Genomic DNA, 109,808 nt, shown 5'->3' with positions numbered 1-109,808 from the left:
TGTGTGTGTTTATTGTTTAATGTCGCACTCAGCAATAGTCCAGCTATATAACGACGGCCTGTAAATAATCGAATCTGGACCAAACAATCCAGTGATCGATATTGTAATTTGTTTGTTTGTTTGTTTGTTGTTTTACGCCGGACTTTTTCAGCTATTTGACATTGGTCAGTAAATAATCCAGTCTTGACAAGACAATCCAAAAAATGATATTATTGACACGCCATCAACAATGTCAACGAGTCTGACCACCCTGATCCATTAAGTTGCCTCATACGAACAAGCAAGGTTGCTAGGGGCTATTCTAACCCGGAATCCCCACGGAAACAGCCATCACTAAAGGCTGCAGCCTGCAACGCCAACATGCCGTACCTCCTTGTGAGGAATGTTTATTAGCATGTTGCTGGGTGAAAGTGATCCCTAATTAGCATGGAATAGTGTAAAGTGGTAGATGGCGTCTATGTGGAATTCAGCTCGGAAAGCTGCAGGTGCGCGGTATGGAAACACTCCACGGTCTTGATTGTGCACCTTGTAACGTATATGTCAATTGTGTATCGGGAAGGTAGTGTTTGCATCGCGCCAGAATCGACTCCGTGCAACAATATGCACGTAAACAAAACACCACGTGTTTTCTCAGCTGGTGAATGGTTCTTCAAACGTTCTGTGTGTAGTTCTCCAAGCGATGTTCAGACTCCGATTATTCAAGTAATAGGCAGTGAATTTGTCTACAGTAAATCAGGCGATCTTCAGTTAAAGACAGTGAATGTGTTTATAGTAATTCAGGCGATCTTCAGTTATAGACAGTGAATGTGTCTACAGTAAATCAGGCGATCTTTAGTTATAGACAGTGAACGTGTCTATAGTAATTCAGGCGATCTTCAGTTATAGACAGTCAATGTGTCTATAGTAATTCAGGCGATCTTCAGTTGTAGACAGTGAACGTGTGTAAAGTAATTCAGGCGATCTTCAGTTATAGACAGTGAATGTATCTATAGTAAATCAGGCGATCTTCAGTTATAGACAGTGAATGTGTCTATAGTAAATCAGGCGATCTTCAGTTATAGACAGTGAATGTGTCTATAGTAATTCAGGCGATCTTCAGTTATAGACAGTGAATGTGTCTATAGTAATTCAGGCGATCTTCAGTTATAGACAGTGAATGTGTCTATAGTAATTCAGGCGATCTTTAGTTATAAACAGTGAATGTGTCTATAGTAATTCAGGCGATCTTTAGTTTTTAGACAGTGAATGTGTCTATAGTGATTCAGGCGATCTTCAGTTATAGACAGTGAATGTGTCTATAGTAATTCAGGCGATCTTCAGTTATAGACAGTAAATGTGTCTATAGTAATTCAGGCGATCTTCAGTTATAGACAGTAAATGTGTCTATAGTAATTCAGGCGATCTTCAGTTATAGACAGTGAATGTGTCTATAGTAATTCAGGCGATCTTCAGTTATAAACAGTGAATGTGTCTATAGTGATTCAGGCGATCTTCAGTTATAGACAGTGAATGTGTCTATAGTAATTCAGGCGATCTTCAGTTATAGACAGTAAATGTGTCTATAGTAATTCAGGCGATCTTCAGTTATAGACAGTAAATGTGTCTATAGTAATTCAGGCGATCTTCAGTTATAGACAGTGAATGTGTCTATAGTAGTTCAGGTGATCTTCAGATATAGACAGTGAATGTGTCTATAGTAATTCAGGCGATCTTCAGTTATAGACAGTGAATGTGTCTATAGTAATTCAGGCGATCTTCAGTTATAGACAGTGAATGTGTCTATAGTAGTTCAGGTGATCTCCAGTTATACACAATGAATGTGTCTATAGTAAATCAGGCGATCTTCAGTTATAGACAGAGAATGTGTCTATAGTAAATCAGGCGATCCTCAGTTATAGACAGTGAATGTGTCTATAGTAAATCAGGCGGTCTTCAGTTATAGACAGTGAATGTGTCTATAGTAATCAGGCGATCTTCAGTTATAGACAGTGAATGTGTCTATAGTAATTCAGGCGATCTTTAGTTATAGACAGTGAATGTGTCTATAGTAATTCAGGCGATCTTTAGTTATAAACAGTGAATGTGTCTATAGTAATTCAGGCGATCTTCAGTTATAGACAGTGAATGTGTCTATAGTAATTCAGGCGATCTTTAGTTATAAACAGTGAATGTGTCTATAGTAATTCAGGCGATCTTCAGTTATAGACAGAGAATGTGTCTATAGTAAATCAGGCGGTCTTCAGTTATAGACAGTGAATGTGTCTATAGTAATCAGGCGATCTTCAGTTATAGACAGTGAATGTGTCTATAGTAATTCAGGCGATCTTTAGTTATAGACAGTGAATGTGTCTATAGTAATTCAGGCGATCTTTAGTTATAAACAGTGAATGTGTCTATAGTAATTCAGGCGATCTTCAGTTATAGACAGTGAATGTGTCTATAGTAATTCAGGCGATCTTTAGTTATAAACAGTGAATGTGTCTATAGTAATTCAGTCGATATTCTGTTCTCCAACAAGGTACAACAGAAGTTTTCAAACTCGTACAGAGTTGTTGGTGTCATGGAGGCAGACAACTCAGGACAGAGGTGTTCTCTAGTCCCCTACCACAGGGATGTTCCAACTGACAGTTTCATTACGTTTGCTTTTTCTATACACCCTCTGATATACCATCGCTGCAATATTTCTCTCCCCTCTATCCCTACGCCAGGTGTCAAATTCGTAGTGCCGCAGTTCATTGTTGTATCACTTCCTGCACCTCAACGTTGGCACTTACGGGACAGTATAAGTTTATCCAGAGATAACACGTACAGAGGTCAGCCGTGTACATGGAAAGTAAATAGTAAGTTGTAATTTCCCTGTGACATCGGGGCCATATTCACTTGGACCCAGAGTGTGTAATCCCGCGAGGTTTGGGCTTCAACTGAGAATTTCAGTTGGTTGTTACCGGAGAAGTAGGTGAGTGAGTGAGTGAGACTCACGCCGCTTCAAGCACCAATATCAAATTTTTTTTTTCCTTCAGTTTTACCATTTTGGGAATGGATTTTGGATCTTCATTGGTTTGAATTGTAGAATGTTTTGGAAAATAGACCAGTTGTCCTCTACTGTATAAACGAGGCGATGTGTCTTGGTGGTGACAGAACGTAGGAACCGCTGTAGTTTTGCCGTTGGGGGTCATGCGTGACCAACTCGTGTTATTCCGGGACAAGCCGAATAGCGACTCGTGGCCATTTTGTGCAACTGGGTTCCGTCTAAGCGCAAACGGACACAACTAAAAGAACTGTCAACTCGTTGCGTAATGATTCACGTATATGTCTCATAAGTCATATATATTTCAGATGCTATTTAAGACACATCGGGACTTCAGGTATTATACAGTATGATTGAACACATTTAACTGTATATGTTGGGATATATGTTTAGATGCAAGACATGTGTAAAATCAAACATTATTCCTGAGGGATTCTTTGACGGAAGTACTTGAAGTTACACGCTCATTTTTATTGGTTTGTCGTATTTTCGCACATAACATTCATCGATAGGGGGACGAGTCTTCTTTCAGGTTAAGGAAAGGGGCGAGTGGTGACGAATGCGTTGTGGGTATTTCTCTCAGGATCTCACATCACATGACTGCAATATTGCTGATGGTAGGTCAAAAACTCTTCATTGTTGTTTTAAGTCTATTTTTCGACGTGTTTCTTATATGTGTTATAATACGTTTGAGTGAGTCATTGAGGTGAATGTTTTGCTGCGCTTTGAACAGTAAATCAGTTGATAGGCGTCGACTTGGCGAGAATAGCTCCACAATTTCGGCGTAAAACTTAATTAATCCAGTGTATCATAAACTTAATGAGGAAGATATGCTTAAGTGACGCAGGCGAATGATACTTACCACATGTTGCCACCTAATAGCACGGGGATGGTGCTGATAAACCAAGGGTCAGATTCGGCGTGAATCTGGACTCGAACCTACACCCAGCGTACGGCTTAGGGACGCATCTCGTCACAGTGCACTGCAACGTCAAAGACCACTGCGCCATCCGCTTTCTTTGAACAGGGCGGTGTGTGGGTATGTGAATTTGGTTTTGACGCCGCTTTGAGCAGGATTTCAATTATCTTCGGCTTCATGTTGGAGAAGAAAGCCCGAAGTAATGCAGGTCTTAGGCGTGTATCAGGTTGGTGAACCAACGAGCGCGGGTTTGGTCGTGACAAACCTAGAAACATAATCAGGGAGAAACTGGGATTCGAAATAGAAATAGAAATGAGATTGTGGTAATCTAGGCATGTGATTAATCCTGTTTTGTTTATTCAAAGCAGTAATTGTTTATTGTTAAGCATGTTTATCTCTGCAGTATCGAAATACTAGTATTCAGCTACTGGCCGATTGGTCTCGCATCAGGTGAGGTGAGGTGAAATTGGGTTTAACGACGCGTCCAAGATTATTGCACTTATATAGTGTGTGTGTGTGTTGGCTGCTTGTACTAGTCCGGACTGATGACGATTTATAGTGCTAGCTCACTGACATACCATGCCGCAGTTTAACATGAATACCCCACTCAGACACAGTATACTGACTCCGAGCCGACCAGTCCTTGTTTTAGCCCCTTCATGCCGAGCGCCAGACAGGGTAACAACAAGTACCATCTTTTAACGTCTTTTGGTATGACGCGGTCGGGGATCGAACCCCGGACCTTCCGCTCTCCGGGTGGACGCTCTACCACTAGACCATGGAGGCGGTCGGTCTCGCATCAAAACACGGGGCTGTGTACTCGCGGGCAGATGACCACGGAATACGCTGATCACTGTGTCGGATTAACGAGACTGATCTATAAGTGAGATTTTAGCAATTTGTTGCAAATTAGGTGTGTCGGAGTCGGAGTGCGAGACTGTCGGATTAACGGGTCTGAATAGCACTGATTTAATCGGTTCCCATCATTAGTGTCGGATAAAGCCGATTGTCGGATTAACGAGACACGACTATATAGGTTTCTGGCACGCTGAAAGGATTTCCTTTGTACGAAACAACTGGGCCGTGTCCCCGTGCCCCCATGTCCCCGTGTCCCTGAATAAGAAGACTGAAATGTACCCAGATGAATTTCCTTGTTATAGTACAGAGGGTTCGGACGCGATAACGCTAAGATGAGTTTAAATAGATGGCTGGTTGGAGGGACTGCGGTCCCCACTTGGTGGAAGTGTCTGGAAGGTCTGTCTTCCTCCTCTGATCGTCACAGCGTCTCACAGCATACATCAGCCAGGCTCCTGCTCACAGCTGGTTAGCTTTTTAATTATGTCATCATTCCATAACGAAGGAAAATGTGCGTTTTTAACCTAACAGTTTAATCCTTAAATGACGCATTTCATTAAGTGTGGAGTATTCTAACTGATTCAAAAGATAAGATATTCTCACGAAAATATAAAAAGAGAAGGATTTATGTGAAGTCTTATTGACGTGTAGGGAATGTGGGTTAACCGAACGTCATTTGGACACAGCCAAGTGTCTGAGAACGACCTCCTTGCTAACCAGGCACATTTCTAACAAGGGGTTGCGCCTCCTCAACGTGGTGCCACAGATTGGCGTACTACTTGATGGCAACGTTATCACTAAGCGGCTAGTTTATGACACCAGCATGTTGATTTGGAGAATCGTCTTCTGTTGTTCGTGTGGTTGTTCCAGATTGTGTCTCTCGAATGTAACAAAGTCCTGCAGAAATGGACGTGACATAAATCCAATTCATGACACGCGAATCCTAGCGATGACAGCGATGAGGTCAAGGTCGTGTAATGAGCGATCATTTCAACGTCATCGCCTATCCAAGAACATTTGAACACTGACTACTCTCACACACGCCCATGTCATACCCTTTCATCAGCACAGCCATTTGTTAAATCTATTATGTAATTATGTCCATGTTTAACCCTAGCGATTGTGGAAATGTCAATGGACATGTAATATCGTCTGAAGTCTGAAGCATGGAATAATGAGCACCCTACGGGATGTACACCGCGAGCCTGTGTCCGTCAGCCCCTCTCGGTCTTCTGTGCAGTGTGTAGATCTGTCCGATGATACGCTTTTCCAGTGTATCTCCATAGTTCGGCCTTCCTCTGATAATACGCTGTTCTTGTGCAGGTTGATATCTAGGACTTCCTCGATAATACGCTCTTCTTGTAAATCTTGATGGTCAGGTTTTGCGCCGATAATACGCTTTTCCTGTGTAGCTTGAGAGTTAGGCATTCCCCCGATGATACGCTTTGCCAGTGCATCTCGATAGTTAGGCCTTCCCCCGATAATACGTTCTTCCCGTGCATCTTGGCAGTTATGCCTTCTCCCGAAAATACGTTATTCCCGTGCAGCGTGATTGTTGGGCCTCCCCGATAATACGTTCTTCGCGTGCATCTTGGTAGTTAGGTGAGGTGAGGTGAAATTGGGTTTAACGTCGCGTCCAAGATTATTGCACTTATATAGCGACGTGCATGCACGTGTATGTGTGTGTGTGGCTGCTTGTACTAGTCCGGACTGATGACGATTTATAGTGCTAGCTCACTGAGATACCATGCCGCAGTTTAACATGAATACCCCACTCAGACACAGTATACTGACTCCGAGCCGACCAGTCCTTGTTTTAGCCCCTTAATGCCGAGCGCCAGACAGGGTAACAACAAGTACAATCTTTTAACGTCTTTTTGTATGACGCGGCCCGGGATCGAACCCTGGACCTTCCGCTCTCCGGGCGGACGCTCTACCACAAGACCACGGAGGCGGTCTGGTAGTTAGGCCTTCCCCCGATAATACGTTCTTCCCGTGCATCTTGATAGTTAGGCCTTCCCCCGATAATACGTTATTCCCGTGTATATTGATGGTAAGGCCTTCCCCCGATAATACGTTATTCTCGTGTAGCTTGGTAGTAAGGCCTTCCCCCGATAATGCGTTCTTCCCGTGCATCTTGATAGTAAGGCCTTCCCCCGATAATACGTTATTCCCGTGTATATTGATGGTAAGGCCTTCCCCCGATAATACGTTATTCCTGTGCAGCTTGATGGTTAGGCCTTCCCCCGATAATGCGTTCTTCCTGTGCAGCTTGATGGTAAGACCTTCCCCCGATAATGCGTTCTTCCTGTGCAGCTTGGTAGTTAGGCCTTCCCCCGATAATGCGTTCTTCCCGTGCATCTTGACAGTTAGGCCTTCCCCCGGTAATACGTTATTCCCGTGCAGCTTGATGGTTGGGCCTCCCAGATAATAAGTTCTTCCCGTGCATCTTGGTAGCATGATGGTTAGGCATTCCCCCGATAATGCGTTCTTCCTGTGCAGCTTGATGGTTAGGCCTTCCCCCGATAATGCGTTTTTCCTGTGCAGCTTGATGGTTAGGCCTTCCCCCGATAATGCGTTTTTCCTGTGCAGCTTGATGGTTAGGCCTTCCCCCGATAATGCGTTCTTCCTGTGCAGCTTGATGGTTAGGCTTCCCCCCGATAATGCGTTCTTCCTGTACAGCTTGGTAGTTAGGCCTTCCCCCGATAATGCGTTCTTCCTGTGCAGCTTGATGGTTAGGCCTTCCCCCGATAATGCGTTCTTCCTGTGCAGCTTGATGGTTAGGCCTTCCCCCGATAATGCGTTCTTCCTGTGCAGCTTGGTAGTTAGGCCTTCCCCCGATAATGCGTTCTTCCTATGCAGCTTGGTAGTTAGGCCTTCCCCCGATAATGCGTTCTTCCTGTGCAGCTTGATGGTTAGGCCTTCCCCCGATAATGCGTTCTTCCTGTGCAGCTTGGTAGTTAGGCCTTCCCCCAATAATGCGTTCTTCCCGTGCATCTTGACAGTTAGGCCTTCCCCCGGTAATACGTTATTCCCGTGCAGCTTGATGGTTGGGCCTCCCCGATAATAAGTTCTTCCCGTGCATCTTGGTAGTTAGGCCTTCCCCCGATAATGCGTTCTTCCTGTGCAGCTTGATGGTTAGGCCTTCCCCCGATAATGCGTTCTTCCTGTGCAGCATGATGGTTAGGCCTTCCTCCGATAATGCGTTCTTCCTGTCCAGCTTGGTAGTTAGGCCTTCCCCCGATAATGCGTTCTTCCTGTGCAGCTTGATGGTTAGGCCTTCCCCCGATAATGCGTTCTTCCTGTGCAGCTTGATGGTTAGGCCTTCCCCCGATAATGCGTTCTTCCTGTGCAGCTTGATGGTTAGGCCTTCCCCCGATAATGCGTTTTTCCTGTGCAGCTTGATGGTTAGGCCTTCCCCCGATAATGCGTTCTTCCTGTGCAGCTTGATGGTTAGGCTTCCCCCCGATAATGCGTTCTTCCTGTGCAGCTTGGTAGTTAGGCCTTCCCCCGATAATGCGTTCTTCCTGTGCAGCTTGATGGTTAGGCCTTTCCCCGATAATGCGTTATTCCTTTTGCAGCTTGATGGTTGGGCCTCCCCGATAATTAGTTCTTCCCGTGCATCTTGGTAGTTAGGCCTTCCCCCGATAATGCGTTCTTCCTGTGCAGCTTGATGGTTAGGCCTTCCCCCGATAATGCGTTCTTCCTGTGCAGCTTGGTAGTTAGGCCTTCCCCCGATAATGCGTTCTTCCCGTGCATCTTGACAGTTAGGCCTTCCCCCGGTAATACGTTATTCCCGTGCAGCTTGATGGTTGGGCCTCCCGGATAATAAGTTCTTCCCGTGCATCTTGGTAGTTAGGCCTTCCCCCGATAATGCGTTCTTCCTGTGCAGCTTGATGGTTAGGCCTTCCCCCGAAAATGCGTTCTTCCTGTGCAGCATGATGGTTAGGCATTCCCCCGATAATGCGTTCTTCCTGTGCAGCTTGATGGTTAGGCATTCCCCCGATAATGCGTTCTTCCTGTGCAGCTTGATGGTTAGGCCTTCCCCCGATAATGCGTTTTTCCTGTGCAGCTTGATGGTTAGGCCTTCCCCCGATAATGCGTTCTTCCTGTGCAGCTTGATGGTTAGGCTTCCCCCCGATAATGCGTTCTTCCTGTGCAGCTTGGTAGTTAGGCCTTCCCCCGATAATGCGTTCTTCCTGTGCAGCTTGATGGTTAGGCCTTCCCCCGATAATGCGTTCTTCCTGTGCAGCTTGATGGTTAGGCCTTCCCCCCATAATGCGTTCTTCCTGTGCAGCTTGGTAGTTAGGCCTTCCCCCGATAATGCGTTCTTCCTATGCAGCTTGGTAGTTAGGCCTTCCCCCGATAATGCGTTCTTCCTGTGCAGCTTGATGGTTAGGCCTTCCCCCGATAATGCGTTCTTCCTGTGCAGCTTGGTAGTTAGGCCTTCCCCCGATAATGCGTTCTTCCTGTGCAGCTTGATGATTAGGCCTTCCCCCGATAATGCGTTCTTCCTGTGCAGCTTGATGGATAGGCCTTCCCCCGATAATGCGTTCTTCCTGTGCAGCTTGATGGTTAGGCCTTCCCCCGATAATGCGTTCTTCCTGTGCAGCTTGGTAGTTAGGCCTTCCCCCGATAATGCGTTCTTCCTGTGCAGCTTGGTAGGTAGGCCTTCCCCCGATAATGCGTTCTTCCTGTGCAGCTTGGTAGTTAGGCCTTCCCACGATAATGCGTTCTTCCTGTGCAGCTTGATGGTTAGGCCCAAGTTCCCTGAATGGTACATTTGGAACCTCAATACTTGATGTCCCCGACCGAAATGGTACCGGAATCACAAAAGTGGATCCAACCCCGCCCCACCTCTCACTAACACATCATGTTGCTTTACACACGAAGGCAGATATGATCATTATAAAGAAGCCTTATCACGTGATACATATGCAATACCGAATCCAATTAGTTAACACGAAAATACACATATGTTGCATTTTTTTATTTTGGCGATGTTGTTTTGGTAAACAGTTTAATTACAGTGTTTCAATGAAAGAGTTCGTGGAATGGTTCTAGAAACCCTGCAATCATAGGAATCTCAACAGCATTCAGCTTCTGGATTATCAATCATACATCCTGACTGCCACGTATCGTATAATCGCTTGCTTCGTAAGTGAAAACCCCTCTCGCGGTTAACGGCTAACATGTGTTGCATGAAGATAGGTTGTGTATAAGAGAACATGAGGTATATCTCCTATAACGTCCTGTGAGTGGAAGGAAGGGTCGCCAAGTGGCTGTCGCTGCCAGATATGCGCGCACACACACACACACACGCACGCACACACAAACACACACACACACACACACACACAAACACACACACAGCCGGGATAAAACTTGCACAAGTCTCTAAGGCAATAATTATAAGTTTTAATCATAATGTCTAGATTATGTAAATATTAATAAGTTGTCCCTATAAGATACTGGAGTCATTGTACTGTCCACATATCTAGACTTGCCTATTAGGGGGATAAAATGACTTCACATACATGGAGTTATCTTTCAGTACAGCCTTGGAGCAAAGATAGGCCGGGACGAGCGTCCCATTCCCTGCCACAGTGTCTGACAGCTTGTTCGGAGCTGGATAGTCTGTCATACAAACCCTGAAATCTATATCAAATAAAACCCATGCAAGTCTATAATGTTTGGCAAATCTAGATTGCTGCAGTATCGCGTCTGAAAATGAAGAAAGTCTCTGGACTCCTTTATATTATATTTTATAACTAAAATTTAACAACTGTTTTTTTTTCTGTAAAAAATGTTCATTTCAGTGACTAGTTAGAACACGGCTAATGCATCCGGAGAAGGGGAAAGGACATAGAACGCAAAGCTTTGGCTATGAATTCACCTACCTACCAGTAGCAAGAGAGACAACGCAACATACATCCACGTCCATCTACCAGCAACATTCTTTGTTTTGTGGTTTGTTGTTTAACGCCGCACTCAGCAATATTCCAGCTATATGACGGCGGTCTGTAAATAATCGAGACAATCCAGTGATTGATATCATGAGCATCGATCCACGCAACTTGGATACGATGACATGCTTCAACCAAGTCAGCGAGCCTGACCACCCGATCCCGTTAGTCGCCTCTTACGACAACATAGTCGCCTCTTACGGCAATGCAAGCATGAGTTATTGAAGACCTCTTTACGGGTCCTACCAGTGACAATAGAGATCGTGCAGCACATACACCCATGTCCATCAACCAGCGACCACCATGCAGTTCTTCTTTCAGATGTGACACCAGTCACCATGTTAGGGGCGTCCAAGAAGATTCGGGGCGGTGGCAGTGGTGGTTAAAGCATTTGCTCATCACACCGACGGCCTGGGTTCGATTCCAAACATGGTTACAATGTGTGAAACCCATTTCTAGCGTCACCCGTCGTGATAGTGCTGGACTATTGCAAACAGTGACGTAAACCCAACTCACTCACATAATTCTTGAAGATTCCAGTACAATTTATCATACTTTGAGCTATATTACGAGGAGCCGGGAGTTATACGTTCTAGAAACATTGAACATAGATAAATAGTGTATACCCTTACTTCAAACGACCAGACGTGTAATAATTGCTGAAACCTTTATCGTGTACTAGTGTGTAGTGCGCAGGTCAGGTCAGGTCACGCTATGTATGAACTTCCGGTGTGGATGAAAGGATGGGGCACCTTATATGTGTTATCTCCCTTGTTTCGTTACATCCCAAGCTCCTCACAGCGATAGTACGTTCCCGGAGCTCTCTATACTATAGCTGCCACCAGTCAAAACTCCCCACTGTGAATAGGTGGCCACAACCATGCTTGGAGTTGAACTCGCAACCGAATGACCGTTATGTTTACAAACAAGTGACGACTGTCATGACGCCGAATACACTTATCGCTGCTAAATTACTTTCTTCGTTTGTCAATTTGAATTTCTGTTTCATTAAAACTATCGTGTTATTGATATAGTAAGAATGTAAGGGAGAAGTTGGTTGATTTTCCGTTAGTCTGTAATCTCGAACCAATCTGATTATCAAAACAACAAAGTAAATTCATCTGGAAAACATGGTCAGTCGTAAACCTTTACAAATTGAAATATGATGGCATTCCCAAAGACATAAACAAAAGTATAAACGTTACTACATATGGGGTTGGAGGGCAAATTTCAAGATTCTTGTAATGGCCGCGCCCACACTGGTGGCAGCGATGTTACCGAGAGTGTAACGAAGGTGTCACGCGCTGGGAAGGAGCTTGGTTACATCCAGTGCGGCTGCACACGTGTGCTCACATGCAGTTACAGACATTCTAAGCGGATTGGTGCATCATCCTACTCGTACACACATACACATAGGCAGTCACACACAATCTACATATTAGCAAGGCTTCCTGCATGAGGAACTCACACAGGCACCAAGTCACGCATTCACACACGTCCAGACACAGACACGCACGGGCACGCACGCACAGACTCGCACAGACGCTGAGACACGCGCATACGCACGCAGAGGCACGTATACACGCACAAAGACACACACACGCATGCGCGCAGAGACATGCACGCACGCACGCACGCTCCTAATCAGGATTCAGCCACTGGTGCACCAGTACCATAATCAGAATCTCCATGAAGTGGACACAGTTAATTACCGCCTAAACATCGCAAAAACCGACCCACTTGTCGCCTATCTCGGTCGTCTTCATTATCTTCATGATGCTGCTGTGCCGTGTGGTGTTTAGCGGCATGTTTGATGGAACCACGCGTCATGTTCAAGGCAATTAAGTCAGTAACCTTTGTCCTCCCCCCCAAAACCCGAGCAGGCAGCAGCACTGACAAGTCGTGTATTGAGTTGGTGGGATGACTGGCCTTGAACGACGCATGGTACATCTGCAATACAGATTCAGATTAGTTCCATTTCTTGTTTTACATATTTTTCTCCAAATTACGCCAAGATGTAGGTGGGGAAAGTGAAACATCAGAATATTGGATTCTATTTTGAAAATTCTGACTTCATGGTATGTGCATGCCCCGTAACGCCCCTTTCAAATGTGGATTGAGATGCTTTAACCACAGGATATATTAAGTTGCCACTTCATCTTGGATAAATGTTTTCCCCTGAAAGATTTCAAATAATATACTGAAACAAAACAGTTATAAATAAACATTCAGAAAGTAACGTATCCTTTGTAGCTCGCCCAGTGCACAGGAAATAAGACATAATGACTATTCTACATAGTTCCACCACCGAGTCATTATGTATTATTTGTTTATTATCATTGTTATAATTTATAAATGTCTTGATATATTCTCTACAAAAAAAACAAAAAAACGCTTAAGTAGTAATATTGTAAATATCTGACAGTGTTGCCATTATCCATATAAAATTAATACCCAAAACGAAATCGTCATTTCTGCATTGATTGGGGTTGATTTGTGTGGGGAAAATGAGGTACTGCAGAAATATGGTGAAAAGATGGAAAGATCGCAAAAACACAACCACTTGAGAGCCTGGCGCTGAAACACACCAATATGACATGCACGTGCAACATGACTTTTTGGGTTATAGAAAAGTTGGCTTTTCATTTGCATGCCACCTCAATCTTACAACGTCATCGGCACCGTTTACGGGTATTCGAGGGGTCTTTTTGACGGACCTGCATCGTCGGCTGCGACGTCAATGGTGTCACAATCTCATTAAAATCAGATCTTAGTTCTCGCTACCGCTAAACAAAGATCTGAGGACATCCCATTACGGGCCACGTCAGACCGACCTTGCGCGAACTTTGACTGACCAATGGAATGACCAATCAGAAGGCAGCTTTCGCGTGCTTTACGGCACTAATTTTAAATTGGCGACTACGCTTCAAAACATATTTTGACAAATTCTCGATTACAATTTTGAAACTTGAACAAAAGAACATTCTCGAATGGCTAATAGATGGTCTAGATTGTATGGATTCAGTCGTTAAACCCGTAATTATCGTTCGGAATACCCCGTGTTAAAGTTTTCGAGGTTGTATGATTAGAAATCACATTCCGACTGTCACTTTCATGATCTGGTAAGCGACGCTCTGATTGGTCGGATGAAAGGTCGTTCTCACGTGACCCCTAATGGGATGTCTTCAGATCTTTGTTTAGCGGTAGCGAGAACTAAGGTCTGATTTTAATGAGATTGATGGTGTCAAGATCACAGAGTATGTCTACAACTGAGACAAGTTTGGTCTAGTGATGAGTCATGGTTTATGCTTTGCCGTGCGGATCGGCGACGTCGTCCTTGCATGCGTCGCGGGGGAACGTTATGCACGACACCGCATACAGGAAGTGGACAGATAATGATGTGATGAATCGGCAGCCATCTCCTACACTGGTAGAACAGACTTGGTGCAAGTTCAAGGGAATTCAACGGCACAACGTTACACGGAAGAGATTCTTTGGCCACATGTCCTTCCCATTATACATAATTTTCCAACAAGACAATGCCCGACCTCACGCGAAAAGACTGACAACAGCCTTTTTCAGGAATCACATCCAGGTCCTGCCATGGCCCTCCAGGTCTCCAGATTTAAACCCAATCGAACATTTATGGGATGCACTGAATCAACGACTGCGAGCACGTCAACAACAACCACCGAACCTCCGACAGTTGGCACAAGCACTGCAGGAAGATTTGGTGAACATTCCCGAGGCCACGATTCAGGATCTGATGGGACGACGATACCAGTCAGTTTTGCACTCTAGTGGTGGCCATACAAGATCATGAGTACAGATTAGGGCTGGGATGAGTCCAAATCTACTATAGTGAGTTTTTCTCATTAAACAACATATCACACGGGTCCGGGTTGCCCAGTGGATACCCGGGTCCTACTTAGGACCCACCCGACCCGAGTACCCTAGTTACCCGTCCCAGCCCTAGTACAGATGAAGTTCGCCTTCAAAATCTACTGTTCCTTTTTTGCCATACGGAACCTGGGTCAAGGACAATGATGTGTGCCAATTGTATCTGTTGATTGTTTATATGATATATAAAATATACATCTGAAATCACTTTGACGGGTGTTTTTTTGCAGAGTACATGTCATATAAATAATCCCCAGATGGTAATGGTGTGTGTGTTGTGGGCAATGTGTTTTGCATTGATTTATTTTGAACCTGTGCTTTTAAAGAAGTAAAATTTCTTTTTGCCGTCAGTTTATATGCTACTCCAAAGACGTCAATGGTATTTCAGATTAACTGTAGCAATATGAAAGAATCGTGTGTTCTATTACGTTTTTTAGAAGTATTTCATTTCAAAATCTAGCTAAGGTTTATATGAAAAAATATGAACTGTGCCCTAACTGGGCTCGGGTTCCAATTAATTGAAATTCAAACCAACGGTTACTGAGGCCGTAATGTCTGTCTGTAAAAGTGTCGTGGCAGTATGGAATATGGCTGAGGCTGACTCTGTCATTAAACAGCATTCACTCCCAGCAACCCAGCTGCCTTCGTAAAGTCAGTCCCCTGAAGATCAAGTGAGAACTTGTTACCAGTGCATTCCCACAAGTTACTACTGTGACTGACACACAGAGCCCAGGAGTAGGGGAAGATGGAGAAAAGACATCCTTCACACACAGTCTTCCTGGCATGGTTATAAAACCTTCAAGTACAGGCGGGATGCGTCAGCCTTTAATGTCAGTAGTTCCGACAGGGGCAATATACAAATCAGCACTAACAGTCTCTAAATACATGACATGTTTACAACAGAGTCCCTCGCCCTTCTCCTGCTCAGCCTTGTGGTGGATCTGCCGACACATCTGTGTTGTGTGTACATCTCTGCACCAAGCAGGGGGATCTGACCCCGTGAGTTGTGTGTACATCTCTGCACCAAGCAAGGAGATCTGACCCTGTGTGCTGTGTGTACATCTCTGCACCAAGCAGGGAGATCTGACCCTGTGTGTTGTGTGTACATCTCTGCTCAAGCAAGGAGGTCTGACCCTGTGTGTTGTGTGTACATCTCTGCTCAAGCAGGGAGGTCTGACCCCGTGTGTTGTGTGTACATCTCTGCACCAAGCAGGGAGATCTGACCCCGTGTGTTGTGTGTACATCTCTGCACCAAGCAGGGAGATCTGACCCTGTGTGTTGTGTGTACATCTCTGCTCAAGCAGGGAGGTCTGACCCTGTGTGTTGTGTGTACATCTCTGCACCAAGCAGGGAGATCTGACCCCGTGTGCTGTGTGTACACCTCTGCACCAAGCAGGGGGATCTGACCCTGTGTGTTGTGTGTACATCTCTGCACCAAGCAGGGAGATCTGACCCCGTGTGTTGTGTGTACATCTCTGCACCAAGCAGGGAGATCTGACCCTGTGTGTTGTGTGTACATCTCTGCACCAAGCAGGGGGATCTGACCCTGTGTGTTGTGTGTACATCTCTGCACCAAGCAGGGAGATCTGACCCCGTGTGTTGTGTGTACATCTCTGCACCAAGCAGGGAGATCTGACCCCGTGTGTTGTGTGTACATCTCTGCACCAAGCAGGGAGATCTGACCCTGTGTGTTGTGTGTACATCTCTGCACCAAGCAGGGAGATCTGACCCCGTGTGCTGTGTGTACATCTCTGCACCAAGCAAGGGGATCTGACCCTGTGTGTTGTGTGTACATCTCTGCACCAAGCAGGGGGATCTGACCCTGTGTGTTGTGTGTACATCTCTGCACCAAGCAGGGGGATCTGACCCTGTGTGTTGTGTGTACATCTCTGCACCAAGCAGGGGGATCTGACCCTGTGTGTTGTGTGTACATCTCTGCACCAAGCAGGGAGATCTGACCCTGTGTGTTGTGTGTACATCTCTGCACCAAGCAGGGAGATCTGACCCCCTGTGTTGTGTGTACATCTCTGCACCAAGCAGGGAGATCTGACCTCCTGTGTTGTGTGTACATCTCTGCACCAAGCAGGGGGATCTGACCCTGTGTGTTGTGTGTACATCTCTGCACCAAGCAGGGAGATCTGACCCCGTGTGCTGTGTGTACATCTCTGCACCAAGCAAGGGGATCTGACCCTGTGTGTTGTGTGTACATCTCTGCACCAAGCAGGGGGATCTGACCCTGTGTGTTGTGTGTACATCTCTGCACCAAGCAGGGGGATCTGACCCTGTGTGTTGTGTGTACATCTCTGCACCAAGCAGGGGGATCTGACCCTGTGTGTTGTGTGTACATCTCTGCACCAAGCAGGGAGATCTGACCCCGTGTGTTGTGTGTACATCTCTGCACCAAGCAGGGAGATCTGACCCCCCGTGTTGTGTGTGCAGTGCTCTGTGTCTAGCAGGGAGATTTGACCCTGTGTGTTGTGTGTGTGTAGTGATCTGTTTCTAGCAGGAAGATCTGACCATGTGTGTTGTGTGTACATTTCTGCACCAAGCAGGGGGATCTCACCCTCTGTGTCCAGCAGGGAGATCTCACCCTCTGTCCAGCAGGGGGATCTCACCCTCTGTGTCCAGCAGGGAGATCTCACCCTCTGTCCAGCAGGGAGATCTCACCCTCTGTGTCCAGCAGGGAGATCTCACCCTCTGTGTCCAGCAGGGAGATCTCACCCTCCGTGTCCAGCACATGTATCTGTCATCAAAATGTGAACAAGTATCATGATCCTGTTTGGCAAGTTCTGCACAATTATGAGTAAACATTTGTATTTACTAAATTGGCTGTATATGTTAACTATCTTGTAGCAATGTGCATGCATGCATGTGCATCTCTGGCTGATTGTACTAGTCCGGATATATGACAGTTTTATAGAACCAGCCCACTGAGATACCATGCTGCAGTTTAAAATGAATACGCCACACAGACACAGTATGCAAACTCCTAGCAAACGAGTCCTGTTTTATCCCCTAAAAGCTGTAATAAAAAGGACCATCTTATAATATTGTTTGGTAGACACAGCCAGGGAATTGAACCACCACCTTTCACTCTCATGGCAGACACTGTATCCACTACGTCACAGAGAGGATCCAACATGGGAGAGAGAGCATGCAGGGATTTTGAACCTTTTTAGCAATATCATGGCTGCTGACTCCTCTCTCACTCACTCACTCACCCAATCACTCACTCAGGAAGATCCAAGTAAGAATTGGTCTTCAGCAACCTCACACACTCACTCACTCACCCACTCACTCACTCGCTCACCCAATCACTCAGGAAGATCCAAGTAAGAATTGGTCTTCAGCAACCTCACACACTCACTCACTCACCCACTCACTCACTCGCTCACCCAATCACTCAGGAAGATCCAAGTAAGAATTGGTCTTCAGAAACCTCACTCACTCACTCACTCACTCACTCACTCACTCAGCAAGATCCAAGTAAGAATTGGTCTTCAGCAACCTCACTCACTCACTCACTCACCCAATCACTCACTCAGGAAGATCCAAGTAAGAATTGGTCTTCAGCAACCTCACTCAATCACCCACTCACTCGCTCACTCACTCACTCACTCACTCACTCACTCACTCAGGAAGACTCCTGTAAAGATCCAGGTAAGCATTGTCTTCAGCAACCTCACTCACTCACTCGCTCACTCACTCACTCACTCACTCAGGAAGACTCCTGTAAAGATCCAGGTAAGCATTGTCTTCAGCAACCTCACTCACTCACTCGCTCACTCACTCACTCACTCAGGAAGACTCCTGTAAAGATCCAGGTAAGCATTGTCTTCAGCAACCTCACTCACTCACTCGCTCACTCACTCACTCACTCAGGAAGACTCCTGTAAAGATTCAGGTAAGCATTGTCTTCAGCAACCTCACTCACTCACTCGCTCACTCACTCACTCACTCAGGAAGACTCCTGTAAAGATCCAGGTAAGCATTGTCTTCAGCAACCTCACTCACTCACTCGCTCACTCACTCACTCACTCAGGAAGACTCCTGTAAAGATTCAGGTAAGCATTGGTCTTCAGCAACCTCACTCACTCACTCGCTCACTCACTCAGGAAGACTCCTGTAAAGATTCAGGTAAGCATTGGTCTTCAGCAACCTCACTCACTCACTCACTCACTCACTCAGGAAGACTCCTGTAAAGATTCAGGTAAGCATTGTCTTCAGCAACCTCACTCACTCACTCGCTCACTCACTCAGGAAGACTCCTGTAAAGATTCAGGTAAGCATTGGTCTTCAGCAACCTCACTCACTCACTCACTCACTCACTCAGGAAGACTCCTGTAAAGATTCAAGTAAGCATTGGTCTTCAGCAACCTCACTCACTCACTCACTCACTCACTCACTCACTCAGGAAGACTCCTGTAAAGATTCAGGTAAGCATTGTCTTCAGCAACCTCACTCACTCACTCACTCACTCACTCACTCACTCAGGAAGACTCCTGTAAAGATTCAGGTAAGCATTGTCTTCAGCAACCTCACTCACTCACTCACTCACTCGCTCACTCACTCACTCACTCACTCAGGAAGACTCCTGTAAAGATTCAGGTAAGCATTGTCTTCAGCAACCTCACTCACTCACTCGCTCACTCACTCACTCACTCACTCACTCAGGAAGACTCCTGTAAAGATTCAGGTAAGCATTGTCTTCAGCAACCTCACTCACTCACTCGCTCACTCACTCACTCACTCACTCACTCACTCACTCACTCACTCACTCACTCACTCACTCAGGAAGACTCCTGTAAAGATTCAGGTAAGCATTGTCTTCAGCAACCTCACTCACTCACTCGCTCACTCACTCACTCACTCACTCACTCACTCACTCAGGAAGACTCCTGTAAAGATTCAGGTAAGCATTGTCTTCAGCAACCTCACTCACTCACTCAGGAAGACTCCTGTAAAGATTCAGGTAAGCATGGTCTTCAGCAATGCATACTTCTCGTACGAGGAGACTGAATCATTAGGTCAGGCTCATGGACTGTATATCATTGTGTCCTGTTTGCATAGATCGACGCTCATGATGTCAATCACTGGATAGTCTGGTCGAGACTCAAGTACTTACAGACTGCCATCATACAGCTGCAATATTGCTGAGTGTGGCACTAAACAAAAAACAAACAAACAATACACTCAGTGAGAGGGTTAACTGTAAGGCAGATGCAAGATCCATGCAGACACCAATCCAACACCACACATAAATGAAAGCTATGTTTATTCATTACAATGGTCAGATCTGAAGGCATAATTTAGGAGAGATATGTAAGACAATAAATATGATGAAAAATATGTCAATGATATTTTAAATCAGTCAATCTGGTAAATTTGTTTTCAGCAGTAAATAGACTTCCAGTTCCAAATACAGTTGTGCTAACTATAGACATCCGTCGCCTCACTTGCTCGTAATAAACTCTTCACATCAGTGCCGAGGCTGCCAATTGCTTGACAGAGTGAGTCTTGTACATATTCCTGGTGATGAAAACATAGCTTGTTTTTGTAATAGCAACATTATTATTTTAGAACAAGTATTCTAAAGAGGCTTCCATTCCAAAACAACATCACGAGGAAAACATATACATGGAGACTCCAAGCAAATATTTGAAAGAAGAAACATCAGTCAACTTTGAAATGGCCCTCTGAGTCAGGGGAGGGATCACATCTCATGACCACTGCTGACTTCTCATCAAGTCTCCACTGTAAAACACCCTCCCAAGGTTAGCTGGGAGGAACAAAACTCCCTGTCCCAACAGTTCAATGAGATGTTTTTTCGTTGAAAATGTTTCTTTTGTGTTAACACATACAATTATTATAGTCTACAAATAACGCATCTGGTTAGAAAAAAATAAATTTACATTACATAAATTCAGAGGTCATCATTAAGCAATCGTAGAATTATGTCTGTGATAACTCCTATAGAATAACATAGGCATTTGATAGAAAGAGCACTAAGATGACTTAGGAATTATCAGAGTCATACTTCTAAGATATACCGCAGAAACATTACTTAACAGAAAACATGGCATGTGAAAAATCAGCACTGCTGGAAGCACTCATAAAATCTCCAACTCTCTTTCTGCAGTGGCCCATGTTATACCCTGGTGTTGTGGTCACTGTCATTGTGATTGATATCATTGCGGATTGTCTTAGTGGATTATTTGAGGTATTGTGTTGCAAGAGTCATCACCTCATGGACTGTGGCTATGCCTAGACCTATACACACTACGTTTATACAGGCAAGGTATAAATACACCTGGGGAAAAAATAGGTATCACCCATCACCTCATTAACCTTTGGATAATTGTCTCAGATCATGGAGCTGAAAAGGACACTGTTTATCATCCCAAACTGGCCTCTACAGGGTACATCCCTTGGTGAGTGTGAGTGAGTTAAAATTCAACGTCACATCGGCAATATTTCAGCCATATAGACATCCCTTGGATGAGATCAAGTGATCTCTCCTAAGAGATATCAGTACAATAGAATTGCATCAAAATGCTCTGTAGACCATTGTGATGTCATCAGTTACCAAGACGCCACAATCAAATTACATCACTAATCTCAGTATGACTGAAGCAGGTTTGCTGTACTTTTTGCAAACTGCTTATTACTAGTTACAAAATGAAAAAGTTGGACAAATTATTTTGGATTGCAAAAAAAGAATCTCACCCAGTATCCTTTGATATCAAATATATCAAAACTCGTCAACAAAAGTTTAAAACTCCTCAGCAAGCCTCAGAGTCTTAAACTTGTCTTGACTCGTGTTGACATATTTGACATCCAAAGACACTTGGAGGAGATTCTCTCTATGTTTCTCTATGTGGTCACAAGTACTGAGTCACACCATACATACAAACCTAGAGAGGAAACGTGTAGTCAAGTACCGGCAGGTAAAGTCACTGAACAGATAAGACCCATCAGATAATCTTTGTTTTTTATTTGTTTGTTTGTTGTTTAACGCCACACTCAGCAATATTCCAGCTATATTGCCAGTCTGTAAATAATCGAGTCTGCACCAGACAATCCAGTGATTGACATCATGATCATCGATCCACACAATTGGGATACGATGACATAATGAAACAAGTCAGCGAGCCTGACCACCCGTTCCCATTAGTCGCCTATTACGACAAGCATTGTTGCCTTTTATGGCAAGAATGGGTTGCTGAAGACCTATTCTACCCTGGATCTTCACGGATCCCATCAGATAATCAGTTCAGTTTCTGTATGTCAATACGAAGATGTCACTCATAAACAAAACCAACATGTGTATTGTCAAAAAAATGAAACTATGATACAATTTGTAAAAATATTTTGTATGTAAATATATAGTTAGCTCCGCTAAACATTTCCCAGGTGTATACAACTCATAGCTAGACCTACATCTATACACTCTACCTATTTACAGAAAACATACATACTTCTCAAAACGTAGGGAAGAAAGTTTACACCATGTTCAAGTAATACATATTGATCTTTGGCCCTCATAAGGAGTTACTTGTTGATATAGGATCTCTCTTGGGTTACCCAGAAGTTGTAATCTTCCTTGTCATAGTCATGTCTATAAATATATATGATGAGTCAATATACCACTGTACATTGCAACATATAAGAACCAATATAATAATTGAATACAGCTAAGGCCAGGCGTTTTATATTTTTCGGATTACGGACCCGCCGACTCTAATTTTTGAGAAAATGTAAAAAAAAAAAATCAGCCGCGTAGTCAGTTGTAAACTAGTAAAGAGATACATAATCGATCTTTGTTGATCTTGAAGCCGAACATGAATAGCCTCCCTTGACAATTGTCCGTGTTGTAAGTGGTAGAATTTTTTTTGTTACAAGGGGCTTAAACATCACAAATGGCGGTCTTTTGAGCACAGAATATGTTCATCAAGTATGCCAGAGGCATTCTGCATTAAAAAAAATGCATCTGGCTTTCTTTTTTTTCCCTCCTCCAACCCAGGACTTTGGGCTGGAATCCGTAATCCTAAAAATAAATAAAGCCTGGCCAAATGCAACCAACAAAAAGAAACAAGTGTGAAGTCAAGATAATAAAACAAGGGAGACAAACGCAATGAGACATACGTAAAGTTGACTAGAAAGAGCAAAACCAAACAATCTCATTAACCTCCTATCTTTTACTCTGATATGATATCTCTCTTCATGAAGACCTCAATAGGAGATTGTGTCAGGTAAACTTTCCAGTCAGGTAATCACCAACGTTGTATCTGAGCGCCATAGCATCTACACCCAAACAGAAATACCATCACAGGAATAATTATGTGGGTTTTCATTTGCGCCAATCACAATTTCCAAATCAAGGTGGTAAAGTGATAAATCAATTCAGAAAGCTGACATCTGATTGGCTCAAGAACCCATGCATCCTTCATTTAGATTGGACAGTCAAAGTTAGCTCGGGGTCCACCTGACCTCTTGTGAGACCTTCATGCAGACGGGAACTGTATCGTAGTAAAGATCAGATCTTAATGAGATTGTAAACCAAAATACCCAAAACCAACAAGGGACAAACTAAATGTACATGCTATCGAAAATAGTTACTGTAAACTTCATATCTGTCACATGTAAAATGATACGATATTGTAAATTTTAACATCAACATTGCAACTGATGACATTAGCATGGAAGCTGAGGCCATTTAAAGTTCTGAAAAATGTTCCTCATCAGTAATCCGTTTTAAACAGTTTAAGGAATAATTTTCTTTCAAGTGAACAATCATTTCAGGTCCTGTCAATAAAAAAATGTTTAAGATTAGTTGTGATTGTCTGGATTTGAACATAGGAGTTATCTTTCCTTGAAATGATTGTTCACAAGTTGGTTTGAATGATTTTCCTGTTCACCAGCCGGATGACAAGAAAGAGGAACCATAAAAAAGCCTGGTGACCTTGTCATTTTGAAAATAACCTTCTGATGAGAAACAATTTTTAAGGACTTAAATGACACTTTTTTTATTCAAACCTGAGACAATTCAAAATAGGTCAGTATCAGTGTTCATGGTCTTTGATGAAGGACATGTAAACACCTGTACATATGAAATACTGAAATCTGTGGCACTGGCTGCGTACTGTGACACAATAACTGGCAAGATGTGTCGGGAAATGCACTATATACAGGTCAAGAGCATTACTTGTTCATAAAATATAAACATTGGCACATGTGTTATACTGGAATTCAAAAATAAAACAAAAATAACAACATTCTTTTTTCTTTATGATTGATAACAAATGCTGCATACGTAGATTGAAAAACACAATGAATAAATTAATGAGTGTTTTAATCAATACTTGCTAAGAAATGCAGTTTGTGAATACAGGAAACATGACAACATAATGGCTATAGCACCTTGTATGACTCCATGACCTATGACTAGAGTTAAACAGATATACAGCAATACCCCGGGTACATACGGTTGACTAGGGTTGACAGACTTCCTTTGGAAAGGTTATTCAAAAATGTCAATCGTTAATACAAGAGCAAAAATGAAATATGCTACTCAAAAGAAGTTAAAGAACACTTGATTCTTTCATCCTTAAGTTAATGTTTCATGGAAATATATATGAATAAAGTGGGTGATCTTTAACTTCTTTTGAGTAGTATATCATCCCTTAGCATTATTGACTTGAAGAATGAATACTGGTGCCTCATCGTGCCTGCCTGGCAGTAGAGTGAGTGAGTGAGTGAATGAATGGTATATGCAGGGGTCCGGAAACGGTCATATGCGCCGGACATGTCCAATTAGGAATCTCAAATGTCCGATTTAAAATATTGCTTACCAGACTTAAATGTGCCCTGACCTCCTGAATACTCAGTTACAGTTGCTTCAGTAACAATCCCACATAAAGCCTTTCCCCAGACTGACGACATGTATATTGAGTTGTACCAAGGTTCTCATAGTTGAACACCAGCCCACCTGCTCTCCACTGATCAACAGCAGACCCTGTGCACGAAGCCTTGACGATGAAACCTCCCTAAATGATAATCCTGTCTTCATGAAATCAATCATGCCATGGGAACAGGATAAATATGACAAATAATCAACAGATATGTGGATATTCATAAAGTTTTGAGAAAACACAATAGTTCCGTGATCAGTTTAACAGATATGGGAGGAATCTGCATGATGAGAAGAATGTCCCTGATAGACGAGGCGGAATGCTCTCTGCATCTGTGCAGCAAATAGAACATGTGGTTTCAATTAACAGGATTACTTGATCAATTAGTTAATAGTACACATACTGACAAGTTAATTTATACAGTCAAATGCATAACACCTATGATCGACAATTTCCTAAGAGTAACAATACACTTAAGGAATCTACATTATGTGCCATGTTTGAAAAGAATACAACAAAATGCTGTTTGACGGAAAGACAAGATGCTTAGAACCTGCTGTCATGTTTGACTTGGGAAGGATCACATGGTAGTAATTAGACTCTGTGCCCAGCCACCAATCTATTCGCAACCCCTCTCAGTCCATCATCAGCAGATATGGTCCCTCGTATGCTAGTCTTGCTGACTTGAATTTAGTCACAATGGATTTTGTCATTTTTCTTCAAATTTAACTTTGCACTTTGAATAATACATAATGAAAAAGATAAAACAACTTAATTGAAAATACTTATGAAAATACTTATGAAAATACTTATGAAGATACTTCATTTCTTGTCTAGCCATGACAAAAGGCAACTACACGCAACCTTACTTGTCAAACAGGACTACACTCTTTGGACGGGACTGTGTGTAGATTAACCAAACATCTCTTGGAGCACACAGGTGCATGAGATTTTTTTGTGTTTACTGGTCACGTTTCCATGGCAACCAGCAGTCTGCCTGTTACCTAGCAGCATGGTCTCCCTTTGATATAACTCTTTAAGGGGAAAGAAATAAACACGATGTCTTGGAGACCAGCCATAGCATGCTTGACTTGTTTAAATAAAGACTCCTTTTAAGAAGAAATTCAAATAAATTGGTGTGCAGCATGTTTTATAGATTTCTGAATGTCTTTGAAGTTGCTTCTGAGATGAAGCTGTCAATAGACAACATGGTTTATTTGCTGAAAGTATGTCTGTGTTGTCTGTATATACGATTACAGACTATATATAACCTGTCCTGGGGAATGCAAATACTGCTAAACTTTGTTCCTAACCAAAGTGAATAACCTGTTTATAAACACAGCACTGAACAGGCCGTATGGTGTGTAAGTCCTTAAACACAGAGTCAGTGTCCAATCAGCCAGGAGAGCCTGGTCTGTATATTCCACATAGTTCCACCCCTGGGATAAGAGCAGAGAAAACCTGTTTGTACAGAACATTCACCTCCTTTAGTCCCTCATACAGACAGACCCTGAAACAAGCCTATCCTAAAACTTTAAAGCAAGTCTCGATACTTTGGCAAGTCTAGAATTCTTCAGTTCCTGCAATTGAAGAGATCCTTTGGGCTCCTTCTCATTATATACTAAAATACAATTTAAAAAAGAATAATCTTACAATAGTTTTCTTTCAGAGAGTTAATGTAAGTCTAAGAGAATAGTGAGTGAGTGAGTGAGTTGGGTTTAACGCTGCTTGTAGCAACATACCGGGGGTACCAGGAGAATCACAACAGGGGACACCAGCTATGGGCACCATACTTTGTACCCATGTTGGGAATAGAACCCAGCCATTCTGCAGGACGAACGAACCCTTTAACCAATAGGCTACCCCACTGCACCCAAAGAGAATAGACTCAGGACAATCCTAGCTAGATTCAAGTTCCTCAAACACATCATGCTCTGCCTGTTAACTCCTATTTAACAACCCATATAATCTCCAGCAGATGACCCTAATTACTCAAAGGCACGCTTCTGTTTCACACAGGTACTTATTACATCACCAGACCACAGAGTGCTTGAGTGAGTGAGTTTGGTTTCACGCCGCTTTTAGCACTATTCCAGCAATATCACGGCAGGGGACACCAAAAATGGACTTCACACATTGCACCCGGGAATCGAACCTGGCTCCTCGGTGTGACAAGCGAACACTTTAACCATTTGGCCACTTGGCTACCCGACTGCCCAACCAGACCATAGAGCATCGTCTTGCTTTAAACAATAACAGAAAGAAAGGGATACACAATAAAGATAATCATAAATATAAATCCTGGCAAGCGAACCCTGTTTTAGAAGTCCTGTCCTACTATATTAAACAATCAGTCATTTTCAATACATTCATCCCAGGGTTACTGAGTGGAACTAAATGGAACATGTCGTCTTGGATTAGAAGTTGCCCAATACATGTACATTGTCATACAGATTCTGTCCAGCTGAAGCAAAACACCTTGTCCATGGTTATAATACTTGTTTCTTTTTGGAATTTTCAAAACCTTTATGAATATCCATCTCGTCCTTGAAAGCAAGGAGCCCTAACTGTGAGTGAGAGGCTTCATTTAAAGCCTTGGAACGTATGCAACTTTTGTACTGTTCAGAGCTGAGGTTGGGATCACACACTTTCTCGTGCCACAGGTGGAAGATGCCTGGGTCGGTCGCCCTGATCACCATGTAGTCACTCCTCACATACTTCTGATAGAGAAACACATCCTCCCCGCCCCAACCAGTTATTTGCTCATCAAAACCTTTGATTTTCAAGAAGTCTGACCGGAACTGGCAAGTCATTCCGTATCCAAAATCACGCCAGAATCCTGTGTCTTTAGATATGATGAGTTGGTCCTTCAGGGATGGAATCTGCATGTCTTGTAGTGCATAGACGACATTTGGATTATATAGACTAAACACTATAGGATAATATACCCGTTTTCCACGCTCTGCATTGAGTCGGCATCTCTCAAGAAATTCATTATTAAATACAATGTCCACATCACAAAGAAATAATAAGGCATCTCCACTCTTCCAGTTCAAGGCACCAATCTGCAGGCCGCGGCCTCGCGCAAACTTCTCATTCAATGTTACAAGTTTCAAATGTTTGAATTTGTAAGCTTTAGCAATTTGAGACATAATATTCTTCACTTCCACAAGTCCCTCCTTCCCAAAATACACCACAGTCAAATACACCCTCTTATCCTGCTTAATACACGTGGTGATGAACCGGTCCATGAACAGCCGGAAGGTCTCCACTCTGCCCGAGAGAGGCAGGATGAGGTTGACCCACTCCTGGCTGGTGGACACAGTGGTGTTCCTGATCAGCATCGGAGGCCCAAACGGCCTCATCATCACCAGCTTGACATAGGAGTAGGGGCTGCTAGCATCCTTATTTCTGAAGTACAACTCAAAGTGCGACCCCGAGGTCGGCTCAGTCCTGAAAACACCTTCCAAGAAATCTTCAAATGTATACGGCTTGGCCTTTTCAGATCTATTCACATTCAGCTGATCCACTCCAAATGCAACCATTTCAAACAGATCTCGCTTCTTATACCCAATGGGCTTCTCTATGACCCGTTTCCCCAAGCCAGGTTCATGCATGTACACCCTGTTGAGAGTAAACCGATCAAATGCAACAATATCGTACTCAGTCTTCAAGGCAACTCCTTGATGAATTTCCGCAGATTTCACCTTCTCCTGGAAGTACCTGATGAAGTCTTCGGTCTTGTTCTGTATCACAATGGTCTTCCCTTCAAGGATTTCCTTGGATGTCAACTCGGCCACAGTTGGACGTGCTGCTGCTGCTTGCGTCAGGTTATGGACTCGTTCCTTGGCTGACTTCAGTTCATGCTCCAGGCTGCCGATACGATCCCGGAGGATGGTTACTTCTCGATTGTGTCGGACTTCTCTGTCCTTCAGCATATCTCGCACCATGCGACTCTCGGCGGTGTGGTCCCGGATGTTGGGCATGCCTTGGGTGGCTTGCTGGAAGTGGCTGTCCAAACCAAACTTGGCTACAAACATCATGGTCATGACCGACAAGCTGAATAGCAGGAAGAGTATGCGTGGCATCGTGTGCAGCGGCGGTGATCAGCGACTCCCTCAATCACCCTCCTCCCTGCTCTCTCCCCATTATCACCTGGTTGCAATCAACTCATCTGAAACACAGAGACACAACCGTCAGGACAAGATACATCTCATTGAAATATGTTCATTATTATTCATAAAGTTGGTGAGCGAGCAAACATTGTCTTATCATGCCACAATGTTCGAGTTTATTCGCAGCAAGTCTCTATAAAGTAAAAAGGATTTTCTAGCACTGACTTACTCATTCTCTCACTCATAGTTATCAGGTTTACCAATATTCCAGGCATGGTAGATTATCACAAAGAACAGTAGACCCTGTGGTACACTAAGTTTAGTTTTCACTTAAAAGGTTTGATATCCAATGTTTTTTATGATGTAACCAGAATCTGTAACAGGAAAGTCATTTGAAAACATGATGCTATACACTGAAGTATCCCGAAATAAAGTTACCACATTAATCCAAATTATGTTAATTAAACTGAAACTAGGCTTATGATAACGAGCTTCACTCTGAATTAATTAGAGTTGAACATGACCTTCACCCTGACAATGTTATGTGGCCTTCACCCTGACTGAATGTAACATGACCTTCACCCTTACTGAATCTAACATGACCTTCACCCTGACTGAATGTAACATGACCTTCACCCTGACTGAATGTAACATGACCTTCACCCTGACTAAATGTTATGTGGCCTTCACCCTGACTGAATGTAACATGACCTTCACCCTTACTGAATCTAACATGACCTTCACCCTGACTGAATGTAACATGACCTTCACCCTGACTAAATGTAATGTGGCCTTCACCCTGACTGAATCTAACATGAACTTCACCCTGACTGAATATAACATGACCTTCACCCTGACTGAATATAACATGACCTTCACCCTGACTGAATGTAACATGACCTTCACCCTGACTGAATCTAACATGACCTTCACCCTGACTGAATCTAACATGACCTTCACCCTGACTGAATGTAACATGACCTTCACCCTGACTAAATGTTATGTGGCCTTCACCCTGACTGAATGTAACATGACCTTCACCCTGACTGAATCTAACATGACCTTCACCCTGACTGAATGTAACATGACCTTCACCTTGACTAAATGTAATGTGGCCTTCACCCTGACTGAATATAACATGACCTTCACCCTGACTGAATCTAACATGACCTTCACCCTGACTGAATATAACATGACCTTCACCCTGACTGAATATAACATGACCTTCACCCTGACTGAATATAACATGACCTTCACCTTGACTGAATATAACATGACCTTCACCCTGACTGAATCTAACATGACCTTCACCCTGACTGAATCTAACATGACCTTCACCCTGACTGATGTAACATGACCTTCACCCTGACTGAATCTGCTGGGGCACACAAACCACAGATACGCACAACATGTCCCCAGTTCAGTTCGTAAGAATCACCTAAATTAATGACAAGCATGGTGCACTGGAAGCTCTCCTGACCCAGAAACTCCTGTCAGTATTTTGATCATGAGTAGGATAGACTATGGGTTGAAACATAAACAAATTACCCTGCTTGTGGCAACACATGTAACTGATTGTAGCGGTGATATGTGGGGGTGCTGAGAGCTTTATAACATATTTAGTTCGTTGCTAATGCTTGTGTCACATGTAAGAACATTTAGACACAGACAGCTGCTAGAATCTTCATGTGAAGCTCATGGTTTCCGAATCACACTTATTGTCAAATTAGGTAAGTACATAAGTATAGCAGTATGGCGCCATCCTTCAACAGAGGCCTCTTATCTTCATTGAACACCTATCAGGTAGTCAGGACGACAAAATAAACACAAACTTTTCAAGCAAAACAGAAAGTTTGGTTTTAGTACAATCAATCTAATGATAACAAGTTTCTAATTCATACAACATTCAAATGAACGGTTGTTGACTAAACCATGTGTTGCTATGCCAAGGATATCTGTTTTAAGTTCACCGACTTGCTGTGCATACTAAAATTGAAAATTACATTCTCTAGAAGCTTTCGGTAGAACTTTTCATCAGATATTCTCTTTGACTAAATAAAAGTACAATAAATAAGCAAAATATACCATCAGAAATCTTATTTAAGGGAGCTTTCAAATACTTGGCTCCTAACGCAAGCGCCAAAACCCTTGTCATGTTCATAAGAATCTGCTAAAAGCAGAGCCGATAGTATGATTTTGACTTTATCTTGACCATGAGTTAAAAAAAAATTCATATTCACCATCAAGCCCAGGAGATATGCCTTCATATTTACCTGCTTTTTTGCATTTCCATTATGACATAAAACTAAAAACAGGCACAGGTCCATGATTGTACTTTAATGCTGGTGTCGAAGACTCAACATCTTGTCTCAAATCCACCATTCAACTTTATTAAAATTATATTTGTGAAAATAAGACAGTCAGCCATTTTCACCTTCAACCCACAGGGCCTCATACAGCATAAGCCACATTCAGTGGCAGATTAACTCACATGCCTAAAATCCCAATCATAGCTAGAAACATGAGCCAGGTAATCCTCCGATGAATACATCGCAACAGAAATGCTACATTTCAGTGCCTACTCTCAGATATTTACTAGGATGTAAATGTTTATCATGCCTAATCTATGATAGTGTTCTTCAAACAGAGGATAAACTACCATGGGCCATGCTGTTATGACACCACAAATAACTGATCTATATTTGTTTCATTTTCCTGCTGTGCACAAATAATGACAAGAAAGCAGACAAAGGTCAGACAAGGTTTAATGTATAATGTACTTTCCTACTAGAAAAGTAAATATAAAGCATGTGTATCACCTTATCAAATTGATATTCACATGTATGAATCGTTAGTTTGTTCTGTCATTAGGATATCAGGATATTATACACTACCCTGTTTTTCAGTGTGAGTGAGTGAGGAGTCAACAGCTATGATATTGATAAAAGGGTTCAAAATCCCTACGTTGGATCCTCTCCGTGGTATAGGGGTTGAGTGAGTGAGTGAGTGAGTGAGTGAGTGAGTGAGTGAGTGGGATGGAGCAAGGTGTAATGTTCTAGTGAGTGAGTGAGTGAGTGAGTGAGTGTGTACCAGTGTTGCAGGTAACTAGTGACAGAGATGTTTCACTGAAACATATCAATGCCATGTCAGTATTGTTCTGACCTAAATAACAATGTACCAATGTACTGTGTGAAGTCACATCATCACCCATTGCGTTTTAATACATGAAATAGTCAGTCAGTTGGGTTTAACATCACTTTGCAAAGTATTACTGTCATATCTCAGTGTGTCAGCTTGATGTGGGAGGAAAGCCCCAAGTGATGCAGATCTCAGACATTTACCACTCTGGCGAAACCCACAACATGGTGCTGACAACCCTAGAAACATGGAGAACCAGGATTCAAAGCTACAATCATTGGTTCCTGGCATGCCTAAGGGATGCAACTGTGCATAGCGAATAGCATATCAATGTATGCTAGTTCTGTTTAAAGTGAGTGAACATACTATAATTTTGTTTTTATCCAAAATCATTTTTTGATTGTGAAATGTTTATTCTATTTCAAGGTACCAACCGTTATTCAACGTGCCATTCAATCATTCAAGCCAACAATCTGTTATTCTACCATGAACTTGGAAAATACTCGATTTTGATTGGTCAGTTAGAGGTATCAAATCACAATAAATCCCCTCTGCTTGAAACAGCTTATTTGACATTCGCATCACCACAGAAGCTAATATTTTTAGAATAGTTCTTCTTTTACAGTCATTGGTGGTAGGCATATTTAAATAATGTACAACTATAGGCAACAAAATGCAAAGTTGCGGTTACTACAATATTCAAAGCTATGTGTGGCAATACAATTCATGCAGAAAACATGATACAGATATATCTACAAGAATGTATTTAAACTTTTGAGGACAACAGACAGCTTGCTAATTGAAACTTTTCTATATACAACTGTCACGTCATATTTTTTGCTTGACAATGAGCAATATGATATAATAGTGACATGAGGTGTTTCTTTAGGGGTGCCCACATCATGCTTGTTTACGAAGTTGCCGTGCTACATGCTTTCAGTGCCTGTCATAGGTTCCAGTGAAGTAATATGCTGTAAACAAACTGCTTGAGCATATAGAGGGCCATATTTTGTTTAAAGGCTGTTGTCAGCGATTCTGTAAATTCTGATTGACAACCCACTCAAAACACTGGACTCAACCCATGCCGCTTCACTTAATATATTAATATTTGATACCTCACGCTGAGATTTCCGTTCCAATTTCAATTGAGCATAGTTAAATCAGCAGGTAACCTACCCCTACACTGAAAACACAGGATGTTTATCTCTTAATTAAACACAATAATAAAGTCAAAATGTCAAATAGGACCCTTTGAAAACTATAGTGAGTGAGTGAAATTTTACGCTGCTTTTAGCAATATTCCAGCATTATCACATTGGGGGACACCAGGAATGGGCTTCACACACTGTACCCATATCAGGAATCCAAACCCGGGTCTTTGTCATGACGAGCGAACGCTTTAACCACTAGGCTACCCGACCGCCCCCTGAAAACTACATCACATCCACATGTATATATAACTTATGACACGATACTTATTCATACTGAATGAAGAGTACAGCATTTTGTATCATAGACAATAATATTGCGGGGCCCAAGTGCAACAGTGAATCATTCCAGTCTAAGAGACATGCAGAGTTGATCACTACCAACAACCAGGTTTCAATGTCCTTTTCTAATGCATGTCATTGTATCACTATACCATGGATTGATGCTCATGATATCACTCACTGGACTGTCTGGTCCAGACTTGATTATTTACAGTTCGCCGCATATAGTTGGAATATTGCTGTGGGCGGCGTTAAACAACAAACAAACAAATAGTAACCTCACATGCATAGAAGAAACCCTGATTTTGGCACAATTCTACAGTCCTGACATCTCCTAAATCCCCCTGTAACAAGCTGACTCCTGACAGATCCAGGGACAGGCAACACGCACCAAGGAGAATGCAAGCCAAGATAGCAATTACCATGCAAGATTGATGGGTTTTTCCCTGCAATACACACAGCTCAGTGGGGCCCTCAGCGAATGACATAATAATGTACTCACCATCATCCTATGATTATCACATTTTCTATTCTGCATTGGCTAGCTTGGAAAACCACACAGTTATTCTCAAGTCACGGCGAATTTTCTTACTTATGTTTTTACCAAAGATTACATGGTGACACAACTATCAAAATACTCTTTTTTAAATCTGAGTACAAGGTAATGAAGATTTAGTGCTGTTTCATCTCATTATCAACTGATTCCTGATCTCGACCGGGCTCCACATGCAGCAGACTGATGAAACGTTCGCTCAGCTTTCAACATGTTCAAAATGAAGATCTTGTACATATTGCATAGCACAGAGTAAAACTGACCTCGACCTACAGTTTCAAAGAACATAATCATTCTGATTAAGGATTCTGTGAAGGATATAAACCAGATGGAGCCTACCTGTTGCAGGGTTAGTGGGAGACTTGAAACTGTTTTCCTCAAGACTACTCACAATCAATTTAACCACTAACCTTACTTTGTGCGGCAATCTCAACATTTGAATGTTTGACGCCAACATTCGGCTCAAGTCGGCCTTTTTAACAGGAAGCCCCAGCCTGCAGGCTCCAGGCATCACAATGAGCAATCACACATGCGGCAACAATAAGCGACAAAATTGTTCACACATTTGCCATTAAATTTAAATGGAGTATAGAACGATATCAAACGTACAATGGAGTATTTTGTCAATCTTGCAAAATTTATGAAAACCCACCAACCTGCAAATCATCAACCCATCCTAATGCAAGCTGCAATTCATGACGTTCCAACATGCATGCGCTGATGAAGAGAAGATGCAGAACAGGACGTTCTAACATGCTGCTGAGAAAACCTAAAGTCAGGCAAGGTTGGAAATGGATCTGACCAAACATTGTTCACAGGTCAATATTCCCCAAAGTGAGATTATCGGAGACACCTGAGCTCAATCTCTACCCGACGTTGTTGGGCCATTCACCAACTACTCAAACAATCGTTCTTTGAAGTTCGCTATGGAAGCAGACGGACATAGATGCATATGCGATTGCAATGTCGGACAAGCACACACAGATAAATCCATGTCCTGGATGAAGGAGCGGACACTAGGCCGGCAACACAATAAGGCTGTAATCAAGTGCCTCCCTCCACACACACACAGCTCTCCTCTTCCCCGATCAAGTGGCAGGAAACGCCCCAAGGTCCAGTCAGATAGGCTGCACACCAGGAACACAGTCTGTGATTCATCCAGTCTCTCACCCTCACCACAGTCTCTCTGGTCACAGCAGTCATGTGTCTTGTTCTCTCAAATATGGTTTTCATGGTTCATACAAAATTGAACCAACAAATTAAAAGCCTTTTCAAGGTCTCTGAAGTCAATGAACACACTTTTCAAGGCTAACTTTAAAACCCATGAGTGCTTTACCCAGTGATAAAATTAACATTTTTAGTCCACTAGTCCTTATAATGATAAGAAAAAGAAAACCCTTAAAAATGGCAAATTCCTTATGATATTTTACTCTTGGGCAGTTTGGCAAGGACTACAAGACTGGTGCCAATTTCTTGTTTGTTTGTTTATTTGTTTGTTATTTAACACTGCACTCAGCAATATTCCAGCTTTATGACAGGCGGTCTGTAAATAATTGAGTCTGGACTAGACAATCCAGTGATTGTTATCATGAGCATCAATCCTGCAATAGAGATACGATGACATGCATCAAGCAAGTCAGCGAGCCTGACCACCCACTCTCATTAGTCACATCTTATGACAAGCACCCTATTCTAACGCTGCTTTACCATATATACAAATTTATTAGAGAGTGAGTGAGTGAATTGGGTTTAATGTCGCTTTGAACAGTATCCGTCATATCACCATCCATATCCAGTTACTACTCTATTGAAAGTCCACACCTGTAGTGTTTATGCATTAATTATTCATCAGTTGAGTGACTGACATCTTTTGCAGCATAATGACATCATGCACTATTAGAGGAAGCAACGTCTATGTGAGTGAGTGAGTGAGTTGGGTTTAACGCCGCTTTTAACAGTATTCCAGTTATATCACGGCGTGTCAGCTTAATGTGGGAGGAAAGCCCGAAGTGATACAGGTCTCAGACGTTTACCACTTCGGTGAAACCCACGAGCACGGGTATGGTGCTGACAAACCTAGAAACATAATCGGAGCGAACCGGGATTCGAACCCACAATCATAGGTTTCTGGCGTGTCCAAGAAATGCAACCCTGCACAGCGAATCGCGGCGCCTAAGACGACTGGGCCACTCGTGCCCCCCAGCCTCTATGTATTTAACACTGTGATACAGGACAGCCCAATCCAAGACCATTTCCAGCTTGTGTGAAGCTTGCTGATGGATCTACTAACCCAACATTTCACAAATATGTGGAATAAAAATAAAAAATATATTTTTCTCTCTTCTATAATTCTTCCAAAACTGAAATTTGCTGTAACAAGTTTGTTGTTCTACAGCAGTCAGCAATATTCCGGCTATATCACAACAGTCTGCTGATAGTATGCAAGACATACCAGTGGTTGATATTATGAGGAACATCCCACACCTTTAGGACATGATGCCATGCCATCAATCTAGGATTGATCCTCTTGAGGCACGTCTTATGACAAGCAATAGAGTTGTAGTACAATAATAACTGGTGATAGTCATGAACACACAATGCCATTTAGAAAGTGGTCAAATGTAACAAATGTTATATTTGGGGAACACTGAGTAAAGAACAGATCCTAGTACTGTTTTAGGTTGAGTCCCATCTGGGAGTCAAACCATAGTTAATTAGGTAGGAACACTAATTATGTTATATATGGTATGTCAGTTTTTTTCTGACAGAGTAAGTGAGTGAGTGAATATGGTTTTACGCCGTTTTTAGCAATATTCCAGCAATATCACGGCGGGGGACACCAGAAATGGGCTTCACACATTGTACCCATTTCGGGAATCGAACCCGGGTCTTCGGCGTGACAAGCGAACTCTTTACCCACTAGGCTACCTGACCGCCCCCTCTGACAGAGTGAGTGAGTGAATGGGGTTGCAGGCAATACATTAAGCTGTGCACACCATAAGCCTGTAAGAACAACCCATACACTTGTGCTGTGATTGTGAACAGCACCGAGCACTGTACACGACACAGACACAGACAGTCCCCCGTTACACATCCCACTGGACCCAGACACACAACAGAAATTAGCCAGAAATTAGCCCGAAACAAGCAACCAAAACACTGCACAGTCACATCTGAATAAACATAAAACATTTCCACAATCAAAAGACACCTGTGTAAGTCCTTTGTATCATTCCAACTATATCATGAGCATACATTTATAAATCACTATAAATCAAACCATGATGACACCAGGTGGTCGCAAAAAGGTTGGCATATCCTGCCCCACCATGCCTACTGTATGGACAAATGCATCAAATAAACAAGAGTCATCAGGAGATGACGTATCCACCCCAGCCTCGTACAACTGGAAAATAGAGTTTGGCTACTATACCCCACTTCTGGTTCATTGTCACTGGATGCCTTCAGTTCAGCGAAGAAAAAAATAATGTTCAGTATTTTCCAAAATTCCATATCATCAAAAGACACCAGTTCACCACTAGACTGATCTGTATAGCAAGTTCCGTCCAAAAGTATTCAACAGTTTTGGAGTTCGGCGTCGGAAACAAGCACCACCCTCATTTTCAGTAAAGTCCAACTTATCGTCATGAAAACATGAAAAAATAAAGAAAACAAAATCCCAAATCATTAAAATGCACCAATTCACCACTAGACCTATCTGTATAGGAATTTTCAACAAGAAATATTTAACGGGTTTAGTAATAAAAAACAATTTGTTTTCATAATGAGAAATCATGAAAACAAAACAAACAAAAACAGAATACAAATTCCAAATGATCAAAGGGCACCAGTTCCCACTAGACTGATACACATAGAAAGTTTCAACAAGAAATATTTAACGATTTTGGCATTCTGCTCCGGAAACAGAAAACGGATGGCTGACAAACGGACAGACGGACATGCTGATCGCAATATCCCCCCATTTTTCAAACCAGGGGAATAACAATTGGGTCTGAAAATCTTGTTCAAATTATATTACTTTCTTTTTAACTTTCCTTAAATGTTTTCATGTTTTTGTACACACCAGGGTAGACAGAAATTCTTCACTACATTTAGAATCTTTTATTGAAGTTGCCAATATTTTTTTCCCACATTATGTCCAGTACTAATTTCAGCATTTTTCAAGCCAGTCTTTCTTTTAAACTAATGTTTGTTGTAGAACAACAACACTAAGCTGTGTCATCCATTACAAGAACCTTAGTCTATCTAATTATTTATAACAAGGGTGCTGCAGTCATCATAACTGAAAACAGTTCAGATTAACCATGTCTTTGTAAACAAAGGTCAAGAGCACTGATCTCTACCTGATGTGAAAGCGTGTGGTCTGACTGTTTAATAGAACCCTCCACACATCTTCCCCACTCCTGAACCCAGTAACATTTTTACAGGAAGTGATGTGTATAAAAACGTCCCCTGGTTGTAGCTGATCAGTAAAACACAGCTTTAGATGTATATCGGAGATTCAGTCAGACAAGTAGCTCCGCGAACCTTTGATGATGCCATCGGTGTCCGAAACCAGAACCGTCTTCATCTGATCCACACCTGTCAAAGGCTTATGACATTAGAGTTATCTCCCTTTATGCCTCTCAAGTTTCAAAAGCTATCAAATAATCAATTAATGTCCAATAAAGTTTATTTTCATAACCTCCAGAATAAAGTAATGATGATAACATATGTGTCTGTCAAGGAAACATGACACATCGGGATCAGAAATCTACCAACCTATGACGCCATGTGCTGCAGCTCATTCTTTACGGCAACATTTGTGCACGAGTCAAGTACAGTATACACCTCCAGGAAGTTCATAGCAGTCACTGACAGTATTTCTGGGTTAAAACAACAAATTATCACATGATATATTTCCAATGTTTTACAAGCTCCAGACAGGAGTCCACCAGGAGCCAATTAACACAGGGAACAGAGGCTCCCTGAAGGCCGGGGAGAGCTGTCTTATTCTCTGAAATTTTCTGGTGGACTAAGTGTACTGCATGTCACTGCACTATAGTCGATCGTATCTGTAATCATTCTGGGCAGTTCCTCTCATGTTCCTCTCGGGGCAGCTTAGTGTTTTATAAGTGATTAAAATATCTAAATATCTACAAATTAACATGCATCAAATCTCCTGTATTCTAGCTCACCAGAACATGACCACCCTAACCTGCTACAAATGTCCTGTAATCCATCTCACCAGAACACCCACTCTAACCTGCTACAAATGTCCTGTAATCCATCTCACCAGAACACCCCACCGTAACCTACAACAAATGTCCTGTATTCCATCTCACCAGAACACCCACCTAACCTGCTACAAATGTCCTGTAATCCATCTCACCAGAACACCCGACCCTAACCTGCAACAAATGTCCTGTAATCCATCTCACCAGAACATGACCACCCTAACCTGCTACAAATGTCCTGTAATCCATCTCACCAGAACACCCACCTAACCTGCTACAAATGTCCTGTAATCCACCTCACCAGAACATGACCACCCTAACCTGCTACAAATGTCCTGTAATCCATCTCACCAGAACACCCACCTAACCTGCTACAAATGTCCTGTAATCCATCTCACCAGAACACCCACCTAACCTGCTACAAATGTCCTGTAATCCATCTCACCAGATCACCCCACCCTAACCTGCAACAAATGTCCTGTAATCCATCTCACCAGAACATGACCACCCTAACCTGCTACAAATGTCCTGTAATCCATCTCACCAGAACACCCCACCCTAACCTGCAACAAATGTCCTGTAATCCATCGCAACCAGAACATGACCACCCTAACCTGCTACAAATGTCCTGTAATCCATCTCACCAGAACACCCCACCCTAACCTGCTACAAATGTCCTGTAATCCATCTCACCAGAACACCCCACCCTAACCTGCTACAAATGTCCTGTAATCCATCTCACCAGAACATGACCACCCTAACCTGCTACAAATGTCCTGTAATCCATCTCACCAGAACACCCACCTAACCTGCTACAAATGTCCTGTAATCCACCTCACCAGAACATGACCACCCTAACCTGCTACAAATGTCCTGTAATCCATCTCACCAGAACACCCACCTAACCTGCTACAAATGTCCTGTAATCCATCTCACCAGAACACCCACCTAACCTGCTACAAATGTCCTGTAATCCATCTCACCAGATCACCCCACCCTAACCTGCAACAAATGTCCTGTAATCCATCTCACCAGAACATGACCACCCTAACCTGCTACAAATGTCCTGTAATCCATCTCACCAGAACACCCCACCCTAACCTGCAACAAATGTCCTGTAATCCATCGCAACCAGAACATGACCACCCTAACCTGCTACAAATGTCCTGTAATCCATCTCACCAGAACACCCCACCCTAACCTGCTACAAATGTCCTGTAATCCATCTCACCAGAACACCCCACCCTAACCTGCTACAAATGTCCTGTAATCCATCTCACCAGAACATGACCACCCTAACCTGCTACAAATGTCCTGTAATCCATCTCACCAGAACACCCACCTAACCTGCTACAAATGTCCTGTAATCCACCTCACCAGAACATGACCACCCTAACCTGCTACAAATGTCCTGTAATCCATCTCACCAGAACACCCACCTAACCTGCTACAAATGTCCTGTAATCCATCTCACCAAAACACCCACCTAACCTGCTACAAATGTCCTGTAATCCATCTCACCAGATCACCCCACCCTAACCTGCAACAAATGTCCTGTAATCCATCTCACCAGAACATGACCACCCTAACCTGCTACAAATGCCCTGTAATCCATCTCACCAGAACACCCCACCAAAACCTGCTACAAATGTCCTGTAATCCATCTCACCAGAACACCCCACCCTAACCTGCTACAAATGTCCTGTAATCCATCTCACCAGAACACCCTACCCTAACCTGCTACAAATGTCCTGTAATCCATCTCACCAGAACACCCCACCGTAACCTGCTACAAATGTCCTGTAATCCATCTCACCAGACACCCTACTCTAACCTGCTACAAATGTCCTCCAATCCATCTCACCAGAACACCCCACCCTAACCTGCTACAAATGTCCTGTAATCCATCTCACCAGAACACCCCACCCTAACCTGCTACAAATGTCCTGTAGTCCATCTCACCAGAACACCCTACTCTAACCTGCTACAAATGTCCTGTAATCCATCTCACCAGAACACCCCACCCTAACCTGCTACAAATGTCCTGTAATCCATCTCACCAGAACACCCAACCCTAACCTGCTACAAATGTCTGTAATCCATCTCACCAGAACACCCCACCTAACCTGCTACAAATGTCCTGTAATCCATCTCACCAGAACACCCCACCCAAACCTGCTACAAATGTCCCGTAATCCATCTCACCAGAACACCCCACCCTAACCTGACACAAATGTCCTGTAATCAATCTCACCAGAACACCCAACCTAACCTGCTACAAATGTCCTGTAATCCATCTCACCATAACACCCTACTCTAACCTGCTACAAATGTCCTGGTGCTGTATGATGCAACTCATCGCCTCCACACCTGCACCAGAAGGTTACCATAACCTACATTGAAGAACATGGACAATCAGTACCATATCATATGAGTCTTCACACCGGACCAGATGCTTCATTTCATATAAAGATCAGCCACCATGTTGAAAAATGTGCTCTCCCCTCCTTCACAACACACCTTGTAGCTGATCAGCATGAATAGAAAGGTGAATTGCCTGATCATGAGGTTATCATATCTCCCGTCTGGGGTATGCTATGCATTATATGCAACACGAGTGCTTCTGGAAAGGTCTTCAGTAAGTATGGAGAGATAGGCCACATTGTGTTAGCTCCTGTGGGTACAATATGGAAGGTAAACGTGAACAAACAAACACCTCCATCAACACCGAGGCAATGTGAGTGTGATCCGTTGGCTTCGTGGGCAACATGCAACTCATCTCCTGGTGTTTGTTGTCTAGCTGGTTTCATCTTCCAACACAACAACACGTTCCTGCCACCTAGACCAGACTACAACACGTTCCTGCCACCTAGACCAGACTACCACACACTCCTGCCACCTAGACCAGACCACAACACACTCCTGCCACCTAGACCAGACTACAACACGTTCCTGCCACCTAGACCAGACCCCAACACACTCCTGCCACCTAGACCAGACTACAACACACTCCTGCCACCTAGACCAGACCACAACACACTCCTGCCACCTAGACCAGACTACAACAAACTCCTGCCACCTAGACCAGACTACAACATGTTCCTGCCACCTAGACCAGACTACAACACGTTCCTGCCACCTAGACCAGACTACAACATGTTCCTGCCACCTAGACCAGACCACAACACACTCCTGCCACATAGACCAGACTACAACACACTCCTGCCACCTAGACCAGACTACAACATGTTCCTGCCACCTAGACCAGACTACAACACACTCCTGCCACCTAGACCAGACTACAACATGTTCCTGCCACCTAGACCAGACTACAACATGTTCCTGCCACCTAGACCAGACTACAACATGTTCCTGCCACCTAGACCAGATCACAACACACTCCTGCCACCTAGACCAGACTACAACAAACTCCTGCCACCTAGACCAGACTACAACATGTTCCTGCCACCTAGACCAGACTACAACACGTTCCTGCCACATAGACCAGACTATCACACGTTCCTGCCACCAAGACCAGACTACAACACGTTCCTGCCACCAAGACCAGACTACAACACACTCCTGCCAACTAGACCAGACTACAACACGTTCCTGCCACCAAGACCAGACTACAACAAACTCCTGCCACCTAGACCAGACTACAACACACTCATGCCACCAAGACCAGACTACAACACACTCCTGCCATGTAGACCAGACTACAACATGTTCCTGCCACCTAGACCAGACTACAACATGTTCCTGCCACCTAGACCAGACTACAACACATTCCTGCCACCTAGACCAGACTACAACATGTTCCTGCCACCTAGACCAGACTAGAAGACACACACTCTACTACAACACACTCCTGCCACCTAGACCAGACTACAACATGTTCCTGCCACCTAGACCAGACTACAACACGTTCCTGCCACCTAGACCAGACTACAACACACTCCTGTCACCTAGACCAGACTACGACACACTCCTGCCACCTAGACCAGACTACAACATGTTCCTGCCACCTAGACCAGACTAGAAGACACACACTCTACTACAACACACTCCTGCCACCTAGACCAGACTACAACATGTTCCTGCCACCTAGACCAGACTACAACATGTTCCTGCCACCTAGACCAGACTACAACACACTCCTGCCACCTAGACCAGACTACAACATGTTCCTGCCACCTAGACCAGACTACAACACACTCCTGCCACCTAGACCAGACTACAACACACTCCTGCCACCTAGACCAGACTACAACACACTCCTGCCACCTAGACCAGACTACAACACACTCCTGCCACCAAGACCAGACTACAACAAACTCCTGCCACCTAGACCAGACTACAACACACTCATGCCACCAAGACCAGACTACAACACACTCCTGCCACCAAGACCAGACTACAACACACTCCTGCCACCTAGACCAGACTACAACAAACTCCTGCAACCTAGACCAGACCACAACACACTCCTGCCACGTAGACCAGACTACAACATGTTCCTGCCACCTAGACCAGACTACAACACGTTCCTGCCACCTAGACCAGACTACAAGACACACTCCTGCCACATAGACCAGAATACAACATGTTCCTGCCACCTAGACCAGACTAGAAGACACACACTCTACTACAACACACTCCTGCCACCTAGACCAGACTACAACATGTTCCTGCCACCTAGACCAGACTACAACACGTTCCTGCCACCTAGACCAGACTACAACACACTCCTGCCACCTAGACCAGACTACGACACACTCCTGCCACCTAGACCAGACTACAACATGTTCCTGCCACCTAGACCAGACTAGAAGACATACACTCTACTACAACACACTCCTGCCACCTAGACCAGACTACAACACGTTCCTGCCACCTAGACCAGACTACAAGACACACACTCTACTACAACACACTCCTGCCACCTAGACCAGACTACAACACGTTCCTGCCACCTAGACCAGACTACAACACACACACTCTACTACAACACACTCCTGCCACCTAGACCAGACTACAACATGTTCCTGCCACCTAGACCAGACTACAACACGTTCCTGCCACCTAGACCAGACTACAAGACACACACTCTACTACAACACACTCCTGCCACCTAGACCAGACCACAACACACTCCTGCCACCTAGACCAGACTACAACATGTTCCTGCCACCTAGACCAGACTACAACATGTTCCTGCCACCTAGACCAGACTACAACACATTCCTGCCACCTAGACCAGACTACAACATGTTCCTGCCACCTAGACCAGACTACAACATGTTCCTGCCACCTAGACCAGACTACAACACGTTCCTGCCACCTAGACCTGACTACAAGACACACACTCTACTACAACACGTTCCTGCCTTATGCACCAGACAACAAAACACACAACACGCAAACGACTGAACCACTGATAAACAACAAAATACTTTGATGATAGGTACAATTTGTGTTTCAACACCAAACTGTGGCTGATTTCTTTGAAATATTTATTCAAATAGTCCTCCATGTATTCCTATGCGGAGCATGGTTGGTATTTATAGTGTGAGTCAATATCTAGATGTTTATGTGTATACAACATGTTATGAAAACATAAAGGAGCCATGCTGGTTATTGTCTATTATTCTTTACCTACATGACAGCAGACAGCGCGGCTGTTTTGTTTGTATAGCATTGCATGTGCTTTATCGCAACAAGCTTGTCTTATAGAGGGAGAACAGAAATATTTACCAGGTTTTATCAGGGACCATTTGTTCGTGATTGTGTGGCTTTCTCAGCCTCTACTGTTAAAGGTTTAAGAATTGAAAAATAGTGCCACGGCATTGTAGCTCACCTGGATATGTAGATAATAATTTAAAATGTTAACACAGCCACTTAACAAATGTTGCTGTCAATGTTGATATTTAAATATTTTCTGCATAAATATTGACAAAAACCTTACCATGCTTACACTTACACTCCAACATTAAAATCATTATTAAAAAAACGGAACATAACGGCCATAAATGGAACCTCTTCAACATGGTCACCCATCATCTTAATGTCACAACCACGAAAAGTTCCAGCTTCATTGGTCCAGTAGTTTCCGAGATTATGTTTTTAGTGGAAGAATATGCATTTTGAGAATAATTATACATAAAATATCATGAAAAACAGTTCACTTGTTGAGCCTCAATACTAACTACAGATACACCATAGGTCATCATATTTTGAAAGAAAGGACTAATGGCCATAAGAAGTTTCAACTTTCAGTACGGTCAAAGTGCAAAGGTCAAATCAAGGTCAAAATTTAAGATACTGCAAAAATATAAACACAGGAGCCCCACTACCAACAAACAAATGTACCAAAGTTATAAATAGCTTCTTAGGCATAAATAGCTTCTACTTTTGTTTATGGCAAGACCTGATTCTGTTCTAAAACCACAGCTTATTACAACTGTGTAAGACGCCGAAACCAAAGCTTTTTACAACTGTGTCTGACGCCGAAACCACAGCTTATTACAACTGTGTCTGATGCCAAACCACAGCTTATTACAACTGTGTCTGATGCCAAAACCACAGCTTATTACAACTGTGTCTGACGTCGAAACCACAGCTTATTACAACTGTGTCTGACGTCGAAACCACAGCTTATTACAACTGTGTCTGATGCTGAAACCACAGCTTATTACAACTGTGTCTGATGCCGAAACCACAGCTTATTACAACTGTGTCTGACCCTGAAACTGCAGCTTATTACAACTGTGTCTGCACGGACATAGTTGAGAAAAGAAGCTGCACAGAACCTTCATTCCATTCATTCAGTCAATTCTAATTGTAAACCGATCCAGCATTTTGTATCCACAAAACCCTCCTGTTCAAGCAGATACTGACAAAAGAATTAACAAATACATACTGAAAAAACTGAAAGTTCTATCTACTATCATTTCACCACTCAATCATTTCCGTTTTTAAGACCTGGTCTGATATTTCTGCATGACGCCATATAAACTTTGTTTATACTTTCATAACAACACTGGCAAAAACGACTAGGGTTTAGCTTGAGAAAATAGGAGAAAAAACACAAGGGCAACAAGTATGTCTGGAGATGACCTGAACTTTGTACATGATTGACTGAAAGCTCTCCTGTCTTCTCAGGCAATATCTTATTGGTTAAAGACCTGAACAAATGACTTAACGAGAGGCCTTCACACAAAAGCAGGGCCAACACCGCAGGGAGCATGTTGGGTGGCCTAATCTCCCCATACAGTTATTTAGAGAGGGTTCAACAGCTTTTTGCTGGAAGAAATTCAAGGAGGTTCTCTTATATTTTTTAGATGAAAAATTAAGCATGATGCTGCCTGATTTCTTCTGCCATGTGAAGAATGGAGGCACGTTATGGCTCATAAACTAAGTGTCTGCCGCCATGCTGTAGGTTGTCAGTGGCGACCGTGGCGGGGCATGTTTGGCTGAGTGATGAGAGGTGTCAGATCTAATACCAGCCAACTAATCTGATCAGCGTACATGCATCCAAGTGGAGTCTGTACTTCAGAAAAGGTCTATTGTAAGAAACGGGTGTAAATTCCATGAATCTGCAGTGAGTGAGTGAGTGAGTTTGTCAGGCTGCGCCGCTTGTCAGTTTGAAGTGATGAATGTCTTAGATTTATGTTATGGTGAATTCCACAATGGTATGGTGCTCCTGTTCTTTAGCAATGTCAGTCCTCCCCTATCCCTTCCTTCAGCAATATCAGTCCTCCCCCTCCTTCAGCAATATCAGTCCTCCCCTACCCCTCCTTCAGCAATATCAGTCCTCCCCTACCCCTTCTTCAGCAATATCGGTCCTTCTCTACCCCTCCTTCAGCAATATCTGTCCTTCCCTACCCCTCCTTCAGCAATATCAGTCCTCCCCTATCCCTTCCTTCAGCAATATCAGTCCTCCCCTATCCCTTCCTTCAGCAATATCAGTCTTTCCCTCCCCCCTCCGTCAGCAATATCAGTCCTCCCATCCCCCTCCTTCAGCAATATCAGACCTTAACTCCCCCCTCATTCAGCAATATCAGTCCTCCCCTACCCCTTCCTTCAGCAATATCAGTCCTCCCCCTCCTTCAGCAATATCAGTCCTCCCCTACCCCTCCTTCAGCAATATCAGTCCTCCCCTCCCCCCTCCTGAGTCCTGGCCAAATGGCAGATTGTCACCATTGTCAAAGCTTCACGATCACCTGAGTCCTGGCCAGATGGCAGATTGTCACCATTGTCCTAGCTTCACGATCACCTGAGTCCTGGCCAGATGGCAGATTGTCACCATTGTCCTAGCTTCACAATCACCTGAGTCCTGGCCAGATGGCAGATTGTCACCATTGTCCAAGCTTCACAATCACCTGAGTCCTGGCCAAATGGCAGATTGTCACCATTGTCCTAGCTTCACGATCACCTGCCCTGCACCATTTAGTCTGTGCAAAGTCTTGTGAAGAATATAGAATGGTTTTGATGATCCACTTGAATATATTTTGAAACTACTTCACAACCGTCTCACATCCCCACTATGTCGACAAGTGAATAAAGTGCTGCTTCAGACACAATATTCATGTACAGTTCAAAGTCCATGCAACGACTTCCACGAAAATTTCAAAAAAATATATATAATTGTAAATTCCCCAAAGAACCACGTACCAGTTACATGGTGGAGGTGCACAGTTCCATATTCCTACAATATTCAACCTTTTTTACATTCCTAGCGTACCGCTCATCTGACATATGTGTTACGGCAGGGTTATTCTCAAATTGTTTCTAAAACATATGTTTGTTTGTCAAAATATCTTGTGTGGCATATATCACTTGACTGAATAAATCATAAACAGGCCATTGCCTAACCACGATTAACAAGGCCTTTTGATTAAGTTCACAACATCAACTTTCCTGGTCCCTATGTGCCGTGGCAGTTGTGACATGGAAGAATTATATGAAAGGAAGAGCAAAAACAAATTTCCTCAAAACATTTTTTTTCCACATGTCAAAAACATCCAGCAATTTTCATCCCATCACCCTCTCTCCCACCCCCTCTCCCTCTCTCCCACCCCCTCTCCCTCTCTTCCACACCCATCACCCTCTCTCCCACCCCCTCTCCCTCTCTTCCACCCCCTCTCCCCCTCTCATCTCCTTCTCTCCCACACCCATCACCCTCTCTCCCACCCCCTCTCCCTCTCTCCCACCCCCTCTCCCTCTCTCCCACCCCCTCTCCCTCTCTCATCTCCTTCTCTCCCTCTCTCCCACCCCTCTCCCTCTCTCCCACCCCCTCTCCCTCTCTTCCACCCCCTCTCCCTCTCTCATCTCCTTCTCTTCCACACCCATCACCCTCTCTCCCACCCCCTCTCCCTCTCTTCCACCCCCTCTCCCTCTCTCATCTCCTTCTCTTCCACACCCATCACCCTCTCTCCCACCCCTTCTCCCTCTCATCTCACTCTCTTCCACACCCATCACCCTCTCCCTCTCTTCCACACCCATCACCCTCTCTCCCACCCCCTCTCCCTCTCTTCCACCCCCTCTCCCTCTCTCATCTCCTTCTCTTCCACACCCATCACCCTCTCTCCCACCCCCTCTCCCTCTCTTCCACCCCCTCTCCCTCTCTCATCTCCTTCTCTTCCACACCCATCACCCTCTCTCCCACCCCTTCTCCCTCTCATCTCACTCTCTTCCACACCCATCACCCTCTCCCTCTCTTCCACACCCATCACCCTCTCTCCCACCCCCTCTCCCTCTCTCATCTCCCTCTCTCCCTCTCTCCCACCCCCACTCCCTCTCTCATCTCCTTCTCTCCCACTCCCATCACCCTCTCTCATCACCCTCTCTCCCACCCCCTCTCCCTCTCTCATCTCCCTCTCTCCCTCTCTCCCACCCCCTCTCCCTCTCATCTCACTCTCTTCCACACCCATCACCCTCTCCCTCTCTTCCACACCCATCACCCTCTCTCCCACCCCCTCTCCCTCTCTTCCACCCCCTCTCCCTCTCTCATCTCCTTCTCTTCCACACCCATCACCCTCTCTCCCACCCCTTCTCCCTCTCATCTCACTCTCTTCCACACCCATCACCCTCTCCCTCTCTTCCACACCCATCACCCTCTCTCCCACCCCCTCTCCCTCTCTTCCACCCCCTCTCCCTCTCTCATCTCCTTCTCTTCCACACCCATCACCCTCTCTCCCACCCCTTCTCCCTCTCATCTCACTCTCTTCCACACCCATCACCCTCTCCCTCTCTTCCACACCCATCACCCTCTCTCCCACCCCCTCTCCCTCTCTCATCTCCCTCTCTCCCTCTCTCCCACCCCCTCTCCCTCTCTCCCACCCCCTCTCCCTCTCTCATCTCACTCTCTCCCATTCCCATCACCCTCTCTTCCACCCCATCACCCTCTCTTCCACACCCATCACCCTCTCTTCCACACCCATCACCCTCTCTCCCACCCCCTCTCCCTCTCTTCCACCCCCTCTCCCTCTCTCATCTCCTTCTCTCCCACACCCATCACCCTCTCTCCCACCCCCTCTCCCTCTCTCATCTCCTTCTCTCCCACACCCATCACCCTCTCTCCCACCCCCTCTCCCTCTCTTCCACCCCCTCTCCCTCTCTCATCTCCTTCTCTTCCACACCCATCACCCTCTCTCCCACCCCCTCTCCCTCTCTTCCACCCCCTCTCCCTCTCTCATCTCCTTCTCTTCCACACCCATCACCCTCTCTCCCACCCCCTCTCCCTCTCTCCCACCCCCTCTCCCTCTCTCATCTCCTTCTCTTCCACTCCCATCACCCTCTCTCCCACCCCATCACCCTCTCTTCCACCCCCTCTCCCTCTCTTCCACACCCATCACCCTCTCCCTCTCTTCCACACCCATCACCCTCTCTTCCACCCCCTCTCCCTCTCTCCCACCCCCTCTCCCTCTCTCCCACCCCCTCTCCCTCTCTCATCTCCTTCTCTTCCACTCCCATCACCCTCTCTCCCACCCCATCACCCTCTCTTCCACCCCCTCTCCCTCTCTTCCACACCCATCACCCTCTCCCTCTCTCCCACCCCATCACCCTCTCTTCCACCCCCTCTCCCTCTCTCATCTCACTCTCTCCCACTCCCATCACCCTCTCTTCCACCCCCTCTCCCTCTCTTCCACACCCATCACCCTCTCCCTCTCTTCCACACCCATCACCCTCTCCCTCTCTTCCACACCCATCACCCTCTCTCCCACCCCCTCTCCCTCTCTCATCTCCTTCTCTCCCACACCCATCACCCTCTCTCCCACCCCCTCTCCCTCTCTCCCACCCCCTCTCCCTCTCTCATCTCCTTCTCTCCCACACCCATCACCCTCTCTCCCACCCCCTCTCCCTCTCTCATCTCCCTCTCTTCCACACCCATCACCCTCTCTCCCACCCCCTCTCCCTCTCTTCCACCCCCTCTCCCTCTCTCATCTCCTTCTCTCCCACACCTATCACCCTCTCTCCCACCCCCTCTCCCTCTCTCATCTCCTTCTCTTCCACACCCATCACCCTCTCTCCCACCCCCTCTCCCTCTCTCATCTCCCTCTCTTCCACACCCATCACCCTCTCTCCCACCCCCTCTCCCTCTCTTCCACCCCCTCTCCCTCTCTCATCTCCTTCTCTTCCACACCCATCACCCTCTCTTCCACCCCCTCTCCCTCTCTCCCACCCCCTCTCCCTCTCTCATCTCCTTCTCTTCCACTCCCATCACCCTCTCTCCCACCCCATCACCCTCTCTTCCACCCCCTCTCCCTCTCTCATCTCCTTCTCTCCCACTCCCATCACCCTCTCTCCCACCCCCTCTCCCTCTCATCTCCCTCTCTCATCTCCCTCTCTCCCACTCCCATCACCCTCTCTCCCACCCCCTCTCCCACTCCCATCACCCTCTCTTCCACCCCCTCTCCCTCTCTCCCACCCCCTCTCCCTCTCTCATCTCCTTCTCTTCCACTCCCATCACCCTCTCTCCCACCCCATCACCCTCTCCTCCACCCCCTCTCCCTCTCTCATCTCCTTCTCTCCCACTCCCATCACCCTCTCTCCCACCCCCTCTCCCTCTCATCTCCCTCTCTCATCTCCTTCTCTCCCACACCCATCACCCTCTCTCCCACCCCCTCTCCCTCTCATCTCCCTCTCTCATCTCCCTCTCTCCCACTCCCATCACCCTCTCTTCCACCCCCTCTCCCTCTCTCATCTCCTTCTCTCCCACACCCATCACCCTCTCTCCCACCCCCTCTCCCTCTCTCATCTCCTTCTCTTCCACTCCCATCACCCTCTCTCCCACCCCATCACCCTCTCTTCCACCCCCTCTCCCTCTCTCATCTCCTTCTCTCCCACTCCCATCACCCTCTCTCCCACCCCCTCTCCCTCTCATCTCCCTCTCACCTCCCTCTCTCCCTCTCATCTCCCTCTCTCCCACCCCCTCTCCCACTCCCATCACCCTCTCTCCCACCCCCTCTCCCTCTCATCTCCCTCTCTCATCTCCTTCTCTCCCACACCCATCACCCTCTCTCCCACCCCCTCTCCCTCTCATCTCCCTCTCTCATCTCCCTCTCTCCCACTCCCATCACCCTCTCTTCCACCCCCTCTCCCTCTCTCATCTCCTTCTCTCCCACACCCATCACCCTCTCTCCCACCCCCTCTCCCTCTCTCATCTCCTTCTCTTCCACTCCCATCACCCTCTCTCCCACCCCATCACCCTCTCTTCCACCCCCTCTCCCTCTCTCATCTCACTCTCTCCCACTCCCATCACCCTCTCTTCCACCCCCTCTCCCTCTCTCATCTCCTTCTCTCCCACTCCCATCACCCTCTCTCCCACCCCCTCTCCCTCTCATCTCCCTCTCTCATCTCCTTCTCTCCCACTCCCATCTCCCTCTCATCTCCCTCTCTCATCTCCTTCTCTCCCACCCCCATCACCCTCTCTCCCACCCCCTCTCCCTCTCATCTCCCTCTCTCCCACTCCCATCACCCTCTCTCCCACCCCCTCTCTCATCTCCTTCTCTCCCACACCCATCACCCTCTCTCCCACCCCCTCTCCCCCTCTCATCTCCTTCTCTCCCACTCCCATCACCCTCTCTTCCACCCCCTCTCCCTCTCTTCCACACCCATCACCCTCTCTCCCACCCCCTCTCCCTCCCCCTCTCCAATCACCTTCTCTCCCATCCCCTCTCCCCCACTCCATCACCCTCTTTCCCACCCCTCTTTCCCACCCCTCTCTCTCTCACCCCTCTCCCCTTCTCTGCCACCCCCTTCACTCCCACCCAAATATCAATAGTAAGCCCCCGAAGCCCTATAGCACAATTATGTCTTGCAACACTACCTGAAGGTCAAGGACACGCGTGTAATGGTACAATTTGGGCATTTCTTCAATTCTGTAAAACACGAATAACTCTCTTCCCATGAAATCTGGAATTAACCTATGTTCTAATAATATTAAACTTGTAATTCATTCACAGCAATGGAAAAAAACAAAATTAATAAACTGCCTGACTTGATACGTTCTAGATGAACCAAGCCTTCATAATAACCCTCTGGTAAATCAGTTCTTGCCACTAGTTCTGTATAAACTGACTCCCATCACAGACAACAGCCCCCTTGGAGCAGCTGAATTGATGGCTTGACTGGTGGCCATATTGGCAGCCATGCTGTCTGGCAGACACTCGCTCCATTGTTCTCTGGGTCACATGGCTGTCCTTCAACAACTTCTATCACAAATCATGTCTGTAGAACAAATGCTTCCTTGTGGCACCAGGGCATCTAACCCATCTTGTGGCCAGGGCCCATGAGAGTCGCCATTCAAACTTATAGGAAGTTTCATTAACAGTTATTGAGATGAAAACAAACACTCTAGCGCAGATGGTGGACAGGTTTTAACTGTTATCCATTTCTTATAAAGTTAGACTTGTACATTGTTAAACAAATTGAAAATTTAATTAAATTCATATGTGGTTTGGGCATTTTGAGTGCCAAAGTTAAAAAAAGTTTATTTTTTGGTTTGTTTGTCGCCACACTCAGCAATATTCCAGCTATATGGCAGCAGTCTGTAAACAATCAAGTCTGGACTGAAAATCCAGTGATTGATGGCATGAGCATCGATCCATGCAATTGGGATACGATGACATGCATCAACCACGTCAGCAAGCCTGAGCACCCGATCAAATTAGTCACCTCTTACGACAAGCATAGTCGCCTTTTACGGCAAGCATGGGTTGCTGAAGATCTATTCTAGCCCGGATCTTCACAGGAAAGTTAAAAAAAAAAATTGCATAATACATATCACAACAGCAGTGGGGACCAGGGAAAATGTGACCCAGCCACTCCATTGCTTGTCATAACAGGCAACTAAAATGGGAACCAGTGGAGATTCCAGGTTAGAATTGGTCCCTAGCAACTTGTTGTAGATGTAACTTAATAAATCGGATGGTCAGACTCCATGGTATGTCAACATTCTCTGGTGGTGTGGATCATTGCTCATAATATCAATCACTGGATTGTCTTGTCCACACTTGATTATTTACAGGCCGTTGTCATATAACTGAGTGCAGCATTAAACAACAAACACATACAAAGTGATGGGAGTGAGTTGTGTTAACACTGCCTTGATCAGTATGTCCATAATATCATGTCCAGTCACTATAATGTCAGAGAAAGGGGCGGTGGGGTAGCCTAGTGGTTAAAGTGTTCGCTCGTTACGCCGAAGGCCCGAATTTGATTCTCCACATGGCTAAAATAATATTTCTAGTGTTGCCCTCCCACTCTCCTACCCAGAGTTCCATGCGGCCGGCAGCCAGCTAGCATAGTACCTCTGCCACAGGCCAGCGCCATGTGACGATTCGTCACATCTTTCACAGTCCATTCAAGATATTGCATATGCTTTTCATCCGTTTCATGTTTGACAAGTCTACACATTTTTTTATAAACAAATGTCAAAGAATGAATTGAAGAATTGAGAAAGTATGCAAATACGTAAAAATCTACTTGTTTTTGCGTAGTTATCCTATGTTTACATTGGTTGTACGGCTCCACGTGCTGTCATCGAAGCCCAACGGAGAGCTAGCGACACGGTCACTTTGATGTATAAATATATATTGTCATGCAACTCACTATCGCAGTTGTAGTAGCATAGCTATATAGTTATGCAAAACAATATGTAAAGCGCCCCCAAATACTTGCATTAGTCCGTTCTATACTGATTTCTGAAAAAGCGCGTTTGTTTACAAACAAGAGAAAAGTCCAGTCACGTGATATGCAAATTAGCCTGTGGCAGTGGTGTTATGCTGAGTCACCACTGCGACGGAGTGTGTTCCCCTCCGTGATATTGCTGGAATTTTGCAACAAGTGGAGTAAAACCCTTCTCACATCACTAATGTCGAAGACAGGCCCAAAGAGATGAAGAACAAGTCAGTATAATGTCAAAAGTAGGCCCACAGTTAGCCTTGCTCCAGGGCTCTACCGAAAGAAAAGTCCATGGATGTGTAGTAACTCGATCTTCCTAATAGGCAAGTCTAGAGTGAGTGAGTGAGTTGGGTTTAACGCCGCTTTTAACAGTATTCCAGTTATATCACGGTGTGTCAGCTTAATGTGGGAGGAAAGCCCGAAGTGATGCAGGTCTCAGACGTTTACCACTTCGGTGAAACCCATGAGCACGGGTATGGTGCTGACAAACCTGGAAACATAATTTGGGCGAACTGGATTCGAACCCACAATCATAGGTTTCTGGCGTGCCCAAGGGACGCAACTCTGCACAGCGAATCGCGGCGCCTTAGACGACTGGGCCACCCGTGCCCCCGGCAAGTCTAGATATGTGGACAGTACTAAGGACTCCAGTCTCTTATAGGGACAACTTAATTACATAATCTAGAAATAATGATTTAAACTAATAATTATTGCCTTCAAGACTTGTGCAATTCTAGCTCACAGTGACCCCAGTGAGAGAACAATTGATAAAAGCCTTGATAACAGGTATGCACCATTACAATCAGGGTCAATCTGGGAACTGCGTCACCACCAACAAAACAAGAGTTATTGGAGTGGTTTAAAAGTCTTAATATTCAAATCACATTATAAACAATTTCCCACTCTTTCAGATCAGCATCCAACATGAAGTGCAGCTATCAACTGTTCCCTCCATTGCTGGACCTTTGGCACATCTCAAACACATACTTGATGATAAGTACCCATTGATGAGGGCCGCATGTGTGTGCTGGGAATGAGGGAGGTGCACACTGGTGATGGAGAGTGCTTAAAGAAAATGGGTAAGCCAAGGTCTTACATGAAGGCTTAATTTCAAGGAGAACACACTCATCATACCGACCACAGCTACAAAATAGGAACCATTTTAGCAACATTTGCAGTCAATCAACCAGCCAAGTCCTCATGCCATCACCAATATGAGGAGTCAAACCTGGATCTCTGCCTGACAAGCAAGCACACTGACCACTTGGCCACCCCAAGGTCAACCAGTCCAGCGCATGACCTTGGCCCAATATAAACAGTTCAATTTGCAATCAATGTAAAACATAAAGCAACAAAACAAATTTATCAGAACTAGCATCCTAGAATCTATTAAATGTTTGAAGTGTCTGTGTCTGGTACCTAGACTTGCTGCAAGGCTGTACTGAAAGAAAAGTCCATGGATGCGTTGTAATTCTATCCTCCTAATAGGCAAGTCTAGATATGTGGACTCCAGTCTCTTATAGGCATAACTTGTTCTTATTATTTACATAATATAGAAATTATTATTTAAAATAAAAAAAATTGTGCAAGTCTATCTGGTACCCTGCTTGGTTTTAAAGCATCCAGCAATTCCAGCCCGGAAATGGCCCCTGTAAACACAGCAGCCCCAATCACGTAGCTACCCACAAAACATCTCATGCAAAACCACTTAAGAATTAGAAACGGAACATGATATCACACGCTCAACCATATCAAGATGTATTTGAACCATAGCTATGTATGTCTTTCTTTTTTCCTTGAGGTTGTTGACATTTGAATATTATTCATGTAAACTCCAGATAACTGGTGTTTATGAACTTGAACATTTTCATGGTAATCTCGCCATGCAACGTCACTTGTGAGAGTGAACTCTGTTTATCTGATGTTATTTTCGTCATCATATACACATGACACTTAACATGCATAATAGATTAAGCAGGCATATTGAGCACTATGTATAACAAACTATCCAAACTGATGACCTGAGATAGACAAAGAATACATAATATAGATTCAATGTATTATATTTTACAAAACGCCTTCATGGGTCAGGGTACAAAAGCTACACTACAAATATACCAATAAAAAATAAGAATAAGAAATAGTATTGTGTCTCAACTCACAATGGAACAATAACAAGCCCTTGCCAGTAAGGGAGAGTCCTCTCTCCATGTTAATGCTTCCACAGACTCAGGCCTCCAGGGCAAGTGATGCCTCCTGCAGTAAATCCCCCCCCCTCCCCCCTCTCACTCTTGCATATCATCCGGACTCCCACCCCCACCCAACCCCCACCCCCACCCCTTCTTTCTTTCTCTGACCCAAGGAACTCAGTTCTCTGCTGCCAGGTCAAAATCTTATCAGCTTATTCCAACTCCCAATTCTTCTTCCAGTTATATTGTCTGTATGAGTACACATCCCCCCATACGTAATCAGCTCACTTTCACTAGACCCTCCCCAGTGAATCACATCCTTCAAGATAATGTCACCTTAATTATCCTTTCCTAAATCTTTGGGTAGCCTACTGTTGCAAACTTTATCAACGCATCACAATCAAAACATCTGTTCTCTATTTTACAAAGGCCTGATATTTAAGTTTGAAGATCTTGATCTTATTGAGTGAGTGAGTGAGTGAGTGAGTGAGTTAGCAATATTCCAGTAATATCATGGCGAGGGACACCAGAAATGGACTTCACGCATTGTACCCATGTCGGGAATCGAACACGGGTCTTCGGCATGACGAGCGAACGCTTTAACCACAAGGCTACCCGACTGCCCCTGATCTTATTGATATGAAACAGGTGTCAACTGATGAAAAAACATAAGCTGCAACATCTGGGTCCAACCTGTCTGACCAACATGGACCAAAAGATTATGTCACAAAGGCAATGAATACAAGCCACAGGATGACCCTTACTGAGTATGCACAGCATTTAAATAAGAAATTGCATAATCATTTGCCATGTTCTTATTATTGCCATATAAATCTTCTATTTTTGTTCCCTGTCTCAACTGGGCATTTCTGTAGAATGAAATTTGTTATTCTTGATAGAGTTGATTTTAGGATATCATCCATTGTCTTCCTCCATCCTCATCAACGCAGGTCTCTACCCTTGTTTCAACTGTCTTTTGCCTTCAAGCACTGTCTCTCCCAAACTTTCTAACTAAACCCCCTGCAAAGAGCAGAAAAACTGATGACACAGCAAACAGCAATATTAACTCACTCACTTAAAACCTAGACACACCAGGAACCTCACTAGACCACAACAAACATCGATCAGGGGCGCTGAGGAAGCCCTGTAGTTACAGTGTCAGTTTAAACTACTGAAGACCTAGGTTTAGACTAACATAGTCTCTGAAATGAACATATCGTACAGAAAAAACAGTTGCTCAGTTATCTTAATAAAAATATAAAAAAGGGAGCCCAGTGATTCTGTTCATTTTCAGATACTGCAGTAATCTAGACTTGCCAAACATTATAGACTTGCATGGGCTGTAGTTGATATATTTGTATCAGGGTCTGTAAGACAGACTAACCTAGGTTCTGTTCCCAGTACAGTGGATGAAGCCCATTATTGGTGTCCCCTATTGCAATACTGCTTGGACAAAGCTAGAAGCAGCAACAACCATATTAACAGACACACTCCCCCACTCATACACAGCACTCAGGATGGAAAGTTTTGTGAGTGAGTGAGTTGGGTTTAACGCCGCTTTTAACAGTATTCCAGTTATATCACGGCGTGACAGCTTAATGTGGGAGGAAAGTCCGAAGTGATGCAGGTCTCAGACGTTTACCACTTCGGTGAAACCCACGAGCACGGGTATGGTGCTGACAAACCTAGAAACATAATCGGGGCAAACCGGGATTCGAACCCCTACTCACAGGTTTCTGGCGTGCCCAAGGGACGCAACTCTGCACAGCGAATCGCGGCGCCTTAGACGACTGGGTCACCCGTGCCCCCAAGTTAGGATGGAATGTTTAGTGACAAAACACTAATTAACAATCTTAAGGTACAGCATAAATGTTAAGGGTGCCCCTGCAACCCCAGTCTCTCATACAAACCCTGACCCAAACATCCAAACATTCCCAAGCAAATGTACAGCAATAATAGAAACTAACATGTTTAGTCCACAAGTCCTTATAATGACAACATACAGCAAAACCCTTACAAAATAGCAAATTACTACCAGTCCTAATGATACCTTAGGGCCTGTCGGGTAGCCTAGTGGAAAAAGAGTTGGCTCGTCACACCGAAGACCCAGGTTCGATTCCCGACATGGGTACAATGTGTGAAGCCCATTTCTGGTGTCTCACGCCATGATATTGCTGGAATATTGTTAAAAGCGATGTAAAACCATACTCACTCACTCACTATGATACCTTAACTATTGGGAGGTTTGGCAAGGATTACAGGACTAGTGCCAATTTCTATCGCTGCGACAGTTCTTTGAAAAGATTGGAATTCTTCAGTTCAAGGGTCTCTGAACGACACACATCCCCTGGAACCCTATGTATTACATATACTACTCAACTTTTGACAAGGACCATCAGTCATGTCAGATATAACTAAATATACACCGGGCATTATGAGAATCAGTTTTGTGTGTCATGGAAATATCCCTATCAAACGTAGAGTAATAACAAGGACAAGTGAAAAATGAAGATTCTAAAATATTTTCTTTTTAAATGTTGGTCTACTAAAACCTCTTTAAGTTCTAAGTCAGACACAAACAAACCAGCCCAATCACCTCAACACAATGCAGCTCTGCAGGTCATTGTAGCAGTGTCATGACGGAATTTCTGATGTCTATCAATTACATGCTACACTTTGTGAATGTCTACAGGTTTGTGGGAGAAATGCATTGCACATGTAGATTTAGCCTTGCTCTAGGGCTGTACCAAAAGAAATGTCCATGGATGTGTAGTATTGTATCCTCCTAATAGGCAAGTCTAGATAATGGACAGTACTGTCTCTTATAGGGACAACTTGTTCTTATTATTAACATAATCTAGAAATTATGATTTAAACTAATAATTGCCTTAGAGACTTGTGCAAGTCTGATGTAGATTGTCCCCCCTGGGATGTCATGTCCCACTGTGAGGGAGCACACCTGGCTCTAGTTACCCCGCCGACAAACAATCCTCATAAAATATACACCATGGAATGAATGGCTAATCATGTCAGCTTTATATGTATGTAAAGTGAACTCTACTCTTGAATAACAAATTCTGTGTGATTTATTGTACACTTCTTCCTGTCTAAATGAGTTTGGGTTTCCATCTCCTGGTGAACACAACCTCCAGATGAGCAGTCAAGCTTCTTGGACTGTGTAGTATCTCATCAGTGCCATGTCTGAATTCATGCTAAAACTCCTCCTAAACATACCAATTTATAAACAACATACAGGTGTACGACAATCAGCTTTGGAAGTAATATACATGTCAGAGCTTGTAAGTCTTGCAAGTTGCAAATATGCTCCTCATGTCTATTGATTTCTGCTTCACAGGACTATTGAGGTCTGCTTCAAAGGACTATTGAGGTCTGCGACACAGGGCTATTGAGGTCTGCGACACAGGGCTATTGAGTTGACATCATCAGTAGAATCTTTCTCAAACAAGTTCCTTGAAAATGCAGCGTTAGAAATTGGCACTAGTCCTGTAGTCCTTACCAAACAGCCCAGTGGTAAAGGTATCCTAAGGACTAGTAGAAATTGGCCCATTTTAAGGGTTTTGCTATATGTTATCATTATAAGGAACAGTGGACAAAAACTGTTAGTTTCTAACCCTGAAATGACCAAAAGCTTAGAGTAAGTTTGGTTTAATGTTAACTGAAACAGTATTTCAGTCAGTGTGGAGTGTCAGCTTCATGTGCCCAAACACATCACAGGCTTCATAAACACCCAGACAGTGGGCACCACAACACTGATCACCACAATCAGCTGATGATGACAGATGGACATGCTGATCAATATATACCAGTAGAAAGAAAGGAATTGCGAGCAAAATTGCAAACTTTTCAAATAGGTTCATTTTGATCCCAGTATATTCATACCTAGCCTTGCTCCAAGGCTGTATTGAAAGACAAGTCCATGGATGTGGAGTAATTCTATCCTCCTAAAAGGCAAGTCTAGTATAGTGGACAGTACTCCAGTCTCTTATAGGGACAATTTGTTCTTATTATTTGCATAATCTAGAAATTATGATTTAAACTAATAATTATTGCCTTAGAGACTTGCGCAAGTCTAATTCACACCCTCTCTTCTATTGCCTTAGAGACTTGCGCAAGTCTAATTCACACCCTCTCTTCTATTGCCTTAGAGACTTGCGCAAGTCTAATTCACACCCTCTCTTCTATTGCCTTAGAGACTGGCGCAAGTCTATTTCACACCCTCTCTTCTATTGCCTTAGAGACTTGCGCAAGTCTAATTCACACCCTCTCTTCTATTGCCTTAGAGACTTGCGCAAGTCTAATTCACACCCTCTCTTCTATTGCCTTAGAGACTTGCGCAAGTCTAATTCACACCCTCTCTTCTATTGCCTTAGAGACTGGCGCAAGTCTATTTCACACCCTCTCTTCTATTGCCTTAGAGACTTGCGCAAGTCTAATTCACACCCTCGCTTCTATTGCCTTAGAGACTTGCGCAAGTCTATTTCACACCCTCTCTTCTATTGCCTTAGAGACTTGCGCAAGTCTAATTCACACCCTCTCTTCTATTGCCTTAGAGACTTGCGCAAGTCTAATTCACACCCTCTCTTCTGTGTGGAACATGACACATATTCAGACTAGTACATCATGGGTGGTATCAAACCATCTTTATGATTACGGAGTCAGCCTCCACAACCAGGACACTTGGAGTAGGTACCAGAGAGACTGGGTCCACACACACACAGAAACACATCCTTATCAGTGAACATCAGATGAGTGAGTGAGTATGGTTTTACGCCACTTCTAGCAATATTCCAGCAATATCACGGCAGGGGACACCAGAAATGGGCTTCACACATTCTGCGTGGTGAGAAAAGCTTTAACCACTAGACTACCCGACCGCCCCTGAACTTGAGATGAAGCCCTGGTGAGTGCATGATACAGTGGCACAAACACCACCTCTCTTCCCCCACCAGCTGCTGCTTCTGTTGACAGGTGGGGATGGGCGGCCACAGCCTTCATCATGGGTTCATCCATGAGCATCCTTCAAAGAGATTTTGTACCCAATACATGCACTTAATTCACATTGTCGTTCATTTGTACTTTCTCAGTTTTACTCTGAAATACAGTGAAACCCCTTTAATCCAGATGTACTATTACCAGTGAAACCCCTTTAATCCAGATGTACCATTACCAGTGAAACCCCTTTAATCCAGATGTACCATTACCAGTGAAACCCCTTTAATCCAGATGTACCATTACCAGTGAAACCCCTTTAATCCAGATGTACCATTATCAGTGAAACCCCTTTAATCCAGATATACCATTACCAGTGAAACCCCTTTAATCCAGATATACCTTTACCAGTGAAACCCCTTTAATCCAGATGTACTATTACCAGTGAAACCCCTTTAATCCAGATGTACCATTACCAGTGAAACCCCTTTAATCCAGATGTACCATTACCAGTGAAACCCCTTTAATCCTGATGTACCATTACCAGTGAAACCCCTTTAATCCAGATATACTATTACCAGTGAAACCCCTTTAATCCAGATGTACTATTACCAGTAAAATTACATAGACATTCCTTGCATCATCGACCGGAAAGCAAGATTTCTTGACTGACAGGGTCTGGACTAAACATGATGAAGGGGTTTCACTGTGTCTACCAAACTTGGCACTCAACAGATGGCTTATACACGATACCATCCCAGTGTATCACAAAGCCTTAGGCACCAACAACATCAGGCCCTAATAACCTCTTCCAATGTGTATCTGACTTTGGACTGAAAGTTCAGTGACATGTAGGCATGGTTCAAGAGGTCCAGACAGTTTCACATTATTGGGATACTCCCAAATACCATATTCGACGTAATAAGCGCCCAGGGCGCTCTCAAAATTAGAAATAGGGGGTTGTATTAGAATATTATCTTGGTGAAAAAGTCAAGAGTTGAAAGAAAAATTTCGTGGTTTATGCAGACAGCCTGAAATGTTTATATACAACAGATATATTTTTCCAGAATTTAATGCCCATAATTAAGGGTGCATATAACACACAAGTGCATATTATTAGCCAAAAAATAAGTCTCTAGTAAATTGATCAATCGGAAGGGGTGTTAATTGGGATTGTTCACTAGCCAATATATTAGCAAATATCGACATGGGCGCTTATTGGAGCAGGGCGCTTATTACGTCGAATACGGTAAGTCTACAATGTCAGCTTCCTGTATTCCCTTGACCAAGGGGCTCCAGTAGCTTAATCATGATAAGCACATCCAGCTGAAAGTGCCATAGGAAAATGTTATCAACGTTAGAAAGGCTGTCGACAAATAAGAGTTTAGAATACATTATCAGATTTTTATTCTAGTTTGTTGAAGAGAGGCTCGAGAACTCAATTAGTATTTTCATAAGGGTCCTCGTAAGTTTAAGTGGCCATACTACACCATGACATGGTATAACTTAAGAAGTTATCATTATGATAAGAAACAGTGTTTATTAAGAAGCTGGAACTCTTCAAACCACTGATAAATTAATTAATTAATTTAATGCAGAATGATTAATGTTTTGTATATTTATTTTCCACATCTGGCTGCCACAGATGATATGGCTTGGGTGAGATCTCCCAGGAGATACAGCTACAATGGAATGTGTCAGTGCTTGCAGACCATTGTGACATCATCGTCTACCATGAGGTCACAATCAAATGACATCACTAATCTCTCTGCTACTGAAGCTAGTGAGCTGTACTTTTTAGCTCTAGGCACAGCTCACTACTGTTTACAAACTGAAACGGTTGGAAGAAAGATTTTAATGACAAAGAGAATCTCTCTCAAATATATCAACACCCATCAACAAAAGCCAAGCCTCAGAGATAAAAACTTTTATTGATTTGTGCTGATACATTTAATATCAAAAGGTGTGAGACTTCTTATTTAAGAAATAAACAACGAATGAGAGTTGTTTATCGTACAATAAATGCTGCAAGGGGGAATAAACAGTGTGTTATTGTACCAAATCCATTGAGTTAGATAACAATGAGCATTTAATCAACGTATTAGCGGTTAGCCCTTTGAACAAAGTATGTTGTTTTTACATCAGCACTTCATGCCATGATATGAGTGTATTCCCTTGGCTTTAGTAAACCTACACATGTAAACACTTACTTTTGACATATCCACTTTGCAAGATAACAGTGATTAATCAATCAACGTATTTTCTGTTGATCCTTTGATAGCTAGGAATGATCCGTTGATTTACAAAAAAGTAATCAATGATCATTCATCTTTTGCTGGGCTGCCACGTGCATATTACATAACTCATATTTCGCCTCACTTCAAACCTGGATTTAGACTGAATAATAAGCCCAGACACAAGAAATGCCAAATGGGAACCTTTATCAGGTAATCTGAGTGGTGCCTCCAGTAATTATACTTGTAATAAATTCATTAACTGAGCATCAAGTGAATGACAGCAAATACACAAGTGTAGGGTTATACCAGAAAACATGGATGACAACAAGAGAGTAGAAATCGTATTATCCATGGAATCGGAATTCCGAAAATGCTTTCACTGCAGGAATACTTTTTTTTATACCTAAACTATCAGGGGTATTTACAAATAACAACATCCGATGAGATTTCAGCGGTCTTTTTGTCTGTTTGTTTAGGCTAAAGAAATTAATCAACATGTGCCCTTTGTGGAAATCTTCATAGATCAGGGGAAACCACTGTGTTTAAAAATATGTAATAATATTGCCTCCACATTTATTTAGCTGTCCTTGCAGACGGTAGCCTAGTTTCTTGTCACGCTCAGTTGGGTTAGCGAGCAAATCGACTCACGGCGGCTAGTGAGCCCTAGCGGCCAGTGTCAGACAGCCGAGAAGAAGCCAGAGATTAGTGCCCCTTTAACGAACAGGTGGGTGAATATTTTCCGCATATTCTCACAATCATCACATCCAGTATCTGTACCCTTTCTCCAAATTTTCGTTCATCTGCGAGGCCCAGCGACATCTACTGGGAACAACTTACAAGACACTTCCCTCTCAAAGTTAATGCGCTCAATATATGACGTCATCAAGTTGCGAGCGCTTATCCAAATCTCCAGACATGACGTCATGATAGAACAATGTTTTATCGTGAAATATACCATGCTTCGTTCTTCTTTGATCTTTGTGATTAATCGCGTAGGTAGTTTATATTTGTGCATACTGGATGCACATTTATGGGTCACATTAAACCAGCCTGATACCACAAGAAGATGTGAAGATGGGTTCTACCCAGACACCTATCTTGCTATGGTAAGAACCCCCAAAGCCATCAGTCACAGGCGCTGTTGGTTACACTTTTACTCCAGCTATCCAAGGAGTCTCTGTCTATTACATTGGTGGTTGTACTGGGTGACCTGATGTAGGTCATCACCAGCCCACAGCATCAGCAGAGAGATACACCTCCACTGCACAGGCTAATGCTTTCCTGACACAAAAATGCATATTTCACAACTTGTGCCTCAAAAAAGCAAAATAAGTTAAGAGATTATTTTCAAGAAAGCCTTTCATATTTCAAATGCATTATCCTAATGATCCTTCTAACACCATTCCCCAAATAATGGCCGACTCTCACGTTACTTACTTAGTTCAGAAAAATTTGGAAGTTGTTGCAAGCAAACATGAACCATTCAAAGAAGGATTTTTGTTCATATATTTTTAACTTTAGGTGGTTTAACAGAAATATATGTAATATACAAGTGTTTCCGTACCTCTCTTGCTTGTCCTCTTGTAGATCATACAGTTCATTAAGTCCATTTCCACACAAGAAGCATGCATGCTTTTATTTAGCATTTGTTCCGTTTCCTTATCGTGCCCAAACAACAGCTATCACCACTCTGACATGTTTAATATCTACTTACATAATTTAATCACACCCTCAAAACCTCTTTATACAAATATTCTTCAACGCTGTTTACATTCTTCACATTGGAATTAAATATGTAAATAAACCTTCTGATAATTGTGATAATGCCAGGAATTTAATGTTATGTTATCAAACATACATGACATATTACCAGCCCCACTAAAAGCTGTCTCGCCCAAACTGGAACAATCTGGACAATGAAGCTAGTTCCTCCCTGCCACATGTTTCAGCACCTAGGACTCCCTGTTTCACAGATCTCCAGGAGTCTGAGCAGGACAGCAGGTCCTGGCAGGGGGCAGTCAGTAATTGGTCTAATCTACCCCCCTTGAAGAGAAGCATCCCTCCAAGTGTGTTGTGACTGGGGGTCACAGGATCTGTACACACTGGGGGAGGGGGAGGAGGCAGTGGGGAGGAGAGGACAGTACAAGAGGGGGAGGGGGAGAAGAAGACAGAGGGAAGGAAGAGGATACAGCGGGGGCGGAAAGGATAAAGTGGGGAAGGGAGGGGAGGACGCAATGACACAGTGGGAGAGGGGAAGACAGGACAGTGGAAGAGGGGGAGGGGGAAGAGGACACAGTGGGAGAGGGGAAGAGAGGACAGTGGAAGAGGGGGAGGGGGAAGAGGACACAGTGGGAGAGGGGAAGACAGGACAGTGGAAGAGGGGGAGGGGGAAGAGGACACAGTGGGAGAGGGGAAGACAGGACAGTGGAAGAGGAGGAGGGGGAAGAGGACACAGTGGGAGAGGGGAAGACAGGACAGTGGAAGAGGAGGAGGGGGAAGAGGACACAGTGGGAGAGGGGAAGAGAGGACAGTGGAAGAGGGGGAGGGGGAAGAGGACACAGTGGGAGAGGGGAAGACAGGACAGTGGGAGAGGGGAAGACAGGACAGTGGGAGAGGGGGAGGGGGAAGAGGACACAGTGGGAGAGGGGAAGACAGGACAGTGGAAGAGGGGGAGGGGGAAGAGGACACAGTGGGAGAGGGGAAGACAGGACAGTGGAAGAGGGGGAGGGGGAAGAGGACACAGTGGGAGTGGGGAAGAGAGGACAGTGGAAGAGGGGGAGGGGGAAGAGGACACAGTGGGAGAGGGGGAGACAGGACAGTGGAAGAGGGGGAGGGGGAAGAGGACACAGTGGGAGAGGGGGAGGGGGAAGAGGACAGTGGGAGAGGGGAAGAGAGGACAGTGGAAGAGGGGGAGGGGGAAGAGGACACAGTGGGAGAGGGGAAGACAGGACAGTGGAAGAGGGGGAGGGGGAAGAGGACACAGTGGGAGAGGGGGAGACAGGACAGTGGAAGAGGGGGAGGGGGAAGAGGACACAGTGGGAGAGGGGGAGGGGGAAGAGGACAGTGGGAGAGGGGAAGAGAGGACAGTGGAAGAGGGGGAGGGGGAAGAGGACACAGTGGGAGAGGGGAAGACAGGACAGTGGAAGAGGGGGAGGGGGAAGAGGACACAGTGGGAGAAGGGAAGAGAGGACAGTGGAAGAGGGGGAGGGGGAAGAGGACACAGTGGGAGAGGGGGAGGGGGAAGAGGACACAGTGGGAGTGGGGAAGAGAGGACAGTGGAAGAGGGGGAGGGGGAAGAGGACACAGTGGGAGAAGGGAAGAGAGGACAGTGGAAGAGGGGGAGGGGGAAGAGGACACAGTGGGAGTGGGGAAGAGAGGACAGTGGAAGAGGGGGAGGGGGAAGAGGACACAGTGGGAGAGGGGGAGGGGGAAGAGGACACAGTGGGAGAGGGGAAGAGAGGACAGTGGAAGAGGGGGAGGGGGAAGAGGACACAGTGGGAGTGGGGAAGAGAGGACAGTGGAAGAGGGGGAGGGGGAAGAGGACACAGTGGGAGAGGGGGAGGGGGAAGAGGACACAGTGGGAGAGGGGAAGAGAGGACAGTGGAAGAGGGGGAGGGGGAAGAGGACACAGTGGGAGAGGGGAAGAGAGGACAGTGGAAGAGGGGGAGGGGAAGAGGACACAGTGGGAGAGGGGGAGAGAGGACAGTGGAAGAGGGGGAGGGGGAAGAGGACACAGTGGGAGTGGGGAAGAGAGGACAGTGGAAGAGGGGGAGGGGGAAGAGGACACAGTGGGAGAGGGGGAGGGGGAAGAGGACACAGTGGGAGAGGGGAAGAGAGGACAGTGGAAGAGGGGGAGGGGGAAGAGGACACAGTGGGAGAGGGGAAGAGAGGACAGTGGAAGAGGGGGAGGGGAAGAGGACACAGTGGGAGAGGGGAAGAGAGGACAGTGGAAGAGGGGGAGGGGGAAGAGGACACAGTGGGAGAGGGGGAGGGGGAAGAGGACAGTGGGAGAGGGGAAGAGAGGACAGTGGAAGAGGGGAAGAGAGGACAGTGGGAGAGGGGAAGAGAGGACAGTGGGAGAGGGGAAGAGAGGACAGTGGGAGAGGGGAAGAGAGGACAGTGGAAGAGGGGGAGGGGGAAGAGGACACAGTGGGAGTGGGGAAGAGAGGACAGTGGAAGAGGGGGAGGGGGAAGAGGACACAGTGGGAGAGGGGGAGGGGGAAGAGGACACAGTGGGAGAGGGGAAGAGAGGACAGTGGAAGAGGGGGAGGGGGAAGAGGACACAGTGGGAGAGGGGGAGGGGGAAGAGGACAGTGGGAGAGGGGAAGAGAGGACAGTGGAAGAGGGGGAGGGGGAAGAGGACACAGTGGGAGAGGGGAAGACAGGACAGTGGAAGAGGGGGAGGGGGAAGACAGGACAGTGGAAGAGGGGGAGGGGAAGAGGACACAGTGGGAGAGGGGAAGACAGGACAGTGGAAGAGGGGGAGGGGGAAGAGGACACAGTGGGAGTGGGGAAGAGAGGACAGTGGAAGAGGGGGAGGGGGAAGAGGACACAGTGGGAGAGGGGAAGACAGGACAGTGGAAGAGGGGGAGGGGAAGAGGACACAGTGGGAGAGGGGAAGACAGGACAGTGGAAGAGGGGGAGGGGGAAGAGGACACAGTGGGAGAGGGGAAGACAGGACAGTGGAAGAGGGGGAGGGGGAAGAGGACACAGTGGGAGAGGGGAAGAGAGGACAGTGGAAGAGGGGGAGGGGGAAGAGGACACAGTGGGAGTGGGGAAGACAGGACAGTGGAAGAGGGGGAGGGGGAAGACAGGACAGTGGAAGAGGGGGAGGGGGAAGAGGACACAGTGGGAGTGGGGAAGACAGGACAGTGGAAGAGGGGGAGGGGGAAGACAGGACAGTGGAAGAGGGGGAGGGGGAAGAGGACACAGTGGGAGAGGGGAAGAGAGGACAGTGGAAGAGGGGGAGGGGGAAGAGGACACAGTGGGAGTGGGGAAGAGAGGACAGTGGAAGAGGGGGAGGGGGAAGAGGACACAGTGGGAGAGGGGGAGGGGGAAGAGGACACAGTGGGAGAGGGGAAGAGAGGACAGTGGAAGAGGGGGAGGGGGAAGAGGACACAGTGGGAGAGGGGGAGAGAGGACAGTGGAAGAGGGGGAGGGGGAAGAGGACACAGTGGGAGTGGGGAAGAGAGGACAGTGGAAGAGGGGGAGGGGGAAGACAGGACAGTGGAAGAGGGGGAGGGGAAGAGGACACAGTGGGAGTGGGGAAGACAGGACAGTGGAAGAGGGGGAGGGGGAAGAGGACACAGTGGGAGTGGGGAAGACAGGACAGTGGAAGAGGGGGAGGGGGAAGAGGACACAGTGGGAGTGGGGAAGACAGGACAGTGGAAGAGGGGGAGGGGGAAGACAGGACAGTGGAAGAGGGGGAGGGGAAGAGGACACAGTGGGAGAGGGGAAGACAGGACAGTGGAAGAGGGGGAGGGGGAAGAGGACACAGTGGGAGTGGGGAAGACAGGACAGTGGAAGAGGGGGAGGGGGAAGACAGGACAGTGGAAGAGGGGGAGGGGGAAGAGGACACAGTGGGAGAGGGGAAGAGAGGACAGTGGAAGAGGGGGAGGGGGAAGAGGACACAGTGGGAGTGGGGAAGAGAGGACAGTGGAAGAGGGGGAGGGGGAAGAGGACACAGTGGGAGAGGGGGAGGGGGAAGAGGACACAGTGGGAGAGGGGAAGAGAGGACAGTGGAAGAGGGGGAGGGGGAAGAGGACACAGTGGGAGAGGGGGAGAGAGGACAGTGGAAGAGGGGGAGGGGGAAGAGGACACAGTGGGAGTGGGGAAGAGAGGACAGTGGAAGAGGGGGAGGGGGAAGAGGACACAGTGGGAGAGGGGGAGGGGGAAGAGGACACAGTGGGAGAGGGGAAGAGAGGACAGTGGAAGAGGGGGAGGGGAAGAGGACACAGTGGGAGTGGGGAAGAGAGGACAGTGGAAGAGGGGGAGGGGAAGAGGACACAGTGGGAGTGGGGAAGACAGGACAGTGGAAGAGGGGGAGGGGGAAGAGGACACAGTGGGAGAGGGGGAGGGGGAAGAGGACAGTGGGAGAGGGGAAGAGAGGACAGTGGAAGAGGGGGAGGGGGAAGAGGACACAGTGGGAGAGGGGAAGACAGGACAGTGGAAGAGGGGGAGGGGGAAGACAGGACAGTGGAAGAGGGGGAGGGGAAGAGGACACAGTGGGAGAGGGGAAGACAGGACAGTGGAAGAGGGGGAGGGGGAAGAGGACACAGTGGGAGAGGGGAAGAGAGGACAGTGGAAGAGGGGGAGGGGGAAGAGGACACAGTGGGAGTGGGGAAGAGAGGACAGTGGAAGAGGGGGAGGGGGAAGAGGACACAGTGGGAGAGGGGGAGGGGGAAGAGGACAGTGGAAGAGGGGGAGGGGGAAGAGGACAGTGGGAGGGGGAAGACAGGACAGTGGAAGAGGGGGAGGGGAAAGAGGACACAGTGGGAGAGGGGAAGAGAGGACAGTGGAAGAGGGGGAGGGGGAAGAGGACACAGTGGGAGAGGGGAAGAGAGGACAGTGGAAGAGGGGGAGGGGGAAGAGGACACAGTGGGAGAGGGGGAGGGGGAAGAGGACACAGTGGGAGAGGGGAAGACAGGACAGTGGAAGAGGGGGAGGGGGAAGAGGACACAGTGGGAGAGGGGGAGGGGGAAGAGGACACAGTGGGAGAGGGGAAGACAGGACAGTGGAAGAAGGGGAGGGGGAAGAGGACACAGTGGGAGAGGGGGAGGGGGAAGAGGACACAGTGGGAGAGGGGAAGAGAGGACAGTGGAAGAGGGGGAGGGGGAAGAGGACACAGTGGGAGAGGGGAAGAGAGGACAGTGGGAGAGGGGAAGAGAGGACAGTGGAAGAGGGGAAGGGGGAAGAGGACACAGTGGGAGTGGGGAAGAGAGGACAGTGGAAGAGGGGGAGGGGGAACATGACACAGTGGGAGTGGAAAGGACAAAGTGAGGGTGGGGAAGAGAAAACACAACGTTTGTTTTGTTTGTTGTTTAATACCGCACTCAGCATTATTCCAGCTATATGACAGTGGTCTGTAAATAATCGAGTCTGGACCAGACAATCTAGTGGTTGACATCATGAGCATCTATCCACACCATAGGGATACAATGACATGCATCAACCAAGTCAGCGAGCCTGACCACCCGATCCTGTTAGTCGCCTCGTACAACAATCATAGTCGCTTTTTACGTCAAGTATGGGTTGCTGAAGACCTATCCTCATCCTGGATGCTCCTGGATCTTCACAGGACAGATGATGCAATGACACATTGGGGTGGAGAAGCGAGGACACAGTGGGGGAGGAGAGGGGAGCTCGAGGACAGTGGGGGAATATACAGGGAGCTGGGGGTGAATGGGAGGGGGTTGCACAAGCAGTTATCACCATGGGCAAGACAGCAGCAGATGGTGGATTGAAAGTAATATAATAATATAAGCATCAAGCAGTCAGAACTCTGCCCTTCCACTCTGCCCCAGGGTGCCCCCCCTCCCCCACCTCCAACAGCTGGTCACACTGTTAGGCAGCTTCAGCTAATCTTGAGGCCAGAAAGTGCATTTCATGGGTCAGCTCATGCAGCCTGTTGGAATCACACCAGTAGAGGAGGGCTGGCCACACACTCCACCGATAACCTTATCAACAGCATATACACCAGAATTAATCTTCATCACGATAAATGTAATTTTTTATCTACTAATTATCAAAATACTGAAATATCAAAATAGCACATCAGTTACGCTTGATAGTAATAACAGTTTAACACCAAAAGTTTGGAGGAAAATCAGTGATGTTTGTTATCCGTTTGTGAAAAACGACTCGTTTTCCCATGCACACTTGCCTAGCATGATATAAACCTGTCCAGAAAGCTGGTGCCCCGCGAAGAAAGTTTTCCTCAAAGAAGGAGTAACTGAAGAGCTAACCCCAGATAATGTGTTTATCTTACTGCAAACCATTATCAGTTCACGGCAACAGCAAAAAGTTGAATTTTTTGTGCGTATTTCTTATCAGTGAAGATAAACACTAGTTCCAGGACCAAGCAAACAGTGCATAATTCACGGAACCAGATGCCAACAGAAAACATCCAGTCTGCATAACACAGACACTCCAATACATCCATCAATCAGAGATACAATTGCTAAAGGAATCTGTTCCATGTTTGCGACATTATCATCTGTATCATAACTCCCGAGCAGAACCACCTGACTCGACTCCCACTGTCCTCTTGGAAACAGCGAGCGGGACTATTTTTTGAAGTCCTAGTTACCTCACACATCATCTATCCTCTACAAACATTGGTACACAGCTTCACTTGTCAAATCAATGTCTGTGGCTGTCATTATCAGTGTCTGACTGCATTTATCATCAGCGTAGCAATAGGTAAAACATGTCCGCCACACTGGGCCTGTTTGCAAACCTCTCCCATCTGACTGCGATACGATACGATACGATACCCACGCCAAGCAGTGCCTGGTTAGGTGACCATTGTTGGCAGTTTAACAATTGCAATACTATGGAGATAGCTTCACTTCCCTGACCCACAAACCATCAAGACTTTATTCAACAACCTAGGTTTTGTAGACTGCTAAGGATTTTGTTAGTGAACAGGCAGGAGTTCTCCATTTCTTGCATATTTCCATATGACTAAATTATCAATATGGGTCAAAATTTCAAAATGTCCACCCAGGTATAGGCACCCTTCTCCCAAAGGTTAATATGTTTTGTCACCATCAGTAGAATCTTGGTCAAGTAAGATTCCATGAAAGTTCCCAACCAATCCTAGATTGCTTGGTTACATCACTACCTGTCTGCTTGATCATGTGCAAGTGGGAGGAATGCCTGAAGTGATGCAGGTCGGAAACATTTACCACTTCGGGGAAACCCATGAGCATGGGGATGCTGTCGAAACAAGACTCGTAAACATCGTCAATTCAGATTAGAACCAATTGTCCTAAGTTTCTGGCATGGCTGAGGGATGCCTCTCTGCACAACAATGTGTAGTGCCTTTGACCACTGGGGCACTCCCCGACTTTGTTAGGCATTAAGGGAGGACGCTCTGATTATATGTAGCTAAACACATTAATATGATTTTGTTTGTTGTTTAGCACCACACTCAGCTGTTCTAGCTATATGACAGCTGTCTGTAAATAATCAAATCTGGAAAAGACAATCCTGTGATTGATATCATGAGCATCAATCTACACAATTGAGATACAATGACATACATCAACCAAATCAGCGAGCCTGACCACCCAATCCCATTAGCCACTTCTTACAAGCATGGGTTTCTGAAGACCAATTCTAACCCAGATCTTCACGTGGAGACAAGCATGGGTTTCTGAAGACCAATTCTAACCCAGATCTTCATGTGGAGACAAGCATGGGTTGCCAAAGACCAATTCTAACCCAGATCTTCACGGGGAGACAAGCATGGGTTGCTGAAAACCGATTCTAACTGGGGTCTCAACAGGGAGAACAGGGTTGTTGAAGATTTATTCTAAACTTCATGGTGGCTGGACCTGCTGAACATTCACCAGATGAGTGAGTGAGTGAGTTGTGTTTAACGCCGCTTTTAACAGTATTCCAGTTATATTGCGGTGTGTCAGCTTAATGTGGGAGGTGGCAGGTCTCGGACGTTTACCACTTCGGTAAAACCCACGAGCACGGGTATGGTGCTGACAAACCTAGAAACATAATCAGGCCGAACCGGGATTCGAACCCACAATCATAGGTTTCTGGCGTGCCCAGGGGACGTAACTCTGCACAGCGAAAAGCGGCGCCGTAGACGACTGGGCAACCTGTGCACCCTTTACCAGATGAAAAGACTCCTACAGAATAAGAGTCATCAGACATACCCCCCAACACTGAGTCTCATAGGACAAGCTTTACACTGACTCACAAGCCAAACTTTCGAAGTACCAAGTCAAGTATCAATGTCTCATGTAGTCCACATGTATAGCTTTTAAGTTGTGCTTATGAAACAACCCTTGCTGTCATACAAACCATGTATTGCAAAGTCCAACTTCATTCTTTGAAAATGACAAAATTTCACATTCCTTATCCATCAAATTACAATGGCACAATTTTGTTGACATGTGTGCAGTATTGTGACAGATGGACATATTCATCCCTGTGTATTACATTCCTGGGGGATAGCAATCACTAAGATCTATAAGACATTTATCACTCACCCATAGTGCTGCCCTCCCAAAGTATCCTGCAACACTGTGAGTCTCAACTATTCATCATACCATATCACAAACACATATATCACCTCATACCATTCTATAAGACATTTATCACTCACCCATGGTGCTGCCCTCACAATGTATCCTTCAACACTGTGAGTCTCAGCTATTCATCATACCATATCACAAACATATATATCACCTCATACCATTCTATAAGACATTTATCACTCACCCATAGTGCTGCCCTCCCAATGTATCCTGCAACACTGTGAGTCTCAACTATTCATCATACCATATCACAAACACCTATATCAGCTCATACCATTCTATAAGACATTTATCACTCACCCATGGTGCTGCCCTCCCAATGTATCCTGCAACACTGTGAGTCTCAACAGTTCATTATACTATATCACAAACACATTTAAACCATTCTATAAGACATTTATCACTCACCCATACTGCTGCCCTCCCAGTGCAAGCTGCAACACTGTATGAGTCTGACTGGCCATCTCTCTCAGAGGCTGCCAGCAGCATGGAGGGGAAGGGGCGGGAATGAGAGCCCGCACGTGGTCATCGGTCCAACCCTCATGGTGCAGGAGGAGAAACGTGACACCAGGGGGGTAGGGGGTGATGGGGCTGTCCGGAGCTGTCAGGGAGTCGTCCCCAGTCTGCAGGGAAACAATCATAAAATATCCATAAGCCATTCTACATCAATCAAACACATCACTACAAGAGTGAGCAACTGCTGATTGCTAAATTGCTGAATGCCACACCAGCAATGTTTCAGCAATTAACAGCCAAGTTTATCAAGACATGTAATTGGTAACCCCACAGGGCACTAATTAGCACTGACAAAGGAACACCAGCATGAAGATAGGGGTTAACCCTTGCTGGTGTGGGGAGGAGGAGGATGCAGGACAACAACATCTAATACACACAGAATGTTATTACAACTGTTTCATATTAATACAAGTACAAACATACAGTATCTTATAATGCAATAGCTTTCACCCCAATATCTTCAACAATCACCTGTTAACATTCATTGCATATGTTATAAAGAGAGGCCAAAGTACAATCCAAACCATCCTTGCCTCAGACAAAAGATACTATATATTTTGCGATATCACCGAGACTACACTACAGTCAATACACATAATGCCAGGACCAAGTGTGTATTTTAAGATCATCAGCATAATTTGATGCAACCATTCGTTATCAATTTAGAAAACAATATACTTTATACGACGTAATAAGCGCACTGCTCCAATAAGCACGGCTATATTTGCTAATATACTGGCAAGTGAACAATCCCAATTAGAACCCCTTCCGATTGATCAATGTATACAAGATTTATTATTCGCATATAATATGCACTCGCGTGTTATATGCACCCTTAATTATGGGCAATTAAATTCCGGAAAAATATATCTGTCATATATAAACATTTCAGGCTGTCTGCATAAACCACAAATTTTTATATTTTTTTTCACCAAAATAATGTTCTAATAAGAGCCCCCTATTTCTAATTTTGAGATCGCCCTGAGCACTTATTACGTTAAATACGGTATGTAACTACATATATGTCAGCTTGTTTCTATGTAAATATATAATGTATTATTATGCCAAATATATATTACAAGTAATATGCTTGCAGGGCTCGACTGAGCTGCATAAAACATGTAAAAACCTATTATTGAAAAATGCAACCTAATATTTATGTCTACATGCACCAAGTGCATGTCAAAAATTAAAAACTTGTGTCTGATTAATCTTTCTTTTCCACACAACATCGATCTTTGAACCCACTAAAAACTGCTAAGCTTTACTATCATACTACATCACTAATCCCTGTTATTTGTAACTTGTCCTGCTTTCTTGACATTATCAAACTTTAGGACTTCAAGATCATGTGTTCCTATTATGTTTAACAGCAAGATATCATAAATTTATGTAAAATCATGGCACAGACATCAGAGATCTGAGATTTTACTTCATATTTTGTCTAGTTTAGGCACCTGTGTTTCAACTTTGATAATTTGAAGGGATCAGGGTGCAACCTGGTTTTGTGTGGTGCAACTAGAATTTATGTCAACATGCACCCGGTACAAGTTAAACGTTCCATATATCAAGCCCTGGCTTGTACCCTGACCTATGAGGATGCTCTGTACAATATACTCCTATTCTAATACATATACTAGACTTTTCGATTCAATATGTCCAGTATTCTGTGTTTTATCTAAGGCCAAACCAAGTTGTCTTGTTTTACATATTTCCCTTAACTAAAACCTTGTTAGAAAGTAGAAATTAATTAAAGGAATACAATCACTTCAGTGTATTTGTTAGGGAAATAAAAAACCCGATGTTTGGTGGAAGCTGCAGGTACTGCAAGAAAAAATGAAGTAAGAAACTACTTGAAAGGTGTTGCCTGATGATGCTAGGAGGGAGGGGGTTAGACAAACATCTAGTCTCTAAAATGAACCATTTTACAGAAAAAAAAACAGTTGTTAAATTATAGTTATTAAAAATAATAAAAAGGAGCCCAGAGACATTCTTCATTTTCAGATACTCCTGATCTGTAGTAATCTAGACTTGCCAAATATTATTGACTTGCATGGGCTGTGTTGGAACTATTTGTTTCAGGGTCTGTATGACAGACTAGGGGTTAGGTGTACATCAGGGGGCAATAAATGCTTCTAAATGCCTCTCAAAGAAGGGGACAATGCAGGTGACTTGGGGTGGGATTTCCCACCTCATCCCCACAAATGGACCCCGATGAAATGAACCAAAAACATTCCTTAGTAACAATGGAATGCAGTCAGACTCATTAGTATCCCTCTCCATCTTAATCTCAATGTCTGACTTGAATGCACCCTTCACATAATTTTTAAAATTCAAAATTTGACACCCCTTCAAAATATCCCAAACCGGCCTCTGTCCCACCACAATATGACCTTCTGTATGAGGAGGTAGGTTTGCTTGGGTGACATTGACCTCATGATGATTTGATCAGCGGAGCCAGGGCAAAACAAATAACACTGTCTGGATAAACAGTACCATACGAAGAGATATTACCACATATGAGAAGTTGAATTAGGGAATTGGGTTACTGGTCAAAAGGTCATGAATTTAATAACAGTCCCAAACTGAAATGACATAAATATGATATTACTGCACATGTCATAACAATAAAGATTGTTTATGATGTATATTCAACTTTATATTATGCTACACACCCTAAAGTACACTCATGATGTTATCCAAACAATATCTTGGTAAACTGATCAGCATGCAAATTGCTTTCTCAGCTCCCAGGGGAGAGTCCATCCCACAGAGCCTGTTTCAGATGATACACTTGTAACCATTATCAAAGCAGTGAAGTACATGTGGAACAACTAGATGAATTATTATCACAAAATAATTTCACCTTGACTGGTTTCCTTCTTAACTTGTACAAATACAATTATAAACCATACCACCCTACTGACTGACTGACCACCCACCCACCCACCGACTCACTCACTCACTCATCCACTCACTCACTCGTCCACTCACTCACTCTGCTCTCCTCACTGATCTTTTATAACTTGATCACATCAGACTGACCAATTAAATTAGAAAATATTCTCCATCAAGGATTTTATCACTACAATAGAAAGAGTGACAAACTTCAGATTAGTTACCATGGCAATGTGCCAATAACAAAACAGTCATAAATCACTCAATAAATACACGACATGATTTGATATTTCACAAAACCTAATCTCTTAACTTCATGATTTGAAGCTGTTTCCTAATATACTCAGCTGTGCAAATATGAAACAGGTATGGTCAGCCGAGGAGTTGTATGTGTGTTCCTAAATCTTACAACACATCGACAACAAACAGAGACCCATTACATGTGTGCTCTTGGGCTGATAACTAGTGCTTGTTATTTTGTTAACGAATGAAATGCAGCAACGTGAAACAAGGTAAATCTCCCACACAATGTCTAACAGGCAACAATGTGAAACAAGGTAATATCTCCTACACAACGTCTAACAGGCAAAAATGTGAAACAAGGTAAATCTCCCACACAACTTCTAACAGGCAACAATGTTAAACAAGGTAATATCTCCCAAACAACATCTAACAGGCAACAATGTGAAACAAAGTAATATCTCCCACATAACATCTAACAGACAACAATGTGAAACAAGGCAATATCTCCCAAACAACATCTAACAGGCAACAATGTGAAACAAAGTAATATCTCCCACACAACGTCTAACAGGCAAAAATGTGAAACAAGGTAATATCTCCCACACAACTTCTAACAGGCAACAATGTGAAACAAAGCAATATCTCCCACACAACATCTAACAGGCAAAAATGTGAAACAAGGTAATATCTCCCACATAACATCTAACAGACAACAATGTGAAACAAGGTAATATCTCCCACACAACATCTAACAGACAACAATGTGAAACAAGGTAATATCTCCCACACAACATCTAACAGGCAAACATGTGAAACAAGGTAATGTCTCCCACAACATGAATTATCTAACAATGTGAAACAACATAGACTATTATCTTCCACACGAGATCTATGGTGAGGTGAAATGGGGTTTTATGTCACGTCCAAGATTATTGCACTTATATAGCGACGTGCATGCACGTGTGTGTGTGTGTGTGGCTGCTTGTACTAGTCCGGACTGATGCCGATTTATAGTGCTAGCTCACTGAGATCCCATGCCGCAGTTTAACATGAATACCCCACTCAGACACAGTATACTGACTCTGAGCCGACTAGTCCTTGTTTTAGCCCCTTAATGCCGAGCGCCAGACAGGGTAACAACAAGTACCATCTTTTAATGTCTTTTGGTATGACGCATTCGGGGATCAAACCCCGGACCTTCCGCTCTCCGGGCGGACGCTCTACCACTAGACCACGGAAGCGGTCCACAAGATCTATGAGGTGTAAAGCAATTTATGCATTCATTCCTTCCACACAACATCTAACAGGCACCAATGTGAAACAAGGTAATATCTCACACACAACATGAAACAGGCAACCATGTGAAACAAGGTAGACCACTATCTTCCACACAACATCTAACAGGCTCCAATGTGAAACACATTAATATCTCACACACAACATGAAACAGGCAACCATGTGAAACAAGGTAGACCACTATCTTCCACACAACATCTAACAGGCTCCAATGTGAAACACATTAATATCTCACACACAACATGAAACAGGCAACCATGTGAAACAAGGTAGACCACTATCTTCCACACAACATCTAACAGACTCCAATGTGAAACACATTAATATCTCACACACAACATGAAACAGGCAACCATGTGAAACAAGGTAGACTATCTTCCACACAAGATCTAACAGGCTCCAATGTGTAACGCATTAATATCTCACACACAACATGAAACAGGCAACCATGTGAAACAAGGTAGACCACTATCTTCAACACAAGATCTATGAGGGGTAAAGCAATTTATTCATTCATTCATTCCACACAACATCTTTCAGGCAACAAATGTGAAACAAGGTACCACTTCCCACACAACATGTAACAGACACCAATGTGAAACAAGGTACCACTTCCCACACAACATGTAACAGACACCAATGTGAAACAAGGTACCACTTCCCACACAACATGTAACAGACACCAATGTGAAACAAGGTACCACTTCCCACACAACATGTAACAGACACCAATGTGAAACAAGGTACCACTTCCCACACAACATCTAACAGACACCAATGTGAAACAAGGTACCAATTCCCACACAACATCTAACAGACACCAATTTGAAACAAGGTACCACTTCCCACACAACATGTAACAGACACCAATGTGAAACAAGGTACCACTTCCCACACAACATCTAACAGACACCAATGTGAAACAAGGTACCACTTCCCACACAACATCTAACAGGCAACAATATGAAACAAGGTAATATCTCCCACACAACATGTAACAGACACCAATGTGAAACAAGGTACCACTTCCCACACAACATCTAACAGGCAACAATATGAAACAAGGTACCACTTCCCACACAACATGTAACAACCAGTGAATCATACTGGGTCAACAATGAAATACACACATCTTGTTTTAATGCTCCACCATATTGTGTGGTATCAAAAGCTTGGGAATACAGGCATGTTTATTTCTTAACCTGTTTACATTTCCCACAAGATTTTACAGTTCACAGGCTGATAAAGGGTAAATAGAAGATATGAGAGGGAAATGGAAGCATGCTTCTGACAAGGCCTCAAGATATGATTATAAGGAAACACCCCTATGAGTGAGACAGACAGTTTATCCCACCCATCGTTCTCCCACTGGGCCCGGCCACCTCTGTATAGCTATCTAGGCTGAAACCGATCCAGCTTGTTATAGATAATCTGATAAATTCATTAAGGATAAACAGAGGACTGGATGTGTCCAACGTTGTAAATTGAGAAAACATGAAAGCCAAATCACCCTAATTGTATTATGGCTGAGATATGACTTGGCTGTATACTGCCAATCTGAACCAGCAAAGAATACATTACTTGGCAAAAAAGGTGGAATGGCGAAAAAAATGATGACCAAAACCATTTGAGAACATGACTTTTTGATAAACGTCCTCAAATTCGTATCTTGATGTATCCACGCCTGTACAAAATTTGGCATCAATGCAGTTGCACCCTCATCATCAGCATGATCTCATAGTATTTATTTACAAATATCATGATGCCCTTTATACTGATAGCAGTTAGCATGGGCGACACTGTCCATTTGTCATGATGGCGGTGATAGACTAGGTGACATCATCAGGGGACTTGGGAAAACGTTCACTCTTGACATGAAACCGTATATATATTCCATGCAATGAATTTTAGAAATGATAAGATGAGTGACTTAAACAAGCAGAAATCAATACGTCCACCCACTATCCATAAAGATATGTACTATAGGCCTAAGGCCTTTCAGTATTTCTGTAATAAAGATTGATTGGTATAAAACCTCATTTCTCTCTCGATTGATTCAAGGGCTCAAACACCTGTTTATATGTGGCAAAAAATATGGAGGTTTTAATTATGAAAATAAATATAATGATCATAAAGATATTAAATATAATGATCCGTAAGCACAAGCTTCAGAAAAATCTTTGCTGCTGCCAGTTTGTCCATGTTGTATCCGTATCCCGGTCTGTCTTACAGACCCTGATACAAATATAGCCAATACAGCCCATGCAAGTCTATAATGTTTGGCAAGTCTAGATGACTGCAGTATCTGGAAATGGAGAGAGTCTCTGGGCTCCTTTTTATTATATTTGTATTAAGATAACTGAACAACTGGTTTTTTCTGTATGATATGCTCATTTCAGAGACTAGATGTTAGTCTATCCCTCTTGTAAGCATATTGGGTCATTTTCTTCATCATTTTGAACTGCAGTCAACACAATTTAACAACTGACAGTGAGAGTTGGCCTGAATGTACAATAATGCAACCTCGATTGCAGCTTCAGATTTCACTTCCTTCATCAGTGTGATGCTCACCACATTCTCACAATGTTTTCACACCAGTCTGTAATAAGTGAAAGCAAATGTCAGTCCACACCCAATAAATTTATTCTTTTTATAGCAACCAGCCATTTGTCACCACCCATCTTTTTCTGTAACCATGGTAATCCTTAAAAGATATGACATAATCAATTTCAAGTAACACAAAACTGAAACATAAAACTCCATCTGTATCTCATAAAATGATTGTAATGAAAATCCACCAATTATTGCCTGAACAATGCTTGTCCCTTCCATCAACAGAGATTTAAAAGTTTCCTAAGTCAGATGTACTTTATCAGTTTATGTTAATCAAAATGTCTACATTTCTAACCACAAAAACATTTCCAAACAGCGGAAGTGCACGAGTTGTGTGCATTGTGCACACATATGCAATACATGTGAGTCAATGCCAAACTACAAATGTCGGCACGTTCCAACAGTCATTTTCCACCCCTGTTCCTGGCTCTCCTATTTCTGTTCTGCCCTTTGCAAGAACACTACACCATAATCTTTGTTTCAGCAACTGTAGATGCTCCACAATCTGACTGTAATATCAACCCCCCCTCCCCCCTCCAGGGGAGGAACAAAAGATAGGGCATTACATATTCCCCGTACAAATGTCAGAAGATAATATAAGATGCTTCCAGAAGAGCTGGCCAGGTGGGCCTGTACTCGTCAGGACAGGTGTCATGAGGCATGGCAAGTACCGCTTCACCTGGAGAGACTGAATGTCTTGGGGAGCTCTTTACTTTACAACTGGTCACAATTTGTTCTGCTGCTGTTGGCAGTGTGATGGGATGCTGTTGGGCTCAGTGGAGGGACCACTGGAGGCACCAGGGGGATATATTCATATAGTTACCGGAATAGCATGTATACATGAGTGTGAGTGAGTGAGTAGTAGGGTGGGTGTTTGGGCGTTTGGGTGTGAATGAGTGAGTGGGTGCGTGGGTGCATGGGTGGGTGTTTGGGTGTGAGTGAGTGAGTGAGTGAGTGAGTGAGTGAGTGAGTGAGTGAGTGAGTGAGTGAGTGAGTGAGTGAGTGATTTACATCATCCCTTCAGGTGTTGGCAATTATTGTTACACATATTATGATTACAATTAAAAATGTGGCAGAAAAGAAATTACTTCGAATGACATGGTCTTACAAACCCTCTCTGGGGGAGAGTGGGATGGAGGGACAAGTGAAGAGCAATGTTCATGTGGTCGAGTGAGTGAGTGAACGGGGGGCTGCAGGGATGGAGAGATGGAAAGAGGGAGGTTTAATCTTATTCATGAGTGAATGAGGGATGGAGGGGTATAATGTTTCTGTAAGGACTGAATGAAGTTCAATGTCGAGTGAGTGAGTGAGTGAAGAGTGAGTGAGGGATGCAGGGAGGTTTAATGTTCCAGTGATTGAGTGAGTGATTGAGTGAGTGATTGAGTGAGTGCGGTTTATTGCTGAAGTAAGTGAACAAGGTATTCTACACCGTCATGTCTACTGAATAGAGACAGATATACACCGTCATGTCAACTGAATATACACAGATATACACCATCATGTCAACTGAATGTACACAGATATACACCATCATGTCAACTGAATATACACAGATGTACACCATCATGTCAACTGAATGTACACAGATATACACTGTCATGTCAACTGAAGGTACACAGATATACACCGTCCAAATAAGAACGATGAATTGCAAAATAACTCGAAATCCAGAAAAGTGCATGAAACATCAATACGGTACTTGACCATGAATACCCTGTACCCAACAAAATCTGAATTTTGTTTAATTTAAGACCCATGACGGATGAAGTTCTTCAAGGAAACTATCATGTAATTTTGTATAGAAATGTGTACATGACACGTAGGGGGGACAAACCGTGGAAGGAACAGCGCAAGCACAGTCTGCACGTGCTACACAGTGACCGTGTTCATTCAATGACAAGATGCGCTACTCAGCAGATGTTAAACAGTTGATGTTGAATGTGTATGATTTCTTTAGAAGTGAAGCAGAAAGAGCAAAGCCTTTTTATGCAATTAATAAATTCTTGAAATGAGCTTCAAAAGCTCTTGGTATGTCCCCTCAGAAACTTAAAAATGTTTTTAGTCGACGAGATACAAATAGTCAGGCCAAGGAGGTAGGGAACATGTCAAAACCACGCAAGGTTGATAAATTAGACAGTTTTCAGAGGGATCAAGTCAGACGTGCAATTGATTAACTGCACTCAGAAAATAAGTACCTGTCCCTAAGAAATTTGAAGAAACACCTTGAAACTGACCATGATTTACGTGTTACAAAGTACAAACTATGGCAGCTGTTGCATACATTTGGTTACAAATACAAAAAGATAACTGGAGAAAATAGGGCTGTGTTGTGTGAACAGTCTGACATTGTTCGTCTCCGTAATCATTACCTTCGTACCATCAAGCAGAAGGATATGAGCCCGTCTTCTTAGATGAGACATGGGTAAATGCGTCACACATAGCCAGCAGTCAGTGGGTACCCAGTGGTGACTGTAAGGAGTCTGGTAGAAAGTTACCAATGGGAAAGGGTGAAACACTCATAGTTCTCCATGCTGGTTCTGCTAGTCAGGGTTTCTCCCAGACTGTGACCTCGTCTTTAGAGCCAAGGCCAAAGACAACAGGGACTACCACACAGAAATGAACAGCAATGTATTTCTGGAGTGGGTGAAAGATAATTTAGTCCCTGCTTTGCCTACCAAGTCTCTCATTGTCATGGACAATGCACCGTATCATAGTGTGCAGGATCCAGAAAGCAAGACTCCAACCTCTAATAACCGTAAAGGAGACATGGTTACTTGGCTGCAACGGAGGAACATTACCTTTCCTTCTCAAGGGACGAAACCACAGCTCTATGAAATCATCAAAACTATGAAACCTGACCCCGTGTATAAAGTTGACAGTTACATCAAGGGTCAGGGTCACGCTGTCTTACGACTGCCACCTTATCACTAGGACCTGAATCCAATCGAGTTGGTATGGGGCATTGTCAAGGGTGACGTTGGACGATCGAACACAACGTTCAAATTACAAGACGTAAAACAACTCGTAAAGGAATCCCTTGGTCGGGTAACAGTAGAAACATGGAGGCGTTGTGTGGCCACAGTCGTTGACGAGATAGAGCCACCTTATTGGTCACGAGATGGACTACGGCCAGCAACAGTCCAACCTATAATAGTGGCAGTCGGTTCAGGCACCAGCAGTTCTGACGACGAGATCTATGGCATGCGCGAGTCAGATTGCGACTGAAATTACCATGAGACGGCCCCTCTAACGCTCTGTCATTTCCCCTACCACAGACCGTGCAGTGCATGCGTGCTTGCGCTATGCCTTCCACGGTTTGTCCCCCCTACTTGTCATGTACACATTTCTATACAAAATTACATGATTGTTTCTTAAAGAACTTCATCCGTCATGGGTCTTAAAATAAACAAAATTCAGATTTTGTTGGGTACAGGGTATTCATGGTCAAGTACCGTATTGATGTTTCATACACTTTTCTGGATTGCGAGTTATTTTGCAACTCATCGTTCTCATTTGGAGTCAAACGGACTGTAAATGTACACAGATATAGACCGTCATGTCAACTGAAGTTACAAAGATATATACCATCACGTCTACTGAATATACACAGATATACACCATCATGTCAACTGAATATACACAGATATACACCATCATGTCAACTGAATGTAAAAAGATATACACTGTCATGTCAACTGAATATACACAGATATACACCATCATGTCTACTGAATATACACAGATATACACCATCATGTCAACTGAATATACACAGATATACACCATCATGTCAACTGAATGTACACAGATATACACCATCATGTCTACTGAATATACACAGATATACACCATCATGTCAAGATAATGTACACAGATATACACCATCACGTCTACTGAATATACACAGATATACATCATCATGTCTACTGAATAGACACAGATATACACCATCATGTCAACTGAATATACACAGATATACACCATTATGTCTACTGAATATACACAGATATACACCATCATGTCAAGATGATGTACACAGATATACACCATCACGTCTACTGAATATACACAGATATACACCATCATGTCTACTGAATATACACAGATATACACCATCATGTCAAGTGAATGTACACGGACATACACCATCCGACTACTAAATATACACAGATATACACCATCTCGTCTACTGAATATACATACACAGTACACCATCATGTCTATGATTATCTTTATTGCAGCAGAAAATCTAATCATAATAAATTAATCCTGATACATTGTCCAGAATATCTACCTCCATTAATGCATGAACTGTAGCTACATAATTCTTCAAATGCTGTTGTTAATCCCTTTCTATTTACTGTGCCAAAAATGTAAGTCCTTCTATGATGAGTTATGTAAACTATGTTATACTTGTAGTATAGATTCTGCACCCTCCCCCTTGAGGGTGTTTGGTACAAAAAAATATCTTGAATGTATTTAATCTTGTCAGCTGAATATACACAGATATACACCATGTCTACTGAATACATACAGATGAAGCCATGACTGCTGAATATATAAATCTCATCCACCATTAATGTCACCAAAAAGTAAACATGACAAACCCACCCAGCAGAAAGTGGCTGACAAGCAACACAACACAAGGAGAAATGTGAGATGGTGAAGTTTCAAGATGGAATGTCTTCCAATTATCTGCATGTCTGAATCTAGAAAACTGATGACAGGAAACATCAGGGACGTGCTGCACTATGTCATCAGTTGGAGGAGACCCATCCAGGGGGGGAACTGCACCTCATGGTTTACAGAAGATGTCAGCCTGGTCACTCCGCTGGGCATCATGTCGTCATCTGTTGGAGGAGGAAACCCATTCAGGGGGAACTGCACCTCATGGTTTACAGAAGATGTCAGCCTGGTCACCCCGCTGGGCACCATGTCGTCATCTGTTGGAGGAGGAAACCCATTCAGGGGGAACTGCACCTCATGGTTTACAGAAGATGTCAGCCTGGTCACCCCGCTGGGCACCATGTCGTCATCTGTTGGAGGAGGAAACCCATTCAGGGGGAACTGCACCTCATGGTTTACAGAAGATGTCAGCCTGGTCACCCCGCTGGGCACCATGTCGTCATCTGTTGGAGGAGGAAACCCATTCAGGGGGAACTGCACCTCATGGTTTACAGAAGATGTCAGCCTGGTCACCCCGCTGGGCATCATGTCGTCATCTGTTGGAGGAGGAAACCCATTCAGGGGGAACTGCACCTCATGGTTTACAGAAGATGTCAGCCTGGTCACCCCGCTGGGCACCATGTCGTCATCTGTTGGAGGAGGAAACCCACTCAGGGGGAACTGCACCTCATGGTTTACAGAAGATGTCAGCCGGGTCACCCCGCTGGGCATCATGTCGTCATCTGTTGGAGGAGGAAACCCATTCAGGGGGAACTGCACCTCATGGTTTACAGAAGATGTCAGCCTGGTCACCCCGCTGGGCACCATGTCGTCATCTGTTGGAGGAGGAAACCCATTCAGGGGGAACTGCACCTCATGGTTTACAGAAGATGTCAGCCTGGTCACTCCGCTGGGCACCATGTCGTCATCTGTTGGAGGAGGAAACCCGTTCAGCGGGAACTGCACCTCATGGTTTACAGAAGATGTCAGCCTGGTCACTCCGCTGGGCACCATGTCGTCATCTGTTGGAGGAGGAAACCCGTTCAGTGGGAACTGCACCTCATGGTTTACAGAAGATGTCAGCCGGGTCACCCCGCTGGGCACCATGTCGTCATCTGTTGGAGGAGGAAACCCACTCAGGGGGAACTGCACCTCATGGTTTACAGAAGATGTCAGCCTGGTCACCCCGCTGGGCACCATGTCATTAGTTGGAGGAGGAAACCCACTCAGGGGGAACTGCACCTCATGGTTTACAGAAGATGTCAGCCTGGTCACCCCGCTGGGCATCATGTCATTAGTTGGAGGAGGAAACCCATTCAGGGGGAACTGCACCTCATGGTTTACAGAAGATGTTAGCCTGGTCACCCCGCTGGGCACCATGTCGTCATCTGTTGGAGGAGGAAACCCACTCAGGGGGAACTGCACCTCATGGTTTACAGAAGATGTCAGCCTGGTCACCCCGCTGGGCACTATGTCGTCATCTGTTGGAGGAGGAAACCCACTCAGGGGGAACTGCACCTCATGGTTTACAGAAGATGTCAGCCTGGTCACTCTGCTGGGCACCATGTCGTCATTAGTTGGAGGAGGAAACCCATTCAGGGGGAACTGCAATCCATGGTTTACAGAAGATGTCAGCCTGGTCACCCCGCTGGGCATCATGTCGTCATCTGTTGGAGGAGGAAACCCATTCAGGGGGAACTGCAATCCATGGTTTACAGAAGATGTCAGCTTGGTCACTCTGCTGGGCACCATGCATCATGACATCAGTGTCTTATGTCTATGACAGCAGTCCTAGAGGTGGGTTTAAAAAATATATCAGTCACATCACTTCATGTCGAAGGTGTTGGGTGGAAAGCCCAAAGTGATGCAGGTCTCAGATGTTTACTTTTTTTTAAAACCTGTGACAATTGGTACGGCACCCAGAGACCAAGGATCATAATCAGCTGGAATCTGGGATTCAAACCCAAGACCAGTGTCATAACTTGCTTGAAACTAACAGGGCTGCTTGATGACACAACCAGAAGACTTACCCTAGTCTGCTTCCTGCGTCCCTACAGGGCTGCCAACCACACAATTCCTTTTATCATGCTTATTGTGAAAATTTCCTAAAAGTAAGGGCCAGATGGCTACAGTGGCTGCTACCTTTGAATACGGCCTGAATACGTGATTGCCTTGATGTTGTGTCGGGACTTGTATCAGCCATTGGTTCGTAACAAATCTGATTTCATATCGGAGATTATCGCTGATTATCCGGTTCACATATTGCCAAAGCTGTCAACAACACCAATCTCATTAAAATCAGAACTTTTACTGCAATATGATACCTCTGTTCGTACAGATCTTAGAACACCCCATAAACTTTCTGATCAGCATATCAGCATCAGTGACGGAGCAAAGAATTCAGACAAGAATATCTTATTTCTGCATCTCGAAACTGAAAATAATTGGGGAGTTCTAAATGCAAAATAATAAAGCTGTGCTATTATATTGCTGTGCATATTTCATGCATTCTGTCATTTTTGAGTGACATGGCATCTACACCCAAAATACTATCAAGGAGTTTTTGACGAATTGTTTTAGACAGCTGACATCTGATTGCCTAAAGAACCCACACATCCCTAATTTAGATTGAACAGTCAAAGTTCGCTCAGAGGTCACCTGACAGGATCTTCAAGCAGAGATCAAGGTATCACATCGGAGTAAAAGATCTGATCTTAAAGAAGTAAACCCATTCACTTGATCGCACTGCAAGAACGTCTCATCAAGTCCATTGAACTGTTTCTGGAAACCTAAACAAATCACGCCACCCCACATCACCTTAACAATAGCAATATACGTATCACATGGTGTATTTCAAAGTTTGTAACGTTTCGCTATAACTAGCCATGTTCATGATTTGTAACCTGCCCCCTGTGGGTATTAATTAGACCACTATCTAGTCTCTGAAATGAACATATCGTACAGAAAAAAAAACAGTTGTTCAGTTATCTTAATAAAAATATAATAAAAGGGAGCCCAGTGACTCTCTTCCTGATACTGTACTTATCTAGACTTGCCAAACATTATAGACTTGCATGGGCGGTATTTGATATATTTTTGTATCAGGGTCTGTAAGACAGACTAGGTATTTATGTACAATTAATCTTCTTCTTCTTCTTCACTGCCATAGTACATAGATCTACTGTTGAAGTTTGTAACACTACTAACAATTGCTAGAATACATTAATACTTCTATGAAAACATTTCTTTCTAATTATTATAATTTTTGTTTCCATAAGAATCTTTCCCCCTCTGCTGTTTTCAGTCATGTGAATCAAGGAAACTAGACTTGGTTTAGTTTTATCTAGACTTGCCTTAGACTTTTAGTAAAAATAATTTAAAAACTATAAATTCCACAGTCATGGAGCAGGACTAGTGTTAGAAGCACAGCCTGAGACAGGAAAGGGAAGGTGTATGAGGATCTGATAATGGACCCATGATGTTCTCACAGGAAGTGAGATCTGTGACCTGAGAAACACTTGAGTGGACATGAAGCAGCACTGGCTGACAAGCACCGGTGGCCCATGCAGACATCTCACATGTCACATGATAGCAATCTTCAGTTTTAATGCATTTGTTGAGGTCTACAGGCAGTCAGCACTATTCCATACTTAATACTTATGGGTGTTGGGTGTTGGGGGAATATGTCTCTCAACATGTATTCGCAGCCTAAATTACAGGAGTGCGTTGTGTTGAGTGAGTGAGTGAGTGAGTGAGTGAGTGAGTGAGTCAATTGGTAGATGGGTGAGTGAGTGAGTGGGTGAGTGAGTGAGTGAGTTGGTAGATCTGGGTAGGTCACATTCTACTCATATATTTTGATTTCCCAACCACTTCAACCTAACCCTGCTAAATTCAAAAGCTCTATTTCTTAATGGCCTTAAACAGAAAAGATGAGATGAAGAACATTTCACATTTTCAAGATTTCTCTAATCTCAATTTGCTCACCGTGCTCTTTTAGTTTCTTAATATCAATTACGTATTTGCTTTGCAGGCTTGTGACCTCCCACTGCCCACATGGTTTGATATCACCATATTCAATCTAGGAGCTGATAACTAAAGTTTTCACAAACCCAATGGCAACAGAGTGTTGAAAACCTATCACTTCCTACAGACCTACACTACTTGTTCATCTAACAGTTGATGTTATTCAATATCTTCAAAACAGCGCTACAATGAGCCTAATTTTCCAACATCCACATAGTTTAGATGTGACAAACCCATAAAACCATGCCAGTGTTTTTTAGTATAAACATGGTAAAAAGACAATGATTACAGCTAATTTAATTCCACTCCGATAATTGTGTAAGATAAGTGTGTAAGATAACTATGTTGACTGTGAAGAACTTGTGAGAAGGTATTACATCATGGGCCAATCCTTCTCAACAGCTCCAGACATATGGTGCTTTTAGACACGAGTGAAGACAAGTTTAACATGTGATAGGCCTGATGTGGTTTGTGGCTTGTGAACACAAAAAATACAAGCCCTGACATGGTTCATTTGTTCTCCACTTCCGGAGCTCTGATGTCTACACAGGAAAATGTCCCCACACCTTTGAAACACATGTAAAAATAAACTTTTACAAAATGAATATGATAACCTGTATAAAATTCTTACTACATCTGAAATTGAAATATTAGCTCCTTTAAAAATAGAAATATTAGAAAAACACATTTCTTCAGGAAGTGATAAACCAGCTGTTTGTCCTAAATGTCTGGTTTATATATATAGTATCACGATTTGAAACTAACATTTGTCAGAGACAATTATGGAAGGACTGGTAATATTTCATTGTAGACCACCACTCTTGGCAACTCCATAGAATATCATTTTAACAGACTAGTGAAAATAGGAATTAATTTCTAACCCTGGTATTGGGAATGTGTATACTATTCGCCATCTATTCGAAACCACAGGGGCACAGTTAGCTCCCTCTCAACCCACTCTGCAGAGTTGCATCCCTTAGTTATTCAAGGATCTGCTTGATGTAACCTATCTATCATGAGTCTGCAGGAAAGCAGCACCTAGTATATGCTGAATGTGTGTGAAGGCAAGAAGGGAGGATGATGGCCGCAGGAGGTAATCACCTTCTTCTTGTCTAGGGCCTCATTCCACAAAGCGACTTTTGTGCAACGATCGCCGTGAGTCTATGTTAAAGAATGGGAGTTACGATTGTTGTAAGTCTATGTTAAAGTATGGGAGTAACAATTGTCGTAAGTCTATGTTAAAGTATGGGAATTATGATTGTCGTAAGTCTATGTTAAAGTATGGGAATTATGATTGTTGTAAGTCTATGTTAAATTATGGGAGTTACGATTGTCGTAAGTCTATGTTAAAGTATGGGAGTTACGATTGTTGTAAGTCTATGTTAAAGTATGGGAATTATGATTGTTGTAAGTCTATGTTAAAGTATGGGAATTATGATTATCGTAAGTCTATGTTAAAGTATGGGAGTTACGATTGTTGTAGGTCTATGTTAAAGTACAGGAGTTATGATTGTTGTAAGTCTATGTTAAAGTATGGGAGTTACGATTGTTGTAAGTCTATGTTAAAGTACAGGAGTTACGATTGTTGTAAGTCTATGTTAAAGTATGGGAATTACGATTGTTGTAAGTCTATGTTAAAGTATGGGAATTACGATTGTTGTAAGTCTATGTTAAAGTATGGGAGTTACGATTGTTGTAAGTCTATGTTAAAGTATGGGAATTATGATTGTTGTAAGTCTATGTTAAATTATGGGAGTTACGATTGTTGTAAGTCTATGTTAAAGTACAGGAGTTACGATTGTCTCAGCAATAAGATCGTGTGCCAAGGAGAACAGATGAGGAATCAGCTTCACCAACATCACAGGGTCAATAGGTGTGCATAACAGTCTGACAATATATGACAACCCTTTCATTTATACTTCTATGACAAACAAGAGATACAAAATGTCTGATTGGGTATTTTTTTAACCACAGCACCTACAAAATGTATTTAGATACATGTATTAAACGATCTGGTCATGCATACACTAAAGTTGACTTAAGTTATATCTTTATTCAACCATATGAAATGTCAGAAGGAATGGGTGCATAGTCAGAAAGAAATGTGAACATTAGTGACTTGTAGTGTAACCATAGAGTTCTAGATAATTTTTGTCATTAAACTATACATCACATGACTGACCATGGGTCCAGGTAGTCCTGTGGGTACCCGGGTCCTTCTCAGTACCCGAGTTACCCTTAGCAGCCCTAGCACTTAGATTGAGGGATGATATGAAAAATATATGAAGGGAATTGAACATGCTACCGAATGTATTCACAATCCACTGCCGTTGGTGGACATTTTTATTACTATTACTGGCAATATGGCAAAATATAACTATCAAAACGAAATCCAATCTTGAAATGTTATGAAGTGTAACATATATACATGATATAGTTGTGTCAAACTTCAGTAAAGATTCAAAGTTATTGTGATTGTAGGTACATAACTTTTGTTTTTAAGGTTGAGCTTCAAAGGCAGTCAAATGACCAAAATATCCTCGATATGGAACATGAACCATGCATAACATATTGATTATTTTGTTTTTGTATGTGTCTACAGAAATGTAGATTATGTTTGTCTGTATATATGTATATATAAATCATAATGTCTTGTCTTTTAAAATTGCATCTGTCCCGTAATGGAACGTTTCTGCAATAAATATTATCTTATCTTATCTTATCTTATGAATTCTTTACAATACACACTAATACTTACACACTTATATTTACACACAAAGAACTGCTGTGACCTTGACCTTGGCATCTTTGTAATCAAGTAACTGTACTTTAACTTCATGACTATGACTGAGAAATATCTGCATTTAATATAATCAACACCAGTCTAGATGATACAAATTGGCAAGTCTATTTAGCTGGAAAGAAATGTTTGAAATATAAAACTTCATAACAAAACACATGCTGCGAAATGAACATTTCCTTGTCAATGTAGATGGAACAGCTTCGTCTACTACTTTCGGTACAGTTGGGGCATAGAGATACCAAAACAAAGACAATGCTAAGGTGAACAGTGACAAAAACACTGAACCAAAAAACCTCAAATGTTACAGCCAGCGCTTATAATGATAATGGTTGGCTAGGTAATCTGAGCCACAACACATTAACCCTTTTACTCCCACTACCTTGGCCAAATACTATCCCCCTGCCAACCACTTCACAATGGATAAACTCAAACAAGGTGACCAAACAAGTCACCAAGGCGCCCACAAAGGAAGAAGTGAAAAAGGTCAGAATTCATCAGTTATCTAACCAAGCCGATTTCACTCCAAATTAGTTCCACACTTCTGCACCGCCTGACAGGGGAAACAGAGACTGGCCAACTTTCAACTGTGAAGCCCCAACTATGGCTAAAACATTTCTGATTGCCCAATTCAGGTTAAGAAAATACACTGAACATATCACGTGGAAACAATAAGCCAAGACCCTGGTCATATGTGGCCCCATCAATGTGTGGGTGTCCATTCAGAAAGCTGTGGGAAGCCTCCAGATCTCCAGATTACACACACACACACACACACACACACACACACACACACACACACACACACACACACACACACACACACACACACACACACACACACACACATACACAACACATGCATGCATGCACTCACACACATGCAGACACACAGACAAATGCATGCATGCAGACACACTCATGCACACACCAACACTCACAAAGTCACACATGGATGCACACACATCAACACAACACAACACATGCATGCACACACATCAACACAACACAACACATGCATGCATGCACTCACACACAGGTGCACGGATGCACACACACACACACACACACACACACACACACACACACACACACACACACACACACACACACACACACACACACACACACACACACACACACACACACACACACACACACACACACACACACACACACACACACACCAACAACCCTGGTGTTGGCTAGCCCGCATTCAGCACTGCAAGATGCTGACTCGATACATTCCTGCTCAGACCTATTTTACAAGACTTATTAACATACTAATTACACAGTAAATCCTTGGAACAGGAATGTTTTTATGAGAGCTGATACTTTGAGAAAGCACTGAAGCAAAGCCCTGTTGAATTTTCTCCTGTGCCTACAAAAAGTCTGTTGCGAAGTTATGACAAATTCCACTCATATACAAGAGTGAGTGAGTGAGTGAGTGAGTGAGTGAGTGAGTGAGTGAGTGAGTGAGTGAGTGAGTGAGTGAGTGAGTGAGTGAGTGAGTGAGTGAGTAAAGTTTAACACTCTCAGAAGAACCCTCAGTGAGTGAGTGAGTGAGTTGGGTTTAACGCCGCTTTTAACATTATTCCAGTTATATCGCGGCGTGTCAGCTTAATGTGGGAGGAAAGCCCGAAGTAATGCAGGTCTCAAACGTTTACTACTTTGGTGAAACCCACGAGCATGGGTATGGTGCTGACAAATCTAGAAACATATAGGGGTGAACCGGGATTCGAACCCACAATCATAGGTTTCAGGCGTGCCCAAGGGACGCCACTCTGCACAGCGAATCGCGGCGCCTTAGACGACTGGGCCACCCGTGCCTCCAGAACCATCAGAGCTATATCACATGAATACACAAATTGAACCAACCCAGACCTACAGTAGCAATGTCATGATCCATCATTTCACCAGCTAGGGGACCACCATTTGACATCCTGTTTTTTTAAAGAAAAAAATAGTCTGTCCTGAAAAAATTCTGGAGAAAATAATTTGTCATCATTTTTCTTTTGTAAAAAAGATTGAATCATTCACAAGACATAAATACTCTGAAAAATAGTGTGTTCTAAGTAAAACAAACAACAATTTTTGGCCTCCTTCATTCTGATACTGAAAAACGTATTTGGTCTCAACATGCTCAAACAAACTCTCTCCAGGCCCCATCAACAATATGAATGGTTGTTCCTTAATTGCAGTACATGTTCTCCTATAATGATACATATTAGCATTGTCTGACAGTAACAGATTAATTTTGTTGTTGATAAAAAGGTAAGTAGAATTTCAACAAAGTACAAAAAAGAAAATACAATAGTATCACAAAAAATCAAAATATCAATAACAATGTATCAATCGAAATTCAGTAAGAAAACCAACATATTGGCTACTGTAGTTAAAGGGACAGACCTGGTGACACATGAAGTGTTACTGCACTCAATGTCACACACTGCAATAGTAGTACACGGAAATTGTCTGAATTGACAACTTTCCAGATTATTAGATCAAGAGTGTGTTTTATCCGATATATTGCCAGCACACACCAACCATGAATCCATAGTTGATTAGTCCAGTTAGGACCCGTGAAGATCCAAGGTAGAATATGTCTTCAGCAACCCATACAATCCACTGAAGATCCGGGGTAGAATAGGTCTTCAGCATCCCATGCTTGCCTTAAAAAGCGACTATGCTTGTCGTAAGAGGCGACTAACGGGAACGGGTGGTCAGGCACGCTGACTTGGTTGATTCATGTCACTGTGTCCCGATTGCATAGATCCATGCTCGTGATGTCAATCACTGTATTGTCAGGTCCAGACTTGATTTTATTACAGGCCACTGTCATATAGCTGGAATATTGCTGAGTATGATGTTAAACATCAATCAACCAACCAATCAATCCAGTTAAACTTTTTTTCGAACAGATGGGGTAGAAGGAGGTCTGCATTGCTTTTTTATTTTCAAGTAGGTTACAATCTCTGTAAGGTTTACCAACTCTGATGTACCATGTGACCTCTTCTGACCACGTGGCAGCTCCAGGTATCAAGAGATGGGTCATAGGCCATGATAACCAATAGGTGAGGCTCCCTTGTGAATCTGACACACTATGAATGGCATGTTCAAAAAGTTGGAATCCAGTACAAAAACAAAATTTGAACAAGTATTTGTCACAAAGTGACGAAATGTCCCCCGCATGTATATACACCATAGTACCAAATATGAAGACAATCCAGCGATTAGTTCTTGAGATATTGCGGCAACACCGTTTTCCAACTCCAAAGACAGATTTGCCTGCTGTGACCTTGAAAATGGGGGTCAAGGTCACCAAAACCGACTGGTGTCTGCGGTGTCTGTATATACACCATAGTTCCAAATATGAAGACAATCCTGCGATTAGTTCTTGAGATATCGCGGCAACACCGTTTTCCAACTCCAAAAGCAGATTTGCCTGCTGTGACCTTGAAAATGGGGTCAAGGTCACCAAAACCGACTGGTGTCTGCGGAGTCTGTATATACACCATAGTTCCAAATATGAAAACAATCCAGTGTTTAGTTCTTGAGATATCGCTGCAACACCGTTTTCCAACTCCAAAAGCAGATTTGCCTGCTGTGACCTTGAAAATGGGGTCAAGGTCACCAAAACCAACTGGTGTTTGCGGTGTCTGTATATACACCATAGTTCCAAATATGAAGACAATCCAGCGATTAGTTGAGATATCGCGGCAACACCGTTTTCCGACTCCAAAAGCAGATTTGCCTGCTGTGACCTTGGAAATGGGGTCAAGGTCACCAAAACCGACTGGTGTCTGCGGAATTTGTATATACACCATAGTTCCAAATATGAAGACAATCCAGCGATTAGTTCTTGAGATATCGCGGCAACACCGTTTTCCAACTCCAAAAGCAGATTTGCCTGCTGTGACCTTGGAAATGGGGTCAAGGTCACCAAAACCGACTGGTGTCTGCGGAATTTGTATATACACCATAGTTCCAAATATGAAGACAATCCAGTGTTTAGTTCTTGAGATATCGCGGCAACAAACAGGTGGGATGTACAGACGGACGTACGGACGGTCGTGAATACTATATCCCCCGCTTCGCGCTTTCGCGCGGCGGGGGACAATAAGTTGAAAAGGCTGATTCTTAATGCTGCTTAAAAAGTATTAAATATTCAGGGCGGGGGTCAGTTTTAGGGGCAGACAGGTCATGAGAAGCCAGAAATATAGAACATGCCTTAATCATGTTAATGGTTGCATTCCTATTGTGAAGAGCAAAGAGTAACAATGGTATTGACACACACAAACATAAACGTTACAAGCAGACATATTGGTATTAAATGGTAAGGCACCTGTGGTGGGACACACCAAATTAACCCTGTTTACCATGTCCTGTCAGGGATAGACAGAGCATTGTGAAACAATCAGGGATAAACAGGGCATTGGGAGACAATCAGGGATAAACAGGGCATTGTGAGATAATCAGGGATAAACAGGGCATTGTGAGACAATCAGGGATAAACAGGGCATTGTGAGACAATCAGGGATAAACAAGGCATTGGGAGACAATCAGGGATGTAGGGAGCATTGTGAGACAATCAGGGACACACAGGGCAGGACATTGAGAGACAACCAGAGATAAGTGCATTGAGAGACAATAAGAATTCTTCACAATCCAAGCTGAACCTTGCCGATGACTGTCCCCCATAACGGCATCAAGTGATATAAGGTCATCAGTCATGTCTTTATGCTCAACCCTGCGTTAGTGACCCTGGCCGATGTGGACATCCCACCCACTTAGGAACATGTGTGTTCAGAATTACAGCCCCACACATGTTGAGGACAATTTCATTTACATACTGTCTCCAGAAGATTTATTGACACGAAGGACACAATCCCTCCGGCCGAGGCATGAGGATGAATCCAAATGCATGTAGTGGTACTGCCATGACCTCTGACTAGTTCTAGTTGGAAACATGGTGCAAACTCCTACAAACACAGTGAGTTGGTTCAGCATGTTCAGTACACAGACAAGCAGAACTACCTTACAAATGAAGGTCACCCAAAACAACAACACTTTAATGCCTACCGGTACCTAAGTTGAATATATTCTATTTCATCTGCCTGCAGTAAACACAAACATAATAATACATCGTTCAGCATATGACCTTGAGAGTAGTAAATCTGACCTTCAATATCGATAATAACTATTTCAAGAACATTTCCATGGGCTATATATCATTTAACCAAATATATTTTTTCCCCGGGACGTTTTCAATGTATGACAACATAGCAACTGAAACTCATTGAATTTAGGTCACTATGACCTACTTCTGTTTTTATTAGATTGTCATAACTTGTGAAACAGAAGTATTCAGATCATATTACTACATGCATAATGTCCTGTGAAGATCCGGGTTAGAATAGGTATTCAGCAACCCATGCTTGACGTAAAAAGGCAACTAACAGGATCAGGTGGTCAGGCTCGCTGACTTGATTGATACATGTCATCATATCCTAATTGCATAGATCAATGATCATGATGTCAATCACTGGATTGCCTGTTCCAGATTTGATTATTTACTGAAAGCCATCATATAGCTGGAATATTGCAGAGTGCAGCATTAAACAACAAACAAACAAAACTAGCATAAGACTTAAAAAATATCAGCTTTTCTTCATGCTCTGACCTTGCCGATTATCTTGACAGGGGGCTGCTTAATTATTGATTTTTAACATAATATTATGTAAATATTAAACTGAAACAAATGCAACACTTGACATGCTTGAAGACCGACTTATTCATAAAGAAACATTCCATCCTAGACAGACGAAGGCAAATACTGAAGATGTCTGAAGATCCGGGATAGAATAGGTCTTCAGCAACCCATGCTTGCCATAAAAGGAGACTATGCTTGTCATAAAAGGCAACTAACGGGATCAGGTGGTAAGGCTCGCTGACTTGGTTGATGCATGTCATCGGTCCCAATTGTCTGGATCAATTGATCATGATGTCAATCACTGGATTGTCTGGTCCAGACTAGATTATTTACAGCCGCCATAGAGCTGGAATATTGCTGAGTGCGACGTAAAACAACAAACAAACAAACAAAAGATGTCCAGGGGAGCAACATGATCCAACAAGATTTGTCACAAGAGAGAGATGTCAATACAACAAACTTCCAAGAAGTACCCCAGTATAGGAAAAGTTCCTAACACCTTCATACAGGTTTCTTGTTAATACACGGGACAGTGCCTGGAGAACAATGTTGCTTGTACTTCAACAGTGTCTTCAGCAACATTGTATCAACCAGACTATGGTAAACTAGACACATTTGGCTACACATTTCTACAGTTTATATTATCAGTGTGTGATAAGGGTGATTTGTCCAGGACAAGAACAGCATATAGAACCATTACCACCTTTACATGGTCTTGCAATATACATAGATACATGTTAATATTCCTTATCTACCAAAGTAGCATGGTGACCTTTTGAGTTGGTTCTAGAAGCCTCAGTACTAAAACATACTTCAGTAAGTTTAATAAGTCAAAGTCGATAGTTGGTCAAAGTTTATCAGAGAGAAGTTTAATAAGTCAAAGTCGATAGTTGGTCAAAGTTTATCAGAAAGAAGTTTAACAAGTCAAAGTCGATAGTTGGTCAAAGTTTATCAGAAAGAAGTTTAATCATGTTCATAAGTCAAAGTCGATAGTTGTGTCAAAGTTTATCAGAAAGAAGTTTAATAAGTCAAAGTCGATAGTTGCGTCAAAGTTTATCAGAAAGTGTACTCTGAAAGTGATTTAAGAAACACTGTTGCACAGGTAATGATTGAGGATTAATCCACTTTCCAACATGTGTCTTTTAAGACCTGTTAATAAGGAGGCAAATGGTAGTGTAGCCACATACAGAACGATTAAAAACTAATGACTTTTATCAGTCAGTGGAGAGACGAGTCAAAAAGTGGATAGCAAGTGTGTTATAATAAGAATTTCTTCTAGTGAGAAACGTTTCAAAGATAAGCTGTGAGAGCAAATCAGCTGTTCACACCAAGCTGACCTGTCCTATTTGCCGTGTATCTTGCAGCCCCACATTGAGCTTGTTCCTGAGCGATGATAAATTAAGATTGCTACCACACTTGTGAGCCGTCATGGTGTTGGTCAGTTGAGTGTCCCGCAAGGGGATGTAGAACAATAGGGCAGCGGATGCTTGTCAGCGGATATTTGCTACGTGAAGCGATTTGTTTACATTTTCACTCTCCGAAACCTCGCACACATGTTGCCGACATGGCGCTGGCAACAAGACACAGAGCAAATACAACCCAAACAGACACTAGCTGATGAATTAACAATACCACTAGTTCCATCCGAAGCATAGTTCAAAGAGCCGACCAGAAGCTATTAATCACTTTCACTAAGCACCGATAACAGAGTTGGAAAGTTTTTTCCTGCCGTGCTGTCAGAGTCACGATCCGTTGCGGAACGCTCGGCGCTGAAACTCGGCCCCGAGCAATTCTAAATCGCATCTAATAAAAGACACACGACTCACCTCGTCATTTCACAGATATTAACCCAGCGGTGTCTTTTAAAAGTCCAGAGTCTCTCGAACACAAACTCATGCGCTTATTTGCTTTCAATCGTCGCCCTCCATGCGTGAAATGTAACAAACAAGGGTAGGTAACTCCGGATAGCTGCTGAAGCTGCTCTCTCTGCATCCTCTCTGTAACGTGAGCGACCAGCAACCAGTGACCACGCCCACTTCATGCAGTGGGGTCGAGATCACTCACTGGATTAGACTGGTATGCCGCTAAATCAAACACCATGCTGACTTGTTTGACATTTCTCTTTGTGGGGAAAATATTCCAGCGTTCATTTCAATAATTTGCTTTGTGTTTTTTTGCCAGTGTCACGATTGTATTGTGGTAATAATCGCGTTGTGATTTTTTTTATTTCAAAAGTGGAAAAACACATATATCCAATGCATGTTCACGTTTGTAACAAGAAATTATTTGAGTTCCAAATATTATTCCGTGTGTGATTGATTTACTTTGACAAGTGTTATATGTTTACACATAACGGGTATGTTTGATTTGCATGTATTGTACACACGATGTACTACTTCCTGTATTACTGTAATATAGTTATTATTAGGAGCCGTTTGTTCCAACATCTAATTTATTTTGAATAAAATCATAATACCAAACGATGTTCAAACTTTGGCGGAAGTACGTGCATGTGACTGTTATATACACTACATTCACGTGCTTGTAGTACGAGAGCGGTGCCTCATATTTTGGACGATCTTTTATCCGATCCCTTAAACATATGGATTTGTCGATAAAATAATGTTAATCGGTTCAGTTTTAATTGTTATAAATATCGTCTATCCTGAAATACCTTCGAAACTATGCAAAAATCATTAATGTTACCAATTTTTGTTTATGGTTGTCATATTTTGGATAACTGTACAAATGAACAAGCTAAATAAATGGAAAACATTAAACTTTAGACTAACATCTAGTCTCTGAAATGAACATTTCGTACAGAAAACACAGTTGTTCAGTTATCTTAATAAAAATATAATAAAAGGGAGCCCAGTGACTCTCTTCATTTTCAGATACTACAGTAATCTAGACTTGCCAAACATTATAGACTTGCATGGGCTGTATTTGATCTATATTTGTATCAGGGTCTGTAAGACAGACTAATTAAACTTAGATGCTCTTAGAACCCTATGTGCGCTGTCCGAGGTACGAGTCATGAACCATTTAACAGAGACGTTAAAAAACAGAAGATACAATTCAAAATCGGTATTGTTTTACAAAATGAACAATCATCTCTCACCCGTATACCATTGAAGGCTTTTTCCTAATGCAGTGTCGGAAATCACAAAATATGATTTAAGGAATAAAGCTAGTCTTCAAACAGTGAAGTGTAAAACAAAAGCACATGCAGATTCGTGTATACCAGCTACAACACAACTGTGGAACACGCTACCAGAAAACCTGACGGGGACAGAGACCATTACTGAACTTAAGAACATACTTCGTGGAAGGGGAGAAATGGATACACTGGGATATAAATTACGGAAACAGGTTACGTCACATTATTCACAGCCGCCTCGGGCTTGGCTGAAACTATCTTAACGCAGATCAGTATAAAAGACATATTTCGGATACTAAAGCTTGTTCCTGTGGATGTCATACCGAAGCCAAATGCACGCGCTTGATACAGCATATCACAATAACTATCATATCGTACTGAGTGAGTGAGTGAGTTGGGTTTAACACCGCTTTTAACAGTATTCCAGTTATATCGCGGCGTGTCAGCTTAATGTGGGAGGAAAGCCCGAAGTGATGCAGGTCTCGGACGTTTACCACTTCGGTGAAACCCACAAGCACGGGTATGGTGCTGACCAACCTAGAAACATAATCGGGGCGAACATATCGTATTGCTCAACATGAAGCATATCTGGAGAGGTGAGGGAAGACAAACACATAGTCTATGAAATCTTTTATTTCTCTCCTCTAAAATTAAAAGAAATAATTTTCCTGATGCTGATTGTGGAATAGAGCTGACAAGAGCTGGCTAGACTTGCTTTAATGTAAATTGGTTTTGTTTTCATAAAATACATATGTCATGGTGCAGGACTACGATGAGAGCGCTATTGCCACACAGATTGTGTACTTTGCCATAGTACGAATCAGTTACATCTTGTTTCGACTATACAATATTGAATATAAACGTTTTGTATACAATCCAAACTGTCACCCTCGATTATCGCATGTATCATGTCTCCATTCTAATAGGATAATTTACCATGGACTCCTTCTCTACCGACCCGTGAAGATCCGGGGTAGAATAGATCTTCAGCAACCTTGCTTGCCGTAAAAGACGACTATGCTTGTCTTACGAGGCGACTAACGGGATCGGGTGGTCAGGCTCGCTGACTTGGTTGATACATGTCATCGTATCCCGATTGCATGGATCGATGCTCATGATGTCAATCACTGAATTCTCTGGTCCAGACTCGAATATTTACAGAAAGCCGTCATATATCTGGAATATAGCTGAGTCCGGCGTTAAAAAACAAACAAACAAACAAACAATCATTCGCTACCATAGCTTCGATTTGTGCCGTATTCGAAAGACACGTCGCTAAAAATAGCCTTCCCGATTACTTTCACGAGCGAGAGAAAGTGTATGCTCAGTGAGAGGGCGATGGCCATTTTTGAAACTAAGCCATAGTGAGTGAGTTGGGTTTAACGCCACTTTTAACAGTATTCCAGTTATATCGCGGAGTGTCAGCTTAATGTGGGAGGAAGCCCGAAGTGATGCAGGTCTCAGACGTTTACCACTTCGGTGAAACCCACGAGCACGGGTATGGTGCTGACAAACCTAGAAACATAATTAGGGCGAACCAGGATTCGAGCCCACAATCATAGGTTTCTGGCGTGCCCAAGGGACGCAACTCTGCACAGCGAATCGCGGCGCCTTAGACGACTGGGCCACCCGTGTCCCCCACTAAGCCATAGTGGCGAATCGGTTCAGGGTATATATCCAAATACAATGGACATATAAAACGCTAGATAATCGAAGTTATGGGTTTCGAGTTCATTTCGGCACGGTGCATGATGAATTTGAGCATTATGATTTAACGTGATATATCCTTAATACCATAATGATGATTTAATGTATTTACGACATAAGCATATTGTATTCACAATGTAGAGCTAGGTTGGTTACCTGTACATTAACCGCGCTAAATTGATTTAGGAACCGAACGCGCAGCGTAGGATTTCAAATGGTAAATGTAGCGTGATTAAATACACAGGTTACCGAGCTCTACCTTGAAAACACAGTATGTTTGTTTCCATTCTACCGTGACTAAATAAAACGCGAACTCTTTGATGTTGGCAAATATGCTGAATGAAGCGGCATGGGTTGAGTCCAGTGTTTTGAGTGGGTTGTCGATCAGAATATATGAAATCACTGACAACAGCCTTTAAACAAAACATGGCGCTCTATGCTCAAGCAGTTTGTTTACAGCGTAATACTTCACTGGAACTTATGACAGGCACTGAAAGTATGTAGCACGCCGATTTCGTAAGCTACAGTGGGGTGGGCATCCCAAAAGAAAAATAGGCAAGCCCTACAGAGGTTTCGTTCCACGCGGCACGATACTATTATGACGTCATGTCGCTCTTTGTGACGCAAAAGATATGACGTCACACTCGGATACAGAAAAGCTCCAAATAGCAAGCTCTATGTTGTCTTCAAAACTTGAAATATATGTTTGTAGATTTCTATCGTGATTTCTCCACGATATGTATTGCCACACATCCTTTGAATATTGTAGTCACAGCAACTTTGCATTTGTAGCCTATAAGTGTGCATATAAATATTTAAATATGCCTACCGACAATGACTTTAAAAGAAGTACTATTCTGAAAAAAATAGCTTCCGCGGTGATGCGGCGGACAAATCGGCTGTTTCAATCAGAGGGAGTTTATTGTGATTTGAAACCTCTGATTAACCAATTAAAATCGAGTATTTCCCAAATTCATGGTTAATTTTGCTAGCAAGATATAATGCTGCGACGAAACTGCATCACAATGCTTTGCAGACCATTGTGACGTCAAATCTATTACTTTTTACACTTAATACACTGGTTATTTAGAAGATAAACCAACTGTGTTTTGAAATATGATGTAGTCCCAATGTAGAGTAGATACCTCTTTATTAAAGAAATAACTAAAATAATGAGGTCTCTACTCTGCAGTGGGACTACATCAAATTTCAAAACACAGTAGGTTTATCTCCATTCTACCATGACGGCAACAACGATTTGAAAACGGTGCTCTCTTGCAACGCGTTACAACACAGGTACACAGGTCGGCAATCTTAGAACATTCTAACAATCATTACTAAAGTTCAAGATTAAAAACACCATAGTCTTCAGTAGTTCAAAATAAGTGTTCAAAACACGTATTGTTTCAAAAAGAAGTTGACAAAAAACACTCCAAACTTAGTCCAAAGGCAGATGTTTTAATTTCTACCACCCCGTACTGCACTGTTTGGACTGACGACGTCATTTCTTGGAATTATACGAGAGAGGTCATTTCTTGGAAATCGAACATGCCATTTCCATCGTAGGGGTGACAGGTTGTATAAAAAGGTCTTAAAATGCTAAACGAATATATTTCTACAACAAACTTTATGAATCTACATTCTATTATAATTTAACATGTGTAAGTGTTATTAGTTAGTTAGCAATTACCCCCAGTAAACAATAATAACATCAAAATAAATGCCTCTCCACCCCGAACTTGGATGTGGCAGAACTTGACCTACATCACAGTTACTCACACCTCACAGCTCTCAATGGCCGACAATCTTGTGTTTACATTCTCCGTAACTAGTTAAACGAAGCAAGATGACAACCCAGATCTATGATGTGATTCAACATTTACCTGTTGATTTAATGGGAATGATCGATCCTGCTGGTACTATATGATTACCAATGGAACTGAGTATGACTGAACAGCCGCTTTTTAGCCTGCAGACGAGTCGGACATTTTGATACAAGGTGTCTGCATGGTGTGACCTGTCAATTTCAAGATTTCATTTATTACAAGCCAGAGTGTGAATGAAATGAGACATTTGAGGTCCAGAAATAGGGCTTGTGTGTGATTTTCTTAATTGTGCCTGTTCTAAAATGAATTTCATCAAGTTTAACTTCAATGATGTCGGGACATTGGCTTTTTGAATGGACGTGTGTTTTCTGAGTGATGGATTTTCAAATTCTTGTCTGCCAAATCCTTACGATGGTGGTTGACGGGGATGGCAACGAATATCGATCACAAAAAGATTTGTAAACAATATATTGTCATGAATAAAGTTTTTTCAAACAATTTTTATAATGTTATATTTCACTTTCATTGTCCGTTGTTTCAATGGGGAAATAGGGGTTAAATTGTTCCGATTCTAGTCACCATAGAACATTTCCCTAACAGTTTCATAAACATTTTGTTTGTATGCAAAAGATATGCCTTCGTTAAATCTTTTACTGTCATCATCGAAGCAGTCAGGGTTGTGACCTAGAACGCGCAAAACATCCGATATCAAACTACCGTATTTCCTCTATTTGACGCTATGTCATCTATTAATTTCGCGAGAACCCTTGACTCGGCGTGTATTAGAGACCTGGCTGGTATTAGAGACCCAGCGTGTAATAGAGGAAATATAGATACGTTTTACTGTTCATTTGGGGGGTGATCAACCGGCAGCCATTTTTTATATGTAGGCTATCTATGTATTCATAGCACGTTTTTGTGTGAAAAATATTAATAATATATTTGCAAGGGGTTTCCGTTGCAAAAAGGAAACCTCTTTTTAACCAGTCAGAATCAAGCATTCATCGATGTCTTTGTAGAATACTGTTTACAAACTGAGGAACTTGCAAGAATAATTCTGGATGATGAGCCTCAGAATGTTAAACTTTTATCAACATGTGTAGATATATTTGATATCGAAAGACACTCAGGTGAGATTCTCTCTCTCTCTCTCTCTCTCTCTCTCTCTCTCTCGTACGGAGGTATCTCAGCTGTAACTAGTCACATGTTTCTTCATTCATTGATATATTGTACTTGTTTATCAGCACACGCGTAATGAGGATAAAGTACCTACTCAACCACTCCTCTCCGCTAATGAACTCGGCTATAGTTGGTGGAATTCCAATAAGCAGTATGGATAGAGCATCTGCCCGGAGAGCGGAAGGTCGATGGTTCGATCCCTTTGGCGTCATATTTAAAAAATGGTGCTTGTTGTTAACCTGCCTGCCACTCGGGGATGAAACAAGGAGATGAAACAAAGACTGGTCGGCTCGGAGTCTCTCTCTCTCTCTCTCTCTCTCTCTCTCTCTCTCTCTCTCTCTCTCTCTCTCTCTCTCTCTCTCTCTCTCACACACACACACACACACACACACACACACACACACGTGCATGCACGTCGTTATATAAGGGCAATAATATTGAAAGCGACATTAAATTCCATTTGACTCACTTCCCCCACTGAGCAGGAACAACAATTGTGAACGAGAGCCTAGATTCTCCTTGCACGTGGCATGGTAGCAGCATGTTTAGCAAACGATTTCTTCCATTTGTAAAAAACAAGAACACAATGTTCTGGCACAATCCTTTTGATTTGGGTGATCCGATTAGGGCGCGGGATGTGCTGGTGAGTCGTGTGACCACTAGTTGTTTGTCTTGTCAGGCCCATCTTCCCGGGACTAGAGAGTAAACTGACTACCTAAGTCCAGTTTCCAGCCTTGGCGAACTAGGTTGGAATTATGGAGTTATGTTTTGGCTGGACTAACGAGTCCACGCATAGTCCAATCAAAATTGCGCAACGAAATTGGCATCTGGTTTGTAAACTGTCGTGCAGTTTTCGGTCGATTGCTGGATTTGCAAAGCATGTGTACCGAATTCGTAGCCTCAACAGATATCTTCCAAATTTTTTCATGTTTTTAATCAAGGTGCTAACGTGATTTGATGCACTTCACGAAGTAAGACCTGTTTGATTACAATATAGATCTTGATCATCGACCAGATTGTCTTCACTGGGCGACGTCATTTTATTTGAAGCAAATGCAAGTGATATGAGAGGTGAAATCTCATTGGTCAATAGGAGGGACATAGAAGGGACATAACTCGTAATAGCCACTGGTTTCGCTACGATCGAGCCCAGAAATTCCAGCCAAGTTCGGCAAGGGTGGAAAATGAACTTTTACAGTCAGTTAACTCCCCTATATCGGGAATGTGGGTCAGGCCCCGGTTATTTACAGACAGCTGTCATAGAGCATGGATATTGCTAACTGTGGCGTTAAACAACATGCGCTCACTTCAGCGTTATTGTATGACTGGAGGAAAACAATCTCATTAAAATCAGATCTTAGTTCTCGCTACCGCTAAACAAAGATCTGAGGACATCCCATTAGGGGTCACGTCAGAACGACCTTTCATCCGACCAATCAGAGCGTCGCTTACCAGATCATGAAAGTGACAGTCGGAATGTGATTTGTAATCATGCAGCCTCGAAAACTTTAAAACGGGGTATTCCGAACGATAGTTACGGGCTTAACGACTGAATCTATACAATCTAGACCATATATTAGCCATCCGAGATTATTCTTTTGTTCAGGTTTCAAATTTTTAAGCGAGAATTTGTCAACATATGTTTCGAAGCGTAGTCGCAAATTTGAAATGAGTGCCGTAAAGCACGAGAAAGCTGCTTTCTGATTGGCTAATGTCGACTTCTTGGCAGTAATTCCATTGGTCGGTCAGAGTTTGCGAAAGGTTGGTCTGACGTGACCCGTAATGGAATGTCCTCAGATCTTTGTTTAGCTGCAGCGAGAACTAAGATCTGATTTTAATGAGATTGGGAGGAAAAGAAAGAGTGAGTTTAACGCACATTGGAACAGTGTGTCAGTTATACCATGGCGTGCCCCTTATGTGGCAAGGTAAGACCGAGGCAATGCAGGTGTTATGGTGGAGACGCTGCTGTATATGTTCATTCAATATATTAACAACAGATGATCATATCTGGGTGAGCGAGTGAATGCTGTTTAACGCCGCAGTCAGCAATATTCCATCTATATCCCGGCGGCGTGTCATTACGCGAGTCTGACCCACACAAACCAGCAACTGAAAGCCTTAGTAAGGACATCGGGCAACGATGACATGCAGTCAGCATAATCGCAGTCCAACGATCATTTTTAGTCAACTCCCACAAGCAGAGGTTAGAGCCGATCAAAATGATTTAGTTATGTTTGCGAACGTTTTCATTACATATTGTGTATAACATACACACATCCGCACACGCACGGCGATAACGCACACGCACGCACACGCACACGCACGCACACGCACACACACACACAAACACATACACACACACACATATTTGGTAGGCAATTAATTACGTTATTGTTTGAATCTTCAATCAAGACGTCCTACCATGCAGATTTGTTTGGACAGCATTGTTAATAACAACAACTGCGATGTCAGTAGTGTCAAGCACGTAGAGTATGGCCTTACCGGCGATGGGGAACTATTTGGCTCAGTGACTAGTCAAGATTTATGCTGCATCGAGCTGATGGTAAAACCAGGGTTTACCGACGTCCACATGAACGTTTCTCCACACGGGAGGTCGACACATTTGGCAGTGGCAGCATAATTATGTGGGCGGTTAACTCCTAAACTGGAGGTCAGAAACAGGCAACTTGACTTACTAGTGATGAAATCCTACAACAGCACGTTGTTTTCATTAAAAGCCATGCAAACGCAAACGCAACAACGTTAGACCGCATATAGCATGTGTAACACTGAGTAGCAACCGCAATGTACAGGCTCTCTAAATCGCCAGGTTTGAACCGATAGAACACCCGTTAGGCGAGCTGGATCGCCGCGTACGACAGCCTCATCCTGGACCACAGACAACAGCCTGCAGATGCACTGGTACTACAGGCCGAATGGGATAACACGAGATATTGAATTCTCGTGCCAACGGTTACCTTTTTTACACTTATCAAGTGTTCAGATATGAAATATGTGTGTCACTTCCCACACCAAACACCGGGTTATGCGTTTCTTCTTTTGAGGAGTATAGTTGCAGTTTCAAGCACAACGGAATTATCTCCCTTTCTATTTCACTCTGTCGTGATGTTCATCCTTGAATTTCCTGTACCAAAGCGAGAAGAATTATTACCCTCAACACATATCCGAACAACACCATTGTTTCGAGCGGA

General features: G+C 43.7%; 7 protein-coding genes across 9 annotated transcripts; 2 read left to right on the top strand and 5 right to left on the bottom strand.

The window, feature by feature from the left end:
* Positions 1 to 5,612: 5,612 nt before the first annotated feature.
* LOC125382695 lies at positions 5,613 to 7,799 on the bottom strand. The gene is made up of 2 exons (XM_048400978.1): positions 7,014 to 7,799; positions 5,613 to 5,699 (listed from the first exon to the last, which is right to left on the bottom strand). The coding sequence occupies exons 1-2, from the start codon at positions 7,797 to 7,799 to the stop codon at positions 5,613 to 5,615; spliced, it is 873 nt and encodes a 290-aa protein (XP_048256935.1).
* A 15,904-nt stretch (positions 7,800 to 23,703) lies between these two features.
* LOC124142722 (chondroitin sulfate N-acetylgalactosaminyltransferase 1-like) lies at positions 23,704 to 100,698 on the bottom strand. Of its 3 annotated transcripts, XM_046511326.2 has the most exons (3): positions 100,551 to 100,698; positions 74,366 to 74,580; positions 23,704 to 28,753 (listed from the first exon to the last, which is right to left on the bottom strand). In XM_046511326.2, exon 3 carries the CDS (start codon positions 28,665 to 28,667, stop codon positions 27,069 to 27,071), a length of 1,599 nt encoding a protein of 532 aa, XP_046367282.1. In that variant the 5' UTR covers positions 28,668 to 28,753; positions 74,366 to 74,580; positions 100,551 to 100,698; the 3' UTR covers positions 23,704 to 27,068. The 3 variants fall into 3 exon arrangements, with proteins under 3 accessions (XP_046367282.1, XP_046367283.1, XP_046367284.1); XM_046511327.2 differs by lacking the exons at positions 74,366 to 74,580; positions 100,551 to 100,698 and adding an exon at positions 34,532 to 34,939; XM_046511328.2 differs by lacking the exons at positions 74,366 to 74,580; positions 100,551 to 100,698 and adding an exon at positions 34,215 to 34,319.
* LOC125382694 (extensin-like) lies at positions 41,800 to 42,955 on the top strand. Its single transcript, XM_048400977.1, has 2 exons — positions 41,800 to 41,806; positions 41,913 to 42,955. Exons 1-2 carry the CDS (start codon positions 41,800 to 41,802, stop codon positions 42,953 to 42,955), a joined length of 1,050 nt encoding a protein of 349 aa, XP_048256934.1.
* LOC125382693 (leucine-rich repeat extensin-like protein 5) lies at positions 43,207 to 43,944 on the top strand. The gene has a single exon (XM_048400976.1). The coding sequence runs from the start codon at positions 43,207 to 43,209 to the stop codon at positions 43,942 to 43,944; it is 738 nt and encodes a 245-aa protein (XP_048256933.1).
* On the bottom strand, positions 48,619 to 49,413 carry LOC125382692 (protein argonaute 3-like). The gene is made up of 2 exons (XM_048400975.1): positions 49,011 to 49,413; positions 48,619 to 48,923 (listed from the first exon to the last, which is right to left on the bottom strand). Exons 1-2 carry the CDS (start codon positions 49,411 to 49,413, stop codon positions 48,619 to 48,621), a joined length of 708 nt encoding a protein of 235 aa, XP_048256932.1.
* LOC125382691 (rRNA 2'-O-methyltransferase fibrillarin-like) lies at positions 50,507 to 51,188 on the bottom strand. Its single transcript, XM_048400974.1, has 2 exons — positions 51,013 to 51,188; positions 50,507 to 50,750 (listed from the first exon to the last, which is right to left on the bottom strand). The coding sequence occupies exons 1-2, from the start codon at positions 51,186 to 51,188 to the stop codon at positions 50,507 to 50,509; spliced, it is 420 nt and encodes a 139-aa protein (XP_048256931.1).
* LOC125382690 lies at positions 86,273 to 87,940 on the bottom strand. The gene has a single exon (XM_048400973.1). It carries the CDS (start codon positions 87,938 to 87,940, stop codon positions 86,273 to 86,275), a length of 1,668 nt encoding a protein of 555 aa, XP_048256930.1.
* Positions 100,699 to 109,808: the final 9,110 nt, after the last annotated feature.

The sequence above is a fragment of the Haliotis rufescens genome, unplaced genomic scaffold (assembly GCF_023055435.1).
Source record: "Haliotis rufescens isolate VD_foot unplaced genomic scaffold, xgHalRufe1.0.p SCAF_20, whole genome shotgun sequence".
NCBI lineage: Eukaryota > Metazoa > Mollusca > Gastropoda > Lepetellida > Haliotidae > Haliotis > Haliotis rufescens.
Note: the sequence above shows the minus strand (reverse complement) of the source record. Positions and strands in the feature narration are given on the sequence as shown.

What these genes read in the sequence shown, in the direction of transcription:
- LOC125382691 (XM_048400974.1), bottom strand. Translation starts at nt 51,188, where the DNA reads ATGAGAGGGAGAGGGGGTGGGAGAGAGGGTGATGGGAGTGGGAGAGAA. An exon ending in GAGAGGGGGTGGAAGAGAGG is followed by an intron (nt 50,751 to 51,012) that starts GTGATGGGAGTG and finishes TGGGTGTGGAAG; the next exon opens with AGAAGGAGATGAGAGAGGGA.
- LOC125382695 (XM_048400978.1), bottom strand. Translation starts at nt 7,799, where the DNA reads ATGCACGGGAAGAACGCATTATTGGGGGAAGGCCTAACTACCAAGCTG. An exon ending in TCAAGCTGCACAGGAATAAC is followed by an intron (nt 5,700 to 7,013) that starts GTATTATCGGGG and finishes CCATTTCTGCAG; the next exon opens with GACTTTGTTACATTCGAGAG.
- LOC125382692 (XM_048400975.1), bottom strand. Translation starts at nt 49,413, where the DNA reads ATGAGAGAGGGAGAGGGGGTGGGAGAGAGGGTGATGGGTGTGGAAGAG. An exon ending in TGAGATGAGAGGGAGAGGGG is followed by an intron (nt 48,924 to 49,010) that starts GTGGGAGAGAGG and finishes GTGGGAGAGAAG; the next exon opens with GAGATGAGAGAGGGAGTGGG.
- LOC124142722 (XM_046511326.2), bottom strand. Translation starts at nt 28,667, where the DNA reads ATGCCACGCATACTCTTCCTGCTATTCAGCTTGTCGGTCATGACCATG.
- LOC125382693 (XM_048400976.1), top strand. Translation starts at nt 43,207, where the DNA reads ATGTTCCTGCCACCTAGACCAGACTACAACATGTTCCTGCCACCTAGA.
- LOC125382690 (XM_048400973.1), bottom strand. Translation starts at nt 87,940, where the DNA reads ATGGTGCCCAGCAGAGTGACCAAGCTGACATCTTCTGTAAACCATGGA.